The sequence below is a fragment of the Patagioenas fasciata genome, chromosome Z, assembly GCF_037038585.1.
Source record: "Patagioenas fasciata isolate bPatFas1 chromosome Z, bPatFas1.hap1, whole genome shotgun sequence".
NCBI lineage: Eukaryota > Metazoa > Chordata > Aves > Columbiformes > Columbidae > Patagioenas > Patagioenas fasciata.
In genome coordinates, this window is record NC_092560.1 from 30,284,659 (window position 1) to 30,413,548 (window position 128,890).

A 128,890-nucleotide genomic window follows, 5' to 3' on the forward strand; every position below is an offset into this window, starting at 1 on the left:
AAAACAACCCTATGTCAAATAGGGACCAATGGGCAAATTAAAACTTAGAGGAAGACAAATTTATAGAATAACAGGTAGTCAATCTTTTGGATTTTTGCTTCTAGACATCTGAAGCAATAGAAGTTTGAATTATTCTACATACATTTTAGCCATTTAATGACACCTTTAAAGAGACTGATTAGATTTTGAGAAGATATATTTTCTGGCTTTCCTTATCCAAAAGTTGTTACAAACATGTTGGAAGTCACATTTTAAAGTTATAGGCACCACTTATTTGATAAAAAGTCTTGGTCCCATTCTGGTAAATATTTCCTGTGGGGCAGCAGACAATGAAAAAAAAACATTCCACCTCTGCAAATAAAGGGGTTTTAGTTTGAATATGACTAGTAAAAGGCAGATTATGTTGTTCCACCCAGCGGTGTTTTATCTGTTAGGATACAATACTACAGTTAAGCATGATTACAGGGTTCACAGTTCTGAAAAGTGGTGTTGGTCGCATCCTGAGGATGTAGTATTTGAGAATTATTTTCAAAGAGGTGGCCAGACCAAAAAAAAAAAGGTAGGACAAACAAATCAGTGAAGCTATTATGAAATTAAAATAATTATGGACTATTAGCTACAGTGTCTAATTTCTCAGAAAAGTCTTGTTCCACTGTCAGCATCTTCATGGTATTAGTTTTCAGAAGTCACTACTAACTGTAAGAGCTTTAGAAATTCTTCATACCATTATTGATAGACTCTTGTCCCACTTTCTGCTTCTGCCTCCCAGTGAAGTACTGTCTTCACATATACTTTGCTTTGAAAATTACTTAGTGCTACGGTGTGTTAAAAAAACGACTCAGTTAAAAGTCCTCTGGTTTGAGATCTACAGGTGTTTTGCTTTGTCTCCTCTTTAGTCTCTTCTTTGGCTCTTTCCCTCCAATTTCTGTGTTCTCTGCTGATTTGCCAGGTAACTGAGAGATTTTGTGTGTCTAGTCAATCAGGTTCTACTTGTACTTCTGTAATGCTCCACATCAACAGCTATCCCAAAATATCTGAGATCCTAGGATTTAATACTACATTTAGCACTACACAAACAATTCTGCTTTATAGCTGTACTGCATTCACTGACAGTTACCACAGGACAAAAAATGTTTGAGCGTTGTCTCTCAGCACAAGAGGAATTATTACTAGGTGAGCTTTGAAGAAAAGACACAGGACACTTCAAAGCTGACAGGTAGGAAAGCTCTTTTTACATGGTAGTTCTACATGTTAGCTTCTACATTTTGCAGCTGAAACCGATCTAGGTATGAAAAGGACACAGATCGTAGAATCACAGAATGGTTTGGGTCACAAGGGACCTTTCAAAGATCAAGTCCTGCCTATGGGCAGGGATGTCTTTCCCTAGTCAGGCTGCTTAAAGCCCCATCCAACTTGATTTAGAATGCTTCCAGGGATGGGGCATCCACAGCTTCTCTGGACAGTCTGTTCCAGTGCCTTGCCACCCTCATCACAAAAAATTTCTTCCTTATGTCCAATCTAAATCTGCTCATTTTCAGTTTGAAACACTTGCCCCCTCATCCCATCACTACAGATCTTGGTAAGAAGTCTCTCTCTTTCTTAGAAGCTCCCTTTGTATGCCAAAAGGCCTCAATAAGGTCTCCCTGGAGCCTTCTACAGGCTGAACAAGCCCAACTCTCTCAACCTGTCCTCACAGCAGAAGTGTTCCAGCCCTCTGATCATCTTGGTGGCCTCCTCTGAATCCTCTCCAACAGGTCCATGTCTTTCCTGTGCTGAGGGCTCTAGAGCTGGATGCAGGACTCCAGGTGGGGTCTCACCAGAGCAGTGAGACTTGCTGCCCATGCTCCTTTTGATGCAGCCCAAGATATAATTTGCCTTCTGGGCTGCAAATGCACATTGCTGGCTCATGTCCAGCTTTTCATCTACCAGTATTGCCAAGTCCATCTCAGCAGGGCTACTCCCAACCCCTTCATCCCCCAGCCTGTATTGATAGGTGAGATTGTCCCAACCCATGTGCAGGACCTTGCACTTGGCCTCATTGAACTTCATTATGTCCTATACAGGGAGAGGAAATAATGACTGTTGATTTTTTTTTTCTTTTTTTTTTTTTTTAACAGATCTGAATTCAGCAACAGCAAGATGCTTTTGCATGAGCTGTTTCATTTTCAGTTTTGATTTGCTGAAACTTTGACCATTTGCATACTAATACATTTGGATCTTCATAGTCATGAAATGAAGTTGTCTTAGTTGAAAAATTCTGTGAAAGCAAGAATTCAAACATAGAAATGGAAGAGTAAATTTTATTGAATGATGAAAATCTAATGGCATTACAGTTAGTTTCAGCTCTGCTGGAATACTAGTTTTGTGGTTTGTTTTTTTCTGTAGCAGAAAGTGCAACAAATCAATTATTCAGACTGTTAAACAAACTAGTAATTGTTAATTTCTCTTCAAAAACTGCATAGTTGAGCAGTTGTGCAACAAATATATAAACTTCTGCAAAACCCTGAAGAATGACTTGATCTTTTTTGCTTTGAATCTGGTGGCAGAGGAGATCAGCCGCACTGGTCAGATTCTGAGTGCCTTTTCCCTTTTTTCCCACTCTGTAAGAATTAAATGTTTAGTTAATATACTTGACATGACATTTTATATCTGCAGTTATTTTGTACATTGAAGTAGTACAAACTATCAAGAAAGAAAAACTAAAGAGTTAAGTTGCATACTTTTGTTAAATTATACAATTATTATGGGATGCAAACTTGTCTGAACACGATATACTGTTATATAAAATTAAAACAGTCAAGGCATTTATACATAACCAAGATGTTAAGGTCTAGGGATGAAACCACACTCATTTATTGGCCTTGTTGTTGTTTTTAGTTTGTTTTTTTGTTGTTAATCCACAGATTTGGGTTACTTTTTTTTGAAAGGCTTTCTTATACTTCAAAGCAGTAGTCCATAAAATAGTGGGTTTCATGTTATCAAAGATAATGCCACAAGATGTAGTAATACACGAAGGGTTGTCCTGGTCAGCCTGCAAGATTACACGACAGAATAATAAAAGCAGAAAAAACAATCCCTGCAAGGCAGATGAGACACTTGCCCTAAGACAAAACACACACACACACAACACCAGTTTAAAAACGTGAAAAGATGAAAGCATATTAGTCTTGGAGGTGGGAGGAGAAGGTCTGGAGAAAAAAAAAGCAAAAGAATAGGTAGTTTTGCAGTAATTCCTAAGCATACAACAAAGATAATATTTTGTAATTTTTGTACTATTATTCTTTTAGTCCTGTTTATTACAATTAACCACCAGATAAATTTATCCTATTCAAAAATTTATATTTACAGAGAAGAATACTAAACATTAGCAAAGGCATGAATGGGAGGGCAAAACAAACAGCCTGAAGTTGTTAAGTCAGAACAATGGTGTGAGTGACTGAATTTGACAAGAAATTTACTTTAGTTTCAATTAGTGGTAAGAGCGCTCAGCTTGTCTGTAAGGGACTCAACAAGCATATGTATTCATCAACTGCTGCAAGATAATTTTAAGAAAAAAACTGCTCACTTTCAGTAAAGTGACAAGGGGAAAAAGACGAGGAAAAGATGAGGTTACATACAGAACCCCATGTAATGCTAGCCAAAGAATCTGATGTAAGCAGAAAAGACTGTTGCTTCAGAAACCTAATTATGGCTTCACAAAATTATAGTATTCCAACGCAAACAATGTGTTTCAACTTGAAATAGGACAGCTCGCCAAAGACTACACGGCTATCTTAGAAGTTTGCATTATATACAACAGGCTCTTTTTGTAACCTATGCAAAAGGTCACAGTTCAATCAACCAAACAAAAACCCCACCAAAATCAAACAAAAACCCCAAAATGTGTCAAGTCATGCACAAGTACATATCCTTATTCACAAATACTGTCACTCTGGAAAAAAAAAAAAGTCTGAATGTTAAGCAGGATACTAATTATGCAGAAGTTAACTGAAATCACTAATGTGAGTTGCATTAGCAGCCAAGTTAACAACACAGCATATGCACAGTCAGCAAGACACTGATCTTATCACTTGTATTTCAACACAGCTTGTGAATTTCCTATAATGATTTGGCTGGAGACAGAACTCAGATACAGAATTAAAGAAACAATGTGGCAAAAAAAAAAGTGCTATGAAGTCTACATTTAGTCCAGTTACACACTGAAACCAACTTGTTGCTTCAAGTATGTTTGTTGATTAGCACACTCTGAGAAGTTTTGAAGTACAAAACAAGTGGCAGACTTAAAGTTGCAAAGACTGTGCTTTAGTTTTGCTATTTTTTTTTCCCCCCTACAAGTGCTAATTTTTTTTTACCTGGAAAAAATTAGAGCTAATAGATCAGTTCAGAGCACATTACCTCATGATACTCTCAGCTACATCAAGAACAGGTAAACTAACAGAAAAGAACTACCTGGTATTTTGTTAATTCTGCCTGCAGTAGTTTCACTTTGGATCTTTCTTGCTCTAATGCAGCATGAAGTACAGTTACCTAAAAACATACAGAATATGGATTTATAAAATATCCTTTATATCTGTAAATTTATTAAAGTCAAAGTTGATCTCCATTAGTATTGTGTTGGACAGACAAGGTAGTACATGCTGAGTTCCAGAGTGGCTACCATTATCATTGTGCAAGAACTGAGAGTACAAGTAAAATCTTCTTTAATGACTTCTATTTCCCAAGCAACATTTACTGGTTTACCTGTATAATGATAAAGAAAACCTACAAAGTTAGAATCTCATTGACTTTTGGACTCTGCATTAACTTACTCCATAAAACGCTTTATTGATACAGTATTATGCAACACAGCCAAGCTTATTACATCACCCTCAGAAAATAGTACTGTGTTACAGGTAAGAGACTGGACAAGTCAAGGGCTTATAAGAGTCACTGCAGATCAAAAACTAAGCATAGAAGTCTCGCACGCTCTCTCCTGCAGTGAGTTGCCAACTGACATGTCTTAAGTTATTTATAGCTCACTTCTGTTTGTAAACTTGAGATTAGAAATTAAACAAACACACAGAACAAACAATAAACAACCCCCCAAAGCCAAAATCCAAACTAAAAACAAACAAAAAGAAACCAAAACCACACAAACCGCAACACATTAAAAAAGCCCTCATCCAGTAAAGGAGCATCATCTCAAGTACCTTTCTGAGCTTTCTACCTGGGTTTACCAGAGAATGATAATCCTAGGGTGCTATTCAGGGCAAAATTATTTCAAGTGTGCTGAGGTCTGCTGTCTTTCTCAAAACAGTTCTAAGTGAGTTATACTGGAGATTTACATAATCAGTGTTCTCTGACACTCTTAGTTCAGAGCTAAGGATGAAATGTAACATTTTTTGCTTCCAACAAGTTTTGTTTCAGATTCTTCCCTCCTCACCTTTATCACTGCCTCAAATAAACAGCATATTTGAAATAGCTGTGAAAGTTTACATTTAGAAATATTTGCTTACCTGTACAGTTAGTTCATTTTTAATAATTTGAGATTCTTCAACCTGTAGGAGTATTTCTGCTTTGTCTTTCACTACAGAGAAACAAAGATACAGCATGAGGATCCTTCTAGACTTACAGGTCTTCATCTGCAATAGCACTTTGACATCACTTCACTGTTTTGTAACCTCTAAATATTGCTGTCTTCACTAAAAGAACAGTAGATGTTGTAAATCAAAATCGGCTATTAGCTACCAGTGTCATTAGTAATAGCCTGAAAAGATCTGGAGACTAAACCTCACACTTGCACTACTTACCCCACAGATAACCCTATAAACAGCATGGATTTTAGAGATATCCATTGCGAACAAAGTCCATCAGAAAACTGAATATTGGCAATGGATGAAGATTTTGGGATCATAAGTTTTACATACAAGCTCAGTCATAGCTATGGAAACTTCTGTTTACTCAAATATGGAGATCTTAATAGTGATTTGGGTTGGAACAGATGTTAAAGATCATCTAGTTCCAACCTCCCTGCCATGGGCAAGGACAGCTTCCGCTAGACCAGGTTGCTCAAAGCCCCATCCAGCCTGGCCTTGAACACTTCCAGTGATGGTACATCCACAGCTTCTCTGGGCAGCCTGTTCCAGTGCCTCACCATGGTAAAGAACTTCTTCCTTATTTCTAATTTAAATCTACCCTGTTTTGGTTTAAAGCCATTACCCCTTGTCCTATCACTACATGCCCTTGCAAAAATCCCCTTCCAGCTTTCTTGTAGGTCCTCTTTAGATACTGAAAGGCCACAGTAAGGTCTCCCCAGAGCCTGCTCTTCTCCAGGCTGAACAACTCCAGGTCTCTCAGCCTGTCTTCATAGGAGAGGTGTTCCAACCCTCTGATCATTTTCATGGCTCTCCTCTGGTCAGGTCAATGTCATTCTTGTGCTGCGGATCTCAGAGCTGGACATGACACTGCAGATGGGACCTCACCACAACAGAGCAGAGGTGCAAAATCACCTCCCTTGACCTGGTCACGCTGCTTTTGGTGCAGCCCAGGACAAGGTTGGCTTTCTGCGCTGCAAGCGCACATTGCTGGGTAATGTTGAGCTTCTCATGAAACCAACAGATGTCTGAAATATTTAGCTAGTGTATGTGAAATATCTGTGGATAACTTAAAATTCTCAATAAGAAGAAACTAAGCTTTTTCAAGGCTCAAATCTGCCATAAACTTTCTTCTCCCTAAAATACCAAATACTCAGTCTGTAGAAAACCACAAAATTGCTCATTTTATAGTATGTTACTATTCCACAAACAAAGAAAAAACCTTCAGAACTTCACCTCTTTCCTCTCAAGGTGAAAATATTTCATCTTGGCTCAGACGATGACCCAAAGTAATAAAGTTCAAAGTTATATTTTTGCAGTGATCAATCACATTATGAATGGTTGAACTAGCTTAGACATAATTTTTGTAAACATATTAAAAAAAAACAAAAAGACTCTTTTTTAGCTGAAAATTGATTACACAGAAGAAACTACCTTGAAGAGCTAAAATAAGAAACTGAAAAGCAAAGGCAACTTTGTGAGAAAATCAGTGTGGCTAGGATCATAGACTCAACTTCATTAAGCAAGATTAGGAATATTAAAGGATAACTACACATAACAAGTATAAAGATGCCAGGATATTTACATCTATATGAGTGCATTTTTTTTCCACAAACTTTGATAACAATATCTGAATCTTAAAAAACTTTTAATACTGTAATAATGGAAGAAAATTATGATATAGTAGCACATATAATCCTGTGGTTTAGCTATCCCTATTCATTGTGTGGCAAAAGAATTGCTTAGGTGTAGAATGATGTTTCCAAGAGTTCAAAGCACAGCTTGCAAAGATGCAAGCACTGAAAAGTTTCCTCAAGTGTGTCTACACAGACATTATGATGAGATCAGTTCAGAACAGGTAGCTGTAACTAGCAAAAGAAAGACAAACTCCAAGTATCATTCTGCCTAAAACATAACTGAATGGTTTATATTTCAAAGAAACTCAACACACAACTGATTATATAATAACGGGCATGCAGTACTGTGTGGTCCAGCAAATTCAGTAGTTCAATGGAGTCGCTGACAATTAATAGCTTCTTAGCTCTTTATAGATGTCAATGAGTCAAATTATTTTTTAAAAAGGTGGTTTAAAAGTTCCTCCCATGTTTTAAAAAGAACATTCAAACTCTTACTTACTTTCACCTTCTTGCATCATCTTCAGAAGCTGTGCATTTCTTGCTTTTACTTCTTTATACTTTGCCTGTATTAGAGATTGAATTATTACATGTACTGAAAAAGTATCTATAAACTAAGCATGACGTAAAGTCAGACTTGGCTTAAAATGATCACTTCTGCAGATCATCTAATCATAGATTCATTTATGTTGGAAAAGTCCTTTAAGATCATGTATGTTTTCATTAAACCATAGCCAAATTAAGGAATACACAACAGGAGAAGCAGATTAATAACTGAGAGTTGAGGGGAAAAAAAAGGCAAGCACAAAGTTTAGAGCAAGTTAAAGTAACAAAGTTATGTCAATGCATTTATAGTGCAGGAACAACCATTCACGTCTGCCATTCTGATGCCTGTTCCATCAAGGGCTTTGTGGTTTCTCCCCTGAAAAATTACAATTATAATGCACTTTCTAGATACCAAGATAATATAAATAGTTTGCCAAATTACTTGGCAAGTAGGACAAGACCCCACTGCTCTACGGATTATTTTATTCAACAGTTATTGTTATTACATTAGTTTCTTTCCTTTTCAAATCTTTACTACTCAAGAACCTATTTTTGCTGTTTTTTCCAATCTATCTGATATCACCACACTTTCGTCATCTTTTAGTCTTTTCCTTAATTGGCCAGCAGTGTCAATTCTAGCCATGTATCTTAGCTGTAAACTTATTTTTCCTGTCACAAGTCTCTTCATACAGTTTGCTCTTATAGGCGTTTGAAAATGTTTAATGTTACACACATGAAAAAATCCCAACAATATATAGTTCTTGAATACAGAAAAGATGAGTAGGATTAAAACAAACAAACAAACAAACAGGCTGGAAAAGACCCAAGAAAATCCAACTTTCTGCTCAAAGCAGAGCTAATTTCCAAGGCAGATCAGATTGCTCAAGAATCTTGCCTAGTCTTAGATTACATATTTATTTTTTTGACCACGAAAACAGCAATACTAGAAAACAAGCAGTGACTGATATGCTAAATATGATGTTTATTTATGGATGCTTTGTCTTCATTATTTGGATTATTTTTAGATGCTTAACTTACCAAAAAAGACCACTTCATGTGGCACTGAAGAAATAGTTTGCTCTGTGAATATGTAATCTGTGACCAATCTAAAGCATCTCTACAGATTGCTCACATTTTAATAAACACTTTGTTTCAAATGTATAGTAATGTTCAATTTTGTCTACTACTTGAAGGTATTATCAGCTACCTACCTCCCACTGAGTTATTATATGTTTCAGTTCCTCAATTTCTGCATCTTTCTTTTCAAGCTCAAGCTTTAGTTGTTCTGTTTTTCCATCTTTCAAAACACTCTCCTGTAAGCAAGAAAACAAATTCTGAAAAATTTAGTCATGTGAACCCAATTCTTGGGAAAGGCAATGTATATGTTAGAGGGTTTTTTTTAATCAAAACTAAAGAGGTGTATGTGAATAGATACCAAAAGGATAAGAAACTCAGTAATAAATATTGCCATTTTCTGCAGAGCAAAAATTACTTCAATCACAAGTGTTTCATGTTAAAAAAATAAATAATTTAAATACCTCTTGAGATAGATAAATGTATTACAGTGTTGTGTCTTTTTAATTCTTTATCATGCTTTTAATTTGTGCTTTCTACTCAGGTGCTCCCTTCCGATCATTGAACAAGCTTCATTAGGCAAACTTCACTTCAGAATGTCTGCTGTTCTACATGCCTGGTTGTGTTCATGAGATGTGCAGTTATCTGTTTCACCGCCATCAGTGACATGGACTCTCCTTTTCTCTCTTTCAAGTGCTCTGTGAACATCACCTTCCAGCCTGTTGAAAAATCCTCCATCATGCAATGAAGACTGGGAAGAGTTCAGGTCCTGTCAAAAAAATAAATTCAGTAACATGTCTTCCTTTACATGTAAGGTAATATTGAGCTAGAAAACAACATGTTTAAAAAAAATGGCTTAAGTTATGGAAAAGCATCACATCTAGATATTGTTTTATGTTGTACATCCTGATAATACTGTGACTTCCACCTACAGAATATGGTACCAATTGAAGAGCCTAGAAATTAATCAACAGTTAACATTAGCCGATGGTGAGATTACACAAAAGCATGAAGTTGAAATTTAATAGTTTTGCACTATGACTACACTAATTTATGTTTTATTTCACTGTTAATTATTCTTCCTTCTAGGAGTTTTAATATTTGGGGACTGCATAGTAGCATTGCACTACTTTCTTATATAATTTGCTTCTCTTTTTTTGTACTAAGATTTTTATTTCTTAACATGCTTTTAAATTTGCAAGTTGCATCAGAGACTATCTGAAAACTAAAGAAGCAAGAGGTAGTTCTAAGAAAACCAATGCTGAGTTCTCAGTATACAAGAACTGTGGACATACATGTCTATTAAATCGGCACCTCTAAAAATTTTCCAAATGGAAGTCAGTTTTAGAACGAATGCATAATTGATTGTCACTACAGAAAGTGCCTAAATAATTACCTTCTAAACAGAAAAGTTTTGTTTGTTTTGGTTTTTTTTGTTTTTAAATTAAAGCAGTTTGAATAAGACTTACCTCATGTTTTTTAGCACGGTTATCTGAAAAGAACAGAAAAAATATGATGTCAGTAAATTACTCAAATATTGTACAGTCAGCTACTGCAACGACAGAAAAATGTATGTGTGGAAATCTACTGGACTTCAACATGAACTCTCCTCTCGAAGTCACAATTAAAAAAAAGTCATTTCTAACACATCAGAAGCCAAGATTATAAACTTGCATCTTCACCCAGATCTTTCAGACTACCTAATCAAAAGCAGCATCCCATATTTGTTTGCTTCAGTGAAAGTGGAAGGCAATGTCTTTTGTAAAGACACTTAAAGCATTTGTTGGTTTGTTTCTTTTTAAGTCTGTTTAGGCTTTTATAGCACAAATCTCACTGTATACCTGAATGCCTTCCATGACTTCCAGATTGCTCTGCTTTCAATCTCTTTCCTCTATTCTGATTATTTGGAAATAATATGTTTCATAAATTGTGTAGATTTAGATAAAAATATCCATAAAAGAGAACCTTAGAAAACAAATTGCTTTCTTCCTAACATCTACCTTAATTTCTTCACTAAAATTCAGAATCTTTGCACTGCAGACACAGATGAAGGAATTTTAAACATAAATAATGCATATAATGAGTATATGTATTTCAATATTTACTCATCTTAATAAAAGTATCATGAAGGAAGGCAAACAATGACTTGCTGTTACCTAGGAAACACAGAAACTCAGTTGCCTAAGGAGTGCAAACATAGTAAAACAAAAAAAATCCATTTAGATTAAAAAAAAAAAGTCACATTAAGAGTGTTTGAGTCCACCACCCACCCCAAGGATACCACACGGAATTATGTCTTCCTGAAACTCTTCTTTTTTCCCTGCTAATCTAACTAGCCCGTTATTACATAATAAACACTTAAGCTTTTAGACTTAGTAGGACACACTAACTGCCACTCTTGTAGTGTTTGTTTAAACACGGTATTAATGAACAGAGACAGAAGAGCATTTTGCTGTTAGCACACACACTATGAAAATTCAGAATAGAACAGCTCATATGGTATGATAAGGCATACCTATATTACTGTCTGACTGAAAGTCTTTCAGAGACACAGTGAGAGGTTTGTCTTTTCCTTGCTGGTTCTTTTTCTTATTCACAGTCTTTGACTGAGATGAAGTATTTTCAACATTTTCACATTCCTAGAAGAATAAAGTCCCACTGGTATAATTTTCTTCAATACCCAAATATTTTTTCCTGAAGCTTTACAAAGAAAAGAAAAAAGGTGATAATATACTAAAGGAGGTTTTAGCCTGAACAGTAATTTGCAGGCTTCAGGATGGTTTAAAGAGTGCAAGACGTATCAACAACTAAGCATCAATTCTGTTCTGTGAAGCAGAGCATTGCTCTTCACTAAGCAGCGAATGAACTATAATATAAGCCTAATATCTCCTCAATCACCTACATCAAATTGTACCCAGAAACTCATAAACTGAGAATATATGGCAGTCAAGTGCAGGAAAGCAAAGTGCTATGCAATGAGGGTTAGTATTTTCTTTACAAAACAGAGGTCTACTGTGCCTTCTTTTTATTCTCAAAATATGCTTACTCATTCAGTAGAAGTCAAAGAGCTATTAGTGTGCAGCAATGCTCTACCAAATGACCTTACTCCTGTCGAAATCCGACAGCCTGGTACACGATAGCCCTCTGAACCAAAGTCCCACCTCCCCACACATCTACATGAACATTCTCTGCAAATGATTGATGTCCCAATTGTTAAAAATAATCCTAAATACTAATTCATTGCATATTCTAATAAATATTTTAAATACTCTAAATGTTAAATCATCTTGAGGAAAAAAATGTTATATAGGAAGTAATGATGGAAATTGAGTGCTTTTCTTTCCATAGAAACATGGTTTGTTCAGTGTACTCATGTATTATGTATTTTGAATATACAGTATATACTTTAAATTATTCAGAGGCAATTCTCAAAAAGTCTAAAAAAGATGCTATGTCACTATGCCTGAAGATTGTCTTCCTTTTAAAAAAAAACTTACAGTAAGTTAAAAATTTATAGTACTCTCCTCAAAAAAATGAAGTATTGTACAGAGATATTTGCACAAAAGCACACATGAAATTTTTATTTCTTTATGAGGCATAATTACATTTAAGTTTAAAAATGTTCAGAACATTTCATTGGCTCCTGATCTATTTTAAATAAGAAGCAACTTCCTGTTAGAAATAAAAATTTCATCTTAGCATACTTTTTCAGAACAATTCTTCAGTGTACCATAAGAATCACTCAGAAAACAGCTGCCTGACCAGCTAAGAAAGTGTACACACTTCAAGGCCTAAGGACAAGTCAGTGCTTCGATTCTCTTACTCTTCACGTATGTTGGATTCTTTTCTGAGGAAGGTCAGGATCTCTTGTACTCCAAAAATTTCAATGCATTTACATGCCAAAAAAATGAAAAATTAAAACTATTTTTCTGCCTCTACAGGCCAATTAAAAAAAAGCACCAAAACACGTAATATTATAAATAGATTATTTCCTATTCGTTATTTCTCTGAACCCTTAAGCATCTGAACAGTGTAAGCAAACAATTTACATGAAGAAAATTTTACTTCTAGGAGGTTTTTGCCCTTTTTTAAATTCAAACCTCAAACTTGTACAGCTTTTACATTAGGATGAATCCTGCAAATACCTTTTTGTACTCTTCATATTCCAGTTTGCTTAGCAGCAATGCTTTTTCAAGATCAGCTTCAAACATTTCAGAGGTCAGCTGAAGAAACAGAATTCACATACTTCATGTGATTAGGTTGTTCAAAAAAAAAAAAAAGAAAAGCAGACAAAACTAAGACCACACTAAAATTTCAGCTTCAGTACATGTATCACTACAATTGCCAAAAAGCTAAGTTGCACTGATGTGACACATGGGATTATTAACAGCTAATATAGTTTTTTGTACCTTAAGTAATAAAATATCTTACTTCAGGAAACTTTGTGATGGATGTAAGCATACAGTAAATCAAGCACATCTTTATGTAATACAGTTACCATCTTGTTTACAGGAGATTTCTTTAATTTTATTTTTAGTCTGAAAAATGAAAACCAGAGGATGTTGAAGGATGAAAATGGTCACTGTAGACTACCACCACCCATACATTGCATAGAAAAGAATAGGTTAAGAGCACTTCCATTTTTTTTCTTCAACAGAGAGCTTCCAGATGTTTTCTCTGTCATTTCTGAGAAAAGGAAGTATGTAAGTCTTCTTGGAAGATGCAGAGAAAATTTGAAGCTTTCTATGTGTGAGCTATTCATAACTAGGAACAATACAACAGGAATAAAGGATGGGATCTCTTTTTTTTTCTCTGTTATAGGCAAATAGGTGAGTGCAGACAAGTCCAGCTCCTGCTGCACAGAATGTCAAAGGATTTAATTGAGAAGACCAGTACCAGCAACAGTTCAATTGAGCCAAAATAAGAGATTTACCTAGAGAATATATATGCTATAGTCAGATCAGACAGTACATAATGTAAATGTATGAACAGTGAATAACCTAAGTTACTGTTTACAGCAAAGTTAAACAAAATTAAGTTGTTCTGAAACTCTGTTCCTTTGAGGTCTAGTGTCTTAAGGAATCACTACAACCTCCCGCATAATGTGCTGCCAAATGCAAACCTTATACTTAATCATAGCTCTCTCCTTTCATGCCCTTAAATGAAATACTGATTAGTAAAAATAATTATGTAACCATCATTTTCTTGTTCTTTGAATTTCAAATTGAGGTTCTTTTCATTCATTCCGGAACAAACTGCAATAGCTGTTAGAGTGAATAATGACTTAAGTGGTCTGAATGTACTTTGCTCAAGCTGAGCCGTGTGATGTACACTACCTTTTTTGTCTATAGGAACTACACATTCTGAAAAAAACCTTGCAAGTTCTCATATGCCTTACATACGCCTAAACGTGATTATATGGTGTAAATGCACACACATTCTTCCTAATTGTTCAGCAATTCATATGATCAGTCTCACACAAGAGAAAACCAAAGAGCAACTTCGAGTTCTCACCACAGTAAACCAGCCCTATTTGAGCGGTTATTTGAAACGCACCAAAATAGCGCTTTCAGCACAAATTGCTACACGACTGGACACAGACTTGGCTGTACTGTCATCCCTAGATCTGTGTTTGGTTTATTGTTCAACCTTAGCATCATCTGGCAGCACTGTGCCTCACTGGCAAGGTTTTCGTGGTGAGTGGGTGGAGAGACGCCACGGAACCCCCGAATGGCAGAACACAGTAATTGCTCTAGAGTTATGTTTAAAATAAAAGAATCCCAAGGTAACTTCACAGACTATATGTCAATGAGATTGAAATTAATAAGAATTGTTTACAACTTAGGTTTTTTTGTCTGGCTATTTTACCATCCAGCAAATAGACCATAAAATTATTTTTTACCTGAAATAGTTACTTCATACCACATAGAATAAAAAAATCCTGACCTGTAAGTAGTGAACAAAGGAAATCTGTACCTTTAAAAGATAATTCTGAATTTAATTAGCTCTGGAAATTTTCAAGAGGATTACTAGGTCATTACTCCACTGCTAGGACAACCATCTAGAAGCCTGCAAAGTTAAGAACTTGTCTATACTCCGTTTAAAGAGGCACCTATACCAAAGCCTAAGCAACATACAAAGTAATCAAGGATAGAATCCAAATGTCTGTCTTTTGTCAATATGGCTTTCTGTATCATGTCTTAATGAGAACAAGAAGCAGTTCAATACCATCTTTTTTGGTGAGACCTAAGTAGAAAATTTATCTGCAAAAACACCTTAACTCGAGTTGGTGTCACTTATTAGCAATTTGTCTTGAAAAAGTTTGTGCAAAGTTACTCCAAAGTGCATCTTCAAGTGTGAGACAGCCAAAACTACCATCCACAGTAAATGGGTGCATAGCAGATAATTATTTTACTTAAAGGGAATTTAGAAAAAAAGCGTGCCAAAATATTTCTTTAAGCACCATCTGAAAAAATGCACTAAAACTACTTCTTTCTTTGTCCATCTATGATATTTTGGCCTAAAATAGTTGAAGTACTGCAAACAATTCAGAAAATTCATATAACACCATGTCATTACAAAGACAGCAAACTATTGTATTTGTTCAAGGTGAAGATTGTTTTACTGGTTTGGATTAAGTGCATTTTGCTGTGTAAATTCTGTTTGTGGTAGCTTTGGTGAAAATACTACACAAGTAGTCGGCTTTATCTTCAAGTATTCTTCAAGTGTTAATGAACCCTACTAACAATATTATTCCCAAAAAGATGTTCTAACATTAAAAACCAGAGGTTCTTACGCTATAGGACTACCCTAGTGTGCTGAAGGACAGTCAGCACTCAGAGTTCAAGTGTTCTTTGATACCTAGAAATGAACTAGTTATTTCATGCCTAACAGAACTTGCCAAGCCTGGTTTACTATGGAACTGTACTGTATATCCATATATTGCTCCACCAAAACATCCCCAGCTTTGCTCCCATCACAGCATTTCACCATCCTTCCATGGTAGTACTTGTTATCCAAATGATATAAATTTCTCTTAACCATACTACAGTATTCACAGTCCAGCTATGAGGTGTGCCAACAGCAGCTTGTGCTGACTCTATATCTAACAAAGGACAGGAACTGAATTTCCACTGAAACCTTTCCTTCTATGGGGCAGTATTTTGTTCCTTCTTTTTCAGCCATCTCTGTTTATCCATGAAGCTTAACTTTATGGAGTAACATATTTCAGGAAAGCCAAAGACAGTAAATACAGTAAGCAGTACTTGCTCATCTCTTTGTCTCCACTCCTGCCAGTTTTCTTCCTGAGAGTCCTTCTGCATTACAGTGTGCAGTTTTTGTTCATTCTGAGATAGGCAGCCTCCATATGAGGATTTCTGAGGAATCTTTTTAAAAGCAAGGTTTCTGAGCTGAAAAACAGTTATTGTTAACGTTAATGACAATGTTGACAAGTATACAGGAACAGTTTTAATGGACTAAGAAAGGCATTCGGATACATATGCAAATAGACATGCATGTGCTTTACCTTATTCTGTTGTTTGGGATATGTTTTTGTTTAATCATTTACAGTACACACAATAATGTAAAATGATGGAAAACTGTAAACCAGAAACACCACAGCCACATAACAATAAAACAATGAAAAAAAAAAACCACACATGATGCCAGCTGAAAACACTTTCAACAAATCTTAATAAATAAATGTGTCTGACAGATTTCATGCTAGATCAGATATTACAGTGTGCTCACACCTGACCCAAATTAAATACAATGCCAAAGAAATGGTGCTATACACAGATTTGACATCAGCAAACAGACACACTAGATGTTCAGATAGAAAAACGTGGACAGCCCTTACAGTTTGTCAACAATCTAAAGGTGTTCACATCTTAAGAAGCTGCAATAAGAATTATTTTTAATCATTCCACCATATGGATACAACAGTACCACCTTAAAAATACCTTACATAATTATAAAATTTGATAGTGAACAAATAATCTGCAAATTTGGCAGCTCAAACACATTTGTTGCTCAGTCTGATTAATCAGACATTAACAGTCTGATCCTTACTTAGAGTGAAAATAAAGGCATCAATACAATCTACTACCAACTTAAGAGACAGGAATTTCCTTAACATAAAGGATCCTGGAAGGGAGAAAGAAGCTACTATCAGATGAAAGATGAAACAAACAGAAACAAAGTACACAACCAGTGTTCTCTTTAATGTGTGTTTATCGAGCATCATGACCCCTTCTTAAAATGACAGCTCACTTTAGCTTAAAGTTACTTAATATCAGGCAATAACGCAGATCCTTCAGAATTGTTTTCCTCTCTCTCCAAACTGCCTTCTGCGTCGCTACTGTCTCTCCTGTCCACACCAGCACTGCAACCCCTGCTTCCTTCTCCAGATTACAGTGCTGGCAAAAATACTCGTGCAGACCATTCTGATTTGTAATTTCAGTGGAGTACAGACACTGACATCATACATGCTGGGCTGCTGCAAATGAGTCATCCCTTACTTGCCTCTCTGCCATCACAACTATAATTTCCATGCAAATGAATTTCTGTAAAGTAGTGCATATACGTACACACAATTATTTTGATGACATCAAAACTTTTGATGGTTTTAAGGCAGGCATCAAGAAATAACAGGGTATGCCTGCTCAAAACTTAATTTACAATATAAAAAGAACAGAATCAAAGCTGAAAAAACCCAGCATTACTGCAACTACTAAAATTTCAAACATTTTAATAGATGCTAAAAGAAAAAAAAAGATGGGTTTTGGGGTTTTGTGTGTTTCACATACTAAATTTGATAAGAGATGCACAGGCACAGTTTCAGGCAGAAAGATTATCTCAGATCAGTTGTCAAACACAGCAATCTAAAATTCCACTTCCCAGAACCTTGGAACAATTCTTTCAGTCTAACTTCTTAATTTCCATTTCATCTGAGGTTTAAGAATCCCAGTGTCAGAAAGTCACCACTGTTCTTCATCCTGCCGTCCAGTTCACAGGAAAAAAAAAGGCTCTGGATTTAATAGATTAAGGGTCTGGAGTAATGCATAAATCTAAAAATTACAATTTAGGAAACTATATTTTAAAGTTAAGACAAAGCAAGTAGGTCTAACCATCTCTTAAAAAGAAAAAAAGCCTTGAAAGCACCTCTGAATTTTAATGTGCTGGCTATCCGAGCAGGCAACTAGAGCTGACTACCTATGAACTTCTGAGAACAAGATGATTCCTATAAATGACTGGCAAAAAATAAAACCTAGCAATTTATTGTCATTAAAAATTTTCAACTTCTATAGTAGGGAGCACCCTACTTTTATATAAAGAATTCTTAATAAAGCGAAGAACAAAAAAAAGGCAATCTCTGACTAGGTAGCATTTGTTTCATCAAAACAAAACAAAACAATGATTCGACAGGAACAACAAAAATTATTTACCAGATAACACCTTTACCCAATACCGAAAATATAATCTCTTTACCTCATTGGCCTCACTCTGTTGCTGTTCTTTCTTTTTTCTCCTTTTATTTCTTTTTTTCTCATTTGCAGATGATCTTCTTCCTGAAGCCTGAGATTTATTGGCACCTCGACCACTTCTTCCTTTTCCAGGCTCTGAATCAGAATCACTTTCAACTTGTAGTAAAGCGAAGCGAGACGCAGTAGTGGGAACCGAGCTGATTACAGTAGATGCCATTGCCACATCTGAAATTCTACTGAGCTGGCTTCTTTTTAGTTATTAGGTTTCCTAGGAAAGTAGCACAGAAATAGTAATGAAAACAGTGGTAGACCAAATAATCAATAATTCACCTCTCTTAGATAAAAGATTAGTATTAAAAAAAAAAACACCACCACAAACGCAAACTCAGTAATATTTCTGTATAGTTTTACTAAGTTGTATTATCTTAAGTATTCAGACAAGAACTACCAAAGGAAAGAATAATCTATAAAACAAGCATTATTTTACGCTAATACAATTGTTCCTGAGAGATTAGGTTTGATGGAAAAAACTAATAGAAGGCTCTGAAAGAAGATGGCCTTCATGATCTGCAGGGGAAAAAGGAAAGAAAGAATAAGAAATATACAGGAATAGTATAGGGCTCCAAAACTGTTTCAGATGCCATCCTCACAAATGCATGGTTTCAGACAAGTAGATATTATGCATATGCAGGCTTCAGTTTTGGGTAAGCAGCCGTATTTCCTATTTTACAAGTGGTATCATTTCATTCCCAAGACACTGGAGATTCAACAATAAGTGTTCTGCTCAGGAAGTCAAACCCAGCACTGTGGCTCTTCCTGTTCTCAAACATTAGGCTCACCTGTTCCCACAGCACAACACAGAGGATGTGCTGGGGGGAGGCAGAAATGGGAAACACACAACTTCCATTGCCCCCTGTAGCTAGAACTGATGTGTATATCCCCATGAAATCACTCCAAAGTACAAATAATTTATCTAGTGTAAAAGTTAAATTTCTGCATAAGAATATGTGGCTAATTTCAGTGTGTCCGTGCAAAGTTTAGTGAATTAAGAGAGGATTGAAAGTGAAGTTATTCCATTGGTGATTATGAATTTCAGGGAAGACATCTAGCTATGTTGATATACTGTGACAGAGAGGTGTAGTGAAACAATACATACTTTTTGAAACTGCTGTTTGAACGAAATCCTTACAGTTTGGCAAATGTGAACAGAAGTTGAATGTCTGCCTAGATGTTCTACAAACATGTTGCCTGTTAAATACTATTACAGAAGAGCATGAGGATCTACAGAAATTGAGAAATCTACAGATTTTTATAATTAAATTCCAGACTTTCTCAAGGACAAACCTGTACACGTGCTCCAAAGACGCTCAGACACATCAACATGAAACAATGCTATGGTAAATGGTCACCATTGTGACCATTACCCAAAAGAATTATTAAAAAGGAGTATTACATTTTGTTTCTCAGAGGTGAAAGAGAATGAGCAAGTAAGCCATCACTGTCCTTCAAGTTTACCAAAGACAAAGGTTACAGTGAACAACATTCTTCTCATACAAAAGTTACCCTACTGTGTTTCTCTCAAAAAAGGAAAATGAAGCTGATCCTATGAAGCTGGCTGTATCCTGAGAATAAAACAAACTGGACATCAAATTGTGAATCTACTTGATGCTGATGTTCGGACTCTAATTAGACCACAAAAATGGATCTAAAAATACTCACATTAGTCACATCTAAAACACCGTAAGTAATTAGGACTTGTTAACTTCTTTAAATGATTAAATAACAGGGTAAGTTTGGATTTTCCTGGGTTTGTGATATGTTTTTAAATGTTTTTTAATACTTAGTAACTATAGTTGCTCTACTTAGGAGCTTAGTTACAGCAGAGAGATGTTGTGCTCTTACTGCCTGAACATGCAGTAAGTTGAAATCTGAAACTCAGAGGACAGATTAATCTTCAGAGAAAAACAGCACCAAAGGTAAGTGCGCACTCGCGCTATAACATGAACTTAAAAACTAGATGGTGTTCTTGGCACTACACCAGATTACACCACTGGAAGTTTGTAAACTCTCTACAGTATTTGGCTTTTGAAAAAACTAGTGCAGGATGACTCTAATCAGTCAAAAGCTTGGAATTTCTAGTCTCTATCTACTTACTGTGATGTATTTGGGTTTTTATACACCCAATTTCATAACACAGTCTTTATTAAATTGTCAGCTGTTGATGATGACAAATACTCCTTTTACCCATACAATTTTAAAACATTTCATGTTTCAAGCTCCAGTGGTAGCAGCTAGACTCTTTGGCAATAGAGTTGAAGAGAAAATGGTGTCAAGGGACAATTAGTAGCTCCTCTAGAACAGAGATAAAGATGAAAAGAGGTTGGACTCAGCCATTACAGCTAAATCTCTACAATGTTATGAAATATGGCTGCAAACTCCCCTCTATCTTTTCAACAAATACAACAAAAATACAACAGGTATACTTTTGCTGACTACAGTTGGCAAGCAATAAAGTGCCCAACTGACAAGCTATTAAGCAAGTACTACCCACCCACAGAATTCTGCTGTTGTAATTCACTGAAATATTTCAATAACAAGATGAAATTTATTTACAGAAGTTTATTCCTGAATTACATTTGTTTTGACAAAACAGAAAAATGGATCGTAATGGGCTTGTAGAGAAAACTGCAAACACATGAGATTATTATTTTTCCAGTTAAGTCTAGAAGAGCTGTTAACATTGCTAACTCAGTTAGTAGGACATTTCACTATAGCTATTTATATTACAGCAGGATCTCATTATCCCACTTCTGCAACACTTAAAAAGACGGATGCCGTGATTCACTAAGGCCTACCACCATGTCATGCTTCACATTTTAATGCCACATCTACAATTCTGACAGACAAATTTTACCAAGTACCTAATATTTCTTTTCCAAGATTCGACTCCCCTCCCCATAGGAAACCAATGGGCTGATCTCAAAAGCTTTCAGCAAAGCATAAATGCTTGTCACTCCTTTTAGAAGATTTTTTCCCCCTTTAATAGAATTATAATTTGTGTTGTTCTTTATATTATAGATATGATCAGCCTTATAAAATTAAAGCATTAACATGCTTGAGTCTATGCTCAAAGAGGCTTTTTGATGATACACAAAAAAGCATTCAAATACCACAGAGTGTTATGTAATTCCACAGATCAAACTAGGATCTGAAAAATCAATTCAATGTTTACAGTGGCTGCAAGAGCTTGGCAGTCTGCAAAATGTTAGATATGCATAACAGTCAGTTGGCCAAAGCCCATCTAAACACAAGACAATTCCTTTCCTTATGATATGGAGTACAGTGAAAATCTCCAAGAGGAGCAAAAGAAAGCAGAGTGTGCTTGTGACATCTACACAACTCATTAATATATCAAACCTGCAAGTTAAAAAAAGCCCACCAAACGAACATCAATACTTGAAGCTGTTTCCATGTGTCATGCATTAGTCTCCTGAAAAGACTTTCTCTAATATACCCAGCCCTTCGTTTTTCTGCTGATGAAAAGATCACTGACTAGATGACCTTTCGAGGTCCCTTCCAATCCCTAACATTTTGTGATAATGAATTCGAAGCTGCAACATCACTATGGTATCAACACACAGGTGGCGGTAACAAATGAGCCTGTTTCAAAACTTTCTGCTTTGCAAATCACTAGCAGACAGAGTTCAACTGTCTCTGCAATCTGTTTCAAACTATAAAGTTCATGAGAAGAGCTCCTGCAGCCAAAATGACATATTATTCAGACTATCAACAACATAAGATAAGCACGATAGACCATACAATTTCCAGACAACACAAAAGCATTTGTTACAGCTCACAAGTAGTATTATTTTTCGGTCCTCTACTCATTCTTTGGTCATACCCTTCTATAAATCATGTCAGCCTACATGAACAGATTATTTTGGAATTTGATTGGTCCCATTTATGAAACATGTACTCTAGCGTGTCTGATACAGTGATTTGTAAACACAAAATGCTTACTCTGCCTTAAGTTCCTGCTAAACAATGAGACATACTTAGAAAGTTGAATTGTGATGTGACTGAAGAGAAATGGTATCTTTTTAACTTCAGTTCCCTGAAGTGTAGTAAGTGTATTTTGAACCATAAGATCTGCCTGTGCCCTGAAGAGCTTCAATCTCATTTTAAACATGATGTAACACAGACTGCAGTAATAAAAGTAACACACTCATCTGGTATTACCAGAACTTGAAATCTCTTTTGTATCAGCTATATACATTTACCCACATGTCGCAGGTGAAATAGCTTTTGAAACACTTGAGTTTTAAAAGCCCTACTGTAAACTGCCCAAATACGTATACTAAGAAGAGTTTAGCGTGCATCCACAAGCTTGTTTTGTTTGAGCATCAGCAGCTCCCTGTCCTGTGTGCAGTTCTGCACACGTGGATGGTCAACCATTGAACCCACAAGTGTTCACACACGTCTAAGAAGTGAGCGGTACCCACATCAGAACCTCCAGTCTGATGCCAGCAGTACATCTTTAAGCATCTGTGAAATAACCATGTAGCTTCAAATACTATTTCAAGGAAAACATCCAGAGGAGCCCAAAAATATAACTCATTTCCTACCTAGTAACTCTCATCATCAAATAAACCACTAATAAAGTTACAAATGTTAGAAAACTTTTTAAATAGTTTATTGTCATGCTAGAGCTTCTTCCCACCTACAATCTATTTGTTCTTATCACTAAAATACATGTTTATGATAAACTACAATCAATATATGTTCTTTGCAAACACCTGAAGTATTGACTGATTCAGTACTTGCTTGTAAAACTGAAATAACACTAAGATACACATTTACAAATAAAGGAACATGTCAACTCCTTTCTGGAACTGATCAACCTTCACACCTTCTGCAAGTTACAAAATGATCTTTGCCTGTTTACACATTTACCACAGCAAGCTCAGTCTGTTTTTCCTTACCAGTGAACATACAGGAAGTTTTGCACAGGAGGTCCTCCCACTTGGACAAGCTCTCACCATCTAAATTGCTTTTAGTTTATGCAATCTGATCAAAAGCTACAAAACTGCATTAAACTGCTCCAAACCATTAAAATTATTTAAAGTCACCAGCTTGTCAATGAGTTTCACAAGTAACTTTACAGCCAAAAAAAAAACCAAAACCCAAACCAACCCACCACCCTGGTTCAGAAATCTGCTTGAGATCTGCAGCACTGGCATACAGGGCAGCAATAAAACCAGGACAGGTAAGGGGCCTTGCACAGTTGGAAAGGGGAATATGATGCATTTACTGCTGTGCTTTGGAAGAAAAAAAATCATCAATGGTCTTGAGGAAGAATGCTTTTTAAAACATTTTTTAAACTCGGGATTAAAAGGTAAAAGCAACCAGGCAAGTCTGACTTCAGTTTGAGCACAAAATGCTGATTGACAGTGTGACCACCTTGCTTTTCTTCCCGTGATTCCCACCTCTTCCCTCACCTCCAAAAAAAGTTAAAGGACATGAGCTAAGTTTTAAAGTTCTAAAGTTAGGAACTCTATCTAACAAACTTTTAAACTCCACACTCAATTTACTGTGTGTGACTAAGGCAATAAAAAATACTAGCATTCCCAGATACCAATACATATATCAGTATCCTTTAAACACTAATACATATTAGTAACCTTACATGACCAACCAACCAGTGATAAGTAAACACTATGTCCCAATTACGTTCTGGCTTCTAATTGCTATCAGCATTTTGGCTGCAGCGGAGTTTTCTGAACGCCTCTCTTGTTAACACGGCGCAGAGGCAGCGAGCCCGCCCTGTGCCACGGCTTCGGGGAGAAGCGCCCGCACTCCTGCGGCCGGCAGACGCGCGCCCCGTCCCGCGCACGGCCGCGCAGTCTGGTACGTTCCCGCGCGGGAGCGGGCGGCGGCTCCGCGCACGCGCCAGCGGCGCGGGGGAGGAGGCGCGAAGTTACCGCGGGACAGCCCGGCCCCGCGCCCTGCCCGTCGCGGCCAGATGACGGGCGCCCACCCCCGCCCGCCAACCGCCCCGACACCGGCACCGGCACCCGCCATCACAATGGCTCCCGCGGCGCCCGGTGAGGCCCACTCGGAAGGGGCCGCTGGGAGGCTGACGCCCACACTTCCCCTGCCGCCACAGGCCCGCGGGCAGCGCAGGGCACGGCACGGCACGGCACGGCACGGCACGGCAAGGGGAAGCAAGCGGGCAGCGGCGGGCGCCCCCCACGGGAAACTCACTCCGGTCGCGGCGGCAGGGGGAGCAGAGCAGCCGCGCCGCTGCCCCGGGGCGGGCGGTTGCACCGGCGGCTGGGCCGTGGGCGGGGCGGGCGCTGTCGCCGCAGCCGCAGCGTCTCTGTCCCTCGCCCGCTGGTTGGCTGGGCCGCGTCAGGGCGGTGTTAGTGACGGCGCCCGGCAGCGCCGGCCCGTACGGACTCCCGCCGGGGTCAAACGGCGGCAGGACGCGGGGCGGCAGCGCGGCAGGGCTCGAGCCGCCTCCCGTCAGCCCAGTGCTGCGGGCCTTGCGAAGCGGGGAGTGGGACCGGGGGGCCGGCAGGTTGGGACTTGAGGGACACGACAAGAAAGACAGTGACAGAGAAACCGAATACGGGCCCCTTTGGTCCCCGCAAGCGCAGATGTGCATTTTTTGAAGTGATGCCCTGCGAGTAGTTTTTGTTACAAAATATCGTCAGGTTCATTGGAAGCCCTACACAGAGTAACCTGATCAGTATACTGACCCTGAACATCAGAACTGACCAGCTATTTATTGCCATGCAATGAAACCGGGTTCAAGCTGGAACCTTTGAATCTGTCAGGTTGAGAATTGCTTTGCCAAGATAAAAAATGCCTCACCACACACACATAGCTGGAGTTTCCATAGGTGTTAAAAATCTCACCTTTAAGCTACTACGAATGAAACTTCGCTATCGAATGCAGCCAATCACAACAGAATTCAGGTCACAAGTAAAGTTAGTTTACATTCACAGTCACTAGCGAGACAATAGAACAGATTATGGACATGGCTTTTTTTGTAGTTGGTTTCAGAAGGACACAGCAGGAGGAAACAGTTGTTGATAAGTGAAATAATGGCATAGTGCACCACTGCAACTTAGCTCCATTTTGTTTATACCCCCATATTGCACATGAGCTAAATGTCACTGAGGGCCGTAAATGTCAGTGAATAACATCGAGGTAAAACAAAGAGAGCGATAATAAAAGCCTATCAGAGAGAGTATTATTTTTAATAAGCAGACATAACAGAAGCTACATACTGTCTGAAAGAGATAAAGTAATTTTATTTGTGAGCTCTATCAGAGTTACAGAAATGACAAGATAAATCACTGTTCTCTTTTCCCTAGACTACTCCCTTACTGGCCTCTCCCGTTGCTTTGCTCATGTTATGTCCTTCTCACGGTCTACAATCCCCAGGTTCCAGTATAAGTTGGGGAATGACCTGTTAGAGAGCAGCGTAGGGGAAAAGGACCTGGGGATCCTGGTGGACAGAAGGATGACTATGAGCCAGCACTGTGCCCTTGTGGCCAAGGAGGCCAATGGCATCCTGGGGTGTATTAGAAGAGGGGTGGTTAGTAGGTCGAGAGAGGTTCTCCTTCCCCCTACTCCGCCCTGGTGAGACCCCATCTGGAATATTGTGTCCCGTTCTGGGCCCCTCAGTTCAAGAAGGACAGGGAACTGCTGGAGAGAGTCCGGCATAGGGCAACAGAGATGATGGAGTGGAGCATCTCTCTTATGAGGAAAGGCTGAGGGAGCTGGGTCTCTTTTAGCTTGGAGGAGACTGAGGGGTGACCTCATTAATGTTTATAAATATATAAATGGTGAGTGTCACGAGGACGGAGCCAGGCTCTTCTCGGTGACAACCAATGATAGGTCAAGGGGCAATGGGTACAAAATCGAACACAAGAGGTTCCACTTAAATTTGAGAAGAAACTTCTTGATGGTGAGGGTGACAGAGCACTGGAACAGGCTGCCCAGGGAGGTTGTAGAGTCTCCTACTCTGGAAGCATTCAAGACCTGTCTGGACGCCTTCCTGTGTAACCTCATCTAGGTGTTCCTGCTCCAGCAGGGGGATTGGACTAGATGATCTTTTGAGGTCCCTTCCAATCCCTAACATTCTGTGATTCTGTGAATTCTCCCACTTTTCCAAAGATCACAAACGCATCTGATGTATTAATCTACCTTTGCATTAGGTGACATGGTAGTTGTGTCTCGAAGCACACGGAATCTAACCTTTTAACAACTACTTCATCTGCACTGTCACAGCTACAGAAAACTCCAGAGCACCAGCTGACATCTACTAGTGATTTATTTCTACTTTCCTGCATTTTCTCTTGCATATTTTGCATGCATAAAGAACAGGTTTTCCATGTGTGGAAACTTCAAAATAAGAGGAATTCTTGTTTATAAATTTATGGAGTATTATGAAGTATATGGTAATGCACTGTATTATCTTAAGAAGAAATGCCTTCAACAATTCATTAATAATAGGGAGCTTTAGTAAATAAGTACACATTTGAAACTGTATTTACTGGTTCCTGTTTATTGCTCTTTGATTGGAAACATTAGGTGAATAACATATACACTAATATTAAACTTAGCATTAGTTAAGGCACATTAGTTCCATGCACTAAAAACAATCAAGCCCAATCCAAAAACAACCAAGACAGACTCCAATCCTTACCTCACAGTTCAGCTGAATAGGTAATAATTAGCTGTAAGTGTGAAAGATATAATCACTTGACATGTTAAGTGGTTTATCCAATTAGAGTTAAATATTTTGAGGTCTACTCAGAAAGTTCAAAATGTGCCACAAGACAAGAGGTCCATTTATCATGCTGTAATAGCATCTTCATAATGCGGACAGATTTGAACTGTGCTTGAAGCATGGAAAAATGCAGTTCTTCTACACCTACAGCCACACATGCTATACACAACACCTTGCCTAGACAATACCAGAAAGCAAAATTCCTTCCCTAAGTACATTTAATAATCTAAGACAACATATTCAAACATGACTGGCTGAAGTCCGCCACTAAAATAAAACTAAGCTTACTTTCAGTACTGCCACTTCTTATGTAGGAGAGAGTTTTGGTTAGCAGTGCTAATCTCATTTAAATGCAGACATTCTGGCTTCTGCCTTCAAGTTTGTGCAGCTGTTAAGCGTATGTTTCTCAGTGACCACTGCCCTCTTACAAAAAAGATGTGCTTTTCATCTTGAATGTATTACCAACAACAGCATAGCAGTAAACTGAAGGATATGTGTGGTCCTTGGTCTGAAGCAGATACAAAATCCAGAAGAATAATTTGTCTATGAAAGGATCTGACTAATTACTACAAATAACATATTGGTCCATCTGGCTTACCAAGAGGATGCTGAATTTGGTCTTCTTTTTTTCCATTTTAGTAGTACAGAAATAAATATAACACTTTGAGTTGCCAAGTGCAATTCTTTAAATGTCAAACAAACAAAAACAGAAAGTGAAATAAGCAATTATCTTAATTCAATAAATAGGCCATAAAGAAAATTTAAAAAGTAAGTACTTTCATGTTCCTTTTCAGGAACAAATTTATCTTTAGGTACGAATTTTGCTCTCAAATATGGCTCATATAAAATATTTTTAGATAAAAGGAGTACAGAAGCCAGTCATTATCAATACCAGCTGATAGTCTGGACACTAAATTTTCTAGCTATATATCCAAACACATTAAATAGCTTGTTACTCTTTCTGACCCAAGAAAGTGAAGAACAATATTGTTCTGTGACACCTAAGTTACACATGTGCAGTGCACTTCACAGTGTAATTAAAAAAAAATAAAATTGAAGTTACTGCAAAAACCTCAAACCAATATAAGTAATTTCGTCAATGTTAAAAGGCCTTCAAATGAAAGTTCTTAGATACTGTATTAATTAAAATCCATCTCAGGTTCACTGAAACTGTGTGAACACCTAACATAGTGAGCAATAAGACCTAAAGAATATTTACTCATTTATCCACGGTTGATACTTAACAAGACCATGAACAAAGAAATCTAACAAAGTTGTTTCAGTTGCAACAGCTATTAAAAATGTGATGAAGAATAACTATGTCTTAGGGCCACTAGACTTTTGGTCCATTTTGGTGGAATCTGGAGAAATAAGACCAACACCAACTCCAAGGCTGGAGCGTCGCAAAGATAATTCAGAGGGAGGAACATGACGTAGCTCTCGGCGAGACAGTTTTACTGAAGTTACTCCCTGAAGTTGTGTTACAGCTTCTCGTCTCTGGATGACAGAAGGTAGCTGAGGATGAGATTTCAAAGGCTGAGCTTCATCTGTTCCTGTTTTGTCATCACTATTACTCGACAAACATTCTTTGTTGCACCCAAATTCTGAAACATCTTCTCCAAGCTGGTATGAATTCTGCTGTGTTCTTAAAATACTTGTTTTTTCTGTTTCTTTTTTTTTCCCTGGGTGATTATTGGTTTCAGGGTTAAGTGTTGACCTGAATTCTTCAGAAACAACTTCTGCTTCATCTTGACTGGATGCCTTGTCATCAGCACTATTATCTAAAATGAAATTTATCAGGACATAAATAACTAAAAGTTACAACTCATCTGAGTGCCTGTTGTTGAGAAGTATTAGTCAGTCAATATGAATGCGGGAAAAAATTATCAGCACATCACATTTTGTCCTTTCTGTTAAAATGTTTGTCATCTACAAAAAAATCAAAGGTATTAACTGTTACTTTTCTCTGACAATGTGCTGGTAATACAAGTCTCACCATTCTAACATGTAATGTATCCTAGTAGGCAGTCTTGAAACAACTGAACCATGATGGTCAAATATGCAATTATTCATATATTCAAAAAGAGCTAGCAATTAACATTCAGACAACAAACTAAACACATTCTGCAAATTTGACTGTAATGTACACACAGGGCTTTTATTATTTTAAAGCTCAGCAACAAATTATAAAGTGTTTTTATTACCTGTGTTGCAGCATGCCTCAAAAACATATTCAAAAGAAAAATAACTAAATACAGAGTATTTATTATAAGACTTACAAATATATGTATTTGAAAAAGTTGGAAATTCACAGTGATCCTCTTCTCCTTGCTACAATTTGGCTAGGATGGGTGTTTTCCCACAGGAACAGATGTCTTGAACTACATGCTTCTTTGCATAGTAGACAGAATAGTCTTTCCCATGCTCATTTATAATCCAGCCTCTAGAATATTCATGTTCACAGTTGGACAGTGTACTGTATAGTAATGAACGTGTTGGCTCATTATCCTGCCTAGAGGGCAAGGACTGAACCTCAATTCACACTGGGAGTGGCAGGTATGTGACCAGCACCTATGTGTTAGGCACTGCTCAAGTGGAAAGAAACAGAAGCATCTGTTGGGAGGAAGAACCAGTCGTGCTGAGCCTCAGGAGTAAAGACAGGGCCAAGAGGATTGTATTGTATTGTGCATGCGGGGTACTGGTGGTGGCATCAACAGGTGTGAGACAAAAAATTGACAGAAATTGAACCTTCTGTTCTCCTCCACCTGAAAAGCTCTATTGTAGGTTTGGATTCTGGCAAGTAGGGTATGAAACAATTAAAAACTTAAAGTAGCAGTTGGTTGTTGGTTTGGTTTTTGACTTTTTTTTCCTTTTTTTTTTTTCTCTGTTGTGTGTCATACCAGAGAATCACATTCAAAAGCTTTTTTGTTGTTATTTTTTCTCCTACAAGTGTATAAATCCTCTGAAAGTATGGAATTCTTCACTGACGATCTCCCAGTAAGTAACTTTAATGAAGTGAAGTGCTAGGAGCACTCTATCTAAAGGCATGGCATATGAGAAAGCAGTTAGTTACAATGTCATTAGGATTCTTTTCACACAGTAAATTTCCTTTTTCTTAACCACAACAGAGTGAGGTTGTAAATGCTGAAGTTATGTTAGAATTCAGAGAAAACAGAACACAAATTTAAACCTTTAGTATACCACTGCTACAGCTACAAACCAATGTTGTCTCTCCTTTGAAGCCTGAGGACAGGTGTAATATATTCCTGGAGATCCATTAGCTCAGTAAAAATAAGGTTTTTGTGTCTATCTAATACACTTCTGTGTGTTCATCAATCTTCAAATGGTCTATTGACAATTGCATAAATATTTTAAGATAATATACTTACATTTAGTGGATGCCAATAATTGATGGGATGATTCTCCAAAGAGGCTCTTCAATTTCTTCTTCAGTTCTCTGCTGGTTTTCTTATAGAAAAATAAGTCTTTTTCCAGTTGCTGGACTTTTACTTCATATCCTTTCAAGGTTTCTGCAATGCCTTCACTATCTTGTTCTAAGACAAGTGAAACTAGTTTAAGAACCATATATCTGTGCCAAAACCCAAGATAGCCAACTAGACAGAATTATGTCTTGTATCTTGCTGACACTTTGCTTGCAGTCTGTACATTTTAACTAGGATGACACAGGATCAAAAAGGCCCTGCCAACCCCTCTTGTTAGTTTTAATAGTACTATTTAGAAGATCAAGATCAGCAGGATGGGTATCTTTCAACTTCCCAATATACACAGATTCAGTATGAAAATACAACAATTTCAATACTGCTTTAAAAAAATATGTGTCTGTTCCTCAGCATCCCACACAACATCAGAATTAGTCACAGCCAAAATGTATCTTTGAACCTTTTTTTTTTTTTTAGTTGGAATATAGTATTTCTCAGTAGTGACTGATGACAATACTTGCTGTATAATCCCCCTCCCCAAAGCAAATACCTTTGAAATGATGCAGTATTAACTGTAGTTTTTTCTCATGTTCTTTGTGTTGTAGGGTCAGCTGCCTGTCACACTGCAACTTGACGTGTTCAAGTGCAGATTCTAATTCACGTATTATGTTATCCTGGTCTATGACCTTCATTTCCTTTTCTTCAATCTGCAGTTGTAATTTACGTTCAGACTCACGTAGGCTAACAATCTACAAAAGAAATACATTTCCTCTGATTTATCAAATCATTTTCATAAAAGCTTTTACACTTCTACTTAATAGATTAAAGCATGGAAAAGCAATGGTCTCTAAAAGTCATAAGCTAATAATGGAAGCAGACTTGCCTGCTGCTACAAGTTTACACTTTAGAAATGAGCTCTGTACATTTTGATCACATGGACTAGTGTATTTTTTAATACCCTGTGCAGAATTTAAAGGAAAACAACAATGTTTTCCTGATTCTGGAAAACTTCCAACTTGCATCCCACAGGCGACTTGTTCACAAAATCACCAGAAGTTTGACGCAGGTCACAAAGACACCATGTTGTAATGCATTTCATTTTTATGTTTCCAGATGTCAGTATGATTCTTCAGTATTTGGCTGTACACACTGTAGGCACTACAGTCAAAGTTTATACTGGATTTGGAAAAAAAGATAGGAATACTAGCCTGAGCTTTACCAAGCATGTAGTTGGGAGGAATTTCAATACGACACCATTATTTAAGTATGTTGCTGATTCAAAAGTAAGAAACACAGAACACTGGAAAGGAGCAATGAAATTTCCAGATTTGCAGCATCTTTTAAGCTAATAACCCCAAATGAGGATATACAACGTTAACACACAAATATCCTATTTAGGTTAATGAAAAAACAAAACAAAAAATCTGAAATAATAGCAAATGTATGTAACCTGAAAAGATTTTCACCAAAAGCCTGTTAAATTTATTTTTATTTCTTGACAGCATTTAATTTCATTATCTAGAATAGTAACTAGCCAAAACAAACCTTGTTGAAATATTTGAAGAGAATAGCTCTGAGCTCTGGAGCAGACAAGGAAACTAGTTTTCCTATTACATTATTTTCACTCTGTGAAAGAATCTGAGAAGATGACCTAAGCAAGTGCTGGCGATTCTGAATACTTTCATTCTTGTAATCAATAGCAGCCTCCAGGGCTTCAATTCCTTCTTCCAGCTGGAAAAGGACATGTTCTTCCTACAGAGAACACATGTGTGAGATCTTAAAGAAAAAAGTGTAGAACTAATCTTTCTATATATAAGGCATTCTTTAATTTCATTCTCAAGGGTGAAACTAAACTCAATGGCAAGACAAACTAATAGCAGTACAGAGAATGGAATGGGAAAAATAAGAAATTTTGAGAAGCGAGGCAACTAGGGTTCTTTCTGGCACATTAGCACCTCAGCCACATGCCCATACTGCTTCTGAAGTCCTAGAACCCATCTGTGCATGTTACAAGAATTTACTGTATCTTCCATGAAATCATACTGGTCAATGCAAGTGTGGACCATCCAGGTAATATGACTTATTTTTGCTGTAAAAATATGGAGGCCTTCAGGTGAAGTTTCCTTTTTCACAAAATTCTATGAAAAAATTTAAGGGGCATCACTATGCAAGTACATTGGCTTGTTCTGTGTCCTGACATTAAAATATCTGCCTATGATAAACGGATGAACTTCTAATTCCCCTACCTCTGATTATATGATCCTTAGGCCACTGGCGTTTGTCAAAGCACTAGTTAAATTAAATCCCTCTGAACATAAACTTGGTTCACTAGTATGTAAGTAGTGCTACCATAGGAGTATTTTAACATTGCTATTATATTTACAGAAGTACCCAACCTCAGTTCCTTGCTTCTAGCTTCTCTAATATTTGGAGACATTTTAGGTTCTGACTGGAAAGTTTTATTACACAATGCTACCTAAAACCTGTATTTATCTTGGAGTTGCTTACTTACTTCAGGTGACAGCACTTTACCGTCTTTCAGCTTCTCATCCACACTATTTCTTCTTCTGAGCAGTTGATCCCTTTCTGTCTGGAGAACCTGAATTTTTTCCAAAAGGTCTGCCTTATCTTCACTGGTGCTGCCCTGGAGCTGCATACCTTTATCACACAGTTCCTGATCCAGCATACTTAAGCGAGTAGACAGTTTCTTACTATCTTTGTTTAAAGCCTAAAAAAAACCACAGCAACCATAGATATGAAACGAGATACTCCTTCTAGTAAAAAAAATGCAAGTGAGACCATAACATTCTGCAGTGAAAGACTTGTCTGCTTCTAGCATGGGATCCCATTTATTTTGACTAGACAGCTACCATAAAATTTACTATTTACTTGGAAGAAGAAAGGAAACAAAAATGCCCAATGTGCACTTTTCTGCATACTGAAAAATAACGGGGCTAGTCATTATAAGTCACAAGGATAATTCAAGTTTTATTTGCTTTTGCTACTGAAAAATAAATAATGCAAAATGTTTCCCTGTCATATTCTGTATTTTGTAACAGGACTAGGGCATTTTTAGATACCAAATTATTTAATGCTCTGCAATAACAGAACTCCACAGTTCAGATTTTTGTTTTGTTGTTGGAATTTCAGGGAGAAAAAGTGGAAAAAAATTATTATTCTGTGTTATTCACATTTTAAATGTTGATTTGCTTGAGCCACACAATACCTTCATGGCAATGGTAAAGACACATACCACATGGCTTGAGCCTCTTCTGCTATCTGCCTTCCCCTCCACACCTAGTCTTTTAGTCAGCACTATAATTGTGCTGAGTTTAATGTTTTTTTTCTTAAATTACCTGGCTAGATCTCAGTTTCTTGATTTCCAGGTGGCTTTTCTCTTGCAATAGTGCTTCTTTTTTGGCTACAATGGCTTCTCTTTTCTTTAAATCTTCTTCTAGTTCTCCTAACTGTTCACGCTGTTGAAGAATTCTTTCTATTTCTTCATCCAGCCATTTCTTTTGCTCTTCTAATTTCTAAAGTTTAAATAGAGAGCATTAACCAGGACTTTTTGTGAGAGTATTTTATGATTATGTTTTTCCTTTTTTTAGAATAACTGATAAAATCGTAGAAGAAATTGACATTTCTAATGTTAATTTTAATTCTGCAGCAGCCTTGACTCAGAATAACAGAGAAATTGAACTGACTTAAAAATGAGGTGCAGCAATGTTACATTACTACATCTGGTATGAACAAATTTGTATCAGGTGCCTTAATTAAATGTATTCTTTTTCTAAGAACAGTTACATAAATAGATGTCTTCTATATAACCACAGCAGCTAGGTTTGGATTGTGCCACAAGAATTCAGGTGGCCCACCCTCATTGCCTTATACTTGCCAAAGACCAGCTATTTGTGAAAAAACATTACATGACAAGAAATTAAAATGTTCACAGAAAAACAGGCAGTAAATGAGAGCTCTGATCCTGGTGGTACACTCCATTATAATTCTTTTCTGAAGCCACAGTTTGTCAGTGGATATATTCCTGGTAAGGCTAAAAAGTTGCCTTTATTTAACTTAAAAAAAATTATTTTCACTTTTGAAGACTCTTGGTAACTCATGAAACTTTCATGTTCCAATGTCCGCATCTGAAATAATGTAGGTGGCACTGCTGCATAGGACACCTACTTTTCTAACCTTGTTAGGAACAACCAAAACCACAGATTCTGCCAAAGCAAAACAAAATCAAACCCCGAAACAAACACCACCACCCCCAATCAAATAAACAAAAAAAAAAGCCCTGAACCAAATAACCAAAAAAAAAAAAACCCACCACAAAACAACCATGGAATGTTTGTAAATTGACCAGTATCACCCTCAAACTTACCAGACAAGAAAACCTATTGAATTCTCAAGGTCTCTGAATCAGCACTTTTTACAAATCATAGAAATAAAATACATTAGAGCCTCTCTTTTCCTTCATTAAAAAGGAGAACAAGAGCTGCTAGAGTATAGTCCAAATTTTTGCTACAGCAAAAAAAGAAGACAAAACGATGATGGAATACCCTTCTTCCAAACACTTGACAGAGATGACTATGGATGAACAAAGCAATTTTTTTTTTCCAAGCACACACAGAATCGGAATAGATTAGCTACCTGTAGCTTCTGTGAAGCTTCCACTGAGTTATTTTTCTTCTTTTTAAAAGCAGCAATCTCTTTATCCTTAAGTTTAAGGATCTTCTGTTGTTGCTCCATCTTCAGTTGAAGTTCCTATAAATAAACAAAAAAACCTCATGCTTCTTGCCTCAGTCAGTCTGTTTTTACTATGCATTTAATGTCAGAGTCCACAAAAGTAAGCAATCTGAAATATTCACCCTAAATTTACATGTAAAATTGCAATTCAGGGCTAGACATCATACAAGAAAACAAACAAACAAAAAAGCTGAAGAGAAAGGCAAACTGAAGATTTCTGTGAAAATGTTTATAGACAATTTCTTCACTGCATCTGTCAAGAAAGTCATTACTTAAAACTGGAAAGCCTAGCAGTATGTTTTGTCGTCTTTGGGGAAGCAGAGGCAAAATTGGTTCATCTCATTCTTTGTCATAAATAAATAGGAAGAATCCTACTTTAATTTGTTCCTGGTCCTGCTGAATCTCTGCTTCTAGTTGCTTCTTTTTTTCACTCTCTTCACGCAGTCTCTTCTGTAGCTGGGTCTGCTGATGCTTCATCTGAGCCACGTTCTGCTCAAGTTCTATTGCTTGTCTCTCGCTTTGGTTAGATAATGAAGCCAGATTCTTAGTGTCTTGCTGCTTCTTCTGTAAGGCCTGAATGTTCATGGCAAATTTCAGCTTAATAGCAAGAAAACTTAAAACTAAAACATGACCCAGCTTCATTCTTTATTTCACTGAACTCTTAAGAGTCAGCAAGACTTCGTAACTTCTGCCCAAACACTCACTCATTTCAGTGGTTTCTGAGCTATCTGGTAAAGTCAGCACAGGCAGAATTAATCTCAAGCAACACAGAAGGTAAAGATACAGCTCATGCACAGCAAAACAATGAAAGTAGTAAAATCTAACAGAAATCATAGTTCTGGAAAGCATACATAGTGCTTGTCTGACCCACCATTCTAGGACCAAAAGGCAACAGAGCACCTAAGCTGGCCCTACAAAGAACTTAAACTTAGGTATAGCAGAATTTAAAAGTAGAAGGTCAGTGCGAAACAAATATGACTGTATTGGGCCTGGTCTTGCAAACCATCACTGATTTGCTTAGATGTAGAATTTATTTAGTATTTTCATAAAACATCGATTTTATTTATGGCAGGTAATAAACTTGTAATAGCCTTCTTGTGTAGGTTTTCTTACAGTACTACATACAATGGTGTACGAGTATCTCATATCACCCACTTCTTTCTCGGTTTCTTATCTACCAAGAAAATACTGTATTTATCTAACCATGTATATGTTAAATAGCATTCTGAGTATAATAGTACTAAATTTCTCCTTAGCTACTTCGATTCGACTAGCTTCCAATTTGTAAAACAGGTGAGAGTTTTACAAGCAGAGTGTTAAGGTTCAGAAGTGATAGTGAGACATATATTTGCAAATCTTAATTGTCAGATCAGAAATACCTCCACTTTCAACATAGCTGCATCCATTTTCTTCCGGAACTCTTTTTGTAACATGACTTTCTCAGGAATGTCTCTTAGCTCCTTATTCTCTAGCTCCTGAAGCCACTTTTGTGTTTCAGCCAGTTCCATTTTGGCCTGCTTTGATTCTTGTTCCAGTTTAGTTATCTTCAAAGAATATTGTCTGCTCACAGACTGAGCATCCTTACCTTAAAGACACCATAAACTACTAGTTTAAAAACAGCAGGATAATGAGCTGAAATGTAACACTTGATTCTGTAGTTGAATCTTTACTTCTTTCTTCCTGTCTAAACCAGTAATTTCTAAGACATTTTCTAAACCTAAAGAAACATAAAGTTCCTTTTTAACTCTGAAATAAAGGAAGGAGTATTAAATCTGAATTCTTCATGAGTCATCTGATGTCACCAAATAAAGTGCCAATTGAGTGCCAAATAAAGTGAAATTCTTCTGCCTAGTGGAGTTTTCACCAAAATAGCTCTCCTGTATTTCTTTTTGCTTTTTCCAGAAGAATATGACATTCATTTATTACTCAACTTGCAGCTTAATAATCAGTAAACAATTTCAGCTTTCGCTTTTACTCTCTGACTTGCCATTTTTGGGTGATCTTTCCCAAAGTACTATTTTTGGGTGCACAGAATCTTCACCAGTGCCAAAAGGCAACCTCAAGAGAAGGTATGCACAGGAAAAGAGTACAACTGAAGGGGCTGAGCAAACAGATCCTTACTGTCATCATAAGCCTAGTTTCTGCCAGGTGTATACACCCCAGGACAGATGTGTAAGGGATGTGGCTAACAGCAACACTGACCTTTTCCCTCATCCACTTCTGACTCCTGCTTCTCTACTTCAGTGCTGGGAATGGTTACATTCCCAGCACAGTGATGTATCTTCTCTCCTATCCCAGACACCACATGACAAGTACATGTCCGCGAAGAGATCAGTAGCACTGAGCACACATGAAAAATTACACTATTGGTGGATAAAAGCAATAATCAGCAAAGCACAAAAAATATTTAATAAATATATATGTGTACCATAGCAGTGTAGGCTGTAATCAAAATTTACAGCCTTCAGTGCAAACATAGCAAGTAATTAATTAAAGGTTTGAATCTTTAAGTTCTTAAAAGTATTCTTGTGTAATTACATAAAAACTAAGACATGCATGACATCGGAACTTTTGTGACTTTTCTGAACTTCTTCATTGTAATTTTCCTTACAGCAGCCAGTTACCTGTTCTTACTAATTCCTTGATAAGTTCCTCTTTCATTTTGATATTAAGTGCAAGTTCTCTCATTTTGTGCTCAGCCTCTGTGAGTCTCAACTCTGAATTCTTTAACTTCTGCATGTTAAAAACATGACTTTTCTGGAGGCTGTCGATCTCTTCACCTTGAAAGAAAACAAAGCAATATGGAGATAAAAAGTTTTGAATACGCTCTGTATCCACAAGATTTTGCTCTGTAAAATTTTATGTGTGGAGTTCTTACATATGAAGTAAAAGAACCAAAAGGAGATAACAGCGCAAAGAGTCATTCCCCTGCCATGTGTCTAAACAGGAAAATAAATGATGGCATCCACTAGCATTTCAAGACCCAAAGTGGGAGGAACAATATTCCTGAACCATTTCAGTGCATCTCTGATAAGATAATAGCATCTGTTTTCTTTCATTGAAGCCATACTAAAGATTTATATCTAAACAGCTTTTTGATGTGTGAACTGCTTTCTGGCTAGTAAGTATTACTTCAACATTAAGGTCACTGACATCAGTTTCAGAAAAGGGAAGAAGAAGAGAATCTTGAAAGCCTATGTTGAACAGTAACAAAAAAAATTGTATCCAATATACATATTTTTCTGGGAAAAATAATTACATTTGCTAAAGACATTCTTGCATATTCTGACACCGTAAAATAAGATTTTTCCCTCATGACTTCCATTTTACCTGTGGTTGTGTCAGTCTGTAGTGCAGATTTGTTGGATAAAGCACACTTGTCTGCTTGACACTTCATGTCACTTAGATCAGGAAGAAAGCACCGAGAAGCCTGTTTTTGTGTCCATGTTTGGTTTATGGAATTCCTAAGGAAAAATTAATAACATGCTACATTCCAAACACACAGAGTTTTTAAGCTTCATGCGAAGTACATGATCTAACAGAGAAAAATCACAAATTCGCATAGGCATTTGTACCTTCTTTGTCATCTACTCCCCACTGCCCCAGCCCCCCTGATCTACATGGTAGATTCTGGCCCCAAAACAAGGGTTGTGTAGTCTTTATTAAATCAGAATCCTATGTTTATTAAACTTATTTTGTAATATACCCAATTAGTTGCATAAATTTACCATAAGTAACATCACAAACAATCTCGCATTATGGCAGGATTAGGCAGTAATACTATCTTTGTTATACATTTGTCTGTAACAAAAATTAAAGAATAACAAAAAAAATTACTTAAATGAGGTTTTCTTTTTGTTGCCTGTATTTTCTTCCTCTTCATCACTCTGATCAGAGTGGTGGCAGTGAAGGACTTTATCCTGATCTTCTATGTTGCTCAGTATCATCTGGCTGCGAGCACGGAATTCTGCCATTATCCAGGCCAGGGAGAAGGCAGGGGGGCTGGTATACACCTGCCGAAAAGCACACAGAAAGTGATGGGTAAAAATACTTGCAACAATTTAGCAATTCATTACTTATATTTTTAAAAATTTCAGTCTAAGAGTCTGACAGCACCTGAGCTTGCAAGCAAAATTACAGAGGTTTTCTGTAACTCTGAATACCTTTGTAACAAAAGGTTTTGCCAGATCTTGGAGTACTTGTTCCAAACGTGACAGAAGGCACCGTTAGGAAATTATTATCCAATGTATTCAATATATTGTGAAGAATAATAATTCATTTTTGATAATGCTTCATAACTGAGCCCTCAAAAACCTCAGGAAAATACCAGAAAAGACTACGGCTTTAGTACTTGTCAGTGATAATTTGAAAACTGAAGGTGTTTGACAATTGTGGCATAGCTCATGTTCATTACAGACAGTAAACACTATTTTTTTCAGTCTTCAATGAGAAGGTAAACAGTATCTGAGAAAGCTACCATAATTTGTCACATAGAGTCTAATTATCAAACTATAGCAACTACAAAGTAAAGAAAAAAAAAAAAGTTACATGTTGATAGACCTTACCTTTCGGGTCTCTGTTCCTAAACGTGGTTTAAGGGGGTGTAGCAGACTCTTTGTGAGTGGGACACTGTATGGCCTCCTTGCAGATTCCGCAACAGCTGGCCCATCCTCACAAGCATTTGAGAAGTCCAAAGTTTTAACATCTGCAAACTTCTCTAATGTTTCTTTTAGCTGATCAATAACCATTTGCTGTTCCACCATTTTCTCATTCTCATGGGGAAAAAAAAATGAAGCAAAACTTTTGCTTATCATGAGCTCTGTATCATATTCACCATTTCTAAATTCCTTACAAAGGTCATGAATCTTGTAAACCACTCACTGATGTGAAATTCTTCTGCAGTGCACTGACAAATTCTGCACTGAAAATTCTATGACATATCATTAACACACAGACACACACACACCTCAACTCCAATAAATTTTAGAGACATTTTTCTCCAGAAAGACCTATCCCAGTTAAGTTACGTTAGCTTATCTAGGCATCTAGTGAGTAAGTGACATACTTATCAGCCCATGCTTGCTTTATATGTATGTTTATGGGGAAGTACAATGTGAATTAAACAGAAACATTCAAATGAAACACATGTTCTAATTAATTAAAAACGTATGCAGGCTTCCTCTTCATCTTTGAGCAGTTTCACTTTAAAGATCATTTGTATTAATGAACATAAACATGTTTATGAACCCAGGATCCCTTATACAGGCTACTTATTTTTCTTCTCACCAGCCTGAAATTTGCTGGTAATGCTAGCTTAGAGAATATATTTATCTGCTTCTCCTACAGCTGTCTTTGTACATTGTTGAAAGCTACTTATCTTACCTAAACTGATTGATTCATAAGGCCAAGATTATACCAGTTTTCAACTTTCTATATTCCTTTCAATTCTTTTCTAAGTACCTTTAAAATCTGGCCTAGTAACTAAAGTAAAGTTGAAGAACAGCTAGTGACAGGCAACCAAAAGCAAAATATCTTTCATGAATACATTCTCCTACTTGGAACAATACATTTTTATTTATTCTTTATATCCTGTTTTCTTAGACTCCAAGTTCTTTCCAAACATGCATAGATTATGCCTCGCAAATTGACATCTTGTTGGAATACAATACATAATACTCCTGTCCATAGGAAATAGAATATATATGAATGCCATACTTGTTATGATTTTAGAAGCAGTAAAGGCCAACTGCTCCACCTTGAAGCCATTATTTGACCATTTTAAGATTCTTTGTCCCTGATACCTTTGTACATAAAATCCCACAATGAAACATGTTACATAAATACATAAGTCTACAAACATTTAATATCTATCTAGTACATGCTACTTTTAAAGTTCTTATTCTGTTATGTATCACTAAATTACATATTCCTGTGAATACAACTTAAAATATTTACAGAAGTGTTTGCTTTTCATTATTCTGCCTATTTTATATGTTTTTAAACAACAGTGGCAGTTTAGTGGATTAAGTACCAAAATGGTGCCATAGAGCTCTCAAGCTTCTCTCCTGTCTCTGATACTGAAACAATTATGATCTTTTACCTGCATTGTGACTGCTTCTGTGACCCCCACCTTCTATCCTCCAGAATTTATATAAGCATTATCTCAGTGTATTAAGTTGACACTATGCTGTGCAGGTTAGGGAAAAAAAAAAAACCACAGTCTAGGCCAAAGTGACAGAAAAGAAAGAAAATGATAGAGCAAACAAAAATATGATGACTAGTATACTCACTTTTCATTCATTGACTCTCCCCAAGCCATCAGCAAAGAAAAGAAAAAAGGAGAAAAAGTAGAATAAGGAGAAGAGTACTAGCTAACTATGCTTATGCTTTTCTCTTAAAAAGTCATATAATAATTTATTTATCATCCACATGACAGGCAACACCAGGAGAATATTAACTATTCTGTTTAAGGTCTCCTGGATCTTGAAATGTTCTATACTTACTACCCATCTTAATTTCATTAGCAAGCACAAGATCTACAGAAGGAAGGAAGCAAGCAGTGTTTCTACTATGTCACTCAGTTTTCTCTAATAGTAAATGCTTGGAAAATTAGGATGAAATTCTGTCTTATAAAGACAAAAGTTAACAATTCTGTATCTCTTAATAAAGGTATAACAAAATACACTTCTATACAACTTTTCAAATAAAGCATTCTATAGGATCTTTATAGTATTTTTTGGATTCTAACAATCTTTAAAGGCCTTTCAAATCCTGTTTCATTAATTGTCCTTAAACTACGTAGCAATAATACACATGTGGGGAGAGGGGTGTGTGTTACACTTCAGGAAGCATGGAGAGGCTGAATGATTTACCCCATGTTATACAGGAAGGCTGTGGCACAGCTAGGCTGATATACAAACGTCAAGAATCACACTATCGTGCTTCATCTACTAGATGAACTCAGCTCATTAAGTGACACAGCTCTAATTCAAAACAAAATGCCCGTAAGATTGACAAGTAGTTATATTGAAAAAAATCCCGAGGGACCAGTCTTGAAATAATGAATGCATTCATACAGTGGAAGGATGGTTCAATACAGATATACATAATGTGTACCAGAGGAAAAATACCTGTAATCTATGTTTTTCTTGAGCCTCCTTTAAAGATTCCAGTTGTTCCTTATTTTCCTGTAGTAATGTCTTTATCTGATTCTGCAGTATCTGCAGTTCGTGATCCTTCTGGCTAAATACTTCTTCATCCATAACTAGAGCCTGCTAGATAATAAAAGAAAAGTTCAGCTGGGGAAAACAGGACATTATTATTAAAAACAAACGAAGAAAGAAACAAACTCATTTGTTGTTAAAAGGTGTGATCAGAACTGCAAAGTTTTGAGGTATGTATGGCAAATTGTCTAAGTGGTTTCGCTAGTTTCTTCCAGTTATTTCTTCACTTCTTCTTCATCTGTTGATTTTCTTCTGACAAATTTATTTCTTCCAAAGGAAATAACGTACCCATAACCAAAGCTATTTTACCGAAATAGATATCTAAATCCAGCTATTCTCTTCAGGGTGCTGTAAGATACAGCCATATGATCTCAGCATCAACCATAAGATTAATACACTTCTCAAATTAAAAAATGACAGCTGTCCTCATTTTGCAACTGAGATAACAGCCTAAAAGTTAAAGAAACCATAAGAATGCTTCTTCAGATGTTCATGTGGATAAATAATCCAGTACTGATTGAAGGAGACTTCCAAATGTTGTTACTCTTCCAGAAAGCCTGTAGAAGCCAAATATGAAGTATGGAAACATCACATCTTATTGTTCTAAAGCTGGGTACAACTGTACAACTAGCTTACCTACATCTTTTTTCCAAGAAAAGATAACTTTTAATAGCTTTTAAGAATACATTGAAGAACCTGATGTCTCTTTAGATAATAAAACTTTTTTCCAAAGTCTGTGTACCAATGCAAACCTTTCTACTAAATGTAGTTGACAAGTATATCCTGTCCCTGACTGGTGCTGTATCATTATGCAGAGTGGAGCCAACTACAGAAAAAAGTTTGCACAGATGCTAGCATGGTGACAGAGTGGGGCAGGATGAAGTGACAGAAAACTAAGTGGCATATTGTCCATATTGTATTAGACGTACATAACTAAAATCAGACTATATTTGCTCATTTCTGTCGGGTGTAGATGTCAGTGGTTTGGTGGGGGTGACTGCAGGGATGGTGTCTGTGAGAAGAGGACAGGGTTGCCCCATGCTGGACACAGCTGGCTCTGGGTGACTTCAGTCAACTCACCACAGGGCACAGCTGAGCCCCTCAGCCAAGGTGGTGGCCCCTCTGTGATATATAACAAAGGGCACAAAATGTCAAACAGGCCAAAGAGAAAGGAACCAAAGAAGTGAGAAAAAGCAGAGGGAACAACAGGAAGAGGAGAAGGATGAGGTGCTCCAATTGTTGTCGTCACTTTAAAGAATGAATCCTGTCTGCAAATTCTAACCTAAAGATACAGAAATAATTTCAGTTTTAGGTCAGTCTGCTCATATAACAAAGATAAGAGTGACTTGCAAAACAACTAATCATGAGCTACAGAGACTACTGACCTTGCAGCTCTAGACATTTTGAAGCCTGCAAAATTAGTTGATTCTTGCTTTAACACATATCTTGAGACTGTGAGATAAAGTGTCCTTTAGCTGAATGTTCTCATTATACACTAAAAGGACTATGTAATGCAATATGCAAATGCATAACAATTGTCTTTTTAGGCTGTGAACATAGTGATAAGATTTTGTATATAATGTCTCTTACTTTTCTTGCTGGCATGATGGCTTTATTCTAGCATCCACACTTCTGTAGCTCTGTAATAAAACGGTATCTCACTTCTGTGTGCTAAATTTGGCCCATTTATATGCACATCAGGTAAAGAACCCTGGTTTTGGGACAATACTCTGTGGTGGAGCTGACACCCACACTGTAGCCCAGGAAGGACTCATGCTGGAGCAGATGGATATTCCTGAACGAAAGGCTGCTCTTGCAGAGGCTGTGTGAATCAGAGGAAAGGTGCAAGGAGGAAAGAACAGCAGAGATAAATTGCTACGTACTGACCATAAACCATTCCTCTATGTCCTTGCACCCCTTGGCAGTGAGGGACAGGAGTATGGAGTGAATGAGTGACAATAAGCCTGAAGAAGGTGGGGAACAAAAGCATTGTTTTAGTCGTTTTTTGTTTCCCACTACCCAAATGAGTAATTAATATTTTCTTTTAATTGGTAATAAATTTGAATCATTTTTCCCCAACTCGAGTCTGTTTTTTAATTGGTAAGCAATCTACCTGTCTTTATCTCAACCTACAAGCCTTCTCATTCCTGTTCTTCCTATTTTCTCTCCCCAGGTCCTGCTGATGGAGGGGTGAATAACTGGCTGTCGTGGTTTAACTCAAGTTGGCAGCACAACCATGATAGCTGCTCAATCCCTCCACACACACAAAAAAAAAGGGGAGAGAATCAAAAGGGAAGGGAGAAACACGGATTGAGATAAACACAGTTTAATAAAATAACAGAATACTAATAGACGACTAGTAAATATATATATATGAAATAAAAATAAAAGATATTCAAGGCAATTTCTCATGAACTCTGTCCACAACTGAGCAGCCAGTCCCAGGAAGCCACATCTGGTCCCAACAGCTGATCCCAGAGAGAGAAAAGAGAGGAAAAAGGCAGAAAAGCCCAGAGGCCTCTGCAGGATGGCAAAAGGCTGGGCTAAATGTCCTGCACCAAGGCCCCCCCCCAGCTTGATAACAAGACCAATCAAGGGAAAGTGAAAGAGCAAACTGGAAGGCCCCACTCTTATATCTGAAGCATGATGCTAATGGGATGGAATACTATCATTGATCAGTCTGGATGTCAGTCAAGCTCTGCCCATCCATGCTCCCCTGCCTCACACCTGTAGGAAGAGCACTCAAAATGTCCTTGGCTTTCAGAGAAGAGCAATTAAAAAATTAACTCTGTATTGGGGTGTTATCTGCTTGTTCGCAAACTAAGTCCAAATAATGAGCATGCTAGCTATGAAAAAGAAAGGTTTCTAACTGCATCAAGAAAATTAACCCATTTTCAGTCAAACCAGCACAGTGGCTGAGCGGGAGTTTGGCTGTTAGCTATGACTAACCCACTAGACCACTATTATTTTGTGTAATACAGCATTATCCAGGCAATCACAACTGTTAGCAAAGAAATATGTATGTACACAAAATAACAGGTCCACTATTAGCTACTATGTCTGTCCATATGCAAGCCCTGCTCTTCAGTCAGTACTGTCACGTTGATTTTAGCCTCTTCCTAACCATCTCCCTCCTGGCCCTGGATGGCACACTCATCTGGGGAAATTTAAGTCTAAACTCAGCACTTACACTGTTTTGAACCTAGGAAACAGAGCTTTAAAATAAGCTACAGAAGAAAATCAAGAGGTAAGAAAAAAAGCTGTGATTTAGATTGATTGAGAAAAAGGACAGAATCTGTATATGCAATTGCCTGTTAACAGTCTACCGGTTTATCACAGTTTGGTGTGCAAACTGAAAATGGGTGGATATTATAAAATTCTACCTTGTTGGACCACTATCTCCTTCTACTAAAAGACAGACTCAGATTAGTTTTTCTGCACTGTTTATCTTATGTCAGAACTTCACTCATTTTCAAATGAGTGTACATGTATTTTAAGTTACAAAATTAATTTTTGTTTGGTGCTTTGTTCATTGTACACTGATCTGCATTATTCTGGATGTTTTGTTATTCATATTCAACATTTTAACTCACTACATCCAAAATATGCACTTCCTAGATTTATATGGGAATGTTCATTAAAAAAAAATCTTTATCTGATCATGTGTCAGTTCTGTGAGAAGACATTATCATGTCTGAGAAGGCCAAGAGCTCTTTGCCTCAGAGGTAATTTTCTAGCACCATTATCTGCTGTTTGAGAAATAGCTTATTGGAACTACGGGAATGACAGGATACTCAGGGGATATCTGCATGCTAAGAAGCCCATATCTTGTTTCGAAATTCTCACCTCAGCTAGAAAACTGCAAAGAAGTATGACGATACCAAAAAGCAGAAAGCTGATATACAAGCATCAGAAAAGTGATAAAACCGCGAAATCTGTAAATAATCTAGAAAATCAGTTAGCTGAAGGGATTATAATGAGAAGGAAATGCAGGAGTTCTTGGTGACCTCATTCCTGAAGAAATACACATTAGGAAATCAATTAATAAAAATGGCTTAGGTACTTGCAACTTCATAACTATCAGACAGACTAGTATACTACATACATAGCTTTAGATAATATTGGATGAAAGTTGGGAAAACTTAGTCCATGGGTTATTTGTAAGTACACTGATACCTGTGAAAATATCTGTGTTGTAGTTATATCTGTAATGCTTCTGACAGATTAATTTATTTGCAGGATTCACAACAATTTCTGAGCTTACAGGACTGGAAGTAGCTGTTGTAGTTTAACCCCAGTATGCAGCTAAGCACATACAGATGCTCAGCCACTTAACTGTCCCCAAGCCTCAGTGGAATGGGGGAAGAGCAAAGGAAGAGTAAAAGCAAGAAAATATGTGGGTTGAGACAGAAATTGTCCAGTGAGTGAATATGACGTGGAAGAAGAGAGAAAGAAAACAAGACAAGTAATGCAAATGCAATTAATGCAAAACCAATCGCTTACTGCCTTCCACAGGTAGACTAATGCACAGCTGGCTCCTGAGCAAAAGACAGCTAATGCACCTAAACATTCCTCCTCTCCCTTTTCATTGGTGAACGCGATGTTATATGGCATGAAATATCTCTTCGATTAGTCTGGGCCATCTGCTTGGTTGTGTGTGTCCCCAGCCTTTTGTGCACTCCCTGATCTGCTCATTGGTGGGCAGAGGCAGAAACAGAGAAGGCCAAACATTGTGCAAACACTGTTCATCAAGACGTAGAACATTAGTGTGTTACCAGCATCATATTGGTCACAAATCTTAAACACAACACCCTACAAATTGCTATGAAGATAATTAACTCCATCCCAGCCAGACCTAGCACACTAGCACAGTCAAAATAAAAAATCTAACAGATAAAACTGCTCAGCCTCGTAAAATCATCTTTGAACTGACTAGTCAAAATACAACATTACCTATCTCTGTCATGATTAAGATGATTGCCTATTCAGTCATCCATCAAAATAAAGCTATGTCCCAGGGACTAGACAAACAAAATTAAATGAGACTGTGAATTTAAATAGTCAAATTAGGTACAGGTAAGTGTAATAGTTTTCCTATTTAGAAATTTAATTCAAGTTTAAGCAGACTGCTCTTTCACATAGTTATTTAAATAATCAGCTTATCATTTGATACCTGGCATTTCTTTAGTTCCCTCTTTAGCTGAAGGATTGTGATGTGATGTGACTCTTGGATGGTCCCAGTCCCCGTGTCAGTTCCCTGCATGGTGAGATCTTCCTTCCTTACTTCCTGCACCATAGCGATCCAGCTCTGCAACCTGTCCCGCTGACTTCTTTTTAAGCTAACATCATCATTCAAATCAACCAGAAATGGGAACGCTTCATCTATACAATTTCTATAACTGAAACATTGAACCTGAAGCCGGCAGAGCTGCTCCTCAAGTGAACTGATACGAGATCTTTCTTGATTCAAGTCATGTGAACACTGATTACTGACTTGCTGGTTCTGCAGAGCTTCTCGAAGCAATCTGATTTCAAGTTCCATTTCATCAAACCGGTCTTGATCGGGGTTGTAATTTACAACTGGTTTATTTCTTATGTTTCTGGCTCTGTTGGCGTATTTGAGGGAATTTAAAGATTCATCAAAGTCTGACGAGGATGGACTTATACACGTTATCATGACAGTCTTGGCATTTCCTCCAAGGGAGTCTTTCAGAATACGGGTGATTTTAGCATCCCTGTATGGAATATGTACACTTTTTCTTTTTGGGTCTCCAAGAGCACTGATGACATTTCCCAAGGCCAACAGACCGCTATTGATTTGAATTGATTCTTTGAAGCGTTCACCAGTATTTCCAGTCTTAGTCACTCTCTCTGATCCTGCCAAATCCACAAAGTGAAACTTGGAAGAAATCATCTGGGCTGATTTCCAAGATGAATCCTGTGCAGCACCAGTATTAGTTCGAGACTCTGCAAACTGTTTCTGACAAATACTGATGGTAAAAACGGCGTGAGATCGACTGGAGTGCTCATTCATTTGTGTTGTGCCTGTGTGACGAGCTGCGTTGCCACTTTCCAAGAGGCTTATCACTTCATCTGCACATTCTACTTGGAATTCCTTAGCACCAACAATTACTTCAAACACCCAGCCAAAGAAAGTAAGAATAATTCAATTAATTCTAAACTCTCCAGCGAAAATTTACAGCAGTTAGAAACAGTCACAAATTACAGAAGTATGCAAGCCTGCATTATTACAAGGCTATAGTATACAACTGTAGAAAAATAAGACATTGATACATGAAAAGCATGAGGTAAAACGTATCTGAAACCTGCAGATATTTAGTATATGGGCATATTGCGTCATAGCATTAGAAACAATATCTTAAATGCAATACACAGCCTTACTCATTTACATATTGCTATATGCAAACTGCAATTTTGTGCTATCTATAAAAAGTATGTGCAAAGGACAATTTAAAAAATACTAAAAGTAAAAAAGTTTGGAGTAGAAATTATTATCTATGGTAAGAACAGAACTTCTATGTAGCTGAGGTAGGTGGGCCTTTTGGACAGTATCTATTTAATAATCTAATAATTTGGAAGTGTATTTCTACCAAATACTTCTATCAGCATATTTTTTGCCCTTTGTTTTAATAAAGGATGGAAAATGTCCTAGCACAATCAACTGAAGCTGAATCAAACAGTACTGGAGAAGTAGTTTAAAATATATTGCAGGGTCCTTGTGAAGCAATGCTATTGTCTGTAAGGTTTGTGCTAAATTAATGCCTTCTTCCAGCTACAGACAAGAAAATCATGCCAGCTCAATGCAACAGTACATTAATATTTAAGCAAACACAACAATTAGAATATAAAGAATAAAGGAAAACAAACAAACAAAACCAGATTATGCAGTTTGAGAATCAGATATCTCTGCAGCAGATTCTTCTAGCATTTTCATGCAGTGGACAGGAAAACTATAAGATAACTGTTAATTTCAAAGCCTCCAAAAAATATCAGATGCTACTCTCAATGAAATGTTCTCCTCCACTCATTTCATACCAGAAGAGGGCAGATATTTGCAGTATCAGTGGCTTAACAATTACAATTTTTAATGGAGAAACAAAGGTTCAACCTTAAAATACTTATTCAAGTGAATAATCACACACTATTGTCTTTCTAGACAGAATTTCCAGAAGCAATAACTGTATTTCTACATTATAATTTGTTGCCATTTCCAGTGGAACATCTATATCCTTCACAGGCATCTAAACACAAAACTGCTTAAAATCAGCTAGATTGAGTTTATATTCTGAAAATGCAACTTTTTCTAGTATTAGTAATGAATAAGCTCTTTTGAGAGAAGGCAAGAATAACTTGGGCACACAACTGAAATGAAACACACAAAAATTTAGAGCTGAATCCTACCTGTATTGCCCTTTTCATCTTCTCGGATGTGTAATTCTTTCACAGAGGTCTCCAACTCCAATAAATCTCGAAGCTCTTCCTTGTAAACCTCTATGTAAGACACTTTCACATGGAAGTCTATCTTACAGTTTTCAGAAATATGCTGGAATAGTTCCTGGATAGCCCGTGGGATTATGCCCTTTTCATCCTCTGCAATTGATGCTAAGATACAAGCAAAGATGTCATGGAAGTCTGCAGTGGCTCTGCTGCATAAACTGCAAAGACTGAAGACTGAGATAAGTCTACTCAATATACTAAGGAATCAGAAGAGCTCAGTGTTCCCAAGGATTTTTGTAAATATTTGTTTTCCTGGGGTTCAGAATTAAGAGCATTCAAAGCTAAGTTCTAAATTGCATAATGTTATAGTCATAAAAATTACCAAAAATATGGAGGCTAGTTCAAATCTATACTCCTCAGAGTACAGATGCCTTCTTTATTCCTACTCATTATAGTTGGCAATGACATCACAATGGTCTGAGAAATTATAAATTCTACTTAAATACAGCAAAGATTATTAGTAATTTAGGCAGACAAGATTTACAAGCAACATTTACAGTTATTTCCTATTTTTTCAAAATAGATATGGAGCACTAATGCTATACTAGTTTTGGTTTTGTTCTTGTTTTTTTTTTAAATATTCAGAGCCATCCCTAGAGGTGTTTAAAAGATGTGTAGATATGGTGCTTGGTGTAATGGAGGACTTGATAATGTTGGACTTGATGATCTTAATGGTCTCTTCCAGCCTAAGTGATTCTGTGATTCTATGACTCTAAATAAAAGGAATATTTTAATACCTACCAAGAGATTTAGAATGATCTATTTATATCAGTTTGGAATACTTAAATAATAATTTCTATGATTTTATAGAAATGTCTCTCTCTCAAAAAATCAAAGAGTGAGCAATCAAACGATTAATTGCCTAAAACAGACATTTTCAGGGTAAGATAAATGTAGCAAGGATCTCCAAAACACTGTACTTCAGGAAGAAATTCTAGTTTAAGTTGCATGCGAAAATATGGAAGGAAAAAGCACTTTATAAATATATTTTTTGTATAGTCTAATCCATGGAGAATTTGTTTTCAGAACAGTCTAATTATAACACAGACTTTGGAAGCTTTTTTTTTTTACTATAACTTTTCTTCATTAGCCCTTAAAAATTGTGCAGCATGATCTGCTACATATTTAATATTTAACTTGCACAAATGCATTCTTCTCCAGTTTTGAAAAAGCTCAAACTTTCTACAACCTACCAATGTGGCCACCTCCGATAGTGTAAGTCTTCCCAGAACCTGTCTGTCCGTATGCAAACACTGTAGCATTGTATCCCTCAGTCAGAGACACTACAAGAGGCTTAATGCAAACAGTATAAACTTCTTCTTGCGTTGAGTTTTTGCCGAATACAAAATCAAAAGTGAAGACGCGGTCTTTCCCAATGATAATCTGTTGTGTATTTGGGACTAATCTCACACACACTTGGTGGTTATGAAGTACTTCTTTGGAAAGCAGAGGTCTGATTCGAACCGCGACTTTAACTGGGATCTCCTCTGTGACAGACTCCATCCTTGCGCTCCCCACTTGGTATTCACACAGTCAACAAGAAATCTGTTACCACTTCTGTGTTCACCCCTTTCACAGGTGTCTGCAACTAAGAAAATATTTTTTCCACATTAAGTAATAAATAAGAATTAATTTCCTGCTGAAGTAGAAAGTTGACATTTCCTAAAGAATACATAAGCACTATTACACTCTTGAAAAGTACCTGATATAAAAGCAGCTATATTAATAACCATTAAATCAATTCATAAATTATTTTTTCCTCTATTGATTTCCAAGCTATCAGACTCAACCTTAATTCTGAAAGCTGCCTTCTTTTCTACCCGAACATAACACAGCCATGTAAAGCAACAATATTCTAAGAGCTTGCTAATAAACAGTGTTGATAAAGCATATGCTTACAATGAATTCTCTCATTTTCCTGTTCCTGCTGCATTCATGCTGCATAGGCAAAATAAATCAATCAAACAAATCCTTTTTCTCCAAAAGTTATATGTATACACACGTGTTTTAGAACCGTCTTTCATGTAAGAAGCAGCAGGCATTTGTAACTCAACAAGCACAGGTAAAGCAGTTGTGCTGCCTGCAAAGGTGGTGTGATTTTAAACGTACCTAATTACTACAAATAAAGCATTGCTCTGATTTAAATCTGCATGATTAAGCACACATGTATTGATTATTTATTAATTACATATATTAGCAACCATGGTTCCTTATACCGCTCCCTGTGTATTCGTTCTTACAACATAAGCAGTGTGCAGTAGCACAACTGTAAATATCAAGAAATAGCCTTTCTTTACAGCTGTCTTTCATGGACATTGAAAAACCCTCACAGGTATCAAATGCTCACGGATCCCAATTTTTTTTTTTTTCCTGATTCTAATCATCTTTGCATTGCAAGGGAAAGTTTGGTTGAACTTCCTTTTCACTAAACTTCCACATACTGCCTTTAAGCCAGCTGTATTACCAAACTGGCAGAACTCATCAGCTCACCCCCCTAAATCCAAGTTCGTTGAAAACAAACAGCTTCAGAAAGATTTTGTGGTTTATTTTATTCCATGTATTTCGAGAACTTTGCCGTTCAGAATTGAGAAACTGCCTAAAGTTGTAAAAAGCCCCTTTTTATTAACTGAGCAGCAGCAAAGCAAATAAGCAAAACACGAGACTGAAATCAGGTGTGTGTCATAGACGTGGCAATCAGAAATAACCATATGAACTTACTAACTCCACACTCAAAACACACTCTGGCAGGTCTGTTTTTATTTATCCGGAGCATTGCTTTTATCCCCTAGCAAGCATCGCTCTGAAGCGCGGACATTCTCCCGTCCCTTTCAGAATTACACTGCAACGTCACTGCTCCCCGCCTGGCTGTGTGCGCAACGACGGGTCACGCCCACGCACAGACCCGCTCCCGTGTGGATGCTCCGCGCTTCCAGAACGCGGGAGCAAACACCCTGCGGGGGATTTTCGGAGCAGGCCCGGTACATTCTGCCGTGTCTCGAAGCGCACCTTGTACTCCAAATCTGAGGGGAGCCGGAACGGGATCACGCCCAGGTCTCGGGAACCGCCCGGTGCCGCGGAATCCAGGCACCGGGGCTGGCGGAGCCCCGCTCCGCCGTGTCGTGCCGCCCCCCGGCGTGTGCCGGGCCCGGGCGGAGGGCCGCGGCAGGGTGGCGCAGGCCGCGGCGCAACCAGCCGAGGCGGCGGCCGCTCTCTCCCCGTTGTTTACGGCGTCTCGCTTGGCAACGGCGGCAACGTCCGGCGGCGGCCCCGAGGCAGAGCGGCGCCGCCCCGCACCCCGCCGACGGCAGCGCCCCCCGGCGGCAGGAGGAGCCGCCCCCCCAACACACTTCCCCCGCGCCGGTCGCTGCATCTCCGCGGGCTCCAATGAAAACGCAGATAAGCTCCGTGCGATTGACGTCACCGTGCTGTTTATTCAATTAACGCAACAGTTCGGCTCTGGTCGAGCCACAAAGTTATCGCTCAGAGCTGGAGGGCACGCTCGGAGTGAAGACGGACTGTGCAGCAAAGTCTGCATCTTTAATTCCAGTGGAAGGTTCGGGGAGAAAAAAAAAATAATAAAAAAAAGGCAAGTTCTTAATACATCATCAGAAAATGAACATTTGATTTAGCCAGTTCCAAATTACCCTGTGACAGGCCACCATATGAAAAGAATAACTGCCATTCAAAAGACAATGCATTGATAAAGCAGCTAGGAGGCTGGACTCAGTAATATATACACCGCACCCGATGGAACGGAACGTCTTTCATCTCTTCCCTGTGGTCCCTGGCATAGTCCCAAAGGTGATAATCGAGTAAAACCGCATTTATCTTTCCACGCATGTCCTGACCCTTCCTCTCATAGAGCTGCAGCAGGTGCCTGCAAATCAGTGAACAGCACCAGATGGAACAGCCACGGATCTCCACCTCTTCCCGGTCTCCAGACTGGAAAATTGTTCCTGCAGGACACAAGAAACAGCAACCCAATGATGTTCGAGACACAGAAGCCCCAGGATGGCTTGAATTTGCTCCCCCACCCCCTTTCCCACACCACCCCTTCTATTCTAGGACTGCAGTTTTCATTACTTCAACAATGTTGCTGTGTGCTTACACATTTATCTCCCGCTCCATTAAAACGTGAGAGTGGTTTAAGAAAATAACAGGTGTTTGCATTATACTGCACATTATACAAATTTTTTTGGCTTGTGGAGATAAAAAAGATAGTCAAATATAATTCTGAGACAGTGTATTTTCTGCCAGGATGATTAAGATTTAAAAATAAGGAAAAACAACCCTATGTATATATGGACCCATTTGCTGGAATAACTTGGATGGGAACACCCTTATTAGGATTAATGGAAAAGAAATCATCTATATGACCTATTTCATATATAGAGTTATATATATATAGGTGTGTATATATATATGGCCATACTATTAATATCAATGGCTGATAGCACTGATCTGTTTATCTTGCTGCGTAATTTTAAAATTGCATAACAGCAGTCTCACCTCTAAATACAGTCATTTTACAGTGGAAAGGGAATTGATTTAGGTTTTCATTCACTGGAGTATGTAGTTCATAGGTACTGGAAGATGGAACCATGCTTAAAAATAGGATTCTAGTTTAATGCAATTAACTTCATTTAAAGTATTTTTTTTCTAATTCTAAGGTTACTTAATAAGGGAGGAACAAACCTTCACATAGTTTCTTCATTAGTTCTTCAGAATACATCATTGCTTTTAAGTGAACAAGAACTTGAGGAATTCTGTAGTCAGCAAATATAGTCAGACTAGAAATGTCATCAAAAAAGCCATCTCCTTTGCCTTCTAATACACTCCATGTATCTGCCACAAGTATTTGTGCCCGTTTGTAGAAAGACACCTTTTTGCTCTGATGAAAGAAATTCACAAGTTATGTAAGTGCCCGAAATACGAATAAATACAGCTACTGACATGCACAGAGAAAGGCAGGTAAGAGTGACATTAAGCTATCATTTGACTAAGCAAACATATCACTTAACCAAAACAGTATAAAAGTGCACCACTCTTAAACACCTTAAAATCTAAACAATATCAAACCACAAGTATAATGTGGAATGCTCATAAATAAAGAGAAACAAAAACATAGTAGAAGTCACTTCAGTGGAATAAAAATTGTTTAGATTCCGCTTGGATCTCAGAACACATCAGTGTTGTTTTACTTCCACTTGGCAAACACTGTAGTTGGAGTCCAGCAAACATTAATTCTTTCAGAAACCCTAGAGTTCATCCACCCTATTGAGAAGTATACAAGGCATGTATTGGATTAGACAATTAAAACATTTTGTTAATCAATTTCTCTGTAATGTTAAGGAAATAAAGTTCTAGTGAAAACTTTAATGAATGGTCCTCTGTGTTGTACAGTCTATCTTGCTAGTTACAGGGGAGAGATGAAAATTAATTCCAGTAGAAAATGTACTCACAAATACAAGATTTTCTCAGATACTATGCACAGTTCTATTTTTGTCAAACTTTTTTTTTCCTGGTGCTAATCCTGCAAAGATTTACGTGCCTTTGTGACTACTCACGATCTATATGCCGTTAAGCTCCATACCCTTAAGAAAAAAGGTATTAGTGTCTTATGTTTCTTCCTCCTTTTATAGCTAGACAAGATTTTCGACTTTTGATAACATGTGCGAAACAACAATATGTGACTGGAATGGTTAATCTGAGATACAAATAGGTGGGGATTCAAATTATTTCCGGTTTTATTCTGCCACCCTTCATATCACCACAATTTACAAATGGAATTTTAAAGCTAATTTAATTTTACTTCATTGCCAAGACGCTACTATTCCTGAGAGCAAACCACATTTTTGTCATTAAATGCTATTCTCCAAAAACACTGAGAACAAGACGTCCAGCTCCATTTCACAAAATATTTTCTGCAAATATCCTGAAAACTCCTTCTTTCCCTGTGCTGCATTCTATACTTCACATAGATGCACAAACTTACCTCTAGAGTACATACACAATTTCATATGTTAAATAATAAAACACCACTTGAAACATCACAACAGGAAGTAATTAATAGACCAAATCCCATCATAGGGCCCTTCTACCCCAAATCTAATGGAAACAAAGAACACAACACTTTTAAAGCATTAAGACTTTCCAATGTCGTAAAGAACCGATTGTCTCCAGCACCACAACGTTTTGCAAGAGCAGAGAAAGGGAGAATTCAAACTGAACTTTTCATGTCATGCTACAATTTAATTTGGAAGAAAAATACTGTCTGGGACTCATCATTGAGCAGATGTATCATTTCATTGTTTCAATTACTTGTAATTTTTATGCTGTACAGATCTTTGGAAGCTTATGTAAAATTCTCAATATCAAAAAGAACATTAATAATTTCTAGTATATTTTCCCATCATTCTTTTCAACCGAAAGTTAAGAAAAGCATTAGGTGGATGATACTATGTCTCAATATAGTAGCATTTGTCCAAAAATTGAGTCTTTTACCAGATGGGAATACAACTTCACTTTTTTTTTCTGGAACACCCTCACTTTTCAGGAAAAGCTACTACATGTTTGTGTCTCCTCTCTACTACAATGAGTCAGTACCGAGAGCCACAATAATTATGACCCAGTGATATTTAAAAAAAAAAAAGGTCTAAGGTGTTGGTAGAGAGCAAAATGTGATAGTACAGCTAATTAAAAAAAAAAGGCAAACAACGGGAGGATCATGAGAATTTTACAATCTCAGTCCCAGGTGATGGGAAATAAAAGATAAACACACGCCATGTCCATAACTGGAGGCTCAGAAAGGACTCCACTGTGTCTATGTCAGAACACGAACACCCCCAGAAGTGAGTATAACATAGTCTAATACTTAAACTTCTGTCAATATTCAAATTCAGCACAGCATCTACACGGAAAATACCAGAGAGTCTCTGTTTACTTCCCATGAGCTTCTTTCAGGAAAATGGTTCCAAAAAGCTTCAGCATACTGTCAAACCTAACAAAAGTATGGGTTAATTCTGGCCTGTAGTCATTTTTGCAGCACCTGATGAATCAACAACAGCTACAGTGTGCATTCCCAGTAGCTGTCTGTTTTCACAATTCCACCAGGGTTTCTTTTCTTCCATTAGCTGCAGAGAGCCTCAAGTTAAGAAAATAAAGAGTGATGGGGGAGAAGGGGATGGTAGCAATTCAATTAAAAAAAAAAGAAAAAGGAACAAAAATTCTGATTTTTCAGGCAGAAATTATCTCTAATAGCACACATTTGTAGGGAGTACAAACGAGTTGTGATCTAACTGGGAACTTGGAGTATAACAAAATAAATTATAACAACGCAATGAAGACAGAGAAAATATATGAAAAAAATGGCTTTCCTCTGGGGAAAAAAAGTGACTCTTGTTGAGGACTTCAGATAAACAAGATTCTTTTACTGATATGATTTTGTTTTCAGATGCTTAGACTGATAAATGAAATCTCAATAATTTTCACCCATCTTAACAAAAAAGTGTACTGTGGTCCAAGGGTATTATTTAAAAAACCTTTTTTCCTCTCTGCATGACTCATTGCAATTTACGTAATTAAGATCAACTGCTTCAAAGGCTGATTTTCTTTTCATTATACAGACCAATATCTTTACTGACTTGAGGCAAAAAATATTAAAATGAATAGTAATTTTCCTTCTTACTTCCCTTCCCTTCAAAAGTTTTACCTTTGAATACACTGAGTTCCACAGAAATGGTTCTGTTCACTTTCCATTTCCTGGATTAAAAATCCCAACAATTCACAAACACTAGATCAATTCTAAACTGATTATGCTACCAGAAAAATTTACATAGGCAACCTAAGAGCTGTATTTTAAAGTCATGATCTGTAAGGAGGAAATTCTTATAATAAGAAATTCAATATTAGAGCTAGCTTACCTCAAATACAGCTTCATCTCTGTAAGAAGGAAAATTTTCCAGTACTAGACGTAGCAGTTTTTGAGCACTTTTCTCGCTCATTTTAACACAGGTGAGGAAAGACCCTCCAAACTTCTCTAAAAGAACCGTTCCACTTTCATTCAGCACCCAATGTCTTTCTTCAATCAAAGGTATGGGCACTTCTGTGTCAGAGCGAAACACATGCCTAACTTGGTCAAGCGTCATGGTGGCAAAATATGATGCACTGGTAATAGGTATTCCTTTGGAAAAGTAAAAATAAGATGTTTAGGCTATGATAACATACTCTGAAGACCTAATGCAGTGGTCTGCTATAGATGAGAGCATTCATCTGGTCAACTCTAGTGAGTCTATCAACTCTTACAAATCAGCTGTATGTTCAGCTGTAAGTGCACCCAGATTTCTGCTTAGAACTAAACTTCTGTTTGCACATAGCACTTCTTCCCACAGACAACAACTTCCAAAATGCAACCACAAAACCGTTCTAACTTTTTATATGTGATTTCTCCCAGCTGCTTAGTCTTCAGCTCTGAGTGTGGCATTTACACAGGGCACTGGCAAATCCAGTTCGGACATAGTATAGTCAGCATAGGCGTATTTTCCCTCAGCTCTTAATCACGTTGTCCATTTACAAAAAGTATCTTAACGCAAACCTTCCCTTAATTTACAAACAAATATGTACAAAATAAATGAAAACCTCCATCTGTACCTACAAATACCTTTTTTTTTTTTTCTGATGACAGCAACAAGAGTGCGCACTAAAATACTGCTTTTGGAGTCATGTGGGTTTTCAGACATATTGGAGCCGCTTTAGTACTAGATTAGTCCATAGGATTCACAGTTTAAGCCTCATTTTCCCATTTGTCACGGAAACATGCAAATTATTTTAAGAACACACGTGAAATATCAGAAGTCACAAACAGCCAACTACAGACATTCCTTAAAAGCCTTTTTAACAGAGATGACCCAACTGGAAGCACAGGCGATGCTGTTTCTGCACCAGGTGTTGCCAAAAAGCGCTTCCAGTCGCCTCCCCCGAGCTTTGCAGGCCGGGCTGGGCGCACAGGTTCACCCCGGCAGCAAGCAATGGTTTGCAGAACCGGCTCCTGTTCTGAAGCAGCACCTTTATTCCGCATTCACCGCCCAGTTCCGAACACTCCCGCCCCGCCTGCTCAGGGGGCCCCGCCGGCCCCGCTCCCCCGGCATTCACTAACCCTCGTCAAGGGCCCTGTTGACGGCGGCGCAGAGGGACCAGTAGCCGCTGTACGTTTTGCCCTTGTACTTCACCAGGTACCTCTGCTCCTCCCGCTCGGACCAGAAGGAGAAATTGAGGGTGTCCACCAGGAACACCCAGTCCACCGCCTCCCGGCTGGCGGCCTGGGGGTTCAACTCATGGAGGCTCTTCCAGCCCGCCAGGCCGAACTCGGCCGCCGCGGCTTTGTCAAACAAGCTCTCCGCCACCCGCCGCGCCCCCTCCTCGTCCACGAACACGTCTTTGCTCCTGCTGGCTATGAACTTGGCGGACTCCAGCGGGGACGGGAACGGCTCCATGCTCGGCCGCCTCTCTGGGGGCAGGAAACACGCACGCTATCAAGCCCAGCCCCTCCGCCGTGCCCCCGCCCCGGCCAGCCCGCGGAGCACCGACGGGAAGCGGCTCGGCCAGACACCTCCCCGCCGCCCGCAGCCCGGCGCGCCGCACGCCGGGAAACTCCGGCGCAGCGCTCGCTCGCGCAGCCGGCCCTGGCTCCGAACAGCGCAAAGCTCCGCGTCCATGGCGACCCACTCACCGCCGGGGCCGCGGCCGCCCCTCCCGCCCCACACGTTCTGCCGCCGCCGGGGTCTCGCACCCGACCGCCCGCCCTCCGGACGCACAGCCTGGCGGAGGAAACGGCGCACCGCTCAACGCCGGAGCCTGCCACCCGGCCGCCCCGGGGACCACGCCGGCTCGGCGGAGCCGGTCCTGAGCTGCGGGTGCGGGGAGACCGAGCGGGCCACCAGCACCCCCTGCACCGCCCCGGCGTCAGGCGGATTTTGGGGGCGGCATGGAGGGCAGGGCGCAGACCCGAGGGAGGATCCGCACTGCCTCGAACGCGCGGGGCTCCTTGGCCGGTAGGGAGTCCCTGTGGAGCTTCCAAGATTATTCTAAGAAACCCCCTCCCACCCGAAATCCTGCCAAGCTCGAGCAGCGAACATGCTCGACTTCTTAGTAAAGGAAGTTTTCCACGAGATTGTCATCATTGGAAAGAGAAACAAACGTGGATGTTGATCCTTGTGGAGCTTTTCCTCCCGATTTAAAAACAAAAACAAACAAAATTTTAAAAGCCACCCCCACAGCCCCTCCCGCCCGCTTCCTGCGCATACACAAAAACTGGGCATCCATGGTGCACTTTGCCCAAACCTTCACCTTGATTGCAGATTTCTCCCTCTGTCGTAGGTGCAGCCTTTCCCATACGAGTAGCACAGGTATGTTTAGCTACTGCCAGCTTCCTCCCCGCAGACAAGAAAATCAAGGTGGTGCCAAATTTTTTTTGCTTTAAATGAGTGATTATAGCTCTGCCAAGGAGGTCAGCCTTGCAAATAACCTCTTAGCGCCATGCTTTTCCTATTAAATTTTAAGAGTAGCTGCTGACTAGGGCAGGAATTGTCCCAATATCATTCAAAAAGCAAAGTGAAATGTTTTATGACCCAAGGAAATAAACCCGAACCACCATCATCCCCCCCTTCTCCCAACAAAAAAGCAAAACACAAACTCCCAAACCAACAAAACCAACCCAAAATCTAACACAGTAAAACCTAAACACAGCAGAAGAATCCACACTTTGGACCTATTACATCCACATGTGGAACACACGTTAGTGCTTTCAAATTTGTTTTTATTCGGGAAGTGAAATCAAAAGTTGTAAACTATAAATACAAATGCCAAGGTAATACATGAGATATCCAGAAGCTTTATATTTTTAAATTTCTCACAAATAAGTCATGTAGAATTGAACATACAACAGGGAAACCAAACAAGTTTAAGTTTTGCATACAATTAAAAACAAGTTACAGAGTTAGATACCGTCAATTTGCCAATTCAGAAGTTTCTACCTCATACAAATGAAAGCTCAAAACAACTAAAACTCATTCAGTAATGGTACAGCGACTGTTATTTCTAACAGTGTTATCTGCATTAAGCAAGCTGTCTATAACCAGGTGTACTTTACCACTGTTTACTCAGTGACATCACAAAGTTTTAAAATATTTTATTTATAAACTGTCACCAATATATATATGTACTGCAAAGAGGGCCAAACACTTGCAAAAATGTTAAGTCTTACACAACATTTGCATGAGTATTTTTGCATTTTCTCTCAAACAGCAAAGCAGAGTAACTGTTCTCACATGGTTTCTTCAATTTGTGATAAAATCCCACGTAACTCCATCTATACCAAAGATGCTAAAGAGCAAGCTTAATAGCAACTTTCATTTATGTGGGGGGAAAACAGGGCATATCCATTTTGGATACTATCTTATCTATATCTCAAGAAAAATGACCACCAAGAATAGTTTCACTAAATTTATTTAAAAATCAATGTTTCTTACAAAAGAGCATTACATTCTGCACACTGCTCTTGAAGGATGTCAGAGACATGTGGAATACCAGTATTTTCTCCTCTCCAAAATAAAATACAGTGTACATAAAAGCAGGGTGTTCACAACAATTACAGAAAAACAGTACAATTTACCACCAACAATGAACAAAAATAAAATCCACTCTGCTGCTGCTCCAAAATTCCAATGTTAGTCTCATGCGCCCTTCCCCTCCCCCCACGTATTTGTAAAAGAAACTAAAACATTACATCTGGTGGACAGCAAAGATTCCACTACACCTCAAATGCAGAACACCTATGAAGCAGAGGAATGTTGGCTTTTTAAACAGAAGCAGATTAAAAAAAAAAGGGGTGCAGGACTCCTTCAGTTCTTCACTAGTCTTAGAAAAACTTTCCAGAATACTGCTTCACACTATAAAAAAGAAAAAATAATCTTGCATTAGAATCCTTCAACATCTGCATACTGCTTCACACTATAAAAGAAAAAGAAAAAAGCATGTATTAGAATGATGGACTGTACATCTTGCATCAATATTTACAATGACATTCTTAGAGCAGATTAAATTACAATTCCTAACTCATTTTGAAGCAAATAATTTTAAAATATTAATGGCTAATAATTATAGCTATATTATTTTAGGCACATCTAAGTATTAGTAATCTAAGGCCAAACATTCAAGTTAAAACATTAAAATCTGCTATAACAGTCAGCATGTTAATAAAGGAAAACTAAGCAAGTAAGTCTGAAGTTGTTAATATCTGGCAGAAAAGACAAGATAATATCAGCAAGGTGTGAAATGCTGCATAACAGCACCAAATCGTTATCAACTTGACCTGTAGAGGCATAGTCTGTGCTATATGGCAGACTGCGATTTGTTGTCAATTTAGTTATCTAAAAACAACAAAATCACTAGTCTTCCACACAGAACTAGACCAACATCCACTGAAATCTTCTATATTTTCTACAGGCTCTATGTAATTTATTACAAGTAGTTTTTTTGCAGCAGTTTTCACCAGAGAAATGAGAGGACTGCTTGGTTAAGGCGTCTTCCAGCAAGATTAGTTTTGAGGGTGTCTTCATTTTAATTAGAAAGGAGAGCAGAAGAGAATCAAGGCAGAACTACTACTGGAGAAGTTAGGTTCAATCAGATACTTAAAACCTGCCTTCTAAAAACTATCACAGAGAAGGGCAGCTTTAGAATGTACACATCAATTTAAAATTTACAGTAGGGACAACATTAAAATTTAACTTGCCTGTTCTGCAGTAAATACTGTGCATTTTGTATCTGGTCCTGTGTTCCCGTAATAGTTATTATCCGATCTTCTGAGCCTTCTAACGGTTCATCAATTTTGATGGAAGCTCCCGACTCATGACGTATTTGTTTGATTCTCTGGCCTCCCTTTCCAATAATGGATCCTGCCAACTAGGGGAGAAAGCAAAGCATTCATTTCCTGATACAACTTCCTCTCTAAGAACAGTTGCGAAAATTACAGCAGTGTTTGAGTAGCTTCCTAGGTTCAGTTTTAGGAGTTGCAATGGAAGCTTACTTCCTCACAGCCTCAAAACACCCCCTGCAAGATTAATTGTATAAACAGGTCAGATAAAACTGAGAGAATCAGTTGCAAAAAACCAAGTTACACAGACCATCTCTACTACTGAATATTAACAACTAGTAAAATTGTTTAGTGTGGTGTTTCTAAAGACACACACAACCTGAAAAATAGACTTTTAGTGATTCAGAACACTTGTTTTATATTAGAAGCACTTATCAAACACCTTAAATACTTCCGATTTACTTACACAGTCTGACAAAAGGCTGGAGGCTTTGTTTGTTGTCTTTTTGTTTTGTTTTTTTCATAAGAGAAAAGGTAAGTTGAAAGTAAGTCAACTTTACTTACATCTTTGGGAATAGTTACTTGTGTTGTGATGATGGGTCCACCAAGATCTCCATACGAGCCACGCCCCCCTGCGTAAGAATAGTCTGATTTAAGCGTATGCATCAAGCCCATTAATAACTAGATAATGAAGTATACGTAAAGGTTCTATATAAACACTTACCATATCCAGAGCCACCCTCAAACTGTAAGAGAAAGAGGAAAAAAAATGTAAATAGTGAAAAGCCATGCTTCATTAATGCATTTTCATCTTAAGTACCATATTGTTAACTTCGAGCCTATTTTACGGAAAAATATCAATCCTCAACCTTACTCTAAGAGTGTTGGCCATCAAAACCATACTGCAGCAAAGGGCAGGCCAGAAATGGGTCAGTGGGAGAAATCTCATTAGCTTTTTAACCTGCCCCATCAAAGTCATAAAATGACATAAAGAATCTAGCTATATCAGTTTATGAAGCAGCCTCACTAATTGAGCTGCTGGTAGACAGTTCTTGATACTGACCCAGCCCTGAACCTTGGACTAAACTAACATTTAAATGAAAATATCACAGTACAGCCTTATAAATGCTACCAGTACAGCTTCAGAGAGACTCAGGTGTCCAGTTTTGGGACAAGAAGTTTATCCAGTAAATGTCTTCATCTACATCTCCAGGGGAAAAAAAAAAAAAACAAAACAATGAAACAAAAACACAAAAAAAACCCCAAAAAAACCAAAAACAACAAACCAAACAACCAAACGAAATCAAACAAAGCTCTCAAAAACAGCTCTATAACCTGTCTCTCGATTCAGACTGCTACAATCCTTTGTATCTTAGAACAGATAACCACGAGTTACTTCTGTTTTGCTAAAACTGCCATATCCATATCACTGCAATGAGCACTCTTGGCCTCTTTAAGGTTTGTAGACCAGTATTCGACATGAAGTGCTTCATTTCATCTAATGCCTTGTAAGCGCACAAGATCCCATTTTTATGATTTCTATAGAAGTAGAAAATAAATAGGCACAGTTCTCCATAATTAAACTTCTGTGAGACTACTGTGATGGCCTCTGCAAGAAGACACCAGGGGCTGCCCTTGTGCCAGACAGAGCCAGTTGGATATAGCCAACACCAAAATGGACCCACTGCTGCTTAGATCCAAGATAATCAGCAAAGCTGGTGGCACTTCTGTGATAATATTTAAGTAAAAAAAAAAAAAAAAAAACTGGTGCATGCTGGTTTGTAAGAGATGAGCAAGGGGAAAAAAAAAAAGTGAGTGAAACAAGCCTGTGGACACCACAGTGAAGAAGGATGGGGAACACAGTGCTGGAATGGAGAGTCTCCTGCAGCCCATGGAGAGAACCAGGCTGGAGCAGCTAGCCACACTGCAGCCCATGGTGGATCTATGCTAGGCACAAGCAGATATGCCTTGAGGGAAGCTGCAGCCTGTGGAAAGCCCATACAGGAGCAGGTGCCTGACAGGACCTGTGGGGGACTAACACTGGAACAGTCTGTTCCTGAAGAAGCAATTCCCATGAAGAGGACCCAGGCTTGAGCAGTTCATGAAGAACTGCAGCCCCTTACAAGGACCCATTATTTGAGCCATCTGTAAACAACTCTATCCCATGGGAAGGACTCCACACTGGAGCAGGGGAACAGTCTGAGGAAGAACAAAGTGTAATGAACTGACCATAACACACCATCCCCCACCTCCCCTGCACTGCTCATGGCAGAATTATAAGAAGAGTAGAGAATGAAGGACTGAAGTTGAGCCTGGAAAGCAGTGAGGCATGGTGGGCAAATGGTGTTTCTAGTTCTCTTTATTACCACACTATTTTTAAGTGGCAATAAATTATCTTCTTCAAGTTTAGTGATCAGCCCATGATGGTAATTAGTAAATTATCTCCCTCTCTTTATCTTGAGCCAAAAGCTCTTCTGTCTTACTTTTTCGCCTTATCCTGCTGAGGCAGAAGAGAGAACAGCTGCATGGGTATTTGGCAGCCAGTATCAAGCAACCACAACTACTTGTTTGCAGAAGTTGTAACAAACAACTTTTTCCAAAATACAGGGCATTTCAAAAAGATTGAACCAACACGTTACAATTACACAAAAATTTACAAGCAGTCACCAAGTTTTTAGTAACTTTTAAATAAATGCTCTATGTTCCCTCCATCTGCTATACAGACTGTAAGAGTTTCATTCATGGGTGCAGAGATTTAGTGATTTCAAACTGCGTCCACCTTTTTGAAACACCCACTATTTACCTGCTACCCATTTAGAATGGAAGCTACTCAGATCAAAGAGTTGAGCTTATGCTGTTCTCTAAGCAACCTATATTGTGTAACCATGTAACCCACAATACACATTGTAATACAACATAACAGAACTTGTAGTGGAGTACAAAATAAAAGAGAATGAAGCACACTGTTTAAGATTCAATTAAAAGGCTCATCAGAGCAGCATAACACAGACATATTCCTGCTGATATTTGCCACAGGATGCCTTTTTGGGCTGATCTGTTTTAAAGAACAGTACCTTCCTTGATCATTTCTGCCTCCCCAGACTACAAGACAGCAAATGAGTTTGCAAGCAAATCAATTAAGCTAATACATTTGCTGTGTTTATGTAAGCCAAGAACTAACGTTTAATATTTGGCAGCACTTCGCCATCTTCTAGACAGCATGAACACATGATGAACCCTGTAGCTTCCCAAAAATCTATCCAATCAAATGGTTTCTTTTCAAATAGACTGCTAAGTAAAGCATAGTAGTTTATCCACAAATAAAATTAAGAAGCTGCTTTTAATATCTGCTGTTTGAAATATAAGAAAACACAACATCATTAAGTTAATACAAAATATATCTCCTAAGTGCATGCATCTACAGTGCATCAGTTATGGAGGAAGTTACTATTTACAATGTGAAACTGTTGTCTAAAAGAGGCAAGGGGTACAGAAAAGCTTCTCTCTTTTGGCTATGCTGCTCATATTTCTATACCTCTATTAACATTACCTGTCTGCACAGGACACACTGTACAGACAAACTGTCAATAAATTCTCAGTCAGAAGGACAGCCTTATGATTTTCAATAGGTGCAAGTTGTCACTGACTACACTCAAAATCAGGAAAATCCTTTTATCACTTCACCTGTTCAATAAAGCAGTTTTCAAAAAAAAGCTGAGCACACTCACCAGCTCTGGTGGCTGCATGTCATCACAGGCATCCACATGACACTGCATCATCTTCCAGACACAGCAAAATAGGAAAAAAAGAGGGAAGAGATCTAAGTCTATGTCATGCAGACTTACAGGTAACTTGGCAAGCAAATACACTACATACTGGTACATAGAAACACTTATACTACAACAAAGACTTAAGTATGTGATTTAGACCATTTTCAAGACTTGCTCCCTTTTAATTTCACCTTGAGAGAAGTGTAAATGGTTGCACTCACTTTTTCCCCTTTCCGTAAACAGGTTTTTCCTCTAGCAAAAAAGATCAAACAGCTAACAGCAGAGCAAAGCTTGAACAAGCTTTTTTCCTTTTAGAAAAACTTCAAGTGCTATTAAAAATCTTTTATTTCTGCCATGCATTAGAATATGAAGGTTCAATAAGATCGTAAATGTCAATGATCGTCTCTATGCCAACAGCAGGTCAAGCAGGAAGAACACTGCTTCTTGTGTTCTATCAATTCATTTGCATATATTTCATACAGCCAATAACTAAACTTAGCAGTTTACTGCTGCCTAACTGTATCAGAAAATTAATTAAGTTTTTAAAATGTGATACGTAACATTTCTTTTGGAATTCTACAATTTCAGCAATTTATGTTTATTTCTGCACTCCAAAACCAGCTTCTCAAGGAGGATATCTTAACATGTATAACAGAATATTCTACTTCGAAGACTCATCTGTTCTAGTGACTACTGGTACTAGAATAGAAACCAGATGACACACTGTCTTGATAAGACAAAGAGCTCAACTTTTATACCTAATGAAAGAAAACATTTGCAGTCCTATCTGATGTCAGATTATTTTATCAGAGTTCTCTGTTTTTTAACAGAGTGACCTAGGAGAGTGAGATTGGATACTTTCTTCCAGCATCTACACAGATAAACAGAAGAGCTGTCATACACTCTTCCTTTATTGGCTTTTACGTGCTTGTTAATATCACATCTCTTAAACATTCAGAATATTTTGTATTTTTTAAGTGTATGTGCCTTTAAGTGTAAGTGTATTCAAGTGTTTATATGTGTATTTATCTACATACACAGAGAGAATTTAAAAAAAGATCAAGAATTGGGAAGCATTTGAAGGAGCAAAAGCATGTTAGAAACCTGAAGACACTCACAGAAGTCTGCGAAGAGACAGTCCACTTAAAAGGAGACATTCTAAGTCTCTTATTAACTCATATTTTAAAATTTTGAGTACCTTGAAAATTTCAGTACCTGATCAGCTAATTTTAAAAAGTGAGGGAATCCAATTACTTCATATGCTTTCCACTTTATTTTTCAGCCCTGCCACCGGTATCTGTGTGCATTTATGTATCTCAAAGAGCCCTGCGGACGCAGGTGTTAACAAAGAAATACTGGAAATACATTCAGGTTTTTCCAACTGCCAGACAGCCTTCATGGTCCAGAGGCATTTGATTTGGAATAATTACACACTGAAATATATAGCTCTGTTAACAGAGAAACAGTATCTGTCCTCCATGAAAAAGCTTCAGAAAAGATATTATAAACCGAATGAACTCTTCCAACAGCGGTGCATAATTAAACTACAGCTGTAAGCCAGGGCAACAGAGAAGTTATCCTCTTAAGTAGGTGACTTTGGATGTGCAAAGGGAGTTTAGGTATCTTTTAAAATCAAAATGGGGTCTTCTCATCTGAGCATTAACAAGCCTGTCAATACTGTCATGTCTCTGGAATTCCAAAAAATTCACAGTTCAGCATCCAGTTTTAAAGGTCCTGAACCACTCAATCTTTTTGCCTTTAGTGGAAAAGAGAACTGGCAAGAAGTATTTCTGTACATTCCACGTTTCCATGATTTGAGATGATAATTTGAGAAAAGCATCTATTCTTGCCTTTTATTGCATCTACGTGAAAGAGAATCTAAATGAAAAGGGCTCTCCAGCAGCTGCCTTTCCCATGTGTTACTTAGTTCACAAACCACCATGACAGTGATTAACTCTAGTTTAAATGTTTCACTACAGAATGGTTTCTATACGAAACTGAAACAAAACGTCACACAGGAAGACTCTCAATTTCTGGCATGACATTTCCAGCTCCAGCCTCACAATCCATGTGAAGACCTCCCATCTGCTTTCACAAGTTAGTATATTAGGATCACGGTTAACTAAAACTAGAAATTAAATACAGTCTTCATTGGGAAGCAGTCCTCACTTTAAGCAGGCTACGATACTTGGTCATAAAGGAGCCAGAGCCATGAGCAACTCCACTGCAAAGAGGAAATAAAATTACTTTTTGGAGTGAAAAAAATGAACAGAGATGACTCCACTTACTTGTAGAAACACACGCCAAGAAACAAAGGTAAACCTGTCAAAATTCATGCTAAACACAAGTCAAACCAGATTTTCTATTCTAGCTGGAATGGAATAAAAATAGAACACACTACTGCCCCAGAGTAAATCTAAGACAGTGCTCAACCAGATACCCAAAGAAGGGCAGTTTTATATGCTCTAGCACTGACTTTATTAGCTACAAATACAAGAACACAAAAACTGAGCTTTGTAAACAGGTAAACACAAGTAAGGAATCTTGGAGGTGTACTTGTTAAGTCTTCCAGTTTTATAACATGTAGAGTAGCATGGGTAACTTCGTTTTTATCTTTGTGCAAATCTTTTTAGTATTTCTAGTAAGAACGTGACATTCTTGCAATACATACACCCAGTAACTCTTACTCCAAAGAAGGAGAAAATGTATAAAACCCATTTAGGCAGCCCATTTCATAGCTCTTCTCTACTCCTTTCTCTTCCATTCATTTAAAAGAGAAGAAAAACACCAAACCAACACTTGTGTCACCTATTATCTTGAAGAAAGTGTCAACCAAAGCCAGAGGGGAATGTAATATAGTTACTACAGAGATTTACCTCCAAGACACAATTTTCCTGCCCAGGAAAGAAGAATCTAGTACAACAGCAGATGACTGCTGGCAAGTCACATTTCAGAATACAACACAGAATATATTAATGCCTTTTTTTAAGCTTCCATATACTATGAGAGATGTTTTTCCTCAGCAAGTATTAGCTGAATGTACGTAATTCAACTCAGTATTCAATGCAGCAGTGACTCCAGCTCCAAATCATTTGGAATTACAGTGGATGTTTTGCAGACAAGGAAACCCGCAAAAAGACAAGAACTGACTCCGAAGAGCAACAATCACCTTTCAGATCAACTAGAGCTCTTCATAGGTACTAATCTGTATTACTCTATGTTTTCCAACATTAGTGTTAAGAATGCTTGTATGAATTAAATAATTTCAGAGAATGTTGTTCTGATGTGTTTGCTTTATCTGAAAAGCCTACCAATTCCTACTTCTGTCACGCCAATTAAAAATACAAACAAAGACCATCGGTGCAAGAAAACCTACAAGGCAGAGCACAGTCAAACCTTCTGTATCATTTTTGATGGCAGGGAGGAAACAAAGAAAACAGATCACAGCTCAGATACCATTTACAGGCCAAAGATTTTTCCACAGAAAGGAACATTAGTATGGACAAAACATCTTGGTTCTACCATCAGAACCATGCATGTCCCACATCTAAATACATGTGTTCAGCAATGGTATCTTCAGACACTTGGCATGCTAACTGTGCTTATGAAACAGAACAAAGCAAATTTTACAGTCGTACCATGCCATCGTAACGGTCTCCTGGTCTGCCCCTTCGGTCATAGGACATAAGATCTCTAAAATGAAAAAAGCAGCAGAATGTGAATTGTTATAAACTAGTTTATGTATTCTAATTTAAACTTCCACATTCATAGCTCACACACAACTTAAAATTTCAAACTACTATAGCCAAGTACTGAATACCTTTTAAGTTTCAGAACTGACTGTAGTCTTGGTAGATTACTACAATGCAGCTAATAATTAAATTACAGTACTTTTCAAAGTGCTCTGGTCTAATACACACTCAATCCTGCATAATCACTATCAACATGAAAGTGTGGAAAAAACAACAAACATATGAACGTGATTCAGGAGATTGTACACAGTATGACTTTTGTATAATGCACTGAAGCGGCAACTCACCCGCCACGAGGAGGCGGCGGAGGAGGAAGAGGAAGATTACGAGCTCTGCTGCCACCTCTACCACCACGACCTGGTGGAGGTGGTGGAGGTCCTCTGCGAGGGCTCATATCATCATAATCTCTTCTCGATGGAGGCATAGGCCGTCCACCACGACCAGGGGGCATGCGATCAAAACCACCTCTTCCACGCATTGGAAAACCTACTGGACGTCCCCTTCTATCATCAAACATCATTGTGAAGCCACCATAGTCATATGTTTCATCATAGAAATTGGGATCGTAAGGCTGAGCACGTCCTTTAATTGGAGACTAAAACAAACAAACAAACAAACAACAATCCCCACAACCCAGTTAGGACTATAAAGATTGGCATATTTAATTAAATTAATATATTAAATGTATATATACAAATGTATGCATTTGGAACATGTTCTCAATTTCACAATGTTGGTAAGAAAGGAGGAGATGGCAATGTGTTTCCTTTGCTGTGTACTTAACTATGATACAGAAACTGCTGTTATGTATCAGTGGCAAATAGATTTTGTCTCACTTCCTCTTCAATTTTTGCATCTTAATGATACATGCAAAGTATGAATAATGGCCCACTAGTACCAAAAATAGCTTCCCTTCCCTGTAAGGTGCATCTCTCTTCTAGAAAACAAAGAATTTCAAAAGGCAGTAACAGTCAATCACTTTGTTACTGGGAAAGGAGGAGGTACTGAATTCAAAACAGAAATATACCATTTTTTATCCAAATGGTCCCTAACACTCGTGAATGCCAGTGGAAGAATAAAATCTAATAAACATTACCTCAGAGATAAGATCCAAAATGATCTTGATACATTCAACCACTCTATCAGGTTTTCCACCAATAAGAACCACTCTGTCAGTAGAATGAGGACAACACTCTTGGAAGAGCTTAATGGTGGTCTGAGTGTTCTGTTGAGAGAAAAAAAAAAAAATATCCAAGATTGTCTTATCTAAGTATCTTAAACATTATAAACAATTAAAACATTTTAAAGGTAACAATCCAAAATGCATCTTAAGTGCATACTTGCTTCTGAGTTCTCACAACAAATTTAAGATCACATTTTTTAAAGATCTGTGCTGACAGAGTTTTGTACAAAGAGGAAAAAAAGTTCAACTTTCTCCTCTTATGATTACGGCTCATCTACACCATCATTTAATTGAATACTAGCAAAAGGACCACATATCCATTGCAAGCTTACAGATTGTATTAATCTTCACTTGTCAAGAAAACATGCTTCGGATGCCAAATCGCAATGGTACTAGGATTACACCTCAACCCATGCAAACAGGTATCAGCTTACACCTGAACTGACCTGAAACTGCCTCTGACACAATGATAAGAAAGGACAGAAAACAGAGTAGTTTAAGTTCATAGAGACCATTAGCTTTTAAAAATCTCATTCTTTCACTTAAAAGAAAACAATGGTCTTCTAGGAAATAATTAAAAAAAACCCCACAAACATAAAAACTAAGTCCTTTTACAATAAAATTCAGGCATTTGTTGTATTACCATTGTACAGGATCATGGGATGCATTCACCCTAAACCATTTTGCATGTCCAACCACATGAATACATCTAGTCTATGTAGTCATCCATTTTAGAGGTGTGACAAATGCAATTCTAATTTGGAAAAAAAAAAATCCTTTGTTACTCTACAACACAGCTACTGAGATGCTTTATAAGAAGTCATAGGCTCTACCACCAATGAGGACTTTACTTCTGAAGGTTTGCAAGAAAGTTACAACTCAACATTGAAATCATGTGTGCAGTATGTTCTGAAGGCATTACTACAGAGAAGATACTTACACCTGCCCTTTATGAACAGAAAACGCTAAGTTCTTTATGGAACAAAAATCAAGTATCAGAAGAACAGGAAACAAATACCTCTCTGAGTTCCTTTATTTTAGCACCCTTGACACCAATAATTCCTCCTGCCAAGCTCTGGTGAATGAGAAGTCTTAATTCGCAGTCAAAGTCACTGCCTTTGTAGTGTTGATACTGCAAGAAAGGTACATACAAGTAAAAGAATATAATATTAGTCACATCATTTTTTCTCTAAACACAGTAGTATGACTTATTGCTGAAATGTAATCCTGTACTTCCTTTGATAGATTCGTAACTATTTAAGCACCTTACCTCAACATAAACTGATATCAAATAAGTTTTCTGTATTTATTACATTACATTGCCCAACTTTCTATAAAGAATTAAGAAGATACCAAACAGTGCAACACTTACTCACAAAGCCAACACTGGATACAAGTTACAACTGCTTCAAAATGGGGACAAAACAAGTCAGGAGGCTGTTTGAAATATTAATAAATACTGACTGACCCTGTCCTCTACCAAAAAATGATGACACGTACTTAGAGAGCCATAATCCTTCTTTAAAGTGTTTTTATTTTTTATTTTCTAATTTACTGTATTTAAAACGCAGCAAATCATGTAGAACTATCTTGTTTCAAAAACTTATAATCTACCTCTAATAAGAAACAAACTTTTAAGAGACATACCTCTTCTAGAGTAGGGATAATCTTCTTCAAGATTTCTCCAATTGTCTCTATATCTGCACTTATACTCAGGATGCTGTTGGAGCCATAATGCCACACAATATGGAGAAGATGGGAAAGAAGAAGTAGAAGTAAATTTTTTCCATCATCATATACAAAATTCTAGTAAGATCTGCTACACAGAAGACCTTACAATTAATATTCCCCATTTAAAGTAAACCTGTTTGTTGAATTTACAACACATGCATCTTTGTTTATGCCCAGTATATATGCATGATAAGATTAGGTAGGTCTTGCAGAGAAAGAAAGACAGAATGGGCTTTTGGAAGGGCTCAGATTAAGTGGGCAAGAAATTGACGCAGAACTGAAAGCAGAAGAGAATACTCATGTTCCCCGCCACCACTAATTTAGGATACCCTCGCTATTACATTGGTAAAACTGGCACACCTTCTCAGAAAAAGTAGGGATATGCAAGTGGTGAACACTGTATCTGGAGTAAGGTTATGAGACCAGTTAGAAATCAGATTACTAATGCGCTCTCCAAGAAAACAAATACAAATGCAAGACAAAAAAAAGACAAAACAAATGAGAAGTGAAGGAAAGTGAACCAGAGTTAGCATTTCATCAGAAATAATTATGAACAGGCAATGTTGACGGGAGCAAGGTGGGCCACAAAGACAGAGCGAGAGACTATTTTGAAACAATTTGATTTACAATGCAGCAAATATGCAACACTTGAAGCTGTGCTCCTTCCATTGAAATAAAATTAGTGGATTGTTTGGGTGGGCAACTCACGTAAAAGTTCAGTGACAAAAAGACTTAATGGGGAAAATAAGACAGAAAACTTCAAAAAAAACAATACACCGTCTATAAGGGGATACTATTTAATTATATCAAAGGCAGGTAATAAAATACATTTCTCTCTTTCTAATCAGGCAGTGAGGCATAAACTGTTGGGACATACCGCTCGGGGCCACTGCTGTCTGGGACTGAAACACTGGCATTGTACTGCATTGGTCATTGGCGTTCGTGGATGTTGGCATTGGGCATGGGCATTCAATCGGAAGTTGTCAAGTATGGTACCCGTTTGGCAACGAGCACATTTTTGGGCATAGCCAACCAGGGTTTTCACATGGGCGTTCAGGGGCGGATGGGCCAACGTCATGGTGGGCAACGCAGGGGCAAGTCGATCCAGTACATGGGCAACGGAGATATATGGCCAAAAAAACAAGGAGAGGGAAAAGGGGGAAAAGCAATAAATTTTAATTTAATACAAACTATACTCATTACTCTCAATTAATGAAACAAGCTTAAGTTGTTCTGAAGACTAACACAATAACGGATTGTTACACCAACTGTGGCTTAACAGTATGGACTTTAAAAATGAGTCACTTGATCTGACTGAACTACTTTTTTAGTTTTAATATTTGATGTTTCAGTAGAAGGCTGGCTCATGAGGGTAGACACAAAACCTGTCAAAAGTGATACTACCAGAACCTTGGGTAAACTGGGGAAATTAGTTTTCCAGACCAATCTAAACTACCTGGACTTAGATGGTGACGTATTTATTTACTAAAAAAAAAAAGCACTCCACAAAAAAAAAAAAAAAACACCACCTAAAAAAAACCAAAACAACTAGCTGTCAAAGTTAGTGAGCATATGTATGATTCCTGATCATTTTGACTTAAACCTCTAGCTGCAGTACTGATGAACTTAGTTGGAACCGATTTGTAGCGATATGTTGCCAAATCTTGTGTTGAACAGAGTCTCAATTGGGAAAACTGTTGAAATTGTAGCTGATGTTAAGTACAGGAGTGTAAACAAATGGAATTTAAGAAGCATTGCCAAGTTTTATAGATACACAACATTAACACTGAGCATGTGTCTAGTCACAAGAGTCAACCCACTGTAAAATGTGAATAGGCAAATAAGTCATGACCATTTAAAAGTGCTTCCAAGTAACAGAATAGAATGTTCCTTTACTGCTCTATACCCATATTTAAATCAAGCAACCTTAACATTAATGGTTTCGCACTCTGTGTGCAAGGTGTTAAAGAACAGATGGACTATTTCGCTTATTTGACTTTTTAAAGGAAGTTAAAGAATTCCTCTATCACTGGGTTAAGCCAGCCACCTGTAATGGTTTCAGTAGTACTATAACTGATTCACACATATGGGAAATGGTGCAATTAAGGGGTTTAAGCTTTGTCAATATTTCTAATTAGGATGTTAACTCACTTGAAGTGTGTAATTTAGCAGAATGCTATTCAAAAGTGAAGAGATTTAATATAAACCTCTCCTCCCACATCAGTCAAGCTGGGTTTTAATCATAATAGAAATTGGGAACTAAGTTATCTACTTTAACAATCATTATAAAAGGCTTGTAACTGGACTATTGATGTCTAGAGTTGAATTGCTCCCATTTCTAGAAACTAATGCAATCAAGCTTTTGATGTAGTGCTCTGAAAGAATTGGTGTTAAATTAGTTCAAACTCATATATACTCACGTCTGTACGAAGTGCCTTAATATTTTTGCCACCTTTTCCAATCACTGCTCCAGCATTCTGGAAAATAATTTTCAGAAGTTATGTTATGCCAACACAACACAGACTACATTTCTGAACTCAAGACTAAGAATGGTAAATCTATCTTTGCATTACTCTGTTGGCCCAGAGGGTTGAGGTAAGTGGGTACTGCTTTTGAAAGGTTCATTCTTTCATGTAAAAAATAACCAACACCTCTTAGCACTGAACTTAGAAAAGAGAAGGATAATTCAGTTTTGAAATTAATTTAAATTCCAAATGGAAGTTTCTAGGCAATTCTCCCTGTGTTAAAGCATCTCAGACTATAGCTCTCAGAAAAATATACTGTGTGAATGTAATGTAGGTTGATGATTTCCTTAGTTTATCTGATCAACTTTTTAAAATTTTTTTTAAGGAATATGTTTGCATATTCCATTTTTGCACTCCAGATATTTCATGATAATTTCAAGTGCTAATTTTGGTTTATAAGTCTGTAACTGAATTGACTTCTCAAAGCAACATATTCTGAAAAAGGTTAAAGCCAATGTTAACAGCCACTAATTTCAAGTTTCTAACATCCACAGGAATAAAATGGCAGATAGTCAAGAATAGCAATTGCCCAATTGTATTTTTCTCGGGTTATTTCAAGTATTACTTGCGAAAGTATTGCTTTTAATATACAGATCATACGTTATGCTAACAGCACACAAAATATTTTTGAGTGCCCCATGTAACTTGACTATTGGTCAGAATGCTATGCAGAGTTAAGATAACACTCCCCCATGCCAACACAAAAGATTGAGATACTTCAAAAAGTACAAACCACCTGGAGCAACTGGAAACACCAAAGAAAATTCACACATAGCAAATTTACTTCAACTGTTTACATTTGTCAACAAAACCACTGTAATCACTGAAGCATGACTCCTACTTCCTGTTGATAATATCACAAGTTTACTAGATCTGTTTGACAGAGTTACTAAAATCCTAAGAAAGTTCTCATCTTAACTTCCATATTTAGTCTATAGTCACTAGCTGATCATTCTCTATGCTGCTTTCTTTCCAAAGACTAATACATATAATTCCCCTCAAAACAACAGCCTTCCACTCCAATGTAAAAACACCTTAAAATTTATATTGCTCTATTTTTTCCAGCAAGTACACCTTTTCGAAAATAACTTTATTGATCCCTGGGCACTTAGCCTTTAGAAGAATCACTAAAGTTAATTCTATCACAATACACTTTCACTACCATTCATGTACACTTAAAATAATTCCTACTAAGTTAGCTCAAATTAAATAAAACACATATTCTTTCCAAACATATCTCAAGATACACTGTCACCCATCTCAAGCAATGTTATAAGCAAAAGCAGTAAAAACATAAAAGCATACTTTGCTCTGAAGCAGGATGCGTAATTCAACCATCTCATCCGTGTTCCGAGATCTTTTGAAGGCCTGCTCTTCCTCCATATCTTCTGCAGGACGCTTGCCTGTAGAAAGGTCCATAGGGAGGAAATACAAACATTTATTTAACTTTCTCAGCCTTAATAAAATGGAATGCATGCCAAATTCATACTCTGTATTCTTAACACATTCATTCCTATCAGCCCAACACCAATTACTGATGCCTACTTTAAACATCCATAGCATGGAAACAGGTCTTTACTTCATCAGCCTACGTATCGATTAACTACTGAAAATCCATTTTAAATCTATGGACCATATTTTACATGAGAAAGTTGCAAATAGCCAGTGAGAAATTCATGACACACTGTTTATAGCAATGCAGCATCACCCACTTAATAGAGAAAAACTTTTCAGGCAAAAAGCACACACGTTGTTTGCCCAACATTGAAATGCTGGTGGAATAAAGTAGCACTTCAAGTGCTGCATGGAAAAAAAAAGGCAAAAAAATCAACAACAGTGATGTCCTAACTTCTTCACAACTTGTGCCCAGGAAGCTTTTCATGAAGCTGTTCAGAGGTATTTCACATATTTATACTCTAACATGTAAAAACTGAAATAAACAAATGCAGTTAATAGACATGGCTGATAATACCTCTTCAGTCTCCACAGAAGTATTACATATATTTTCAGATCCTTAAGTCATAACTTTCAGGTGCTTATCCCTTATCTAAAACATGCTAACAGAAAGATTATGCATTTACCCTTCAAAAGCACGTGTAATGATACTGTCTAATTAAAAATGAAATAATTTCATGCAGAATGCAAAACTACTGCTGACACAAACATCTGATACAGTTAAAGCACTGCAAAATATTTAGAAATGTTGAAATGTAAAGAGGTTCTTTCTTAAAAGAAATAGCCCTTTAAAAAATTTACCATTTGTCTCTGTGTTGGTAAAGGTCTCTTCCTGTTGTTCAGTCTCCATTGCCTTTTTCTCTTAGGTGTGTAGGCAAAACCTGTTGAAGAATAAAAGAGCTGGTACATCTATTTTGTGAAAATGCAAACTATGTTGTTCTAAAGGGAAAAAAGACATGCCTGCTACTAGAACTTACCGCTATTATATAGCCTTCCAGACAAAAACCTCAAGTATTCTGGGCGGGATCAAAATCCAACAGCCTATTGCTTCAGGAGCCTATGAAAACAGCATATATCAGTTGTGACTCTGCTCAGATACAGCTCTAATCCTCACCACATTCAAAAACCAGAGGTTTAACCCCAGCTTTTGCTGCTAAGCTTTTCTCTATAAAAGAGAAAGCATACCCAAACCAAATATACCACTAAGAAGCAACAAAAGACAAGTCTGTAAACTTAGAGATAAACAATTACTGACTTACAGTTCCCAGGCACATGCTAGTTTAAAGAAACCACATTTACTAAAAATTATTTTCAGTTATTTAAAGTGAACATGTATTCAGCTTCAAATTTCCACATGTTATACAATACGCACCTTGGATTTACTTTTCAAAGGACACCACATAATCTACTCTTGCTGTTCAGTTCTAAACAATCTAAACTCAGAAAGTCCTGTTATGGTAATTGTCAGCATTAGTTTTATAAACTCTCTACCTATGTAGCAGCAGGCATTTTAGCGTGCCTTCCACTCAATTACAATAGATCAATAAAAGATAAGTTACAACTTCTAGTTACACAGGACAAAAAAAATTTCAAAATTCCACTCTCTGTAGTTACATGCAATCCTTTGCCCACACAATTAAGAACCTCAAAAGCAGCTGAACTTCACCACGATTTTGTGAAATAGGTATTCTGTGACCTGCTTTTGTTAAGTTGATCTCAGAGTATTAGTAAGTCTCATCAGAAAGTAGTCTGGACAAAACAAATTGTGCCACTTATTATCTTTAAAAATGTGCTTCTACAGATAACACAGCGAAACAACCATACATTCCTTCCTTGTATTTTATTAATTCCCCCTACCTCAATAAATGCTAGCCACTCATCCTGGTATGCACGAAGGAAAAAAATGCGGTGCATCTAACTTTATAAACATACTCTCAGCCAGCTACTAATTTGTAATTGTTGTCGTACAGGCCTACAGCCAGCACTGCCTTCCCTGCACACACTGCTATTTCCAGGCATTTAAAGTGAGCTAACGGACACACAGATGACACCAAAATCTCAGCAAGACTTTGCCAAAACTCTTATGCAGGGGAAAGTAGGGAGGGGCCGGATAGATTTTCACATGGTTTAAATAGCCCTTTTGGAGCCGTTACTCTATTTCCAACTACTCCAGGAATTCTAGAGTAGCGGGGAATGAACTGCAATATACTGCTCAGGGCCTGGTCTCCCTTAGTCGCGTGTATTTACCCTCCTAGCCAAACCTCCTCTGGTGGCGCATAGACAAGGTGCTTTCAGTTACCGCACTCTACTAGGAAAAAGTAGTTCGCGAGATTAAACTGACCAATGTTTTCATAAACACCGAAACTACAAAGCGATCACAAACACAAGGCAAAAGCTGGGAAACCACGGCGCGCCTCAGCCCCCTCCCTCCGGCGCGCAGCGGCTCTCCCCGCCACCTTCCCCCCACTCGTCCAGCCGCCGCCGCCACCACGACCGCTGCTGCCGCTCGCCGCGGCGCCGAGAGCCTGGCTGGCTGCCAGGAGGGGGAGCGGTGGCGTTACATAACTCCCGCAACCCCGGCCTCAGCTCCCCGGCGGCGGCGACCAGCAGAAATGGCGGCCACTGTAATGGCGCCTTCCCGCTGCTAGGCGGAGCCGGGAACGGAAAAGCCGCCACCACCACGCGGTCGCAGAGAGATTTACCCCCCTCTGCCCGCGGAGACACAAAGGAGGCGCCCGGCGGCCCACAGCCAGCGCGGCCGGCGGTGCGGGACAGCCGCGCCGCCAAACGGACTCCGCCGCGACGGCCCCCGAGAGCGGCAGGCCGTGACGCGAGGCGCTCTCCAATCGGCCCCCGGAAGCCGCCTGCGCACACGCCGCGGCCGGGAGCGCCCTGCCCTCCGCCCACCATAATGCCCGACATCTCGCCCCGGGCACAGGGTTACCAAGGGCAAGCGCAAGAAGGCGGCAGACGCTTCCCGCCCGCGGAGAGCACCCGCTAGCGCTACCAGCCTCAGCGAGCCATGGCTGGCCGGGCTACAGGGCCGCCCGCGGGGACGCTGGGCACCCTTCTCGTCTTCCCCCTCAAGGGCGGGAGAGGCCTCCGGGGCCCGCAACTGCCCGCACCCGCCTGAGGGGCTACTCCGAGCAGCAACTGCGACAGCAACATCCTGCTCTGCTCCTTATGCACGCAGCGCTGACCCCATTCCATCGCCCTCCCTGTGAGAGTCCACGGGAGCCCCGGGGCGCGACGGCGGAGGGTCCCTGGGTATGAGGCCCCACGACAGAGGTGGCGCGGGCCTCTCACACCACTGTGTCATGCAGCCGCGCAGAGAGGGGCACGATAACAGCTCTGCTAGTCCCAGTAAGGCCCGGCCCGGCCTGTGTCCGTCCCCCCACCACCCAACTCCAGCGCGCGCGCAGCGCCCCCTCCTCGCCGGCCCCAGCTACGTCTCGCTGCGGGCTGCGCGTACCTGCACCCACCGCCGGCCCCGCCGCGTACAGGAGAAAAAGGGGAGCAACCGCCAACGCGCACATCCACCACCACCACCAGGCGATTGGCCTCGTCGCCTCCCCCTTGCGCGGACCTGCCGCCTCCCCATTGGACGAGGTCGCTGCCCGTCAAGGAATAAGGGCGGCCCCCGCTCCGCCCCGCCCTCCGTGAGGGGCAGAGCGACACAGGCCTGGCTGCCGGGAGAAAGGCGGCCCTAGCTGCTCTGCGCTGCCGCGGCCGGTTAGTCTTTTTACCTGTCCCGTGGGACCCGCGATGGAAGCGGTACAGGCGGCGAGGGCCGGCAGAGGAGAGCGAGACCGACCTCGGTCGTGAGAAGAGAAAATGGCGTCTGCGAAAACCCCGCCTTGTGCTCGCTAGCCGGTGCCGGGCGGACGGCGCTCTCGCGATATTTAAAACTGCGCGCGGCTCCTATTGGCTGCTGGGACGCGCGGGGTTTTTGGGGGGGCTGCGCGCGGAGAGCGGCCTCACCCTTTCCCCGGCCCGCGGTGGTGGGTGCGGGGCCGCCTCGCCGGTGCAGCCTGCTCGCCCGGTAAGTGCGGGTGGCTCAGCTTTGGGGGAGGGGCTGCGGGGTGCGACATCCGCCCCCCTTTCCCCCGAGCGTCCCCTCACCTCCCTCACTCGCCTCCGCCGCTCGCCTCTCTTCAGCGCCCGTCAGGGCCCCGGCCCGCGGAGGCAGCCCCGCGCGAGGGTCAAGGCTGCGGCTCTGTTAGTTAAGTAACTGCACAGTGTCTTCTGAGCGGCGGAGCTCTGGGGAGAGCTTACAGGCAGGGTGTTTTTTCTTTACTGCAGTGGAAAACAAAACAAAACAATCCTGGTCTTTCTAAGCTATACTCAAGGTAGCTTTTGTGTTCCTTGTGCTCTGTAGGGAGGTTGAGCACTTTGGTCATGCTTTCTAAGGGTGAAACACGATCCAGACACAGGCAGCATAATATTTCTTCAATATTATTAACAATTATCTGGATGCAGGAGTTTAGTGCAAGTTCGCTGATCATACCAAACTGGGAGGTGCTGTTGACTGTCTTGAGGGACATGAGGCCTTGCAGGGGGATCTATTAGAACATTGGGCAGTCATCAATGGCATGAGATTTAACAGTAACAAATTTTTGATTCTGCACCTGGGACAGAGTAATGCTGAGCACAAGTATAAATTGGGACAGGAGTTGCTGGAGAGCAGCCCTGAAGAAAGAGATGTGAGGGTGCTGGTTGGCAGCTGCTCAGTACCAGTCAGCAGTGTGTGCCCTGCCAGCCTGGAGAGCAAACTGTATCCTGAAGGGCATCAAACACAGTGTAACCAGCTGCTCAAAAGAGGTGATTATTCTGATGTATTTAGTGTTGGTGCAGCCTTGCCTTTAGTGCTGCTTGCAGTTCTGGGCACCACAATTTCAGAACATGTGACGGTCCTTGAATGCATCAAGAGGAGGGGAACAAAGCTGGTGGAAGGGTTGGCACACATGAACTGTGAGGAGCATCTGAGGGCTTTGGGTTTGTCTAGTTTGGAGAAAAGGACACTGAGGGACAACTTCATTGCTCCCTGCATTGCTCTCCTGAGGGGGAGAAGTGAAGAGGGAGGTGCTGAGCTCTTCTCTCTAGGATGAAGTGATGGGATATGTGGGAATGGTTCAGAGCTGTGCCAGGGGATGCTTAGACTTGACATGAAGAAGCATTTCTTTACTGAGAGGATGATGAAACACTGGAACAGGCTTCCTATAGAGGTGGTTGATGCCCTAAACCTGGCAGTGCCTTAAAAATTTGAGGCATTTGGACAGTGCCCTGAACAACATGCTTTAGCTTCTGGTCAGCCCCAAACTGGCCAGCTAGTTGGACCAAATGATCTTTGTAGGTGAAAGCCTGGACTGGGTCTCTAGATAAGTGATGTTTCGAGCTAGCTTTTTGTTGTCAGATACAGAGCTTTCATGCAGTTACAGTGTGAAAGTCACCCTTGTGATGCAAGTGCTGGTAGGTCCCAGCTTGGTTCTATTGTAGATGGTGTCTCTTACTTCTGTTCATATGAGTGCCGATTAAATGGGATAATAAGTTCTCAGGTCAATTTCTAAAGTAAATTGGCTGCTAACAGCAGCACCCAGAGAGGTAAAAAAAAAAAAAAAAATAGAAGACATACATATAACAGTTACTTCTGTTTTTTAATTTTGCTTTTGGTTTTTAATCCATTCACTTTCCATCCATAACAAAAGGATTTCATTTATATGTTTCTAGTTGAATCAACAGAAAAGGAATAGTCACCAGGCAGGGTTGCTTGTAGAAGTCTCCATACTTTCTTCATACTCCATGATGTGTAAACTGAACACACTCTTTATGTTTACTGGAACTTTAAATATTGGAAATGTATGTTTATTTTTAGTATCTATAGAAATGTTTTTAATATAAATTGCTTCAATATTGTCACACTTAGGATAGCAGAACTTTAAATTGATAGCAGGTTTCTGTATAATATGTGTAAGGGATTTGTCATAACGGTAGCTGTTGCCAGAAAAGTAAACATGTATTTTTGTGTTTTGTTCTAGGGAATTCACTTTCCTAACTTAAAAGAAAAATGTCTATATCTAATATTGCAGCAAGAGTGGAAACTTGGCTTTCATCCACATGGCATGTTAAAGTTCCTTTGACATGGCTGGAAGCATGTATTAGTTGGATCCAGGAAGAAAACAGTGGTAGTAACTTAAGTCAAGCTCAAATCAACAAGCAGGTATTTGAGCAATGGCTTCTTACTGATCTAAGAGCTTTGGAATATCCTGTTTTGCCTGACTGCATATTAGATGATCCCAAAGGAGAGTTGTCAGGCTTTTACTCCATACAGATTGATTCCCTGTTTGATGTTAGCCAGCCAGCATATTCCCAGTTGCAGAAGCTAAGAGGGAAAAATACTGTAAATGAAGAAGTAACAGCCAGTACTCAGGGATTCCAGAAGTCCTTGGAAACAAATTCTGCTCGAATGCTGATGCTGCAACTAACAGATGGGATACATCAAATTCAGGGCATGGAATATCAACTGGTGCCTGTCCTCCACAGTAATCTTCCTCCCGGAACAAAAATCACTGTACAGGGTAATATTGCATATCGTCTTGGAGTCCTTCTGCTTAAACCAGAAAATGTGAAACTGTTAGGGGGTGAAGTGGATGCTCTTCTGGAGGAGTATTCTCAGGAAAGAGTCCTTGCTAGATTAATTGGAGAAACTGAAACCCCTAATTCTGTTGGACAAGCTGGTCACAACCAAATGGTTTCAGGGCCTGTGGGTGAGCTAGAACAAACTCCAGGCCCTTCAGATGAAGAGCTTTTAGCCAGTCTTGATGAAAATAATGAATTTACTTTAAACAGTGAAACACCTTTAGAAAGCGGATACTGCAGCAGAAGCAACAACGTTAGTACAACCTCAGGTTCACTCACTGCACACAATGGGAATGTTTTGCTACGGGAATCTGGGAGTCCCTTGCCTCATTCAGATGAACAAGTTTCGCCTCCCATGGAATATGTCGATGGCTTTTTAAATGACTTTCCTTTGGAAGATGACTTTCTTCTGGAAGAAGAGATGCAAAGAGAGCTGGAAGAAGTGCCGCCAGTTGTCGTAAACAGAAACATAGGTTTAAATACTGAGAGACTTCCACATAGATCTAGAAGCTCTGGCAATTCATCTTTAAGTGGCACTTGCGAAGAAGGTTATATAAGTGAAAGAGTTAAGCCTGTAGAAGCTACTAGCAAGCAAAAGACATTCATAAGAACAGTATTTGAAGGAGATGGAAGTAGTATGAGTAGCATTTCACAGCACAAGAGCTTACATCAGACCTGCAATTCTGCAGACTTTTCTTTGGAAAATCCTCTTGATGAGAGGCAGAATGATACAGAGCTAGATGAGAACAGATACAAATCCTCACATACTCTTGACAGCAGGCTGTTAAATGATGATCTTGTATTTTTCTCAAAAATGGATCCAGAAGCAGATCAGCAGAAGCATGATTCACAGACTTTTCCTTGCAGAGCAGTAGAGGCATGTTTAGATTTTGGTTCTCCACCTTTCACATATATTTCCATTGTTCTTGGAAAAAAACCGCAAACTGTTACAATTCTGAAAGTTAAGTGTTTTATTGTTACTCTTACTGGAAACCTCACAAGCAGCAATGGATCCTGGGGTATAAAGGCAAAAATTTCTGATGGTTCAGCTTATCTGGAAGTAGATTTTGCTGATGATATTCTAACAAGTTTGATTGGCTTTTCAGTGCCTGAAATGTATAGGCTGAAAAAGGATCCAGCTTTACATCTGAAACTTAAGGATGGTTTAGAGAAGTGTCAAAAACAGCTGATAGATCTCTGTTGTTTGATGACTATAGAATTTAATCCACTTCAGTCTAAAGCCACTGTATTAGTTCTTCAGGATGCTGATGCAAGGCATCTAGAACAATTGAAGAAACGTTTGAATAAATAACGAGTGCAAACTTGCAGACTATCTGTTAGGAAACTTTTAAATCAGATTCTTCTGAAGGACTGCTGAATATCAAATTTTAAAGTTAAGTGGTATGCCTTAGCTCTTATAAGGAAAAATAATGGAAAAGTGAGGAGTTGAATTGTTGGAGTAGAACTTAAAGTTTGTGTCTTATGGTGAATAGTATTGAAATATACTTTCAAATATGTCTGTCTTAATTTTAAATACTCATGTATCATTTTCATTCTGCAAAATGGTCTGTGTCTTTGGCTGGTGATCTGGAGTAGCAGAATCTGTCAGGAAATGGATAACAGCGAACAAAACATCTCATTATTATACTCTTCAAGGATAATTATCTGATTTTTAAAAAGTAGATATAGGAGATTGACAGTCTTTTCTTTGAGGAAAGTGGTTAAGTAAATTTAAACAAAAAATTATTGTTTAAATGCAGGCACTTCTGACTATGCCAACCTGAAAACCTGAATACATATTCAGTGTGTAAGAACCTGAAGTGTAGAGAAATTAAAGATTTTCTTCTAAGTGTTCAGGTGTGAGGAGGGAAGAAAACACAACCCTATATATAAAGGGGATAAAAATATGTGTATTTTTTTAAAAAAATCAGTCAACCAAAAAAAGAGACAAATATTTTAAAATCTTTTATTAACAGAAAATAATTATTATAACATGGAGACTATATTTATGTCATGCTAATGTTAATCATTGCTAGTAGTTTTGAATCCACAGACAACCTTATTCATTAACTCTTATGATTACTTGTCTAACCTTTTTACAGAGTAGTCAAATACTTGTGCTACAAACCTGTTGTATATTTAATGGTGGTCTTAATTTTGCTCGATTATTTTTTAATTTCTGCTTTCAAAATGTATAAATATATTAAAGTTTTTATTTAAATTTTGCTGAAAGCTGTTTAGTCACTTTAAAAAAATGTACACCTTGTTAAGTGTATAGAGTATCAGAAGTAGTTTGATCAGGTTTTTTTTGTTCTTCCTTTTCCTTCTTCCTATTCTTTTGGTCTCCCCTCCCCACCTCTCTTTTTTTTTTTTTTTTTCCTTTGAAATGAGAAGAATTAAAATTCTGCCAGGGTAGGGGACCAATGACAGGAGGAGTTTACACAGTGTTGATAGTGTTTGCAAAGAATCTAAAATTTGTAGCCAGGAGAGGGGTTTTAAAATTGAATGGTCAGTACTTTTTTTCAGAGACTTTTCTTTCTCTGAACAATGGCTGTTCTGCCCTGTCACCTGTTGAGAAGCATCCTTTGAAACTCCAGGTGACCTAAGGAAAACTAGAGGTAATGTGCCAAGTAAGGTAAAGATGGATGAAGGTGGAGAAGGGCGAATCTGGAGCTTTTTCAGGCTCAAGGCACAAGCTTTTTTAGGCTTTGTTTTGTACAGTTTAGAAATGCATAAATTCCTGTGTCCTTTTCCTTCCTCTCTTCACACTCTGGAGAGAAACTGAACAAGCCACAACCCCACAAGTGATCCTTGTGTTTCTTTTCTGAGGCTGTTGGGAGTTGTACATCATTTATAACTGTAACAGCAGAGGCTTTTACCTTCGTGAAACCTATATTACTGCATCCTTAGTTACCGTTTCAAAAAAAAGTGCTTGTTAGTAGGAAACTGACCAAGGTTCATCTTATGTAATCTCTGTAAAAGGCAATACAACTGACTGTAAACCTTTAGTGCAGTTTTTATGGAAACATTTCCTTTACGATGAGTTATGGAAATTTCTTTTGAAGTTTTGTCCTTACCATGCAAAAGGGTGGGAGTTGTTAAAGCTCAAGCTAAATGAATAATCTACAGGTTTCATTCTACATGTGCAAAGCAAGAGGAACGTCATTCAAAGCACAGGATCAAATTAAGTGTCCTTGTTTCAACTGCAGTCACACCTGCCCCTCGTTCTGCATTTGGTGGAGGTTGAATCATCTCTGCTAAAAGCAGTTCCTGCGTCTTCTTTCCTGCTCCGCCCTCACCCCCCCCTCTTAAAGGCACTGTTATTTGTCCGATTTACCCTTCTCCCCCTCCCCCTGTTGTCTTCATTTTCAGGATATTCTTCCTGGAAGGCTACTCCCGTGCCTGCTCTCCAGTGCAAGCAAGAAGGTAAATCTCAGTACTGCTAGCTGTTTAAAGCCTGACTGCCCTGCAGATATTTCAGTGCAGTTTGCTGGTGTATTAAAATTCCAGATCTGTGTTTAAGCTTTTAGAATTAAGAAAAGTATTGCATAATTTTTCAGACAAGAAAAGGAATTAAATAAAGTGATTTTGAGAAAGCAAGCCTAGTAAAGACCAGTATGCCAAACAGAAAATGGCACGTGTGGCTGTGGGTAGCAGCCACTGGTTCATGTCTTATCCACTTTGTTGGGTCTCGGAACCCACTTCCCTGTTACCAGTCTTGACGCTTTTGTGCTGTGTGTATGTATTGTGTGTGTACACACAATATGGTATGTATTATGTGTTTATATTGCCACAGTGTCCACATCCCAGTCCTTCAGGTAATCAGAGTCTGAACAAGCTGCAACCCCAACTGCTGGAGCAGTGATTTGCAGCAGGGGTATGGCCACTCTCCTGCTGGGGGGTGCCACAGAACAGCTGTACCAGATGCTGAAGGCAGTTGTCCTGGCAGCTGCTCTCACAAATTACGTGCAGCCTTCTAGCAGAAGGCAGTTACTGCCCTTTTTGTCATCTCCATACTGTTTTACAAGCTTGTTTCTCATTGATAACATCTCAGCTGTGAAGCAGACTTCTGTATTTGCAGGGTATCTGACTGCGTGGAGTTTCAGAAGCTGTACTCTTCAGGAATGTTTTCATATTGATAGGAAAAATGAACTGTTTTTTCAGTGCTGATCACAATGCAAATTTCCAGCTAATTAAGTTTCAAATATGAAACCTACAATGTCTTCACACAATGACTTGCATGTTACATTAATGAGAAAGGTTGCTCCTCCTACCTGTCTTATTAAAGAAAATGAAAACAATAAATTGGCTATGGTGGTGCCAGGTAGCTGCATCAGAATATCCCATTTAAAAGCTCAATCACTAAGGCAAGGTAGTAGGAAAAAAAAAAATCTCAGAAACTTTGCTGCACTCCACTTCCTTTAAATTTGTTCATTCTCAAACTGTAGAACAAAGCAGTGGCTAGACCAAACAATGTGGCAGGTTTCCAGATAAACTAGGCTGGCAAGAACAGCTTGAGGACCAGCCTAATCCTACTGGATACTAGTTTGGGCACAACAATGCATGCCGTTATAACCCAGCAACTTCCTTCTTGTTGAATTAAGGCAGTGTCCTAAGGAAGGAACAGCTAGTTGAGATAATGTCATTTTAAAGTATCAGTTAGGAATGCCATGGGAATTCTTGAAGGGTGTGCTGTACTGCTCCAGCACTATGACTTCACACTGTAAAGGCTTATATATTTCAGGTCATATGAGTAGGAGAAATTTTTCACAGTAACTGAGTATGAAACATGAGAAGATGGAACAGTAAATGTAACATTTAGTTCCAAATATAAAACTGGATTTCTTAATGTCTTTCTATAATAATGTTGGGCATTTCTGCTTACAATAAAAATGTAATAACTCTCAGCTTTTCGTTATAGGGAGGGAAAAGTGTTTTATAGTAGAGTACTTCTGAGTTATCTGCTGGAAAGCAAATTTAAATGTACATGGGAAGGAAGGGCAAAAATAACTTTAAAATGTAAATAGTAACTCTCATTTCACATCCAGATCTGTTCATTATGGTCCTAGAAGGAACAGAACATCAGCAGTAATGACAGCAAATGAGAGGTTAAGGGCATCCTGACATTGCAACTCTCTTCAGTTCAACAGAAGAGGTAGAAACTTCCTACAAATCAGCTTCTCATCTAAGTGTGTATGTTGCACACTTTTGTCATCAGTGTGTCACATTTCAATATTTTTTTCCTTAAGGATGTTTTTCCCTATTTACACTTTTTCTAACAGGGCAAAATTGCAGTGTGTTGCTGTTGGAATTTGTCCTGTTTCTGGTTCTTAGCCTTCTCTTAAGGCTGAACAGGTCTGGTCCTCCCAGCCTCTCCAAGGAGTGCTGTGTGCTCCAGCTCCCTGACCACCTTGGCAGCCATCTGCTGGCCACCTGCTTTGCTGTGTCAGTGGCTATCTTGTGCTAGGGAACTCTACATAAGACATGATACTCCACATGGAGCCTCACAGCTGCTGAAAGCAGAAGGCAGCTCTCTTTTGTGGACCTGCTTGCTGCTCTGATAGAGCCTGTTAAGTGACTGGTTGTCGTCACGGCATGGCTGCACTCCTGACTTAGGTTCACCCTGTCCACCAGGGTAGACAGGTCTTACTCTGCAAAGCTCTTTAACCAGCTGGTTCCCAAACCATGTTGTTGCATGGTGTTACTTTTGCTAAGATCAAGGACTTTGCATTTGCCTTTGTTGAATTTAAGTAGGTTTGTATCAGTCCATGTGTCCAGCCCATGCGGAACTCTTTCAGAGAATCACAGAATCACAGAATTGGATAGGTTGGAAAAGACCTCAGAGATCATCAAGTCCAACCCTTGGTCCAACTTCAGCCCATTTACTAGATCATGGCACTAAGAGCCATGTCCAATCTCAGTTTAAAAACCTCCAGAGACGGTGAGTCCACCGCCTCCCTGGGCAGGCCATTCCAATGCCTGATCACTCTCTCTGTAAAGAACTTCTTCCTAATATCCAGCCTAAACTTCCCCTGGCAGAGTTTAAGCCCATGTCCCCTTGTCCTATTGCTAACTGCCTGGGAGAAGAGACCAGTTCCCACCTGGCTATAACTTCCCTTCAGGTAGTTATAGAGAGCGATGACGTCACCTCTAAGCCTCTTCTCCAGACTGAACAACCCCAGCTCCCTCAGCCTCTCCCCATAGGTCATATGCCCAAGTCCCTTCACCAGTCTTGCTGCTCTTCTCTGGACCCGCTCCAGCACCTCAATATCTTTCCTGAACTGAGGGGCCCAGAACTGAACACAATGCTCCAGGTGTGGCCTCACCAATGCAGAGTACAGGGGAAGGATCACTTCCCTTGTCCTGCTGACCACACTATTTTTGATACAGGCCAGGATACCATTGGCCTTCTTGGCCACTTGGGCACACTGTTGGCTCATGTTGAGCTTCCTGTCAATCAGTACCCCCAGGTCCCTTTCTGCCTGACTGCTCTCCAGCCACTCTGTGCCCAGCCTGTAGCGCTGAAGGGGGTTGTTGTGGCCAAAGTGCAGGACCCGGCACTTGGCCTTGTTGAACTTCATCCCATTGGAATCAGCCCATTTTTCCAGTCTATCCAGATCTGTTTGCAGAGCCCTCCTGCCTTCCAGCAGGTCGACGCTGCCCCCCAACTTGGTGTCATCAGCAAATTTCTCTAGCACTTACCACTTTATTTCATTTTCTTCACTCTGCTACTCCCTGCCATGTGTGGCAGCTTCTCCCCTGCTTGCCACGTATCTACACAATCAGAAACCTCATCCTACATGGTGCGAGCCAGCAGCTGCTGCAGTTGACTATGTTGTGGGTTGCTGCCCCCTTGGTGTGTGATGGTTGCTGCAGTCCCAGTCCCATCCCGTGCAGTGGGTTGTACTGCCCTTCTGCAGGGCCTGTTGGTGGCCTTGAGGAAGTGGGAGACCAGGCAGCGGAGCTTAACTGGTGCAAACCAAGGCGAAATAAAGTGTTGGGTACTTCAGCCTTTCCCACGTTCTTTGGCAGCAGGTCCTCTCTCTCAACAGTGAAACTGCTCCTGATGCACTTAAAGAAGCCCTGTTTGTCGCCCTTTTCATTTCTATATGCTTGACCAGTGTCCAGAAATTCCCTCTGTGTACTTCGTTTTTTCACATCTAGGCTCAGTCAGGGGTTGCCTGCTCATCTGTGCTGGTGTCCAGCTTAGTTTTCTGCACTGTCCAGTGTTTGTGTGTTTCAAAGAGGTTATACTGAAAAGCAAACGCCTGCCCTGGGGCTTTCTGCCTGCCTGAGCAGTCTCCTGTTGTATTCAAGTAGATCCCTAAATAAGCTGCAGGCAGATCTCCTGGAGGTCAGAGATGTGTTATTTACCTTGCTCACTTCTCAGAGCATTTAAACCAGCACAATGTCAAGATCACTGCAGCTAGGTCTGACCTCAATTAGGTCTTGTTAATGAGTGGCAGGTCATGCAGAGCTTTTCCTGTCATGAGCACATGGATTACCTGCATCTTTTAGTATCTGCACTGCCTGTGTAAGATGTAGAGTTATTTAGGAGAAGGACTGTATCTAAAAATCTAACTTCTACACTATTTTCAAGGACAAAACTGTCACTGGCTTTGTGGTGATGAGAGCAATGGATACAGATATACATATGGATATGCAGACAGAGATGGCAGACACAGAATTCTTGTTAGAAGATTGAGCAGAACCAGGCAGAGCTGAGCCTAGCTGAGCCCTCTTTTATTAGCAGTTCTCAATTTATAGGTTTACAGATACGGGCCTGGACCAAGAGGTTAGACAGAATGTTTTTTCAAAAACTGTTATTCCAAACACACCACACTCATCTTGTGACTGTTTTCAGTCACGCTCCCATGCATATCTTGTGAGTGGCATTCCAATCCACTCATTCACATACCCACGCCCAACATTCAGACGGTGGCAGTTTTCCTACCCGAGATATCATTCTCACTGGCCTGGGCTATCACTTCTTACACTCAGAAAAAACATACTTCTCTATAACCTGCCCAAGGCCCTTTATGTTTGACTAATTGCTGTGATTTAATCATGTTAGTATTATTTGTCCATATGGTCATGTTAGTATTGATCTTCCTTTATCATCTGGGTGGCTGGAGCAGTACATCTTGCCGTTCCCACATTCCCAAATACCATCTGTATCAGTAATACAGCATGAACTGAAGAAGTGAACTGAATTGGATGAAGTGAGAGACATTCATAGAAGTTACAGATTAGAGGCCTTTCAGGACAAGGGTATTTCCCTATTTCTTGAGGGAGCTCTCACAAGAGCATTGCAGCAAAGAAAATTTTCCACAATTCTGTGGCTACTCAGAGAGCAGAAGGAATTTCAATCCAAGTGGCTGAAAGCATCCGATTTTCAGCTCTATTAAGTGCCTTATCTGTAGGTGGAGGTGGGAGCTGGGTGACATTCAGTACTTATTGCTTCTTACTGACTAAATGAGCATCTCCCTGCTCAGTGATTTAGCCTTTTTTAGAAACACTTAACTCTTTGCACAGACTGCACAGAAAGCATATACACTTAGCTTGAATGGTATAGGACCATCCTGACATGCTAACCAACTTCTTTGTGTTTGCCTCCTTGGTAGTTTTGAATTTTTTCCTTGGATGGGAATAGCCTTTGCTATGGAGGGAGGGGAAAGAAAAAAAAAAAGCAGATTGTGATTTCTGAGAGAGCTTTCTTTAATGTTATTAATAGTCATAGGACAAGTATGAGGCAATGATAGCATTAACTGCAGCAGATGATGGTCTGATCTTACTTTTAATGTACTGGCAGAATCATAAACTTCACAAAGCGTTCTCTTGGATTAAAAAAAAAGACAATCTTAAAATGCTAAGGTGAAACTGTTGCTAGATAGGCTGAAAGACCTGACCATGTGGCCTACTAGAAATTTAACACTAGACTAATAACAGATGAGATGTCTAGAAGTAATTAACTTTCAATTGTAGGACAAATCCTATCCTGGAATTGAGAAGTCAGCTATGGACAGTTGATTCAGTATCTAGTGATTATTGCCAATTTTCATGGATGTGCTTAATCTAAAGTAAACTTTGCTCATTATAATATCTTTTTAATACAAAACCACACCTCCTTGTTGAAGGCTACCCACATCCAGGAGAAGACCCCTACTCACTGAGCGTGTGTAGTAAGAATAGTGTTATATAACTCGTATGCAAATATTGTAAACAATCAGCCCAATAGGACTGCCCTAAGGGCATGTATATACTGACAGGATTTTGTATAAATGATAGAGAATTTTGTATTGCTGGTATACTAATTTAATATAGCATCCAGACTTATATGTATCTGTAATAAATCACTATCTCATCTCTGTGAATACAATTTGGCTCTTTTGTGTGCACACCAGGCAAATAACCCTGTTTTAGGGACAAGAAAAATATACATATGTTCAAGGAATCTGTGATGGAGGAGAGTGTGATTTGTGATAATTAAGAGGAACTGTTTTATTCCACTGACAACATTTAGGAAATAAATGTAATTACAAGCTAAATAGTCACAACTGATTTTTCTGTGTTTAGGACAATTTCTTTTGATATTTACAAATACGATATGTAATTTAGCAGGTGTGTACTATACATAAAATGTGGGCAGGCATATTGCTATTAAACCGCAAATCTGGCATTTATTGTAGAGAAAAGCAGACTTAGCAGCCCTAGCACTGCCAGCTACCTAAGCTCACGCTGAGATATTTTACCCCCTGGTATCAGGTATTAGTGTAATAGCCCTCATACAGTTTCTCAAAGCTAGAAAATGTCATTAAATAGAAAGTGTAAATAAGGATCTACTTCTAATTTAAAACATTCAAATAATAATTCAATAGATACATTTTGGTGAAAACACGTGTATTGCCTGGAACCTTTTACTTGCAGATCAGTTACTCACATGCAAATATTGATGAGCAGCCAAGATTATACTGTCAAGCATACGTGCCACAAATGCCTATATAAAATCAATTTTATACCACTTTAAAACACATGTTGAGATATTCAAGAACACTGAAATAAGTTTTTCATTTTGTTTCACAAGTGGTCAGATACAAAGCTGACAGGCATTAGCTGTTAAATACCATGATGTGATCACATTTAATAGTACAGGAAAAGCCAAAATAAGAGAAAAGCAGTTGTCTTATCTATAAGGCCTGTTGCTGTTCCTGAAAGGACATGATGTTGATGCTACATGTTTTTAATAAATACATTAGCTTTTAATTGTGACCTTATTTTCTAATACTAGTGTTGTAGAACACGTTATAATATTTTTAAATGTAAAATAAGACGTATCAGTGTGAAATTATCCTCTATCTCCAGCAAAATACTGTATCTGCTGTCTCTGGTATTGGTGATGGTAGGTCATGAGACCTGGTTTTCTTCTGTCAGGTAATACCAGTTAGGTGACTATTCCCAATTGCATTTAAAACTCCTGATTCAGTGATCGTTGTTCTGTTTTACTATTCAAGGACAGAACTGGGAATTAGTTTGATCTAATGATATTTTCTTAGTGGCCTTTATGATAAACTGTAAATTAGGTCCTGGGTACATGTGCAAAAATTTAACAGTTCAATACGTGTGAATACTCATAGCTAAGAACTATTTGTCCATATGTGAGCAGAGTTAATCTGCATAGAGAGAAGCAAATGTATAAAATGCAGCAGGGGTATGTATTTATCCATTTTTAATATATTTTTCTAATATTAATTTATTCTTGTGACACAGATATGATATGCTTCAAAAGTGTACTGCATATTGATGGAGCTCTTACAACCCCCCTGTCTTGTAGGCAGGAATTTAATATTACAGCCTCTGTTTCTGTTTCTTTGTAGAGAGAAGTTTTGCTTAAAAAAGATTTTTTTTTCAGCTGCAGATACATCAAAATGGGTGATAAGAAAAATATTAATGTTTTTATAATCTTAACAAACTGATGTAAATGCATTGTTCAACATTATTTATGAACTCATTGTTTTGTGACATGAATAGTTTTGAATCTAGAAATCCAATATTATGTGTAATTTACCACTTCAGATCTTCCTGAGAAATACATTCAGTTTGTTCATATTGTGTTATACCAAGGATTTAAAAGTTTAAGAAAGATGTTCGGTGATAGAAGTAAGCAAACCAAATTTTTATCATGATGGAGGCATATTCTAATATTTTGTCAGCTAAGATTTCGGTTTGGTCTGATAGTGGGAAATTGAGTGCCTGCTTTTCTGACTTCATTTTGGAAGAATAAGACATTGTTAGAGGAGGAGAATTTGTTAGTGGAAAAGGAATGGGTAGTTGATGAGAAAGTCTGGTATCTTAAATGAAGTGTATTTTAGCAAGGTTTCCTTACTTAAGTAGGGAAAAACCAAAATCAAAACAAAAAACCCAACAAAACACCCCCCCCAATATTAAATAAAACAATATTTAAAAACCAACCAACCAAAAAAACCCACACCAAGCATCATTTGCAGGTTTTAATCTAATTTGGTTTCTGCAGATAAACATATTTAAACTAAGACTGTGGTTCTAGGCAAGGCAGCAATGTTCTTTACAGATGTGTATTTGATGTTGTGCTGTTGGTGTGCACAGAGCAATTAGCAGCAAAATTTTATTGGGCTGTCTCACAGCAGAACTTATCTGCAAGAAGTGCTCCTTGATATTTCCCACAGTACTTACAAATTTGTGTCTCAAAACTCAAGAATGCTGAGGGTTTGGGGTTTTTTTTTACAGTTCTATCTCATGCAGCATACTGTTGGGAGCAAAAATTTCATATGTTTGTTCTACAGAAGAAGCCTGCAAATCGTCCAGAGGTCTTGGGTAACCTGATGCCTTTCAAGCACAGAAAGTGAATTTGTGTAGTTTTCATGGGGGACAGGTTGAGTGCAGCTGCATTGCTTGTGATAAAATTGACACACATTGGCAGTTGTTGGACGTCATGCTGTTGGTATAAAGGTGTTTAAACTGGTATGATTTGTGCTGCTTTGCAGAAGCTGTGTAAAAGCCCTAGTTAATAAAATTATGCCTGTGTTGTGCCTTAAGATTTAGGTAGAATTTGGATGACTGAAGAAAGTTCAGGGCCCGATCATTTCATATCATAGGCCTGCATTTGCTTTAGAGCTATATGAAACAGCTTGCTGATTAAAAGAAGTTATTAGACCTTACCTGCCTCTGTTTTCATGCTTGCACACCATCTTCTTTGTGCTGGCTTAAAATCTATCAAAAATATCACCATAATGCTGCTGGGTTAAAAATTCTTCTCAGTTTCTGGGTGGGATTTTAGCTTGAATCAGTTCCCTGAGGTACAAGGGGGAAAATGGTGGAGGGGTGGAAAGAAGCGGGGGAAGAGTGATGCAGAGCTGCGTATGTGGGTTTAATGTGTGTGAAACCACAGCCACAGTTCTTCTAACAGACAGCAACAGGCACCCTTTGGAACTAGCAGGAGGAAAACAGGATGAAAATATAGGAAGAGGCCAAGTAAAGGACAGAAGGGAGGGAAGCTAAGAAAGTTGAGTTCTGAATATCATGATGAGAACAAAGCTTATTGCATCCTCTGTTTTCTTCCGTGAATCAAACAATGGCTTTGTTCGGGACAGTAAAGAAAAATAGACAAAGGAGAAGGGAAAAAAGGGACACTCAAAGCTGCCCAGGATGTTGAAAAAAAGTAAGTGATTGCAGAAATCCCAGTTCAACTTCAGGAGAAGATAAAAATGAAAAGCGTACATATTTATACTGATCAAAGATACCAGTGAAGATTTGCAAAATAATTGGAAGAAATTGGGTAATCTGAGGGGCTTTTGTGTCTACACTGTACTTCCTGTTGGAATTTTCCTAGTCAAAAGAGAAAGGAAGGCACAGTGAATCATTATTTTCTCCTAAATGTTCCAGTGAACTTCAGTTTCTTATATCTGGATGTGTTAAAGTACAAACTGTACTTCTGTGAATGAGTGCAGAAATAATGCCTGCATAATAATATCTTTATCTCTCTGAGAAGTAGTAACCTATTACTGTATTCTATAAACAGTCTTGAATGATGGCAGTAACTTAGTTTTTTGCAGCAGAATTTAGGAGGGCCTGCAATGCAAGTGTTACTCAAGCAAAATGCATTGTAGGTTTAGGGTTTTTTTTCTCAAGAAAAAAAAATAGTGTCTCAGTGTATTCTGAACCCAATTCTACCTCATTCTGTTGACTCACTGCAGTAAATTCAACACAGTGAGTACAGGGCCAGTTATGGCAGATTGCCCATCTCTCCGTTGGCTGTGAGGATTGCTTGCTTCTGGGTACTGTTAGGGAAGTTTCTTTTCTTTAGGTTTCCCGGTGCAGAGACTGAGGCATGGATTGCAGAAATGCTTCCAAAATAGAGAATTTATTCACAAAGTACAGTGCAGACTAGCTTGAGCTGCGTGTCTCCTGAAGATGGACCTCAAATAAAGATAACCTTAAGCAGTTATACCCTTACAATCTAAGCTTCCCACCCACAGCACGTCAATTCAGGCCAATTGTAAAATTAGGGTCTGGGGTGTCCCCATTCTTCATTGTATCCCTTAATTTTCATCAGGTGGGCTGCTCTTTATCTGTGGGGGTTGTTGTTTGTCCAGCCAGACTAGATGTCAACCAAAGTCATGTCCTTCTATTGTTACTTTGCACCTGCAGCTGTGAAGAAAAGTAAGTTCATGGCAATAACCAAAACATTCTTCTGTTTTATCTTCTCTTAGACTCTTGGGTTCCTAACTCTGGGGATGCAACTCCCCGTATCTTCTGAGGGTTTTTTTTGCGTAAGGAGGCAGAAGGTTCAAAAGTTCATGGCATACAGTCTAAGCAGACTTACTTATGCTGAGCAAATTCTATGCAAGCAGTTTCTAACCAAGTTCTATGAGAAGCAGTATACAAAATAATTCAATAAGCTAAGGAAGTCTGTTCCCTAACAGTACTAATATCCCAGTTCCTCCAAGTTGCACAAGTGAAGAACCAACTGGATCTATCTGGTCAGCTCCTTAAGTCATTAAAAGACAGACAACCATGCTGATTTTTGTACCATTATTTACAGCTGCAAAGGGCAGGAAGGATGCTCAATGATGAATTTTCCCCTGATGCTTTTTAAACAATGCACTTATCTGTTCTTTATTTCTCCAAGTATCTTCTCCAGCTGTGCAGTTATAATCCAGCCGTATCATGTACTGTCACTTCTGCATTAGTAAATACCTAGGACCTGCTGAGTAATTATGAAATAAACTCATAATGAAATGCAGCAAAGGGTTCTAATTAAATTTTAAAGTTGCTTAACAACTACTCTACTTTAAATGAGAATTTTCCACCCATGTGTCCTAATGAGTTCTCAGAATACATTACTAAAAATATATAAATGATATGGTAAACACAAAACCTAATTTTCCACACCTCCAGTGTGTAGAAAACCATTTGTAAACAAAATAAACTTATACACAAGAATTCAAATATTAACTTACGTTGAAATACTAGGGCAACTACATGAAATTTTAAAAAAATCAATAAACAAAATGCAGGAAGCCTGTAAAGGTTGATACCACAACCCATCTAATTCAGTATTTTGTCTCTGCAAGTGTCTAGTATCAGTTGTGGAGGCTAGGATGGCAAGCATATAGTGCTGCCTCCTTGATTCTTTCAGCAGTCTCAGCCTTGTGGAGCCCCTCAGCCAGAGGTTATACTTTTGCACTTAGTAGTCCCTGGTGGAAATCAAGAAAATGCAATAACTGGACTGCACTTGCACCAGAAGCTTTGGTGAATATAAAATGTTGGCTGAAAATGTGACTCTTGTATGCTGTCTCTGATTCAGGGACTGCCAAACTTACATTCAAATAACAAATATTTTGTAAATATAAGATGTATTCCTAGTTTGCTGGCATTGCTATCCTTTTCTGTTATAGCACAGACCTTATTCAGCATAACCTGTTCTGAAAAATCTGATATGCTCATAGTCTCTAATAGAAGTACAATGAATGCAATAGACCATAAAAACTACCACCAAAAAAATCCCCAGACAACAAAAAACCTCCACACAAGTTAATCTGTCTAATAATGAAAACCAACTACTTTCAAACACTTACTATTTGTAAGTAGCATTAGATTTATCATCGTAGAATGAATTAATAGTTGTTTAGAATTCATAGCAATACTACATGAAATGGTAATGATAGTATTCTTTTGAAAGATCTTTTTGAGAACTGCTAACTTCAGTGAAGGTAGACAGAGCCATTCTAAGGAAAATCTTTGTTGGGTCAGAGAAACAGATACACAGAACTAGTTATGTTGCTAAGAACAAGTATCTCAATTACACAGAAGCCTTACCAATAATTTGATACTGTCTTCCAGTTTCTCAGTTTCCTGTTGTGTATACTTCTCATACTTTTTTTCTCCTGTTTTTTACCTGAAATGTATTATTTTCCTGAACTGGAAGTTCATCAGGATTTGTAATATTTTTTAAAATTACATCTTTATTAACTAAAGTGTCTAATATTGTTGGTCCTGCTCTCATTTGGATTTTCTAAGTGTATCATAGTAAAAAATGCAAAACAACATTACACTAAGAATCACAGAATCATTTAGGTTAGAAAAAGACTCTTAAGATCACTTAGTCCAACTGTTAACCTGATGCTGTCAAGTCCACCACTAAACCATGTCCCTAGGCACCACATCTACATGTCTTCTAAACGCCTCCAGGGATGGTGACTCAGCCACTTCCCTAGGCAGCCTGTTCCCCTGCTTCACAACCCTTTCCATGAACAATTTTTTCCTCATATCCAACCTAGACCTCCCCCGGTGCAACTTGAAACCATTTCCTCTTGCCCTATCACCTGTTACTTGGGAGGGTGATACTTGGGAGAAGTTACTTGGGAGAAGAGATCAATGCCCACCTCACTGCAACCTCCTTTCAGGTAGTTGTAGACAGTGATAAGATCTCCGGTCAGCCTCCTTTTCTCTAGGCTAAACAGGCCCAGTTCCCTCAGCTGCTCCTCATCAGACTTGTACTCCAGACTCTTCAACAGCCTCATTGCCCTCCTCTGAACTCACTCCAGCACCTCAACATCTTTCCTCTAGTGAGGGGCCCAAAACTGAACACAGGATTCCAGGTGTGGCCTCACCAGTGCTGAGTACAGGCGGATGGTCACTGCCTTAGTCCTGGTGGCCATGCTATTCCTGATAAAAGCAAGGGTCCTGTTGGCCTTTCTGTCCACCTGGGCACACTGCTGGCTCGTATTCAGCCATCTGTCAATCAACACCCCCAGATCCCTTTCCACCAGGCAGCTTTCCAGTCACTCTTCCCTGAGCCTGTAGCGCTGCCTGGGGTTGTTGTGACCCAAGTGCAGGACTTGGTTCAACTTAGCCTTGTTGAACTTTATACAATTGGCCTCAGCCCAATGATCCAGCTGGTCCAGATCCCTCTGTATGACCTTTCTGCCCTCCAGCAGATCAACAATCCCACCCAACTTGGGTGTCATCTGCAAACTTACTAAGGGTGCACTGAATCCCCTTGTCCAGATCACTGATAAAGAGATTAAACAGAACTGGCCCCAGTGCTGAGCCTTGGGGAACACCACTCGTGATTGGCCGTCAACTGGAGTTTACTTTGTTCACCACAACTGTTTGGGACTGGCCATCTGGCCAGTTTTTTACGCAATGAAGAGTACACCCATCCAGGCCGTGAGCTGCCAGCTTCTCCAGGAGAATGCTGTGAGAAACAGTGTCAAAGCTTTTACTGAAGTCTAGGTAGCCAACATCCATGCCTTTCCCTCACCCACTAAGTGCCCCAGTTGACTGGAAGTTGGCAAACGTTGTCCCAATCTACAAGAAGGGCAACAGGGATGACATCTGGCAACTACAGGCATGTCAGTTTCACTTCCGGGGCTGGCAAAATTATGGAGAATATTGTTCTGGGAGTTATCAAAAAACATCTGAATGGCAGCTCAGTCACTGGTCCCAGCCAACACAGGTTCATGAAAGGAAAGTCCTGCTTGACCAACTTGATTTCTTTCTACGGCAAGGTTACCCACCTATTTGACCAAGGGAAGTCTGTCAATGTCATCTTTATAGATTTCAGTAAAGCCTTTGATACTGTCTCTCACAGTATCCTCCTGGACAAGATGTCCAGCACACAGCTGGGTAAACATACAATACAGTGGGTGAGCAATTGGCTGATGGGCCAGGCTCAAAGGGTTCTAGCAAATGGTGGCCAGTCACTGGTGGGGTTCTGTGGGGATCCATCTTAGGGCCAGCACTCTTTAATGTCTTCATAAATGACTTGGATGCAGGACTTGATGAAATACTAAGTAAACTTGCCAATGACACAAAATTAGGAGGAGCTGTTGAAACTCTTAAGGGCAGAGAGGCCCTGCAAGGGGCAACCTGTGCTATACATCAGCAAGAAATGGTAAAGGAAGTACGGTTACTGTAGCAGAGAGAGCAACTTCTGTGATATTCATAACTGATTCCACAAAGAAGCTTACTGCTGATGACTACTTCCAGTACTGGAAAACTGCAGGTTTTTCAGTTTTAGAAATCACAATCTGATTTTAAAACACCATATATCTTATTTTGCAAAAGTTGCTTATTTAGTAAATTGTTTTTAAAAATCAGCAGGCAAAATGCTTATATTATCCACACTGTGCAAGTCTGAAACTTTGTTTATGGGAATTCCTTTTGCACCTTGAAAGCAAAGTTTTTTCTTGCTATGGATTTTTACATTGATGCCAGGTAAATATGCTTGCCTGCTTCCTTTCCCAGTTTTACTGATATAAATCAGCTTTAAATCTAACAAAGACACTAGAATTATGCTGCTACAACAGAGTTTAAAAAAATAAATAAAATCAGCAAATATTTTGGGACAAAACTTTCCCTACTCAATATCAAACATTTGCTAGGAAGGGTCTCAGGAAAGAACCAAAAGTGAATGGCCTTTAGGAGGAATTCACAGGCAAAAAAATATACCCATCTTACTCAGTTCCCACTCTGCTGTTACATGGTGGATCCGAACCTGCAGTTGTGCTTCCAGGTAATTTGTAGATGTTGGATGTGACAGCCTTTGCTAGTTCAGGTCCTGCTGTTCAAGTAGGACATCATAACCAGTCTTTCAGTTGTTCCTTGGTTTCCCTGGGATAGGTCATGAGCTGTGTACATTTTGGAGTGTGGATTACCAGAGCACACAGCAGGCAGATCATGACTACTGACCCTTTTTCATGATGCTAATTATTTTAAAAACATTATGCCCTGTCTTTGTCGGCATGTACAATATCTTCATTAAAACATGCCTTTGTAAAAATATATATTCACTAACTCCTTTCTTCTTCTCAAACATCCAAACCAGGTCATTGTGTTTTAAAACCCCAGGTACTGCTGAAAACCAGCAAATACTAAAACACAAAAGTATCCATGCTAGCCTTGCTATCATGGTATCTAAATAATACGTTAAAATTAGTATTTAAACAAATAGCAGATACTTAACATTTTTTTTCAAATTACTGCAGTTAATGTTAATACAGATTTCAGGAAGTGGCAGGTTTCTCTAATTATGTTTTAAATCAGAACATCAAGCAATGAGAATGTTGTTAGCTCTATTAACCTGTTACAAGTAGCGCTGCTGTCATTAAAAAAAATAAACGGGCATTTCGAGTTCTTCTGTTTTCTCTGTACAGACCTGTATCCTGCAGCAAAAGCTGGAGCAGTTTTTCAGATTTTGGGGGCCTCTGTGTTTGTAATGCAGAATTAGAGCAGTTATTCCCAAACCATTCATTTAATTTATTCTTGCTATAACATAAAAAATATTTTGGGGTAACAGTATCACAACACTTCGCTCTGATTTAATACATTTCATCCAAAGATCCGAAAACACTGTATAAAAGTATCTCAGTCTATTAGGAAACTCTCTATAACCTGACACTCTCAATGGTGATGTTTGCTTTTACTCTGAAATAATGAATACTTTCTTCAAATATGTTTTCATTTTCTTTGAAGTTAGTTATAAAAATAACTTTAAAAACATATTCTTATTTCCATAAAGAAACTTAGAAGCATTGTGTAGAACCAACGCCTGCTCCTAGGGTTCTTTTTACTTAGGTTATTCTTTTTAATACAGTTCCAGCAGTTAATAGAAATGGTCCTTAGAGGAGACACTTGGAATATAAAGTTGATTATTCTGTGTACTCTGACTTGCTTTAATGGGCGGAGATAAAAATATGCCTTTTTGTCTCCAACAACAATATATTATCTATTTTCAGCTGGGCAGTACTAAAAAAAAAAAAAAAAAAAAAAAATCCTATCATAATTTAAATAGGAGCCCATCCATTTCCTCTTAAAAGAACCCCAAACAATTCTTAAAATAAATTTCGCAGTAGCTGGGACAACCACAGAGTAAGTAGTCAGAAGAGAGCAGTCACTAGATTCTTGTGCCAGAGGAAATAGAGGAAATGTTCTTTTCTACTTCTGAAGATGGGAATTTATTAGACCTTTTAGCAAATAATTTGGTTTTACAATACATTACCAGGAATTAGTGAGATTGGTTATGTCCCTAATTATGTTTTTTTAAAAATGTCCTTAGTCTACTTTGAAAAATTTTGAAGTGGACCTTTATTATGGTTACAAAATTGTATAAAAGAGCATTGCTCTCTCAAAATGAGGGTCACAGGTGGAATGTAGCAAGGCTAATATGAAAGGTAATGGAAAAATCCACTACTTGTGTTCGCTACTTAAATGACATGATTGGGTAAATGGATTTCTCTACTTCCTAGGAGTGTGCTTCTACATTAGTCTAGCAGCAATTAGAGAGAAGAGGTTGCTCTGCAAATTGGCTCCGTGAACCATGTAGTTCATCTTTTTATTGTGTAAAACATAAAAAATTGCTCCTAATCAATCCACTTCAACTTTCAGTCTAAAAATTATTTATCATCCCTTTCAGCCTAGAGCACTTCTAAAATGTTTTCCTGAAATTAACTAAAAGGAGGTGCTATTTGTATCAGTAAGCAGATTATGGTTGTGTGAGGTAAATCTTACTGTGGTAGCAACAAAGAGACTACATTATTACCAAAGAGTTCTTAACAAATTGATTAATGCTTTTAGAATAATTAGTCCACATTTCAGTTGTAATAGTGGTATCTTATTTAATAAATAAACGAAACATTGCTTGGTGACAATAATACTGAAGTAGCTCATTTTTTGAAAAAGAAAACAAATTATTTTGAACTTTCCTTGCTGACAGATAGCAAGTCACTTACCAAATACAGGTTCATTTTAGCTTTTGTATCCTCTGAGAGAAGTGTGACCTCTGATTTTGTGGACAGTAATAGTTTAGACTTGTTTAATGATAGTCATTAGTTCCTGCAACTTGATGGAATCATTGTGTTTAGGTAAAAGGACTGGGAGTCAGGAGATATGATTTTCATGGCAAGCTACTGGTTTGACAGCAGGAAATTATTTAATCTCTGTGCTATGTTTTCTGTAGTATGTAGGCATGGTGTTCATGGCTGGAGTAGTGCAAGGCTTAATTAATCACACTTGAGATCTCCTGATGAAAGAGGCTCTAAAAAGTACTGTTGTCTGAATGAACATTTTGAGATCAGTTTTGTAGACCTCTGAAAAATGATAAAATTATTAGAGATGGTGAAAGACGAGAATTCAATTTCATTGTAACAGTCAAGCTTTTAAAGTTTGTTTCTGTTCTGCACTGGAGTAAAATCAAAACATTTTCACAAGTAAGATTACGTTGAAATATCAGTTTCTAGACAAGGTACTCAGATTTTCAGTTCCATTTTCTTTCAATCGAAGTAACTGCTTGACCTAGGATGCTATAAAACCTTCTGAACAAAAACTCCATAGAGCTTAGTTAGCATCTTTCATAGGTTTCAGCTTGGACAATCAGGATATTTTCACAAAAATGTGTTTTGAAGAAGTCACAACCATATTTACTGATATAAATATTTACTGATCAGTTATATTCTACTTGTGATGTACCTGCACACGTTGCCAAAGAAGTTACGATCTCAGGTTATTCAACTGTGGCTTCTGTATCCATTTTTAATTTCACTGAAATTAGTGGCAGTGCCAGTAAATCATATTCAAAATGTCATAATGTTCCTATCAGTGTGGAGTAACAATATTCGAAAGCTGAAAGTCCATTAAGACAGGTAGATGTCTTCTGTAATTGTTTAAGAAGTAAATCAGTACCATCATTCTGCACAGTGTGTGTGAAAATTGCTTCTGTGGACTTCAATGCCTGCGGTAGATTATTGCTCCTGGCACCAGAGAACTGAGCAGTGACCAAGTGAATAGGTTCCATTCTGGCTTGTAAATGGATACAGGCAACCAAACATTTCAGTTGCAGGGTTTGCTTAGCCAATGGCATGTAAGAAAAGGAAAAAAAAATGCAAATTTGTAACTTCCAGGTTGAATTTTTAAGGCTATAAGATATAGACCAGGAGTCTGTTGGACCCAGCCAAAGATAAAGCTTGTGCCGGAATTTTTGAAGGACAAATTTCTGATTACAATGGGACTTCATGGTGAGTTAGTCTTTTTAGATGAAGGTGTCCCGGAACAACAATAGGGATTTTTATATGCTTCCAGACTTAAATTCACAGCCAGTGAAAGCTGGCATGGTGTCCTGGTTTTGTTAAAAAACAAATTTCTGTTTTAGTGAATTTGCCTGTCAGCTAAAGTCTTCATATTAGCTGCATTTTCCTGGAGAACCAGACACATGTTTTGGTAAACCTAGCAATGGAATGCAAACTTACTGATAAGGACAGATGGACATCTTGCGAGAGGGGCAAGGAGAAACCGGTGACCAAGAGACTAACCAACTGTGTATAACATTCCATTCACGTGAAAACTTCATATAAAAGTGGGAGATCACGAGGATCTCGTCCCTTTTGCCCTTTTTCCTTATGGTCGACATTAGGAGAGGACCTTGCTGGTCGTCCCTGCGAACTGAGGCCTAGTGACAGACTGAATCCAGCTCCGGTTGCCTACAGAGTCTAATCCAGGACTTTGGGTGCTGGGTCTGCAGTTGCTGAGACTATCAAGATTAGTTTTGTATATTTTGTATTATTTTCTCTATTCTTATTAGTAGCATTAGTAAAACATCTTTAATTTTTCCAACTCTCTTCTCTCTGTCCTTCTTTCCCTCCCGACCGCCTGTTCTGAGTGGGAAGGGGGGAGAGGGAGGGGCAAAGGGGGGAAGTGGGGGGGAGAGGAGGTTAACAATACATCTGCCAGGGTTTTTATTGTCATCCCCGCAATCTTAACCCTCAACATATGGGTAAAAAGCAGATTCTAATCTGTGGGGATCTAATATTTAATATTGATAAAAGTTGCTGTTAGTGCTCTAGAAGATTCCCAATGACTGGCTGTGGTCTCAAAATACATGTTTGGTCCTCCAGAACTGTGGCAGAAGGGATATGACTTAGCAGTCAAACACGTTACAAAAAAAATTCTCATGGTTTTCACTTGTTGTATCACACAGTCTCCAAATTTGTGTCTCAAACATCATATGAGAAATACTGTTTGTTGTCCTTTAATGACTGCACCTGCAGCTGCAGATAGGATACTATTAATAAATTGCTTACAAGCATTGAAAGGGAGTTTTCAGAAATGCCTGGAAAAGGTCGGTGTTTATGAGCGTACACAAGGGTTTGGCTGGACCTGAAACAGAATTTGGAATGTAAAGAATGAGGTGATAGTAGTATTATTCGCACCAGGGTGGAAGACTGCTGGTCTGCATTATATTAGACCTGCTTATTACAAGCTAGCTCAAGAAAAACAAGTAGATAGAAGACAATAGAACTTAGTACCAGTATTACGGGAGCTTTGAAGAATATTACTACATTTTTTGAAAGTCATGTTAAACAGGGATGTAGACTTAGCTGTCACCACATTTATTAGCATGAAAGTGTGGATTTCTGTACACAAAAACATGAAGGTATACAGGTGTGTACATCTTTATATAAATACAGATGTGTACATTTTTCTATTTGTTCCAGAAAAACAGGAGTGTTATGGAACTGAATTATTTACCTGCTTGTTGATATGTGACAATCAACCTCTGGGAAGGGTGAAATGTTTTGTTTTCAGAGACCTCAGCCACAACCCTAGGTTAATATCACCTCATAGAGAAAATCAACAGCTTTTTTCTATGCATTTCAATATACTGCGACTGAAACCAAGCTATGCCCCACAGTTTCTGTAACTCTTTATCTGTTTCCTAAATCCCAAAACCAATTACAGCTTGGTCTAGACTCAGGCTTACAAGGGCTGGCAGGTGAACAGCAGCATGCTCTTCCAGTCTTCTGCACTGGTCTCACAGGTGCAAGTGTAGGAGAGTTTGTAAGGTTTATGTCTTCCTATGAGTCCCTGAAAAAGTAGGAATCAGAAAGGATCATATTTTCCAGTTTGTCTCTCTTTCATGCAGAGGAGAAGAATTGGTGAATCCACCCTTAGCAAATTAATTCTCCAGATAATTTAGTCAACAGACTGCTGACAAAAGGGTTGACATTTCCTCTGAGGTCCTCTTATATCCAGGAGAAGATAAATAATTCAGCTGGTGGTGAGGCAACATAAATTTCTGGCAGACCTGTGACAAAGAATTCAGATTCTGCTTAAATTTGTTAGTCCTTCAAGATCTTGCTATGGTTTTTTTAAGTAAATCTGGTCCCAGTAGAAATTCACTGACTAATCACAACTGCCATTGCCTTATGGGAGGGATGTGAACCAAGCGGTGACAATGTGGCACCAGGCATTAGGCTTTGGACTGGGTGTCGGACCACTTGTAAACACCAGGGTCTCAGCTGACAGGAGTGGAAAACTATGATGATAAGAATGTGGCTGCGTGGTTTGCCTGTGCAAATTGTTAGAATAAGTAAAGCCTAATGTGGCACCATGATCTGCCTTTACGGTGCTATCCTCAGCATGGATATAGGTATGTAGGGTGTAGGTGCAGGACATGTGTACCAGAGGTAGCGCCAGACTGAATGTCTGCTCTGAGAAAACACCTTAATGGTTGGCAGCATGATGCCTTAAAGGAGGAGGAAAATTCTGCACAGGCCGCCTGGTGGCAGGTGGTATTGGAAATATTGGAAAGTAATAGCATGATTAGGAAGACCAGATGCAGAAAGGCCTTTAGCTTTGACATGTTTCACTCACAGAGAAGCAGCTGAATTTTTGTGAATTATTTCAGGGTTTGGAACTGACTGTCTCTTGCTTGAGTATTCTGACAATTTACTGAAGCGGTAGAGGGTAAAACACATCAGAGACCTGGACTCAGACAGAGCTCCAGAGGGAGGAAACAGGTCGCTGTACCTGGATCTGCAGACCTTCCCAGGGCTGGGGCAGCTGGAGACGTTGTGCTGACAAGATCTTCACAGACACTCTGGAGAGAGCAAAGCCTGAGCGGCCAACTGTCCACAAGGAGAGACAGGTAGAGATTGTGGCTGATCGTGGGGTGTGTAGAGACTCCCGTGAGGTGGAATGCTGGAAGCTTGTCCCTTCTGGTAACGGGAGGACACATGCACTTGCACTTGCAGATCTGCAGCTGCACGATAGGCGTAGGGCCCTGACAGATGGTGAGGGGCAGAAATCCCTGTCTAGAGAAGCATCAGAGGCTGAATCCTGTAGGAATACTGGGAGGAATCTGTGACTAATAGTGGGTAACTCCAGAGGCCCACGTCTGCTAACCTGACTTGCTGTCTAGGGAGGTTTGCTGCTTGTTGGGAGCTCAGGTTTGGGAATCTGTGGATCATGCAGCCCTTGGATTATTCCTCCCTGCTGCTCAGCGCTGTGGCCTCCAGTGGTATGGACAATGCATATCAAGAGTGATGGCATGGCTCTGGGGACGTGAGGGTCAAGGGCATGATAGCTCAGTCTGGGTCTCCTCTGCCCCACAGGTTCAAGGGAGGGGCTTGGAGGGGAGTTGATGGATTCTGCAGGTTAACACCAGCCAATGCACCATTACTCAGTAGGTGTCATGGACCAGCTTCTAGCCCCACAGGACCCACTTTGTGGATTGAGGACTGCTAGGAAGAGATGGGATCCAGTCAGCAAAACAGGGCAAGAGCGTTTTTGTCAACATGCTGGCCAAACTGTTGAGGTGACTTTAAAACTAGGAATGATGGAAAAAGGATGTGTGAACAACAGTTAAGTGGGGATATGTTAGCTGAAACAAGAGAAATCACAGGAATAGTAAAACAGAGCAAAGGAATAGGCATCTCAAGTGTGTAAGCACATACACATGCAGCCTGAGAGACGAGTAGGAGGGACTAATGCACCACGTGCGAGCTTAAATTGGAAGAAGACAAGTTCAGACTGGATATCAGGAGAAGTATTTTCCACAAGCAGTGTAGTGGGGGCCTGATGTGATTGTGTTATCTCTAGCCTTGAATGTTTTCCTGGATAAAGCCCTGAGCAGTCTTGTACGATGTCAAAACCAACCCCACGTTGGGCAGGAGGCTGGACCAGACACCTTGGTCTCTTCCAACCCAGATTATCCTATGAATCTGATGTCGAGGGTTAAGATTGCGGGGTGACAATCAATCCCTGGCAGATGTATCGTTAACCTCCTCTCCCCGCCAAAATCTCCCTTTTGCCCCTCCCTCTCCCCCCTTCCCACTAAGCACAGGCGATTGGGAGGGAAAGAAGGACAGAGAGAAGAGAGTTGGAAAAAATTAAAGATGTTTTACTAATGCTACTAGTAAGAATAGAGAAAATAATACAAAATATACAAAACCAATCTTGATAGTCTCAGCAACTGCAGAGCCAGCACCCAAAGTCCTGGGTTGGACTCTGCAGCCAACCGGAGCTGGATTCAGTCTGTCACTAGGCCTCAGTTCGCAGGGACGACCAGCAAGGTCCTCTCCTAATGTCGGTCATAAGGAAAAAGGGACGAGATCCTCGTGATCTCCCACTTTTATATGAAGTATTCACGTGAATGGAATGTTATACACCGTTGGTCAGTCTCTTGGTCACCCGTTTCTTGTCGCCCCTCTTGCGAGATGTCCATCTGTCCTTATCAATAAGTTTGCATTCCATTGCTATGTTTACCAAAACATGTGTCTGGTTCTCCAGGAAAATGCAGCTAATATGTAGACTTTAGCTGACAGGCAAATTCACTAAAAGAGAAACTTGTTTTTTAACAAAACCAGGACACCTGAAAAACCCAAAACTTGCCAGCTCCTATTCCCAAAACCACAATGACCTCACTTTACGCAATGTCCATTCTCTTTTTCTCTTTAAATTTATTTGCAGTTCTGACAAGACATGGCTTTTATATGCAGGAAAATACCAAACCATTTTGGAGCTTTGTATGCTCTAATGCATTTCTTTTTGTTTTGGGGGTTGCTCAGATGCCTGAAAGTAATTCCATTTACAGAAAGATACTAGAGTGGAGTTCTGGCATATGTGTCACAGACTTTTGTTGTTAAGTGCATGGCTTGCCCAGGGATATTACCAAACAGTTATCAAAAAGCAAATATATTAACATTTATAATTTGATTACTGTGCACTGAGAAGCAAATCTTTTGAATGTCATTGTCAGAAGACCATTTTTTAAAGTCACAATAAAAAAAAGAATTTAAAAATAAATCCTTAATGGATATGCTTCTGTTGAAAAGGAGGACTCTAGCTACAATAGATGAAATGTTAGTGCACATAATAGTAGAGTATTTTCTTCTATAGGAGCATGCTGTTTACATAATCAAGAAAAGATGTATTTTAAACAATTTACTTGGTACTTGAAAGGCATGAATTGCTATGGCAATGCTGAAACAAATAAGAAGGAATTGCAAGCAGATGACTCACAACATTATATGCAAGACAAAGAATAAAATATTTTCCAAATTGAGCTTGCTTTAAATTATAGCAAAGATTTTAATGAGGTGTTTCTTAATTTTTTCATACTGTGTGATAGACAAGGGACGTAAGTAGAAGAAGGAATTGTGCCTCCTATACAGTGTTTCAGTAAAATGCATTTTAAGGATAATTGCATCAAACCACTGCATCCCAACATACCCCCACCCACCCTTCTCTCTTGAATGAAGAGTCTGTTTTATCTTCCAGAGCAATTGGTCTTTGTAGTCTAATCTCTTCGTACATCAGTGGCTACAATTTCTTACCACAACTAAAATACTTAAGTATGAACAATTACCAGTAGGACTCATAGCAATGGTTCATAAATCTCAGGGCTTTTCCAAACTGTATGTATGGATTTTCCTCTGCTAAACATGTCACATATTGAAGCATACCAAGCCACCATCTCAGTGGTAAAAACACAATGTCATCTTTAAGTTGTAAGTAACATTTGACAATTTTTGTTGCTCAAAGTAGAGGTTCATTAGTTCAATTTATTACTGCTTTTTGTTAGCTAATGTTGGCAACCCAGGGATGCTATTATAAACAACAATCAGTTTTTTTATTTCACAGTCTTAAAGCCTAAGTGCATAAGGGTTGAGACTTGGAACAGAAAGACATCTCTTCCCAGTTTTGTCACTAATTTGATTATGTTCTACTTTTCGGTTTCCTTCTCTAAGCTTTGAGCCTTTTCTCTAACACAGTTACAAAATTGTTTTATTCTGCCCATGTTAGTATCAGATCAAAAGAAATTACTGAAAATCAAACAGGTCTTATTTGTGGCACTTCAACTGTTGTACAACTAAACTTGTACTTTGTTATAAATGCTCTGGACTCTGACAGAGGTCCTACTATGTAGTTATACCAGTTTCATGATTCTAGTCTGTTTGCTAGAGTACAGATTAATAGAGTCTTATGGAACACAGATAACTTAAGAGTTCTAAGCACCTTCTTAAATGAAAGAAGTAACCTTAACTTGCTTCAATGGAAACAGGCAATGCTTACTACACAGCAGGCCTGGTTGTAAACAAAGTGGCAATCATTTAAGCCTCATTAGAAGGAGAACTGGAAAAAAAGAATGGAATAGGAAGTACATTTGTGTAAAATGCTGGGAGTGTAAGATCTCAGAACAGGAAGCACTCAGAGAACACACCCCAGATGGAAAAAAAAGCAAGACAGGGTTGGCAACAAATCACAAAGAAGTTCTCAATTCCAGCTGAAAAGTTGAAAAGCATTGAGACTCAGAAGAAAAGAACCACCTCACAATATAAGGACTGAAATAAAATGATGATGAAAGAGTTTAGCAAAAAAACACTAACAATGCTAATCATAGGCAGAAAAGCAAAAACCTCTCAGGGGGAGGAATTCTGTAAATGGCAACACCTGCTTTGAAAAGCCACTTGTAAAATAAGTATGCAATGAAGTGGAAGAGTTGTCTACAGGTGATTAGCAGCATGGCAGAAGAGGCTGATCTCTTTAGTTTTGTAGGTTGCAGAAACACACTCTGTGTTTTTACTACTGGGTATATTTTGTTCTTGTGCAGCTTCAGCAAAATCTACTTTCCTGATTAATACTTTGGCTTTGCAGTATTCTCACAACATTGTGAAATCACCCTAGTTGGTGACCGAATTGCTCTAGTTGCTAATGGAGAACTTTGGGACCATGTCCCACCAATCATGCGGTTGGCTCTCCCTCCCTCCCTTTAGAAGAACAGCAAGGCAACATGTAAACATTATTGCTGAAAGCCATCCTTTCCTGGGATCTCTTAAACTCATCATTTCCCAGACCATAATCAGTAGAAATGGTAATAATGAAACTCCTATTTGCCTGACCTGAATCTCCTGCATAAAAAACATTTAGTAAACTTCAAAAGTTTTATTTTGCAGAAGTCAAGTAATAAACTGTTTCTGGTTACCTGCTGGTACAAGTCTGAGTCAGACATTTCTCCCCATCTTTTACTGAAAAATACTACTGAGTAGGGTGCTGTTCCGTTCCTGTTTGCAGATTCAGCCCTTTTAGGTGGTTGGACTAGATGATTGTTGCAGGTCCCTTCCAACTGAAATATTCTATTCTATTCTATTCTATTCTATTCTATTCTATTCTATTCTATTCTATTCTATTCTATTCTATTCTATTCTATTCTATTCTATTCTATTCTATTCTATTCTATATTCCTATTCTAATTCCATTCCATTCCGTTCCAATTCCGTTCCATTCCATTCCATTCCATTCCATTCCATTCCATTCCATTCCATTCCATTCCATTCCATTCCATTCCATTCCGTTTTACTTCTTCTCTGCTTAAGCAATCTGTATACCACAGTAAACCCCCAGCTGACTCTACATGCACCTACACTGATTTAAATGCTGATGTTTAACCTCCGACACTGGTGACTTTTTGCTGAGTCAAAGAGGAGAGGAGCTACAGCATTTTTCTCTCAGTCCCTGTTGCTTGAGATTCCCTATATTCAGCACAAACAGGCAAGGGAACAACTGGTCTTGAATTAATGCCAAATACGATTAACCGGAGAACATCTAAAGCCTTATTAGCCCTGCAATTTTTTCAAGTTATGGAATGTAATGTTATCTTAACATAGAACTTCTATCCAATTAGATGACACTGGAAGATTAAAAGCTCTTCCTAAAACATTGATATGGTGTTTAGCAGCAAGGAATACATATACACATTAATGAAGTAACAGTCAAGATTATGTTAATGGGTTTTAAATAGTGACTAGTATATCAAAGTGAATTCTGTAACTGCTTCAAAAAGATGAAAAACTATTTTGGTATTGGCCCAAAACAGAAAACTTCTTCTGGAATATAATTCAATGTCCTATGTCACTGTAAACCTTTACTGCAGATTTAGAGAGATTTTTTTTCAGGGAATATGGAAAGCCCTGCATTCATATTTAGGAAATTTTCAGTCTTACAGTATGGGGCTTTTTTCTTGTTGTTTCAGGTCAAGACCAAAAAGGCATAAATTTAGAAAATTTCATCTTTCAAAACCCATTTTAAGGTGGAGTCTAGTTCAGCAAATAGATGCAGTATCTGTGCCTGCAACTTCCCATCTTGCTTTTGTAAGGTCTTATCAGGTGCCTTCCCAGTCTTGACCTTGGTGCCCAGACACTAATATAATACACATGACAGATGACCACAAACAGGTCTGATCAGTTTAAAGGGCAGTTAAAAGGCAGAATTCTTTAACTTTGCAGGGGCTGGAAAACAAGTATTTCTGTTTGCCTTCCAGCCTATTGACTTACACAGGTTTGTTGCTCAAGAGACGATTTCAGGACAATCATACCAGTTTATCCAAGGGCGGAACTTGGCACACTTAGGCTTATCTAAAGTGTTATGCTTATTAATTGACCAACACAAAGGAAATGCCTTTATGTGCCTTTGCTCAGATGAGTTTGAGGCTGAGCACCCAGCAGGCACTTTTAGCATTCGAAGAACAGTGCCTGCGATCTTGCATCTCAGTCTGTAGCAATTTATTACCATAGTAACTGTTCAAGTATCTGGAAACTACGTTTATTTTTAATGTCTGTATCCTGGGAAAGTATCTCACAGAACTTATCTTCACTAGTCTTGTTTTGGCTACTTGAGCCACAGGAACAGCCTCTCACTCTGATCATTCATGTGTCCTGTAATTTTTTTCACCTCTAGAAGTAGGCTTTCATTGTAAAAGTGGCAGCATTTTCCCCAGTTCCAATGCTGCTTTGAGGTGCAGCAATGCGCTTCTTCCATTGACTCAAGCATCTGCAAAGAAGAAATGGGATGGTACTTGCCAAAGAACTAATTTCAGTCAGGAAATATCAGTTTATAAGACTTTTGATACCATTTAATACTAAAACGTTGCTGAAGATACATTAGCTCCAGCTGGTCTGTAGAACAGATGTTAGTAAAAAGAGTTCATTAGAAACTTATTGTCTCGTGAATTTGCATTGATATTGAAGCCACAAGGATGACAATGCATATGCATTTCATGTGTCAGTGGGAGACATGACTTTCATGGCTAATAGAACTTCACATATTTTTATTAGTTATTTTATCCTAGCATTAGAACAACAGCCAAATTTGTACATGTCAAATACAATCGTATGTCTGAGGACAGCAGCTATTGCATCTTGTTCTTTAAAAGACAGCACCGTGTTTTTCAAAACCTGATCTGAAAAACATTTTACCTGGTGAAAAAAGGAACAACAACTTCTGTTAAGCTGTGGGCTCCTGCAGTCTGGCCAGACAGGGGCACTGACATTGATTCCTGCCCTTCCTTATGGCACTGTTGTGTCTGGCTGCCAGGCTCTATGTATCCTATAGGTACTGTATACAGAATGTAGTGGGAGGGAGGAACAGGAAAGGAAACCAAAAGCATGCCTTCTTCTATGAGATGGTGGTATAAATGCAGTGCTGTGTTGATGGGCTTTAACCAGTACCTGTCCCACTTCTAATGACCCTTTAACCACAAACTCAGAACAACAAATCTCAGCAACCCACTGAACTCAGCTGAAATATGCTCAGGTGTGAAAAAGTCTGCAGGCTGCACTGGAAGACTCCAGTCAGAATTAAAGTCACCATTCAGAGCCACCTGGACAAGCTCTTGAAATGGGCCCATGCAAACCTCATGAGGTTCAACAAGGCCGAGTGCAAGATCCTGCACCTGGGTTGGGGCAACCCCCGGTATCAATACAGGCTGGGGGATGAAGGGATTGAGGGCAGCCCTGCTGAGAAGGACTTGGGGACACTGGTGGATGAAAACCCAGACATGCACTGACAACATGCACTTACAGCCCAGAAGGCCAGCTGTATCCTGGGCTGCATCAAAAGGAGCGTGGCCAGCAGGTCGAGGGAGGTGATTCTGCTCCTCTGCTCTGCTCTGGTGAGACCCCACCTGGAGTCCTGTGTCCAGCTCTAGAGCCCTCAGCACAGGGAAGACATGGACCTGTTGGAGAGGGGCCAGAGGAGGCCACGAAAATGGTCAGAGGGCTGGAATAGCTCTGCTGTGAGGACAGGCTGAGAAAGTTGGGCTTGTTCAGCCTGGAGAAGAGAAGGCTCCAGGGAGACCTTATAGAAAGGTGGGGACAGACAGTTTAGCAGGGTCTGTTATGACAGGACAAGGGGTGATGGTTTTAAACTAAAGAAGGGGAGATTCAGGCTAGACACAAGGAAGAAATTTTTTACAGTCATGGTGTTAAATATGGGAGCAGGTTGCCCAGAGAGGTGGTAGATGCCCCATCTCTGGAGACATTCAAGGCCAGGTTGGACGGAGCTCTGAGCAACCTGATCTAGTTGAAGATGTCCCTGCTCATGTCAGGGGGGTTGGACTAGGTGACCTTTGAAGGTCCCTTCCAACTATTCTATGATTCTGCAATCCTACGATTCTATGATTCTATGACTCCAAACTATCTTCTCATACTATCATTTTAAGAGATGCCTACTATGCAAAAAATTTTGTGCCTTAGTGTTTTGTGGTTGTCAATTCCTTGATTAATAACACATTGGACAGTTTGGGCTTTGTGTGGACTGGTGCTAGAAATGAATCTTTTTTGTATTTATAACATATTAACACATCTTTCTTTTTTCTTCTTTGTAAGTCTTTAATAAGCCTTTATTTTTAATTCCTCTCTGTCCATTCCCTCTGAAAGAGTATTCTGGATTGCTTTGACATATAAATTGTTCAAAAGATCAGTGCTTTTGATAAATATACTACATAGTATCTGAGGGTCAAATTCATTCAGTGCTGAGGAAAACACACCTCTGCACACATAGAAGGAAAATAATCCACACCTTTGTGCATAAGTCTTCCTTTATTCCATGAAGACTTGTCAAAGTTAAAATTATTATTTTCACCTGCGCCATTTGTTTTACTTGCAGTTTTGTCTGTGAATTTCTGGAGGTTCAAAGGCTATTAGAAGCAAATATTCTGTTCCCCTTAATTTTGTTCAGCATTTACTTTTTATAAGGTACTGTTGATTGGGAAGACTGATGTATCCATATGGGTCTTTGAAGTCTGCAGCTTACACATTGAAGTAGAAAATATTAAATCTGGAGACTGAAGACACAAAACCAATCAACCACCAACAGAGGTCAAACAAACATTTGCAAGCTTTCATGTCTGTGATTTACAGAAGAGGTTTTTTTTGTTGTTGTTGTTTTTAATGATATTTGAAAATCAACCTGACTCAGCTCTACTAGATAATATCAGCTAGACAAAACAAAATGTTCTTTGTCTGACTATCCCCAACTGCAGTTTTATGTCTGCTTGACCTATCTCCTCTTTATTTTGTAGTCTTGAAATAGAGTGACCTTTCACAATCCCTGTTAGTCTTATTTCCACTCCATAAGGAAGCCTTATATAAATGATACTTTAAGAAAAGGCATGTAATTCATAACCTCTAAAGTTAACATTTAAATCTCTATCTCTCAATATTAGGTAAAGTAATTTTTTGTTTCACATTTTTATCTCCTCTAAAAGGGTGAAATTGATGTGCTCTCTGGTGCTTGTTGGAAATCAACATTAATACTGATGGGAAGCAAACAGCCATCTCACCTTCCCCATGCCAGGTGTTCACTAATTGTAAAACTGAATAATAGATAATAACACATCCTGGTGTATTTCTCAATCCACGTATCTTTTTACAATGCAAAAGAGGTCATTTGAGACTCTTTGTAGGTTTTTCCAGCTCTTACTATTCATTAACAAGGAGCTGCCTCTAAAGGCTGCTGAGCAAAAAGGAGGCCACATTACCTGGAAACAATAATGGAGTACAGCACCACATGAAATAGTAATTAGTTTTGACCCAGGCCAGGATACAGTTGCTATAATCAGTATCCCTCCGAATTAATTTCACACTTATGAAAGGATATGAGGTGAGATTGATTTAATGGTGACCAAGCTACCCTTTTCCCCATGAACTCAAAACCTTTGAAAGAAAAGAAGGAAAAAAAAAAATAGAGAGATGATCACTGTTTTATTAGTACCAAAGTTAGAGACCTTGTCCCCTTAAATGAAAAAAAAAAAAAAAAAAGCATTGCCGTTTTAGTGAGCTCTAAGAGAACAATAATAGGATAATTATCTTCTGAACACACAGACCACTGTATTTCCCACTGGGTTTTGGAGGCTAAAAACAAAGTTAAAACACTAAAAATATTTTTTAGTCCCTTCAGAAAATTTACAGATAAAAGAAGAATAATACCTGTGAAAAACCGCATCCTAATTCTTAAAGAACTGCAGTGCATTAGTACAGCGAGCAAAGTGGGGAGGGAGTTTAGTGTGAAAGCACTTGATAGGCAGTTAAGCTACCCATCTTTGCCACAGCAAACTAGTCCTCCATCACTGATGACTTTGCATTACTTCTGGTCCTTGATTTTCCACTGGACTAAATAATAATAAGAAGAATAAGAATAAGAATAAGGATAAGAATAAGAATAAGAATGTTCTGGTTTTTCAGCAGTGGAAAACCAGCCATCTGGCAATATTCTAGAGTAAGTGTTGTGCAGATTTAAAATAATTCCTAATTGGTAACAGTAGATTTTTTTAAATTTTTGGTGGAAAGCTAAGGGAAATTTGGGTGTGAGAGGCAGGAAAATGAAATGTATTTTAGTTTTAAGCTGTGGAACTATTATATCAAGCACTATGTTACACCTGGCATCTGTTTGTCTCTTTTTCAGTCTCTCTGCCAATTGACTGCTAATAAATAGATTTAACCTGTACCATCTGTTATACTACAGACCACAGCAGCCTCCTCTTTGCTATAGCATTACATGTAATCAATTTTCTTTCACCAATGACATTTAAAAAATACACACGTCCAGGTGAAACAGATGATTTCAAATCACTGTTAAGATGCAAAGAGCACCTCCTCATGCATATGTTATATTACATTCTCTTTCATTAACTAGATCTGATTAGTGTTGGAGTGCATCTTAGGTGTATTTGTTTAAGGGAGGCTATTTATTAATGTACCTCACTGGGAAGGACAGGGAAAGCCCTATATCATTATACTGTAGAGTTGATTAGGTAACTGAACATTTGATCATTATGTGTTGCCTCTTTGGTTGACTTCTGTGATTAGATTTCTTCCTTATTTTGCAGCATTTTAATTTGCTAGGGGCAAAATTCTGTGGTCACTGCAGTTTGTGACAAAACAGTATTAACTTCAATGACAAGAGGAACTTACAGCACTGAAGTTTATTTTGCTGAGCAGAACAGTAGATTGTAGCTGTGTCATCATCCTTCTGTCCCCCCTGTAGGAGTAGGAACCTTGTAGACAGCAGTTATTAAAAGTGATATGCAAGCACTGGAAATGAATCTGTCTTGCTTCGTGTACACAGGGTTAGTTACAAATGAGAAAATACACATATTTTTTATTTTCTGAAATTTTTTAGAGCTATAGCTACCTCTGTAAGGAAACCCAGCTATGTTCTTGTCTGGCAATAGGATGAAATACTGCAAATAAATCATTTGGGCTAGGTCTTGCCATTATGGCATGAAACAGGTTTAGATAATTTTAACAATGAGTGCTGTAATTTTCTAAACTGGTGGGTTTTCAATCCTACCATTTAAAGTATCTATTTAGGGTGGTCATTGACTTCCAACCTGGGTGTCTGGAGAGTGCTTAAATACCTTTTATTTTTTTTAAAGAAACTAAGAAAAAATGTCCTGGGTTTAAGAAAACCCATGTATGTGCAGGTATTGTATCAGCAAACTAAAAGGAAACTGCAAATACTAAGCACTATTAAACAGAGAAAATAAAGACATGGGGCAGCAAACATTTTTTCCCCCGCCTTTGTGATGAAAACCCTTTGAAGAAGTGATGCTTCCTAACTCGTGTATATTTCAGGAATGAAAACAAACCATAAAGATATTTGGTAAAGGATCTTGAAAGCAGCTGGTTGAAATGAATAATAACCTTATGCAACAGCTGATTTTTCCACAGTATTTCTGAGCTCATGGAAGCTCAGAGGCTAGTAAGGTCTCATGTTATTTAACTGCTAAATAATTGACTTTTTTTTTGTGTAAAATGCAGGCTTTTCTGATTCAGAGGACCACAAGTGTGGGAGGAGTGACTTTCCATTTGTGGACTCTGAAATAGTAAGGGATCAGCTGTATCAGCTGAAGGTTCAAAAGTCCATGTGACCTAATGGGATTCATCCCAGCATACTGAAGGAGTTAGCAGATATTGTGTCAGGACCCCTCTCTATTATCTACAAAACATCTTCGGAGTCTGGGAAGGTCCCTGCTGACTGGAAGCTAGCCAATGTTATTCCAATGAGGGAAGACCCCTGGAACTACAGACCTGTTAGTCTAACCTCAGTACTCAGGGAAATTGTGGAGAAAATTACAGTGTTTTGCAAGGCATTTAAAGGATAGTGCGGTGGTCAGTGACAGTCAACATGGGTTCACAAAGGGAAAGTCCTGTTTAATTAATTTGATATGCCTCTAAGATAAGATCACCCGCCTCATGGATGAAGGGAAAGCAGTGAATGTAGTTTTTCTGGATTTTATTAAGGGATGCTGTCCCTCACAGCTTCCTTCTGGACAAGTTGTCCAGAATGACAGGATGAGCGAGTTTACTGTGCGAAAAGGAGGCTGAGGGACGACCTCATTGTTCTCTACAGCATTCTGAGGAGGGGACATGGAGAGGGAGGTGCTGAGCTCTTCTCCGTGGGATCCAGTGATGGGATGTGTGAGAATTGTGCAAAGCTGTGTTGGGGGGATTTAGACTGGACATTAGGAATCATTTCTTTACCAAGAGGGTGGTCAAACCCTGGAACAGGCTTCCTAGAGAGATGGTTGATGCCCCAGACCTGCCAGTGTTCAACAGGCACTGGACAGTGCTCTTAACAACATACTTTAACTTCTGATCAGCCCCAAACTGTCAGGCAGTTGGACCAGACAGTCATTGTAGGAAACTGAAATTATTCTATTACTCCTTCCAACTGAAATTATTCTATTACTCCTATTCTATAGGCAGATTTTTATTCAGCAAATCATATTCTCTAAGACAGCTACTGACCTGTGCCCTCAAGTTTCAAACTAAAGCAGATTTCTCAACTCAATCATCCATCTTTGAAGTTGTGTCAGCAACACTGGGGTAGTTTTAATGTATTAGTTTGCCGTAGGCCCAAAAACTTGGTATAAAGATAGCAGTACTTACCTTACAAGAAATCTCCTCTTTTTGGAAGACAGAATCCACTCATATTTAGCTGTGTCTTGGACTGCTTTCTGCCATCACATCATGCCCAAATGGTGCCAGGTGGAAAGGAATCTGCAAACAACAATAGCTCTGAACTCTACTTTCTGGCTTGCAGCTTCAAAATAGCACCTCATCAGGTGCTATGCCAGGGCAGCTTTTCTCATCACCATTTTGGAAAGAATTTTGTCATTATTTACTGCATATGTAAATGCAAAACTTCTGAAAAAGAGCATTGTGATGCTGTTGCTCAGTGATTTCAGACCTACAGAAAGAGCTCAGTTCAGAAATGAAAAGTTGATACTTAATCATCTGAACTACTTGAATTAGAAATGGCTGCTAGGCTGGTTTCCTCCTTCCTCTGGCATCTTCCAAAATAAAAAATGACCTAAATGAAAGCTAGAAAATTGTCAGAGAGCATATGAAAATGCAGAAGACTAAATTCCTTTAAGGTCGCTTTTTCTGAGGCTGTGCTCTCTTCAGTGTTACCAATGCTCAGCATTTAAACATGCTACTAAACATGAAGATCTGTTACTGTGCACATCTGGATGAGTACAGATTTACTAAGTCAAAACTGCCCCCAAAATACAACTGCCTGCAGAAAAATCAAACATTCCCATCTGGGCCATTTTTCCCCCTTCTGCTCACATCTAATAGTAAGAATACCATACATCTGGGAACTTTGTTAGCAAGGTAATTTGTTGCACTTACAAATGTTTATGTGTAGAAGAAGTGGATAGAAGAGGTGCTTGGTGATGGGGTGCAGAACTGTCCATCCCCACATCGGTGTGCTGAATTCAGTCCAGGCTGTCTGGAGCTGAAAGTATGGGTTGCTGTCTAATGGGAAGTATTGAGGCTGCTGTATTTAAATTTCTAATAACAAATACCCCTTTTAGACGTAACAAGCCACCATCTCCAGAGCTGTTGCTCACGAAGATGAGTTGTTCAGTACCAGGGTAGGAGGTGGGGTGAGAGCGAGTCAGTGGAGGGATGTTTCTGGATCTCAGTAAGAAAGGCCCAAAACCAAATGACTTAATAAGATAACTCTTTTGATAAGACAGAATAAGAAGATGCATATAGGTAGCAGGTAAAATCTTACATCCGCTTAGATGCTGACCACACCGCATTTGTGCAGCACGGGACAAAACCCCAGTGGGCTTTCCTGTGACATGCTGTAAAGAGCAGAACTTGTCTGTATGGAGAAATTCTCCATTTTGGTCATTCAAAGTCATGTATAATTTACTTACAAGAAAGAATATTTCTAAAGGATATTCCCATGGTAACTCCTTGCCTGGCTGTTGGGTAAGTGCAAGGTCACACAGACATGTAATTGTGGTGCCAAGCAGGAGCTGCTCGTGGGCTCCTCCTGCACCGTGCGTTGGCTGGCTCTGTCCTGTGGTTGAGTGAGGCATGTGGCACAGCATGACATGGCACGGCACAGCATGGCACGTCATGGCATGGCCTGAGGGACATGCTGGGCTGCAGCCCCTGCCCAGGTTAGATGTGTTCTGGGTCACTGGCAACTGTGCAACATGCTCCTGGTGAGGGTCAATGCCAGAGCCAAAGGGGTGAGCAGCACAGGCATGAACACCTCCCTGCGAAGATGCACTTGGCTTCATGATGTGCATGGTACATTCCCCTTTTCTGCCTGTTTTGAGGCCTTGAAATCTGGCAGTCTGGCACATTTCAAGAGCACTACATCTAATATAAATAAAGTAGTTTATTCTGTGAAAGCTCCTCTGATAATGAAACAGAAAAGTGGTGCATTTTTTGTTTCCCTGGGCAAATCTCCCCAGGAACTCAGACCTTTAAACAAACCTGAAAATATATGTTTACATTTGGGGGTGGAGGGGAATTTAGATTATTTACCATCAACTCTACTTGATTTTTAAAGAAGAACTTATTTTGGTAGATAATTCATCCATATCATTTTTGGATGGAGTTGGACTTGATGATCCTTGTGGGTCCCTTCCAACTCAGGACATTCTGTGATTCTATGACTCTATGATCTGGAAACAGGCTTAGATAATCGCCTGCATTTCAGTATTATAATTCCAAAGTTCTATGAATAACAATAAAATTATTTTTCTGTATAGTGGATCCTGCCTTTCCTACTGTTACCAAGCCTTCCCTGATGTATAAATGATTATTGATATGACAGAAATGGTCTTAATTCCAAAGCTATACCACAACACTGTTAGACACTCTGAAACACAAAGACACATCTTGAAGCAGAAAAAAAGGCTTCTGTTGCTGTTGCAGTTAACAAAGATGAAGCTGCTAAACATTGGTAGCAATAAACATGAGTCTTTTTTATTTCAGGTAAAACTCTAATTAATTTATAATTATGACTCATGCTGGAAGACCTCAGTGATGACTTTCAAATTTCAGTCTCTCTTAGATGTAATGTATATTTCTGTTAACTAAAAGAAATGAAAACCAAGCTGGTTTGGTATCTTCTTGAATTTGTAAGAGTAAAATGGAATTCTTGCTATGTTCCAGGAACAATTTACATATTAGGTATAAGACATAGCAAACTTTTTAATTCTGTCAGAAACACTTGTTGCAATAAAGTGAGAATAAAGTGAGAATGTAATTAAATTCAAATCCTGCAATTAAAGTCCTTACTTATGGAAAGAAGTGGTTGTATTATTCACCTTCCAAAGCAATCTGTTATATAAAAAAATAATTTTGAATAGTCAATGTCAAAACTGTCTGCTGCAATGCAGTGCTGTAGTATAGTACCGCAGCTTTGGTGTTCTGAGTTTTCTTTCTATAGCCAACGAGGCTCAAGGCTCCTTGTGGAGAGAAGGGAGGAAAGGGAAAACTGAGTTACACAGAGTTGGTCAAGCAAGGTACTGCATGGCCTCATGTTTCAGCTGCTTCACAATAGCATATACATTAAAGTGGCATTATGCCCCTCACTGCTGGGCACAGCAAATTACTAGGTCATTAATGCCACAGAGATGGGGATGAGGACAGTTCACTGAGATAGCATTAGATTTCCTGCCAGGCTTTTGGCAGGTAAGATAAGATCTGTGGCAGAACTGCTGCATCAAAGATTTTCTTGATTATACCTTTTAATTCCTAGGAGTCATGTTCTGTGAAGAATCTGTTTCTTTCTTGCACAAGTAAAATTGTAAATTTTATAACAGCCAAAGGAAATGTAATGAGAACTCCTTCTTTCCCGCTTCACACGTGGCTGTGAGCAGGGCTCTCTCCCTGGGACACAATGTGGGCACTCAGCCTTGACAAGTCTCCCAGGCCCAGTGTGCCTGAGCTGGTCTTCATCCTCAATCCTACCCTCCGCTGCCCCTTCCACATGCCAGGTTGAAACTAGCAGAAGACCTCTTGCTCTTTGGTAGCCACCATTGCGTCTTGTTCTCCTGCTACCAGGGATTCCTGCTGCTGCTGATCCCTTCTAGCCACAGGCTTGTGTAATCTCTGTCATCCTGTGTCTCACATTGGAAGAAACCACTCAGCAGGGTCAGATGTCGGTCATTGAGGACAGCTAATGGTCCAGCTTTCGCTTCATGTGATGCCTTCTGTGGTGACTGTTAAATCACCCTAGACCATTTTCGTAGCAGTATCACATAGATAGCATCTTTTCACATCTATTAATTATCTCAAAAGGATATGTCCCAGGCATCTTTAAGGTCACTTTCTGTTATGCCTATGTTTAATTGAAAGAGCCACAAGAAGATATCTTTGTTATCAGCCAAAAGCCTTCACAGGCTCTTTGGAGAGGAAAAGGGCTGAGCTGTCAGACGTTGTTGAGCTACACCATGTACCCCTGTTTGGAAAACATTGGCTTAGACATCGCAGCACAGAAAGACATGGGGCTCTCACAAGAGCCAGCTGGCAACATTTACTGTGTTGCTTGGTTGCCACTGTATTATTGCCATTTCTTTTTGCATCAGTTCAATAAGTTGTTCTGCATACTCTAAACAGAACTACTTTGCTAGAATTAATTCCCCTTGTTCTTCCCATGTTTCAGTCCTGCTACAGATTGTACAGTGGAAGTATGTGACTATCATAACAGTAGCTAAAAAAAAAATGTTTAGATGTATTAAACTTATTAAGTCTTTGAGTTCTTTGAAAATGCTCTTTGCTAGAATTCTCTAAGATTTCCTGAATATTCAGTGAGCTATACAATAAGATTGTATGAATCACACTTAAAAAATGACTAGCAGTGGTTCAGAAAAAGATGCAGGAGCATGGTGCAGATCCCTTTTCCAAAGTTGTTCCTGAATTAATTAGCTGCTGGAGCACTCAAAGGCTCTTCCAGAAGTTGTTATAGGGCTTGTCCAAACTCTTAACATGATTTGGGAAATCATAAAGTTCTGCTTTAATTTTAGCAAAAGAGTAATTTAGTAAACCATAAATAATTTCAGTGAACCATGATTAATAACCTTGAGTTAAAAGTAATATTTTTCTTAACTTTTTCACAGGTTACAAAAGTTCCAGGATTGGATTTGTATGTATTGGAAACTAAACAGCAGTAAGGCAGTTTGCTATTACAGTTCACATTTTTAACTTCAATGCCTGTGAAAAAGTTAAACGTGCCTAAACTTTATAATAGAGAAAGAGTAATTTTGTGCCTCTTGACAACAGTGCATGTAAATAACACAAATGTGTCTCCAATGCACTATGATCATCTGCAGGTAATTTTTTTCTTTCTTTATAAAGAAGAGAAATTAAGAGCCTGTGAATGATTGCATCTTCAGGTGAATTTATCACATGCACCTGCCATTATTTGAATGTGTAATATAAAATTTAAATTAATTCACATTTGAATGAATATACCGTATATCAGTAACTACTTAGATATTTATATAAAAATCACTGATTGCCTTCATCAGATGTCTCTGATCGATTAGCAGGCTGCTAATCAATACCCTGAGAGTATAGGAACACTCTTGTCTTTTGGCGGTGTAGGCCACGCTCCTTTCACACAGCCTGGCTTGAAATGCCGGACGTGTAAGTATATACAAAAAAATGGATGCTGCTACACTGCTGCCCTAGGCACTGCTTCCTCAAGTCAGGAGGGGTTTCCGAAGTGTCACTTAACCCTCCTCAAGCACTGCCATCAAAATATACAAATGCTTAGTGGTCAAACACCTAACAGACTTTCTACCTCTACAACACTTCGGCTGTTAATATTTTTATTTTTTCAGTGATTGTGATAAAACCCTGCTTTAATATAAATTAATTTCCTTTATGAGCAGACCCACCACCTTCAATCTTAAAAATACCCTCATCACATTACAAAAGTCCTCCCGCCAGCAGCTTTGTTTAATTCCATCAAGCCTGGATCTCATGTGTCTCATGGGAGGTTTGATTTCCTCAGACTTGCTTCCAGTTGGCCGGACACACAGCAAGGTTTAATTTCAGTTACTAGCTTTGCACGAAGATGAAGTTGTCAACCACAATTTTTTTAATTAAGACAGTGCTCAGAAAAATAACACAAGGTTTTTGGTTGTAGTATAAATGCAAACTAATCCTTTACTGAGGGTAAGGAGGATTTTGCTGAAGCAAGGCAAGATGACTGACTGTAAAATAGCATACAGACTTGAAGATGTTCTTCAGAGACAAATCGCAGAGAACTCACACTTATGGAGATATTTTTATTCTCTCTGCTCTAAAAAGGAAAGGAAACAAATTGGTACCATTTTCATTTGGGAGATTTACCGTATTTCACACAATCAATTTTCTTTTTTGAATTTTAAGACCAAAAGGGAAGACAAGCTAGTTTCATCTGGTAGAGTTTAAGAAGTTCTGGGGTATGGATCAGGTCAGAAGCTGAAGTAGCTTGTGGTTGAAGAAACACACAAGTACTGAGCAGCTCCGCAATGACAACACAACAGCCTCAGTGTTGTATTTGAGTCTGAGCCTCACTGCATTTCTCTTTCAGTGAACAAGCATTTAATGGCACAGTACTATCATAAATCCTTTCAAACCAAAGTTTTTGGTGAAAATTATACTACTTTTATTTTCAGGAAACGTAGGAGCTGGTGGAAAATGGACTTCTTATGCTGAAGACCTGAAACCTGAACTCTCTTTTCTATCAACTGCTCTTATTTCATGGCAAGTATTGTTGAATGTAGCAACATTTATAATATGCCTTTGCCTTGCCTGTTTGCGATGTATTCCCATCAATACCTACCACCTGTATAGACTGCACATTTAATATTTTAGAAAGATAATTTAGTTAGGAGTTTAATCCCTGGCTACTAAATATTAACTAGACACTTACATCATTGTTTTAAAACAGCTTTTGTGTTATGGAGGGCATGTTTTTCTCTCAGCTACTCAATATTTATTTTAAGCATATTAAACGACCTCAGGAATATTCAGTGCACGAAAACCTTTTTATGTTTGAGTGGATTAAATTTACAAGTCCAAATTAATGCTATAAATTACATTTACATAATTCATTCTCCACAAAGTGGAATTTGTTTTGCATGTGTAGCTGTTAATATATTCAACTGAAGGCAAAACCACAACACGCTATTGATGCCCACATTGCTAATTTGGACTAAGCGTTTGTAGACCATTTCAACCCCTTAGTTGTTTGATTGCTGGATCTTTCTTTCAGTAGCTGGGTTTCACAATTAAGCAGCATGTACATGTGCTCCCAAATAAAAAGAATCTTGTTAAATAAGCTCAAACGGGCCTCGTCTTGGTTCTTAGGAACATAATAATGCTTAAAAAGCTATTATTAGTATTTTGTTTATCAGCATAAATAGGAGAAGGCAACTGGGGAGAAGCAAAGTAATTGAACAGAAGGTTGGGCACTAATGTCTTTCCTTGCTGATTTGAAACATCTGCAAGAGAACCTGAGCTGAGATCAAATACTAGCTAGTATTAGGCTTTGATTTAAAAACACAAAAAAATTTACAAAGTTAACCAAGGTACTTAGCCATTCAGCTGTCTTTGAAATTAGTGGAAGTTATGTGGCTAAATCCCTCAGCCATTTGGAAATCCCAAATCCCTCTGTAATTTCCAACACCTGAAACCACTTTTACATTTGGCATGGTTAATATTAGTAATTTATTTTACAAAGTTGAACACCGTTATTTCCCAAATACTTGCTTTTAGAAGACATGCCTTGTATCATACTAGAAACTAACAGTGTTCATAAGTATAAAGTAGGGGCACTTTATATGGCATTTGGTGGCCTGATATTAGGTGACTTCTGTTCATTTAAATGTACTCCAGAAAACGGACTCCCCTTTTTTACCCTGTCATTGACTGTTAGCTTTTTAAATCAACAGAAACATTGTAATTATCCTCTCTCTCCTGCCTTTGACATGTTTGTTCATTAATTAAGAAGAGAAACCAAACCCAAAAGTGCCTACAAGCACCTGCCTGGCAGTCAGATAAAATAATTGAAGGCCAGGAGCTATTTGAGTGAATCTGGAAGCGATATTTAAGCTGGGCCATATTTTTTTCCTTTGTTGACCTCTGCCTCTTTTAACACAACATACGTACACAAATACAATCATTTTAATAGAAAATTATGCCACTCTATTAAGGATTTATATGCTGTTAACTCATGCAGACACATAAATCAAACTATTGCTTGTACGCAAAGTCAATATTGATGTCAATATTGATATATGCAGTCAAAAGTTCTTGAAATGTAATTATTATTACTATTATTAGTCCTTACCTCAGCACCCATTTTGAGAGCTTGAATTTTCTGGTATTGCATTGCTCCAGTGACTGGACAGGTTTTATTATTAGTGCAATCTCATTATCTGTAATTTCAGATTTAGTTCCAAAGCCTCCCCAAATCATCCCCACCCACACTAGAATTAACACTATTTTCTATACAAAACAT

General features: G+C 38.9%; 6 protein-coding genes across 24 annotated transcripts; 1 reads left to right on the forward strand and 5 right to left on the reverse strand.

Moving 5' to 3' along the window:
- Nucleotides 1-2,280: 2,280 nt before the first annotated feature.
- Nucleotides 2,281-24,674, reverse strand: GKAP1 (G kinase anchoring protein 1). 3 transcript variants are annotated; one of them, XM_065860520.2, is made up of 13 exons: nt 24,577-24,674; nt 18,317-18,580; nt 16,093-16,236; nt 12,973-13,050; nt 11,343-11,466; nt 10,933-10,983; nt 10,297-10,319; nt 9,444-9,596; nt 8,965-9,066; nt 7,710-7,773; nt 5,496-5,566; nt 4,450-4,527; nt 2,281-2,600 (listed from the first exon to the last, which is right to left on the reverse strand). In XM_065860520.2, the coding sequence occupies exons 2-13, from the start codon at nt 18,527-18,529 to the stop codon at nt 2,553-2,555; spliced, it is 1,149 nt and encodes a 382-aa protein (XP_065716592.1). In that variant the 5' UTR covers nt 18,530-18,580; nt 24,577-24,674; the 3' UTR covers nt 2,281-2,552. The 3 variants fall into 3 exon arrangements, with proteins under 3 accessions (XP_065716592.1, XP_065716595.1, XP_065716594.1); XM_065860523.2 differs by lacking the exon at nt 16,093-16,236; XM_065860522.2 differs by lacking the exon at nt 10,933-10,983.
- Nucleotides 24,675-26,870: 2,196 nt separating this feature from the next.
- On the reverse strand, nt 26,871-53,246 carry KIF27 (kinesin family member 27). 6 transcript variants are annotated; one of them, XM_071801888.1, is made up of 19 exons: nt 53,052-53,244; nt 51,239-51,627; nt 49,950-50,150; nt 47,701-48,659; nt 42,435-42,578; nt 39,870-40,076; nt 39,142-39,317; nt 38,635-38,768; nt 37,929-38,084; nt 37,507-37,644; nt 36,684-36,889; nt 35,680-35,877; nt 35,209-35,322; nt 33,912-34,088; nt 33,068-33,283; nt 32,101-32,307; nt 31,106-31,304; nt 30,505-30,669; nt 26,871-28,896 (listed from the first exon to the last, which is right to left on the reverse strand). In XM_071801888.1, the coding sequence occupies exons 2-19, from the start codon at nt 51,546-51,548 to the stop codon at nt 28,433-28,435; spliced, it is 4,371 nt and encodes a 1,456-aa protein (XP_071657989.1). In that variant the 5' UTR covers nt 51,549-51,627; nt 53,052-53,244; the 3' UTR covers nt 26,871-28,432. The 6 variants fall into 6 exon arrangements, with proteins under 6 accessions (XP_071657989.1, XP_071657990.1, XP_065716591.1 ...); XM_071801889.1 differs by having other exon boundaries at nt 42,435-42,575; nt 51,239-51,633; XM_065860519.2 differs by having other exon boundaries at nt 51,239-51,633; nt 53,052-53,243.
- A 205-nt stretch (nt 53,247-53,451) lies between these two features.
- QNG1 (Q-nucleotide N-glycosylase 1) lies at nt 53,452-59,600 on the reverse strand. The gene is made up of 4 exons (XM_065860748.2): nt 59,200-59,600; nt 57,968-58,227; nt 54,741-54,936; nt 53,452-54,001 (listed from the first exon to the last, which is right to left on the reverse strand). Exons 1-4 carry the CDS (start codon nt 59,534-59,536, stop codon nt 53,769-53,771), a joined length of 1,026 nt encoding a protein of 341 aa, XP_065716820.1. The 5' UTR covers nt 59,537-59,600; the 3' UTR covers nt 53,452-53,768.
- A 1,241-nt stretch (nt 59,601-60,841) lies between these two features.
- On the reverse strand, nt 60,842-81,191 carry HNRNPK (heterogeneous nuclear ribonucleoprotein K). 12 transcript variants are annotated; one of them, XM_065860251.2, is made up of 16 exons: nt 81,076-81,191; nt 78,307-78,386; nt 78,131-78,210; nt 77,180-77,277; nt 75,770-75,826; nt 74,227-74,270; nt 73,266-73,338; nt 72,637-72,750; nt 71,532-71,660; nt 70,723-71,030; nt 70,322-70,376; nt 66,642-66,692; nt 63,638-63,659; nt 63,478-63,560; nt 62,833-63,002; nt 60,842-61,990 (listed from the first exon to the last, which is right to left on the reverse strand). In XM_065860251.2, the coding sequence occupies exons 3-16, from the start codon at nt 78,177-78,179 to the stop codon at nt 61,960-61,962; spliced, it is 1,284 nt and encodes a 427-aa protein (XP_065716323.1). In that variant the 5' UTR covers nt 78,180-78,210; nt 78,307-78,386; nt 81,076-81,191; the 3' UTR covers nt 60,842-61,959. The 12 variants fall into 12 exon arrangements, with proteins under 12 accessions (XP_065716323.1, XP_065716319.1, XP_065716317.1 ...); XM_065860247.2 differs by having other exon boundaries at nt 77,180-77,289; XM_065860245.2 differs by having other exon boundaries at nt 60,842-62,051; nt 77,180-77,289; nt 78,131-78,229.
- Nucleotides 81,192-81,252: 61 nt separating this feature from the next.
- Nucleotides 81,253-86,190, forward strand: RMI1 (RecQ mediated genome instability 1). Its single transcript, XM_065860241.2, has 2 exons — nt 81,253-81,371; nt 83,365-86,190. The coding sequence occupies exon 2, from the start codon at nt 83,394-83,396 to the stop codon at nt 85,275-85,277; it is 1,884 nt and encodes a 627-aa protein (XP_065716313.1). The 5' UTR covers nt 81,253-81,371; nt 83,365-83,393; the 3' UTR covers nt 85,278-86,190.
- Nucleotides 86,191-89,801: 3,611 nt separating this feature from the next.
- Nucleotides 89,802-90,632, reverse strand: LOC139826514 (uncharacterized). Its single transcript, XM_071802513.1, is given in 3 exon segments — nt 89,802-90,250; nt 90,252-90,342; nt 90,345-90,632. Coding segments are annotated over 3 exon segments (693 nt in total). The 5' UTR covers nt 90,547-90,632; the 3' UTR covers nt 89,802-89,850.
- Nucleotides 90,633-128,890: the final 38,258 nt, after the last annotated feature.

Excerpts from the sequence above, each read along its gene's own strand:
- RMI1 (XM_065860241.2), top strand. The coding sequence starts at position 83,394 with ATGTCTATATCTAATATTGCAGCAAGAGTGGAAACTTGGCTTTCATCC.
- HNRNPK (XM_065860245.2), bottom strand. The coding sequence starts at position 78,179 with ATGGAGACTGAACAACAGGAAGAGACCTTTACCAACACAGAGACAAAT. Across the intron at positions 71,661-72,636 it reads AAATAAAGGAACTCAGAGAG|AACACTCAGACCACCATTAA; the intron begins GTATTTGTTTCC and ends TTCTCTCAACAG. Across the intron at positions 63,003-63,477 it reads AAGTAACTATTCCCAAAGAT|TTGGCAGGATCCATTATTGG; the intron begins GTAAGTAAAGTT and ends TTTCTCCCCTAG.
- QNG1 (XM_065860748.2), bottom strand. The coding sequence starts at position 59,536 with ATGGAGCCGTTCCCGTCCCCGCTGGAGTCCGCCAAGTTCATAGCCAGC. Across the intron at positions 58,228-59,199 it reads CAACAGGGCCCTTGACGAGG|GAATACCTATTACCAGTGCA; the intron begins GTTAGTGAATGC and ends ACTTTTCCAAAG. Across the intron at positions 54,937-57,967 it reads GAGATGAAGCTGTATTTGAG|AGCAAAAAGGTGTCTTTCTA; the intron begins GTAAGCTAGCTC and ends TTCTTTCATCAG.
- KIF27 (XM_071801888.1), bottom strand. The coding sequence starts at position 51,548 with ATGGAGTCTGTCACAGAGGAGATCCCAGTTAAAGTCGCGGTTCGAATC. Across the intron at positions 36,890-37,506 it reads AGAAGTGGATGAGGGAAAAG|GTAAGGATGCTCAGTCTGTG; the intron begins GTCAGTGTTGCT and ends GGTGTCTTTAAG. Across the intron at positions 30,670-31,105 it reads AATACTGCATCATTTCAAAG|AACAAGATAGTGAAGGCATT; the intron begins GTATTTGCTTTG and ends CACTTGTCTTAG.
- GKAP1 (XM_065860520.2), bottom strand. The coding sequence starts at position 18,529 with ATGGCATCTACTGTAATCAGCTCGGTTCCCACTACTGCGTCTCGCTTC. Across the intron at positions 9,597-10,296 it reads ACCGTGCTAAAAAACATGAG|GACCTGAACTCTTCCCAGTC; the intron begins GTAAGTCTTATT and ends TTTTTTTGACAG. Across the intron at positions 9,067-9,443 it reads CATCTCATGAACACAACCAG|GAGAGTGTTTTGAAAGATGG; the intron begins GCATGTAGAACA and ends TCTTGCTTACAG.